At 41.6% G+C, this 121,896-nt stretch overlaps 2 protein-coding genes across 7 annotated transcripts; both read left to right on the top strand.

The window, feature by feature from the left end:
• Nucleotides 1-221: 221 nt before the first annotated feature.
• LOC138745870 (protein FAM3C-like) lies at nucleotides 222-49,897 on the top strand. 6 transcript variants are annotated; one of them, XM_069903319.1, is made up of 13 exons: nucleotides 227-320; nucleotides 9,669-9,717; nucleotides 24,127-24,210; nucleotides 24,283-24,453; nucleotides 28,262-28,310; nucleotides 29,997-30,101; nucleotides 33,119-33,148; nucleotides 33,463-33,586; nucleotides 35,050-35,108; nucleotides 35,556-35,606; nucleotides 38,624-38,708; nucleotides 45,566-45,692; nucleotides 48,422-49,897. In XM_069903319.1, the coding sequence occupies exons 4-13, from the start codon at nucleotides 24,421-24,423 to the stop codon at nucleotides 48,509-48,511; spliced, it is 753 nt and encodes a 250-aa protein (XP_069759420.1). In that variant the 5' UTR covers nucleotides 227-320; nucleotides 9,669-9,717; nucleotides 24,127-24,210; nucleotides 24,283-24,420; the 3' UTR covers nucleotides 48,512-49,897. The 6 variants fall into 6 exon arrangements, with proteins under 6 accessions (XP_069759419.1, XP_069759418.1, XP_069759421.1 ...); XM_069903318.1 differs by lacking the exon at nucleotides 9,669-9,717 and having other exon boundaries at nucleotides 222-320; nucleotides 24,130-24,210; XM_069903317.1 differs by lacking the exon at nucleotides 9,669-9,717 and having other exon boundaries at nucleotides 222-320.
• Nucleotides 49,898-55,398: 5,501 nt separating this feature from the next.
• Nucleotides 55,399-90,126, top strand: pus7l (pseudouridine synthase 7 like). The gene is given in 12 exon segments (XM_069902284.1): nucleotides 55,399-55,501; nucleotides 61,534-61,577; nucleotides 61,579-61,688; nucleotides 61,735-61,832; nucleotides 63,140-63,240; nucleotides 70,431-70,529; nucleotides 70,781-70,808; nucleotides 85,301-85,414; nucleotides 85,417-85,580; nucleotides 88,860-88,913; nucleotides 89,778-90,100; nucleotides 90,102-90,126. Coding segments are annotated over 12 exon segments (1,263 nt in total).
• The last annotated feature ends 31,770 nt before the right edge of the window (nucleotides 90,127-121,896 follow it).

Here is a 121,896-nt window from a genome sequence, read left to right as displayed (position 1 = left end):
CGGGGGCGGGAGGCCGACCGTCGGCAGGGGGCGGTGTCGGAGGCGGGAGGGCGGCCGTCGGCAGGGGGCGGTGTAGGGGGCGGGATGGCGGCCGTCGGCAGGGGGCGGTGTTGGGGGCGGGAGGGCGGCCGTCGGCAGGGGACGGTGTCGGGGGCGGGAGGGCGGCCGTCGGCAGGGGGCGGTGTCGGGGGCGGGAGGGCGGCCGTCGGCAGGGGGCGGTGTCGGGGGCGGGAGGATGACTCCTTGAGCGAGGAGGCAATGAGAAGAGCAGAGTGAGAGGCAGAAGGATCGGAGGCTGCTGCACGGTGGAGAGGCAGCAGGTCAGTGAGCAACCCCAACCCAACCGATCGTCCGCCTGCCCAGTGTCGCCCGGACTCAGTCCCCCCCCCCCCCACCTCCTCGGAGCCCCTGTTCCCATTCCCGCCTCCACTCCGTGTGCCTGGTCCTTCCCCAAAGATGGAAGGGCAGTTCGGAAGGAAGAGCAGGGGGGGGCATCAGGTTGGTTTCACTCAACGGGTCGCAAAACCAGGGTGGGAGTTGAATCCATCTCCCCGCATCGTTGTTGTGGGGTTTGGGCGTCGTCTACATTTGACAGATATGTCCAACATACACAGCAATCTCCATTGGGACTTCATTGGTGTGGCAGATTTGGGCGATTTAAATTGCTTGTCACAATGCAAATAGAGTTCAGAGATCACTGATTGCCCATGACTAATTGCATATGTGGAAGGAATCCTATGCTGAACAAACCAGCTGAGTTCCTTCAGCATTTCCCAAGTTAGGATGGAGGCAATTTCCAGCTACCAGTGTCCTCTTGTCCTTCCAGCTGTTTGGAAGGTGTTGCCTGAGGTACCTTGATGAGATCTGTTTTAGATGGGTTGCAATGCGGTAAGAGAAGGTTCTTTATCGTTGGTTGCTATAAGCCTCCAGGACCCAGTGGCGGTGACTTTATTAAAATGCCACATTAGGTTAAAAGATGTTTCGCAAGCTCAGATCATGGCCAAGCCAATGTGACTAAAGGTTGGAGGAGGATTATGCAACTTATTAAAGGTGTTTAAATGAACAATTGGGGAACATTTAAATATGCAGGTATACCCCGCTTTCTGAATACTCGCTTTATGCAAATTTAATTTTTACAAAGAAACTTGTGTTTGCTTGTACGAAAAAATGTGGCGAAAGCAGCGTGCCGTTATAGAGCCGGTAGGACAGTCGGTGGGGATGTCCCAAGGCAGCTAGCGGGGCTGTCAAAAATCTGTCTTCCCGATTCTGATCAGTAAAACAACCCTGTATGAACATCATTTCTACTTTACATAGGCTGTGTATTTATCATATCATTCCTGCTTTTACTATATGTCAGTGTCATTTTACGTTTTGTGTGTTATTTAGTGGGTTAATTTTTGGGTCTGGGAACACTCAAAAATCCTTCCCACAAATCACTAGTAATCGCTGTCATGATAATGAATATGAATGAGATGTCCCGGAAGTCACGTGGTATGAGAGAGAGATAAGAGCACAAGCAGGAGAACAAAGGAAACTGGAAAATAAAGTCGCTGAGAAGTTTACCCGATAAAACTTGTGTTCGATGTTTTATTAACTTCACATTTCGGGCCACAAATGTGACATTGGCGACAAGGATGAAAGAAGCTTGAAGAAAATTAAAGACTAAAGAAGATTACAGAGGATTAAAGAGAACTTCAAGGTGATAAGAATTTTCTCTTTGACTAAGTATTTTTGGGGCTGGAATATTTCCTCATGGCTGGGGCAGACGGTGACTTTCTAACGCATAGTGGAATTGCTCATTTTGACTCAACGGGTGATGCAAGCACTGTAAGTGTGAAGTGGAAGGCATGGCTGGAAGAATTTGAATCCTACTCCGACAGTCGTGGCCTATTTCTAGATACCGGTACGGTTGAACAAAAAGCGCAGAGGAGGGCGTTACTTCTTTTCACGGCTGAACCCGCAGTTCGGGAAACATTTAAGACACTTTTGAATACTGGAAGAAAGGATGAGAACCGGAAAGCGGTAGATGCATTAAATGCACACTATGTAGTGACACCAAATGCTACATTTCAATGCCATTTGTTTCGGAGAATGAGACAAGAAGATGGCCAGACAATTGCTCAGTACGTGACGAGTCTATGCCAGCTAGCTGTTGGATGCAATTACATGCCAGCTGATTTGGACAACCAATTATTGGATCAAGTCGTACAGCACTGCAGATCAGATAAACTCAGAAGACGTCTACTGGAAAGAGGGAGTGAGTTGGAACTCACCGATGCTTTACCCATTGCTGCTGCATTAGAGGCTGTTGAAGGGCAATTTCATACCATGACCCTGAAAGACAACTCAAGCCAGCAAATTAAGAGGCTCTCACATCGCCATAACCAGCCAAGATATACGTCGACACAGGACGTGGAGTGTTATCAATGTGGAAACCGAGGTCACTTTGGAAAAGACCCATATTGCCCGGCCAAAGGCAAACTTTGCAGAAAGTGTGGAGGTAAGGACCACTTTGCAAAGAAGTGCAAAAGCAAGTCCAATGCAGACCAGAAGAGGAAGAGTACAACTTCCAAAGGCAAAGCCTGGGGGAAAGGAAAGTATCCTGGAAAGAAAGATACCATTCGCCAGATAGACGGTGACTTTCTAACGCATAGTGGAATTGCTCATTTTGACCCAACAGGTGATGCAAGCACTGTAAGTGTGAAGTGGAAGGCATGGCTGGAAGAATTTGAATCCTACGCCGACAGTCGTGGCCTATTTCTAGATACCGGTACGGTTGAACAAAAAGCGCAGAGGAGGGCGTTACTTCTTTTCACTGCTGGACCCGCAGTTCAGGAAACATTTAAGACACTTTTGAATACTGGAAGAAAGGATGAGTACCGGAAAGCGGTAGATGCATTAAATGCACACTATGTAGTGACACCGAATGCTTGTATCGTTACAAGAGACTATCATTTGGAATTAATGCAGCTTCGGAGATCTACCAGTATGAAATCCATCGAGTGATTCAAGGCGTTCTTGGAGTTGCCAACATTTCTGACGACATCATAGTCCATGCACCAACGAAGGAAGAGCATGACAAATGGTTGAGGCGTGTACTATCTAGACTACAGGAGGCAGGCCTTATCGTGAATGGAAACAAGTGCCAGTTCGGTGTGTCAGAAATGGACTTCATGGGACACAGACTTACACGGGAAGGACTAAACCCTGCAGAGGCCAAGGTGAAAGCTATTGCAGAGGCACGTGCACCTCAGAACGCAACAGAGGTGAGGAGTTTCCTGGGATTGGTCAGTTTTTGTGCAAAGTCATTCCTAATTTCGCTACAGTGGCAGAACCACTAAGGAAACTAACCAGGAAAGGTGTACCTTTTCATTTTGGATCTGAGCAGAAGAAAGCGTTCACAGCGCTGAAGCAAAGCCTGACAGATGCAAAAACTCTTGGATATTACGATCCGGCGGCATCAACCAAAGTCATAGCGGATGCCAGCCCGGTTGGTTTAGGAGCCGTGTTGGTCCAGATGCATGATGGAGGACCAAGAATCATTGCCTATGCCAGCAGATCGTTATCAGATGTGGAAAGAAGATACTCTCAGACAGAGAAAGAAGCACTCAGACTTGTATGGGCCTGTGAGAGGTTCCATGCATATTTATACGGCATTGAATTTGAACTCATCACAGATTATAAGCCATTAGAGGTGATCTATGCTCCTAGATCCAAACCATGTGCCAGAATAGAGAGAGAGGTACTCAGACTACAACCCTACAAATATAAAGTAATCCACATTGCAGGGAAAACAAACATTGCAGATCCGCTGTCCAGATTGGTGAAGGATGGTGGTCCACAATCCAAGTCAGAATTGGGAACAGAAACAGAGAGCTTTGTACGCTTCGTAGCTATTCAGTCGACACCGAAAGCTGTGACTACGAAGGAAGTCGAGAGAGAATCCGAACGTGATCCAGAACTCATGGAAGTAAGAGAATGCATACAGAGTGGACAATGGGACAAGTGTACTCACAAGGCTTACATTCCCATTAGGGACGAACTTTGTTGCATCGGACAGTGTGTATTAAGAGGTTGCAGATTGGTGATACCGCAAAGATTGAGACCGAAGATCGTATCCTTAGCGCATGAAGGACACCTAGGTATTGTTGATACCAAGCAAAACCTCAGGACCAAGATATGGTGGCCAGGTTGTGATAAAGACGCAGAGAAATTTGTTAAAACTTGTCACGGATGTCAAATCACAAGTAGGAGTAATCCGCCAGAACCGATCCGGAGTACGCAACTCCCGACAGGACCATGGATCGACGTAGCTGTTGATTTTCTTGGACCTTTACCGACGGGTGAATCAATTATGGTAGTGATAGATTACTACAGCAGATACTATGAGTACGTGGTGTTGAAGTCCACAACCACTGAAAAAACAATACAAGCATTAGCAGAGATATTCGCAAGATATGGATTACCTGTTACATTATACTCTGACAATGGTCCACAATTCATTTCAGAGACATTTGCGGAATACATGAGGACCACAGGTATCCACCATCATAAAGTAACTCCGAAATGGCCGCAAGCCAACGGAGAAGTAGAGAGACAAAATCAGTCCATTGAAAAACGATTGAGGATTGCACACGCAGAAGGACAAAATTGGCGAGAAGCATTGCTATCTTATGTGGCTGTCTATCGAGCAATGCCTCATGCAACCACTGGAAAAAGTCCTGCAGAAGCATTTTTTGGGAGAAAAATCCGCACAAAAATGCCAGAAATAAAGAAAATCCGAGACGACCAGGAGATGAGGGACCACGATGCTGAAAAGAAAGGTGCAGCAAAGCTGTACACAGATTCGAAACGTGGAGCCAAGTACTCAGACATCATGCCAGGAGATAATGTTCTAGTGAGGCATGAAACTGGTGGTAAGCTAGACACACCTTATTACCATCAACCCTATACTGTCGTATCCAGAAGTGGCAGTATGGTGACAGTCAAGTCTCCGACTGGAGTCCTGTATAAGAGAAATGTCTCAGGTGTAAAAAGGTACCAGTTCAGAGATACATCGGGCGAAGAGGTTGAAAGGCCAATACGAGATGCTGAAACTGAGAGACCTGATGATGTTCCAGAGCACTCCTGATGAAGTGACTAGAGCGCCAGAAACACCCGAAGCCGTGGCGAGCAGCATTTCCGACGCTGAGAGTGAACAACCGAGAAGCGATGACAATATCGCAGGCAGGCCGAAATGAAACCGGAAAGCGCCCAAACGATACGAAGACTTTGTGCCATAGTTTTAATAAGAACTTTGGGACAGTATTTTAATCTTATATCATAAAGTGCATGTATGAGTGCTGTAGGAGGTAAAGTTTATTTCTGATTAAAGGAGGGATTTCATGATAATGAATATGTATGAGATGTCCCGGAAGTCACGTGGTATGAGAGAGAGATAAGAGCACAAGCAGGAGAACAAAGGAAACTGGAAAATAAAGACGCTGAGAAGTTTACCCGATAAAACTTGTGTTCGATGTTTTATTAACTTCACATTTCGGGCCACAAATGTGACAATCGCTTCTTCGCTTTACGTCATTTCACCTTACAAAAGGTTCCGTAGGAATGCTCTAGTTTAGTAAAGCGGGGTATTCCTGTATTTAAATTATTTTATGTTATGAGCCATAAACCCAGCAGCAATAGACATTCATCAAGACAAGTAATTACTTAAAGAAAAGTTGTTTTAAATTATCTTTAAACATGAAAACAGAATCAAACTTTAACTTATCTCTATACTTAACTAACCTAAATTAACCCCCTTCTAATTCTAAGTGCATGTATAAGTAATGTGTGTAAATTTAAGAAAAGTTATTTAGTTCACAGTTCAGTCTCACTTCTTGTTCTTCCAAGTTCACTGGTTATAGGCAATACTGTGCACAGAATTTAACATGTATAAAGTTCACCAGGTTTTGGTGCTCGAAAGGTAAATGGTTACTGCTCAGGAAGATTCTTGAGGGTTTGCAGAGAGAGATTTGTTGTTCCAAGATTTCCACAACTGAGAGGTACCACCATTAGTCACCTCAATGTCTCGCTAATGAAACTTGCCCCATCAGGGTTCTCCAGATGGTAACCTCTTTCTTTCAGGCTACTACAGAGTTCCTTTTTGTTCCACTTATTCCAAGAGGAACATCAGACTGATAGCACTTCCAGCCATCCACTGCTCTGGAGCTTTCTGTTTCAACAAGCTTCCTGGCTTGCACTGTTCAGCTGTTTTCAGTGTCACCCGCACACTAGCTCAGAGAGCTTCTTGAACTTGTCTTCTCTCTCACTCTCTTCCAACTACCAACTGCCAGAAAGTCCATGTGACTTTCTCACTTGCAAAAACCCCACCTTCTTCAGCGAACCACAGGAGTTCTCTTTCTGCTGCCATTTGTTATCTCAGATAAACAAAACCCAGATGTGACCTTTCTGATAGCACACTGTCAGTACTAGTTTTTGCAATGTTCCTGAATATGAATTCTTCAGTCTTTCAAATAAGATCAGTTTTAAAATGTGTGTATGTATGTAACCCACTAATCTTACCAAATTCCTCCTAATATTTATCCATTACAGTAATGTGTGTAAGTTCAGAAAAGTTATTTGGTTCACAGTCCAATCTCTCTTTTCATTCCTCCAAGTTCACTGGTTGCAGGCAATTCTTATACTGTGCAGGCCATCTTCCAAAATGGAGCATTCTTCAAGCTTGCGAACTTGTCCTGTTACAGTCCCAGTTGCTGTCTGCTGGCTGTAACATTGTACAAGTGATCTCTGTGTGTCTCTCTCTTCCGAGAGAAAGCCTGTTTGACTCTCTCTGCTTGCAAAACCACATGACCCTCAGAACAGCAAGCTCTCTTCCAGACAGCAGGATGCTCTTTCATCTGTTGCCTTTTGTAAACAACAATCCATTAGTGAAGTCTCTTGAACACTCTTCAAAGCTCTTTGAAAAATCTCTGAGGCCCCCATATGTCCAACATGAGGTAGAGCTCCAGTATTTCAAATAAGATCTGTTTTAAAGTGTTTGTATGTAACCTATTCTAACAAACCTTTTCCAATTTATCTCCCAAAAACATATCTGTATATATATCTATATATTCTGTCACAGTTATGGATAAGTATTACTTGAAGGCACAAAACAAAATTGGTTTCACCATGGATTAAAATAGAAATTGAAGATGATGATAAATCTTTAAAGCCAAGTTGTCAGAGGAAAAGGGATACCTGCAAGTGTCAGGCCTTTACTAAAAAAAAGCCTGCAAGGACAAGCCAGAAACTATGGGCAAGTGAGCTTCAAAGTTCAGATTTATTGTCAGAGTATATACATGACATCACATACAATCCTGAGATGCTTTTAAATTTCATATTAGTTACTGGAACAATTTCTGAGAGATGGGAGCTATTTGCATTTGGCAAGGCTTGAATTAGTGAGAGAGAGCCAGCATAACTTTGTGGGAAATTGTGCTTCCTGAATTTGATTTTTTTTTAAACATAGAGCTGATCAAAAATATTGAGGTCAATGCAGTAGATTGTTGTGTACATTTTGCAAAGTTTTTGCCTAGGTCCTGCATGGTAGGCTTATCCGGAAGGATAGATCACATGGGATTAAGGGTGAGCTGACCAAATGGATACAATACTGCTTGGAGGTAGGTTGTTCTGCACATCAGGAAGGTAGGGGGGAGAGAGAGAGTGCTAATAAAACATTTTGTTCAATGCCATAAATCTTTTACATTATTTTCTTTGATGAGGTAATAACGTGAAGTCAAGGATTTGAAGTGGAAAGCTGCAATGTGAATTATTGGGTTCAGCTTTGTATTCATTAACTCGCATTACAGCAAACCTTTAAGCATACATTCCTTTTCTCTGAACCAATGTACAGCATTGATTGCAAGATTAATGGAGGCAGATGGTTCATCCATTCGGTATGGTACCCCTTGAATACACTTCCCACCACCTGTGTCCATATGTGCAAACTATCTCCCGTTTTGTGATTATTGAGGCCAAAGTTGGAACAGTATTCTCCTCAACTGTTCCTAGGTCTTGATCAACCAACATACTCTTCCTCAGTCACCAAGATGCTGTCCTGGCGCAGTGAACTTTATTACCAATATCAGCCTTTATTGAGAGGTGGCTTCCCAAACATGTGAAGTGTCTTCTAGGATCTTGCCACAAATATTTATTGTCAGATGGTAGTGTGGTGTAGCAGGAATATATGGTTGATGACTTGTGTCCTTTCATTCTTGACTATAATAGACCCATCTTCTTGTACAAGTCTTTAGCACCTTTTACACTGGCACCTTGTCCTAGTAATTGATGGCCAATCTACCGGTTAACTGTGAAAGCTCTTTAATCTGCACGCAGGTATCATCAGATGCTCGGGATGGTACTACCTAGATTAGCCCAGTGTGAAAAGGACATAGGGTATCCTGGGATAAAGTAGTGTTGGATTGATAATGTTTTTGTGGGAGTGCAAGAAGATGAAAGAAACAAAAGACTGAAAAGAAAGTATAAACTTTGCCAACCTATATAAATCTTTATAAATGTCTAAAGGACTGTGGGGAAAGTCACTGGAGGAGAGAGAGAGAGATGGCAGACTTGCCGTCCCAGAATTCCGTGTGGCAGAGAAACCCCTTCATGAGTGCTCTGTGCATACAGCCCTTTCCCTGTCGCATGGAATTCTGGAAGGGCAAGTCTGCATTGCTCTTTCCCCACAGTCTTTATAAATTGTGCCGCTATGTGTTTTACACCGCTTTCGCACGGTCTTTTATAAATCTCTAAAAGTTTATATAGGACGGCACAACAGCAGGGACTGAAGGGCTGTAAATAAAGTTTAATTATGTTATGATTAGGTATGAATAATTTTGTTTAAATACAAGATCATAATACATTGATCAGGATTTATGGCAGGTCCATCATTGCTTGATGCATCACTCAGACATCACTGGTGGCAGATAGACTCCCCTATCCCCGGGGATGCCTTGTGATGAGTCTGAAAGGACACAGAGAACAGTGGTCCACTGTGAAAGGCAAAAGCGGCTTCCTTAACCGATTCACTGGTTAGACAGTAGGCCCTTTCATGTCAGGCCTCCACCTGGAGGCTGGCTATGAGCTCGGAGGGGAAATGTAAACTTACTTTTCATAAAGCAGCCCTAAAAGGCTGCTCCTGCTTAGCATTCATGTTGAACGGCACCTCGTAGTGCCCTCCAGAGCCGACGGAGACGGGGCGACTGATGCCAAAGCACCACTCGTCATAAATGTGCGTCAGAGCCACGGCCACCTTCCCTACCCATAACCCCTCATGCAGCTGGAACCGCTCTATGTTTCCCAGAACAGTTCCAGCTGTGTGGAGGATTGTAGGTTGGGAAGACAGCTATCGCTCTGCTGCATTTTGAGCTGCAGAGAGCGGTCCCAAAGTCCAAGGTGGCCCAGTGAGGTCTCGGAGCAACTGGCGGGGCTGTCACAGCCCACACCAACTGCCCCTGCCCTGATGGCCCCCACTGACTGCCCTTGGGGTAATGGAAGGTGAGGAGTGGGTGGGAGGGAGAAGGAAGATGGGTCGCTGGCATCATCAGCCTGCCCCTAACCAACCTCTTGCAGAGGCATTACATTCATGTGAGGCAGCAGAATGCAGTACTCCGCCAATTATATTTCCCCAGGATGGATTGCAGTCAGTGCCTTGGAGCTGGCCACGGCTCATTCACGGAGGTAAGTCTCCCAACATAATGGCGGAAAATCTCTGCATTTACAGTCAGGTTTTTTCACTGCATGAAAGGGCCTAGTGCAGTGGTTCTCAACCTTTTTCTTTCCACTCACATACCTCTACAAGTAATCCCTATGCCATTGGTGCTCTGTAATTAGTAAGGGATTGCTTAAGGTGGTATGTGAGTGGGAAGGGAAGGTTGAGAATCACTGCTCCAGACCCAAATGTTACTGAAATATTTTGTATGAGAAAAATGGTCATTGGTCCATTTCCTTTGGAGTTCTGAAACCAAGCACATAACGAGTCAATTAGTTATGATTAAAACAGTGGTTTTCAACCTTTTTCATTCCACCTACATACCACCTTAAGCAATCCCTTACCAATCACAGAGCACCTATGGCATAGGGAATACTTAAAATGGTATGGGAGTGGAAAGAAAAAGGTCGAAAACCACTGGCTGAGTGTGAAAAGGGCTTTTGAAAATGTTGCTGAAAGCCTTGAAGCCAAGGCTTTAAGCCTGTGCTAATGTAGCTTGACTGGGAGTCATTGAGCGTGTGCATGTTTTTCTCTGAAGAAATAAAACTTATGAAGTCAATAGATGCAATGTAAATGATCTTGTTGCCATGTTTCACATTACAGGTGGCCCTTAATTTATGAATTTTTGGGATCATGCAATTGTCTCATTAGAGTTGGTGTCCTCCATTTATGGATTGTGTTGTGAGAGCAACTGGTAGGTAATGTTGGCAATAAAGAGCAATTAGCTTTCCAGTTGCATGGAGAGCAATTTGTCAATCTAAGTGTGGCAATAAAGATTGCAATCAACTCATCTAACACTTGTCAAAGAGAATTGGGGTAGTTAGGGGAGGTGGGTGGCACATGGTTTGCAGCATGATGAAAAAGCAAGAGATTAATTTGCTCCATCCCCTGAAAGGAGACATGATGTACATTTTTTTTTTAATTTTAAAATTTGATGTTTTTAAGTGCTTACACTATTTTGACCAAGGCTTTTAAAACTTGAAGTGTACCATAGATTTTGCATGAAAACAACTGGGAAACACCTTTAGCTCCTTGAATTCCTGCTTTAATCCTTTTGTAAATCAATAGATATCTGTGCCACTTTCTGCTTCAGACATGCAAGAACTTGAGATTTTGCAGTCTGTTTATTTTGGCTCAACAGCAGTGTCAAATATAGCATGAAATGATGTTGGTGCAGGTTATAGTTTTTTAAGCATGGCATTTACTTGTTTATCATTAGTCAGATGATTGCGTGTTAGGTAAGGTTTGAGGCAGTTTCAAATAAAATTTATTTCTGAAGTCCAAGAAAATTTATAGTTCTTGGTTCTTTTCCAAAACAGTCCGTGAGTCATGGAACTTACACAGATTAAAGAGGAGGAAGTGATTACTGCCTTAGGCATACAAGGGTGGATAAATCCCCAGGGCCTGACAAGGTATTCCATTAGACCTTTGGGGGAGGCTACTGTTGAAATTGCAGGGGCCCTGACAGATGTCCTTAGCCATTTGGAGGTTCCAGATGATTGGAAGGTAGCTTGTGTTGTTTTGTTGTTTTTTAAAAAGGCTCTAAAAATAATGCAGGAAATCATAGGCTGGTGAGCCTGATGTCAGTAGTGGATAGATTATTGGAAGGTGTTCTAAGAGTCGTATATACAATATTTGGATAAACAAGGTCTAATTAGTAATGGTTAGCATGGCTTTGTAGGTCATATTTAACAAATCTTGTAGAGTTTTACAAGGAGATTATAAGGAAAGTTGATGAAGGAAAAGGTGTGGATGTTGTCTGCATGGACTTCATTAAGTCTTTTGACAAAGTTCCTCACGGGAGGTTGGTCAGGAAGGTTCAGTAGCTTGGTGTTCATGGTAAAGTAGTAAATTAGACATTGGCTTTATGGGAAAGCCAGAGAGTGCAGCAGATGATTTCCTCTGATTGGAGGCCTGGGACTAGTGGTGGACCTCAAGGATCACTGTTATTTGTCATTTTTATCAATGATCTGGATAATATGGTAAATTGGATCAGCAAGTTTGCAGATGACACAAAGATTGGCGGTGAGGTGGACTCTTATGGTTTTTAGACTGAAATGTCAGGAAAATAGTGGAAAAAATTAACATAATTACTGCCCATGTAGTCGTTCACGCTGGATGCCTTTTTAGACTGCAAGTCCCTGAGTGCAACAGTCCTGGTCATTGGATGTGCAGTAGAATGGAACACTGTCAATGAATTTACACAGTACGATTTACACTGCAGGCTTCCTCCAAAAAGTAGTAGGGGTCCTGTAGGATAAATCACGGTGCAGGAATTGACTCAAAATTCCTGCACATTCCTTTTTAGACTGCCCGTGTAGTGGCAAAATTCCTTGTTTGTGCCATTACATGCCTGCAGTCTAAAAACCATAAATGAGGAAGACTGTCAAAGCTTACAGAGGGATCTGGACCAGCTGCAAAATGGCAGATAGAATTTAATGCAGACAGATTTGTTGATTTTTTTTTAAGTGCTTACACTATTTTCACCAATTTTTTTTTTCGAAACTTTATTTATTAATTTTAACATATGAAGAAAGTAAGTAATTCACGTACAGAAAAAATACAAAATAAAGTAATACAAGTACAAAGTAACATAGTTAATACAATACCAATCTCGGCATCTCCCCCTAACAACTAAAAACTAAGACTAAAAAAAAACTATTTTTAACCCCTAAACCCCCCCTCCCCACCCCCACGATAAAGAGTGAAGAATTAATACTATTAGTATAATAAAAAATATATATATATCTTAAAAAAAAGATCGATATATATAAAAAAAACAAAAAAAAATTAATTAAGTATTAATTATTAATCCAAAACATTTTTATTATATAAGAATATATATGAAAAAACAAAAAGAACTTAAACGAAAAAAAAAACAACTAATAATAAAAAAAACTAAAAAAAAGAAAACATATATATATATAGCAAAAATATATAAATAAAAAAAGTTTTTTTAAAGAAAAAAAATGATTAATTCAAACTTATTTAAATTGTATATAATCAATAAATGGGGTCGACTTTACCTCATAAAAAGACATCTTATCTTGTATAGAAAAAGATATTCTTTCCATAACCAAACAAAACTTCATCTCTGAATACCACCTTTCACCAAGTTTTTAAGCTCTGAAATGCACCTGAGATTTTGCATGAAAAGGAATGGGAAACACCTTACTTCATAAATTCCTGCTTTATAAAGCATTTTTTTAAATAAAATCCTTTTGTAAATCAATGGATATCTGTCACTTTCTGCTGTGGTCTGCTTCAGACATGGGGTTGAAACAAGAACTTGAAAGTACAACCCAACAAAATGTTCTCCGGACCTCTGTGCAAAACGTGCAAACACACAAGCAGACATAACCTGCATGCAGACAAGAGATCCAGATGCAGTACATAGATACATATATAAAAATAAAGAAATATTGTTTAATAAATATAGGTAGTAGTCTCAGAAATTTCCTGAAATTGGCATTGCAGGTAGATAAGGTCTTAAAGAAAGCTTTTGGCAGATTGGCCTTCATAAACCAAAGTAATGAGTTTTGGTGTTGGGGTGATTTGTTTTTTTTTCATAACTTTGTTTATTCGTTCAACAAAGTTATTACATACAATAAAAAAGTACATATTATGAATGATTTAAAAAAAAATTATATTAAAAAAAAGAAAAGAAAAAAGAACCCCCCCCCCTCCCCCTCTCAGCCAAATCTCTTTAGGAGAGCCAAAGAAAGAGAAAAAAAAACTGAAATATATTTACTAAAATCTAATCAAGGTAAATCTAAATGTAAATATTCTAAATATAAAGACCACTTATTTAAAAAAAGAATAATTATCATGTAAAACATACGTGATTTTTTTCCATTACTAAACACGTTTTCATCTTATTATGCCATCTATTAATCAATCACATTAGCATTTTTCCATGTACTTGCTATACAATTTTTTTGCAACAGATAAAGCTAAATACACAAAAGCAATCTGAAATTTGTCTAATCCCAAATCTTTCAAAGGATTCAACTCACCCAACAAAAATATTGTCGGATCCAGAGGTATTTTGATCTTACACAAATATTCCAAAAACAATTGAATTGCTTTCCAAAAAAATTGTATATGTACACATAACCAAACAGCATGAAAAAAAGTTCCAACCGAATTACCACATCTAAAACAAGAATCTGATTCATTAAAACCATATTTTTTAAACTTTTCAGGTGTGAAATACAATTGATGTAAAAAATTGTAATTAACCATTGCATAACGAACATTTATCAATCTAGTAACTCTATCATGACAGATATCTAACCAATTATCCTCAGAAAAAGTAAAATTAATATCCTTTTCCCATTTATTCTTAGATCTATTCCATCCCTTTTTCTACATACTTTCCTGTAATATGGTACATCAATGAAATATATCCCTTTTTTGGTGCAGTCACAAGAAAAGATTCAAATTTAGTCAATTCAGGTAAAATCATATCTCTACCAAATATTTGTTTTACTAGGGATCGAAGTTGATAATAGACGTTATTATAATAACATTATGATAATAAAAGAGGTATTGGGGTGTTATTGATGAAGTTGTACAAGACATTGGTGAGGACACATTTGGAGTATTTTGTGCACATTTGATCATCTAACTACAGGAAAGGTATCAATCAGATTGAAAGAGTGTTGAGGAGTTTTACAAGAATTTTGCCAGGACAACATTCTTATTACAGGGAAAGATTAAACAGTTTTGTGGTTTTATTTCTTGGGGTGTGGAAGAATGAGGGGAGATTTGATAAAATTACGATAGGTACAGATGGAGTAAAAGCAAACATTTTTTTTCCACTGCAGTTGAGAGATTAAAAACTAGAGGACATGGGCAAAGGCTGAAATGGAAAAACTAAAGGGAACATTAGGAGAAATCTCTTTGCACAGAGAGTGGTGGAAGCGTGGAAGGAACTGTCAGTTGAATTGGTAAATGCATGCTCAATGTTGACATTTAAGAAATATTTGGACAGATACATGAATGGGAGGGGTATGGAGGGATGTGATCTGGGTGCAGGTATGACTAGGCAGAATAATAGTTTGGCCCAGGCTAGAAGTGCCTGTTTTTATACCGTAGTGTTCTATGGTTCTGCATCCTATCCAGAAATAGGAACTCTGCGTTTTTCAGTTGAAAGCTAACTATCACCATGAAATGAATCATGAAAGATGTGCTCAAATATATTTTTTTTGTAAGCACTCTTGCTTTTGTTTTGGATGTTTCAAGAGGATCATTCTCATTTGTCTCCCAGGACAGAGGCTGTAGTTACCTTATAGAAACACCCTTCCTCTCCTTTCCCTTCATCTCTTGAAATTGTTGTCAGTTCCACAAGCACTGCTGGCCTTTCTAGAATGCCTGTATTTCAACAAGTAAAATTGAGTAGGTTTCCACTAGCCAGTCACACTTCCATCACACGCCAACCCCAACATTCCATGTTGATGTTACGTCAGAAGATACTAGATCTCACTCTGTTACAGTAATGGAGAAATTCAAAATTGGAATGTTGTAAGTACAGAAACACCTGGTATCCAGCACATATGAGGATTAGTGGATGCTGGATCAGTGAATTTGCTGGTTGTGTGATAAGTGAACTGACTGCTAAGTGTGCCAATTTTAAATGTTTGTATTTTTTACCTATTTCTGTGAATTTTTAATTTTGTTTTTGACAGCTGCTTGAGGCTGCAGGTGGCTTGAATTCCAGATAGTGGGGATTTTACTGTAGTTGACTACAGGCAGTTTCAGACAGACCTGGGTATTAACCAGATGAATAAATGAATGGATCTCTACAAAATGCACATGACGGGTTTCCAATTCTCAATGTATTGGAAGGCTAATCAGAATCAGAATTTGTTATGAACATGTCACAAAATTCCGTTTTGTGGCAGCAGATAATAGAATTATAGAATGCTGTGACACAGAAAACAGACAATTTGGCCCCTCTAGTCTATGCTGACCATCATTTCCCTAGTCGCACTGACCTGCTCCCATACCATAACCCTCCAGTCCTCTCACATCCATGTACCTATCCAGTTTACTCTTAAAAACATACGATTGTGCCTGTATTCAGCACATCAGATGGTAGCTCATTCCACACACCCCCACTCTAAGTGAAAAACCTCCCCTAAACCTCTCCCCTTTAGCTCAAAGCTATGACCTCTTATTTTTAAGACTTGTAAAAGCCTATTCGCATCCATTCTGTTTATACCTCTCATAATCTTGTAAATCTCGATCGTCTCCCCTCACTTTTCTTTGCTCTAAGGAATAAATTCCTAACCTGTTTAATTTTAACCTGTTTAATCTTTACCTGTAACTCGACTCCTGAAGACCCAGCAATGTTCTAGTAAATCTCCTCTGCACTCTTTCAATTTTACTGATATCCTTCCTATAGTTAGGTGTCCAGAACTGCACACAGTATTCCATATTTGGCCTCACCAATGTCTTAAACAACTTCAACATAACATCCCAACTCCTATACAAAATACTTTGATTTATAAAGGCTAAGATACCAAAAGCTTTCTTTACAACCCTGTCCACATGTGACGCCATCATCAGGGAACAATATATCTGCACTCCAAGATCCCCCTGTTCCTCTGCACTTCTCAGTGCCTTATAATTTATTGTATATCTCCTACCTTGGTTTACTCTTCCTAACTGCATCACCTCACACTTGTCTGCATTAAACTCTTAGCTGGCAATTTCTGGCCCATTCTCTTAGTTGGTCCAGGTCTCTCTGGAAGCTTTGATAACCTTCCTCACTGTCCATAACACCTCCTATTTTTGAATCATCAGCTTGCTGATCCAATTCATAATTTTATCATCCAGATCATTATATAAAGCAGAAAAGGGTGGCTAAAGTGGTCCCTTGGAGGATATGAGGGGGGTGGGGGGGGGGGGGGGAGCGGAATTGATATTGGGTAATGAGGAAATGGCTGAGACTTTTGTGTCGGTCTTCACGGTGGAGGACATGCCTACCATACAAAAGACACATGCTATGGATGTGAAGGGAGGTGAGGACCTGGATTTAAAGCTATCACTAAAGAGGGAGTACTGAGCAACCATGGGTCTAAAGATAGATAAGACCCCTGCAGTGGCTTAGGGTTGGTGTCACCCAGTGCAGTAACTCATGGTGTTCCTCTCCTCCCCCCATGAACCTCCTCTCGTACCAGACCATACAAAATCCTTAGTAATGTTTTTTGAACTAATGTTACTTGTAAATCGTAATTCCCATATATCACTGAATATAATGGCAAAATCAGTGAGATGAACGATGAGCAAATTTAAAATTACACATGCACAGTTTAAATGTATTTGTATTTACATTGTTTCATGTGGTTAAAGTGAAAATTTGGTAAGAAAACAATAGAATTTGAAATAAAAATAAAATATAGAATAATATGTGATAAATACAGTTGTAAATTGCTTAAATGTAATATTTCTTAGATTATATGAATACTAACAACAAAATAGTTTTGTACAATCTTTCCATATTGAATTACAACATTGTTAGTAACAATGGTCCCAAGACAGATTCCTGAGGCACACCACTGGTCACAGGTCTCCAATCCAAGAAGCAACCATCCACTACCACCCTCTTGCTTCACCAACACAGCCAATTTCGAATCCAGTTTACCACCTGTCCTTGAATACCTAGTGTCATAACCTTCTGAACTAACCTCCCATGTGGGACCTTGTCAAAGTCTTTACTAATGTTCATTTAGACAACATCCACAGTCTTCATCCATCTTCCTGGTAACCTCCTCAAATAAAACTCCACGAAGTTTGTTAACATGACCTACCATGAACAAAGCCATGCTGACTGTCCTTAATCAGGCCACGACTGTCCAAGTACCTATATATCCTGAATCTCAGAACTCCTTCCAATAATGTACCTGCTACTGATATCAGGCTCACTGGCCTATTTTTGGAGCCTTTTTTAAACAATGGGACAACATGAGCTACCCTCCAATCCTCTGGCACCTCAGCTGTGGCTAAGGACATTTTGAAAATATCAACCTGGACCCATGAAATTTCCGCCAAGAATGTGCCTGCTGAAGCAGATTCAGACCTGTGGAATGGTCATTCAGGAGGCAGCGCTGAAAACGCAGCACTGGCCATGGAAGGGACAGCTTCACGGTAGGTGCCTCAGAGCGCACTCCAGCTCCTGTCCCTTCGGGCTGTCAGGTTTGGGATGGCTGGCTATTAGAGCTGGGACAGCCAGTGCTGGCCGCTCCACAGTGTGGGGACTGATATCGGGCTGTTGGGAGAGAGTGGGGCAGTGGGATCAGTGTGGGGACATCCCGCATGGGACGTCCCCGCACTGACAGCCCATACTGGCTGCCCCTGCCCTGACATTCTGCACCGGGAGGCAGGGCCAGCTGGGAGGCGAGCTGTCAGGTGCTCGCAGCTGACTGTCATCCCCTTAGCAGCCGCTTTCAGGTGGCTGCATTCATGTGCCAGTGGGACCTCAGTGCTCCGGCGATATCCCTCCCGGAGGAGCATTACAAAGTTCACCTCACATGCGACTCCTGCGCTTTCAAGTGGCCTCCCGACAGATATGCGGCTTTACATCAGGGGATTTTGGCCACATGAAAGTGCCTTGTGAGCGTAGATTTCCTCCCACGTCCCAAAGACTTGGGGGTTGGGAGGTTAATTGGCTGTTGTAAAATGCAAAGTTTAAGAAAGAAATTTGTGTCCTTGGAACTTTGAGACAGTCAGCTTACCTTTGGTATGAGAAAACATTTAGAAATCAAAAACTGAGTACAGGTAGTTAGTGGGGATCTTAAAGAACACGTTGCCTTAAGTTTTTCAGAGGAATTAAGTTAAAGGCAAGATATAATTTAACTAGATTCCCAAAAATATTTTATTAAGGCTTAAGACATACAACACAGTAGCAGGCCATTTTAGCCCAAAAGTCTCTGTTGCCCAATTTACAACCAATTAACCTACTCCGTCCACCCCCCCCCCCCCCCCCAGCCCCCACGTAATGTTTTGAATGAATCGAATTAATTCAGTCTTTTACTCAAAAAGACAGAAAATAGAATATGGAGTGGACAACTCTGGTTGAATTGGTGATCAACCTGATTGCTAACTCCACACTGCATTTCTGCCTTTTCATCGTAACTTTCCACCTACTTCACAAGAATCTGCTTCAAAGAAAAAGACTTCAGGCCTGAAACATTAGGCCTTTTCATGCAGTGAAAAAGCCTGACTGCAAAGGCGGAGATTCTCCACCCTTAATTCGGGAGAATTACCTCTATGAATGCACCGTTTCTGACTCCAAGACGCCAACTGCAATCCCTCTTGGGGAAGGATCATCGGTGGAGCACTGCGCTCCACCGCTTCACATGAACATAATGCTGCTGCAAGAGGGTGGCTAGTGATGACATCACGATGATGCCATCAGCCAGTGACCCACCTCCCCTCTCCCTCCATGATCCCTCCCTGACGGGAGCAATCAGATCAGGCGGGGCAGCCGGCAGGAGCAGTCAGGTTGAGCGGTCGGTGGGGTGGCCAGCAGGGGTCCGACAGGGCTGGGAAGGCTGGTGGAAACTGTCACGGCGGGGGGGGGATGGGGGGAGCTAGTGGGGGCCTTTTGCTTGCCTTAGATGCTGTGAGTTGTTCCAGCACTTTTGTGCATTGCCTCAAAGCTTCTATCAGCTTTAGAGGAAATTCATCCCATTTCTGCCTTCAATAGGTGAGCCATTATATTGAGATGATGTCTAATTCTAGTTTTTACCCCACAAGTGGATGTGTCCAACCTATTATGACTCACCCTGATAGGGTGAATTTTATTTGAAATTCTTGATGGTCATTAAATTGATATTTCTGGTTTTATTCACCAAAACTTTGGAGCTCTGGAATTAAAAGGGAACAAAAACATTTCCCTGTTGTTAATCCAGCATCTATAATTTGATCAAATAACTCTGAAACCAGTGAAGTGTACCTTGACCCCTGGCAACTCCCATGTGTAGCTTACTGGAGATCCCATGAGACTGCTGCAGAACCATATTTGGGGGTTGAGATGGTTGCTTGTTCCTTTTTTTTTAAACTGTATTTAAAATTTTATGACATGAATACAATAAAAATTACATTTAAAGAAATAATAAAAAATAAGATAATAAAAATTAGAATTTCTTCTTTTCTTTCTTTGGCTTGGCTTCGCGGACGAAGATTTATGGAGAGGGTAAAATGTCCACGTCAGCTGCAGGCTCGTTTGTGGCTGACAAGTCCGATGCGGGACAGGCAGGCACGATTGCAGCGGTTGCAGGGGAAAATTGGTGGGTTGGGGTTGGGTGTTGGGTTTTTCCTCCTTTGTCTTTTGTCAGTGAGGTGGGCTCTGCGGTCTTCTTCAAAGGAGGTTGCTGCCCGCCGAACTGTGAGGCGCCAAGATGCACGGTTTGAGGCGAGATCAGCCCACTGGCGGTGGTCAGTGTGGCAGGCACCAAGAGATTTCTTTAGGCAGTCCTTGTACCTCTTCTTTGGTGCGCCTCTGTCACAGAGGCCAGTGGAGAGCTCGCCATAAAACACGATCTTGGGAAGGCGATGGTCCTCCATTCTGGAGACGTGACCTACCCAGCGCAGTTGGATCTTCAGCAGCGTGGATTCGATGCTGTCGGCCTCTGCCATCTCGAGTACTTCGATGTTAGGGATGAAGTCGCTCCAATGAATGTTGAGGATGGAGCGGAGACAACGCTGGTGGAAGCATTCTAGGGGCCGTAGGTGATGCCGGTAGAGGACCCATGATTCGGAGCCGAACAGGAGTGTGCTATGACAACGGCTCTGTATACGCTTATCTTTGTGAGGTTTTTCAGTTGGTTGTTTTTCCAGACTCTTGTGTAGTCTTCCAAAGGCACTATTTGCCTTGGCGAGTCTGTTGTCTATCTCGTTGTCGATCCTTGCATCTGATGAAATGGTACAGCCGAGATAGGTAAACTGGTTGACAGTTTTGAGTTTTGTGTGCCCAATGGAGAAGTCGGGGGGGCTGGTAGTCATGGTGGGGAGCTGGCTGATGGAGGACCTCAGTTTTCTTCAGGCTGACTTCCAGGCCAAACATTTTGGCAGTTTCCGCAAAACAGGACGTCAAGCGCTGAAGAGCTGGCTCTGAATGGGCAACTAAAGCGGCATCGTCTGCAAAGAGTAGTTCACGGACAAGTTGCTCTTGTGTCTTGGTGTGAGCTTGCAGGCGCCTCAGATTGAAGAGACTCATTAAACTATACAAATTAACCCCCCCAATAATTATAACACAACATTAATCATCTAATATAAAATTAGTCCAACCCTCCCCCCAAAATAGAGTGAAGAATTAATTAACAATGTTGTAAATAAAATAGAAAAAACCCCACTTACAAAAAAAAGGATAAAACTTAACAAAAAAAAAATCAATACTAAAATAATACCCTTAAACATATATTTAAGTCAAACATAATACATGTATTTAACAAATGAAATCCACTTTAAAACTAAGTTCAAATATTAAAATCATATATCAACCACATATCTGTTATACAAAAAAATCATAATTAATAATACATAAATACAGAATTTCCATTAATACCAAGTTTCCTTTATAATTCATCGAGATAACAAAAACATCCCTTAGAAAAACAATCAGATAAACTTTTTATTCCCTTCCCCTCCCCTTATATAAAAAGAAGAAAAAAAAATTCAAACTCTTCTAAAATTCTCCATATTATTTATAACATCTTCAAAATTCTCTATCGAAATTAACTTAATTTTATTAAATTCTTCTCCCTCAATGTATTTGTACTTAATTTTCTTCTTTTTCTTCTTATCACCTTTCCCCTCATCTTCCTCTTCATCTAATTCAACATCCTCAATTTTTGACTTATTATCTTCTGTGACATCATCCTCTTAAAAAAGAAAGAAAAAAGAGAAAAAAAAACCCAAAAAAAGAAAAAAAAAGGAGAGAAAAAAACCTCCTAATTCCCTCTCAATTACAATCAGAAAACAAAAAGAGTTAAAAAAAAATAATTATTTATTTTAAAAAAATAATTAAAAAAAACCTTCACTTCTTAACCCAAAAATTAAAAAGAAAAAAAAACAGGTCGGAGGTCACAACTACCTCCTCCTGTTTAAACCGCCCAAAGCGGTAACTCCCCCAAAATATTGGGTGTGAGATAACTCACAGGTAGCTGATGACTTCTGGAAACTAATGCCCACCCAGTTATCTCTCCCAACTCCCATTTCATTAAACTATCATCATTATTTAAACTATTTAAACTCTTCTCAAAAAAAAAGATAAAAGATTTATTTTTTTAAATCAACGTTACCACTTCGGTCACCATTGCTTCCATTTCTTTTAAAAATCTGGATCCCACCTTACATCTCTACTCTCTTTGGAGACCTTGAAGGACTACATCATTCCTGAAACTGCATGATTGGTAGAGACTGAGCAAAGTCCATAACCTCTTTAGGATTGTCAAAGAACTTTGGCTAATTTCCATCCTAAAAAATCTTCAGTACTGCAGAATACCTGAATGTTGCCTTATGTCTTTTTTTCCACAACCGTTCTTTCACAGAATTAAATTCGCGTCGTTGAAACATAATTTCTTGACTCAAATCTTGATAGAAGAAAACAGGATTACTCTGAACCATCAAGGGTGATCTATTTTGCTGGGCATTTCTAGTAACCATACGTAAAATTGTCTCTCTGTCACAATAGTTTAAACAACGGATCAAAACAGATCTTGGATTCTGTCCTGAAAAAGATTTTCTTCTTAAAACTCTATAAGCACATTCCAGTATTAAACCTTCAGGGAATTTATCCTGTCCTAACACTCATGGAATCCATTCAGTAAAATATTTTCTTGGATCTGGTCCTTCTATGCCTTCTGGCAAACCAACAATTTTCACGTTGTTCCGTCTAGATTTGATTCTCCAAATAATCAACCTTTTTTGCTAAATTTTTATTTTGGATCTGCAATGTTTCAATTATTCTATTTTCATCTTGCAGTTGATCCTGTACATCGACTAAACCTTGATCACACATTTCAAATCTTTCAATGGTTTCAAGCTTAAAAGCTCCATTAATGACTTCCGCCATCGCATTAATCTTGGAAATAAACAGGTTCACAAAATTAGCTAAGTGACTCGATACAGAATATATCTTATCTTCAAGATCCTTAACAAACATTTCAACAGAAGTAGATTCAGGCATAATGGGGTCTTGCTCTTCCTTAGAGACCACGGGATCTTCTGTCCCTTCCCTTAATTTAGTATCTTTTCTAGCAGTTTGACTTCGTATAAAAATCCCTCTCAAAGTCCCCCCCAGCAATGCCAGGAGACTGAAGATCAGAGTTATCTTTAAGCCAAATCTCTTTAATCATCTTCACTGAATCGATGTCTGGAAAAACCGTTGTAATTGAAGATGCATTTTGCAGCGCCACCACTGTAGCAGTCGAATGACAGCTCTTTAACTTTCCAGCTGGTGGCGCCCCAGCTGATTCAACTGTCAAAGACTGAGTAACTGCACTCACAGTGGCCGTTGTGTGAAATACTGGCACCCGTCCAGCTCCTTGGTCCAAAAGCTGTTGAGTGCGACCTTCAAAGAGCCTCACCGGCTTAAAACAGAGCTTCAATGCCGAACTCTGTACGTCCTCCTCTGGATCCATTCTACGCTGAGACCTGGCTTCTTGTAAACAAGTAGGCTCAGACAATTTCGGAAAATGTAGTTTTTTAACAGTCTGTTGATATTTTCTTTTACCTTTTTTTTGCATATAAACCATTAGGCACTAGTCCAACACCTCTTATTATTTATAAACTTTTAAAAGAACTTTAACGGGCACTTAAATACAAAACAATAAATCAGAGTCAGGAGAGGTCTGGAAGGCACGTCTGTTCCCTACGACATCTTGCCACGCCCCCGGTTGCTTGTTCCTTGATATGGAATTCTTTCCAAAGAATTTAGCAGGTGAAAGATTTAGTAAATGGTCAAAATTGTTACCATTCTTATGAATGTCTCAATGTGAGACAATTAAAGTTGCACTGAGATGAGATGGAACATTTGTCTTTGCTAAATTGTGAAATATTTGGAAATATTCAGTGTCCGAAGAAAATTGGAGGTCCAGTACTTAAAATGACAGGGATACACAGAGAAAATAATACATTTATAAAGGTGAATGGAATAAAAGTCTGAGAATGACAGCAGCTGTAACATTGTGAGGATTTCTCAAAATGACACGTTGCAAAAGTTACTTTAATTCGCTTCAGAGGGAAATGAATCAATTTGTGAGAATGATGCTCAACTCCAAGGGTTTAACACACTGCAGACTACATTTGAATTCTCTAATATTTAGGTGGTTAAAGTGTGATTTAATTGAAGTTTTCAATATCTTAAGGAGATCTGACAGGAACCAGTTTCTTCTGAAGGGGGAGTCGAGGACTGGTGTTGAATCAAACATTTCCAGTGTCAAGACAAAACTGTAAGTTTTGGCCTCTTTTGCAAATGATCCCTTGTGCTGTTATTTTCAATCTGAGATTGATATTATCTATAGACATTAAAGGGTACAGAGAACAGGAGGTTGGAGGCCTGTCAAACAGTGGGAGAACAACCTGAATTTCAATGTGGACAAGACAAAAGAGAAGATTGCAGACTAGGAGGATGGAGGTCGACCACTCTCAACTACACATCAATGGGTCCATTGTGGAGAGCACAAAGTTCTTTGGTGGGCATATAACAGATGACGTATGCTGAACCCATGGCATCTATTCATTAGTCAGGAAGGCACCACTTCCAATTTTCAAATGAAGTTGAGGAAGGCAAGGCTACCAGACCCCATCTTGACAACCTCTGGAGCACATTTGAGAGTGTCATATTTGGCAGCATCATTTTGTGGTATAATAGTTCCAAAGCTACTGACAGGTCAATGCAAGGGGTCATCAAAATGGCCAAGAAGATCACTTTCTATTAAGGACATTCACCATGAGAGTTGCTTAAACAAGGTTCAAAGGATTTTGAAGACCCCTACAGTTAATCATACAGTATCTACAGCCTACTACCATTAGGAAGGAGGTACAGGTCCATCAAAGTTGGGGCTGAAACATGAAAGTCTGCAGGTGCTGTGATTGTAGTCAAAACAAAGATGCTGTAATATAAGAAAAATGGAAGGTTGTGGGCTGTGAGGGAAGGGTTAGCTTAATTGTGGAGTAGGTGTACACAGGTCAGCGCAACATTGTGGGTGAAAGGCCCATTTATGTGCTGCATTGTTCTATGTTTAAGCCATAACTTTGATACCCAAGTAATTAGTTCATATTGTCCAATAAATCACTAAATTCTTGTAATTGCCATTCTTTTACTGATTCCATATATTCTTTAAAAAAAAATATATCCATTGTCTTGCCTTTCCCTTCTTCTTCCATTTCTCTGTGTTCTTCTTCTTCTTCTTCTTCTTCCTCTGGGTTGGTCATCTGTTGTTTCCTTTTTACTCTCTTCTTTCTTGTTCTCGTTGTTTTCTATGTTCTCTTCCTGTTGTTGTGTTGCAGCTGTCATTCTCAGCTGTGGAGATCGACTCCTCTGCTGGTCCCCCTTCCCGTCAGTGTTTTTTTTTTCATGCGCGGTTGCGCACTTTTACTTGGCTCCGCGAGCCATTTTTGTAGTCCCGAGCTTGGGACTTCCACTGACCTTAGGGAGCGGGCTTCTCTCTCCGCGGCTGGCCTCCTCGGACAGGTAAGGCCTTCACCTTCTTTTTCCGATGTTCTTTCTTCTTCTCTTCTTCCCGTTGCTTTTGACTTTTCTTTCTTCGCTGCCATTTTCTTCCCACCTTTACTTTGACTTTGTTTTAATTTTTATGTTTGTGCCTTTGTGTTTTGTGTGTTTTTTTAAAACTTTTCCGGAGAGGGCTGGAGTTCCCTGACCGGCCACTACTCCATCACATGACTCCCTATTGTCCAATAAATCCAATTGGAATCACTCATGGGATATCTTACCCCCCTCCCCCCCAACCTTTACCTGATTAGCTATTCGTTGCATTCCTATGAGATATGCACTTCCCTATTTCAATATAAATTCTGATAAACTACAACCCTCCTGTTAATGTAACTGCAAGACTTGAGGCATGTTGATTTGTGCCTTCTAATTATGGAACCCTTTCCTGTGTTATGTGTTTGTTTATTTGTCATCAGTAACAATACAACCCAACAAATCAGCATTGTCTGATCTACGGTCAAAAACAGTGCAAGCACACAGACAAGACACAGGCAGACAAATGATGCATGTACTCAGAACCTGTATACATGTCATGTATACGTAAAATAAATACGTTAATAAATGGAGTCACAGGGAGTGGTTTTAGCATTTCAGCATTCTCACTGACCATGGGAAGAAGCTGTTCCTCAGCCTGGTGGATCTGGTTCTGATACTCTGGCATACTCCTGCATCTCTTTCCTGATGTGAGTAGTGGGAAGATGCTGTGTGCAGGGTGGTAGGGGTCCTTGCAGTTTTTTCAAACTCTCTTTAAATAACTATCCTGGTAAATCGCATTTATTGGGGGGGGGGGGGGGTTGGTGGGAGGAAGATGGTGATCCTCTCTGCTGCTTTTATGATCCTGTGGATTGACCACAGTAATGCAGTTGGCCAGGACGCTCTCTGTAGAGAAAGTTAACAGAATGGTGGCCGGTAGCCTTGCCCGCCTCAGCCTTCTGAGGAAGTCCAGTGGCTGTTGTGCCTTCCTGACAAGTGAGGAGATGTGTGTCCTGGATGTGTCAATTTTATTTTTGAATACTTTAAGTTTGTTGTCTAACAAGTATCAAGAAATTACTATTACCTAAATACATAAATTGAAATGCACAAATCAATGGTACAATTTGTTCCTATCTCCAAATAGCCTCATCCTACCTCCACCCAAAACAAAACCCTGAAATAGAAAAATAGAATAGAAAAAGGCAGAAAATAGATGAGAGCGAAAGAAACTGGAAAAGAGGAGGAACTGTCAGGATCTGGGATCCAATTCAGAGGATCTAATTCCTTTTCTTGCCTAGATCTCAAATAGGGGAAAGAACAAGGATGTAGAACTCAGGAACAGAATAAGTATCCCTAAATATTCAATTCTGTAAGTTTGGCTGCCACACCTGCAAAAATATGTTATATTTCTTCCTTAGATTATGTAATTTTCTCCAGAGCATCACAATTATACATTTCCACATTCCATTAAGCTACATCCAGAAGAGAATCAGACTTTCAAGTAATCGCAATACACTTCCTGGCCACCTCCAATGCAATTTTAAGAAATTCTAATTGGTACTTGGACAGCCTCATTTTGGGTCTTATGCCCACAATATTTCCCAGGAGAAACAATTCTGAACTTTGTGACAATTATTTCCCAATAATCTGGTCTAATAAAATTCTTATATTTTCCCAAAAAGTTTTCCCTTTAAAGCATGCTCAGGTGAAATGTAAAAAGGTTCCCATTTCTTCACCACATCTAAAACATACATATTAGAACTTAATTTATGTAAATTCTGCAAGGTAAGCTGATGAAAGAAGTTGTATTGCATTCATCAATATCTTACATTAATTGTATTGGTCATGCTGTCCTGACATAAATCAGACCAGTTTTTATCAACAATACTAATATTCAAGTCTGATTCCCATCTTTGATTTTATATAACTCCCGCTTGTGAGTTCCTGACTGAAGTAAGGAATACATTGCAGATGTAAACTTCCTTGTGTTTTGAAAAAGGATATTGAAAAATATCCTTTTCAATCAGAATCTCCATTTCCCTGCACTCTGGTAACATCATCCTAATTCATCTATGATAAAAGCTCTTAATTGAAAGTAGCAGAAGATTTTGTTGTTATGAATTTTTTTTTTGACTGCTCAAATAACATAAGTTGCCCTTGCATGTAACAATCTTCTATATGCTTGATCCCTTTCTGGGACCAGGTATGAAGAATCTTATTATCCATTGCTAAAGGAATTGATCTATTTTGAGTCAAGGGCATTTTTGGAAATATTTTTCCTTTTGTTCCAATTAAATTATTCAATTTATACCAAATATTCAAAATATGCTTCGTCGGGATTCGTCAATTCCTCAGAGTGGACTCTGAGGAACTTGTTGTTCTCTACTCTCTCCACTACTGAGCTATTAATGTGTAGTGGAGGGTGGCCATCTTCTAAACACTCTAAACATAAAAAGTGGTATTCTCTATTGTTCAATTTGCTTTGCTCTCTCCCTTTTAATCTTGGTGGAATTTGCTTTTGGATTTCTTCACTCAAAATAAATTAAACTTGCACAGAGTTATATGGACTGTGAGCTAGTGGTTCCAAAAAGCCTTGAACAGGCCATCATAAATATATTCTGGTGTGGTGGGATATGTTTCTCTAGAATAACTGATTCAAATTCTCTTGAGTGGAGGTTCCCAATCTGTAAATGAGGGATCTAGTTATAACTTTTTTATCCCTTGAACTGTGGATAAAAAATGTCCAGATTCATATTGGAAAATTTTTATTAAAATTCCAATTTTTCTTTTTGCAGATATTAAGGCTGGTGATTTTCATGAAAAATAGAACAATGAGAATAACAAGTAAGATACAACCAGCTTTTATTGAATTGCCATTTAACATTTGCTTTGATTATTAATGGGATAGAAAACCAGGAAATTTGTATCTGTGCCTGGCCTTTGCACCGTTTTGGAAATCCTTGCAATAAGCAAGGTGTTGTTGGGAAAGTGTTTTATTTCCCAGCACATATTCTGCACATTTAAGTTAAAATTAATCAGAATGGGAGTTTGAAAACTTAAATTATACCCTGACAAGGGACTCGACAGAAATGAACTCCAATCTTCCCTTTTAAACAGGTTAAATAAGAAATTGTTTATGAACAACTGGTTTGTTTTTGCAGTTCTGCTCTGCACTGATTATAGCCCAAGCAGTAATTTACAGTGTTGTCACCAGTTTAAATTTCCATTCTAATTGAAAATCAGCCTAATCAGGTGATAATCAGCCTTTCTGTTGTACTTAAGTGTTATTCAATAAAATATCTGAATAAATATTAGCATTTCTTTTTATTCAGATTTTCAGTATTTTCAAAAAGTGCATTGTGGTGTTTGAAAATATTAATCTTTATTAATCAGACATTAATTATTCCAAACTGCCAGTAGAATTGTTTGAGAGACTTTTGTCTCAAAAACTAGAACCAGATTGCTGATCTTGCTGTTAATTTGTCTGAACTTGGAAAATTATCCTGTTTTCAATTATTACAGCACAGAATAATTGATTTAGGAGAAATCCAGTTAGTCCCATTCATTCACAATGACTACCCCCAACAAAATTTTCCTTTCCAGGTATTTATCCAAAGAGAAACAATGTTTTCTCAAGTTACCTTTTGGCTGTTTTGCCAATCCTTTGCATTCTCTGCCCTTTTGCATTTCACCCACTTGCCAATGGGAAGACTTTCTCTCTGTCTAATGTTTACCATTTTAGATATGTCCCTTAACTTTCATTGTAACCGTCTATGCTAGATGTGTAACCCAGATTTTTTTTTTAAAAGATGTCCATACAGGCAAAGTCACTCACTTGTGGAAATATTTTGTTAAATCACTTAAAGCTCTCCAAAGCACACTTTCCTGGAATGTGGAGGTCAACTCCCAGCAAAAGCTTCATTGTAATTTTTATTTTGGTTTTTTTTCTGGTCTTGCACTCTTTGCCCAAGTTAATGAGGACAAGAACCCACTTAGCTCCCTTACTACTCTCTCTATCTGCCCTGCGATTGTCAATAGACCATGCATCTTTTCTCTATTCTAGAGATATTTGGAATATTATGGCCAGGCCCTTTTCACTTCTCTTGACAACTGAGGATACATCACCTAAACATTAAGTGTAGCTTGTTTTTCTAGGACTTCTGTCAGATGGAAACAAAAGATTTGTCTCTTGTTTTATTCTTGTTTCCAAATGTACTGAGTTCTGCTCGCCCTCATGGTACCTCATCTCATGTCATTTTGGTAAATCTCCAATTTCATCAATTATCAATGCAACTCATTATGACTTTTAATGTATTAAAATAGTATATAGCTTTCTAAGTGGAGGGACTTGAGTTTTAACAGTAGCAAAATTTTGCATGTAGCAAAATGATGAATGTGCTCTGAGGACACACTTGTCCTTTCTTAATCCTGATGCTTTATTTCAAAACTTTGCAATACCTTTTATAGTAGGTGCATTCAGGATCCTCACCCAGATATCAGGTTGACATATTTTTCTATTTGATCTTTCAGGTCCAGTAAAATTTGGGGTAGTTGTTCTGGTGTTTTTGCTGATGGGTTATCTCACATTCCAAATATTTGAAGTTAAAATAGATGGAAATTTGAAGTCAATATTTGGTAAGTATTTTGCAATGTACCCCATTAACTTGAAATGTTACATTTCCTGAATGGTTTGCATAACACAAAAGTTAAAACATTATTATTGAATTAGCTCCAATCAATTGCCTATTGTCACTTGTATAAATAATTTTTTTAACCCAATATTTTTCCATTGCACCAATTTAATTTGATCTTTGACAATGGTTCAGTACCACTGTGGTGTAAGAGTCAGTATGCTGTCAACCCATTTGTGATTGGCTGTTTTTACCTACAAGGGTCTGGCCAGATAATGCTTTCATGTTTTCCTTATCACTACAACTGTTCTACATGCATCTTGAGCTTGGTGTTTAAAAATAAAATAATATTGAATTGCTGGAACCTTTCCAATAATGTAGACCAAGTATTTTGGATGTAACGTTGGCTGGTGACAATGCAAGACATATGGACATGTGTCAATGCTTATGGTTTTCCTTTGTGCCTGTAATGTGAAAGAGAGAAGTAAGAATGATCATTTGAAGCCAGTGGTGAACTTTGTATTCAAACTGACATGTGATACTGACTGAGGGAAGAATAGGACACTTCCATTGATTCAGATGGGGCAGCATTAAGGCATTTGGGAAAAGAAATTCCCAAATTTAGTCTCAAATCTTTGGTAGCAAATCCCATTAGTAGCATTGTCGATAATTTTATGATTGGGCCCTGAGGCCTCTGTTCCATGCTTTCTTCCTGGCCAATGTACAATCCTTGGAAAATAAACTGGAGGAACTCCAAGCCAGATTACAACAACAGAGGCACATCAGGGATTGCTGTGTAATGTGCTCCACTGTGCGGACTGGACACCAGCATCAGGAAAAAAACAAAAGAGGTGGTATTTGTATCATTATTATCAATTCATTGTGATCCCCCATCCTGGAACATCTGGCAATCAAGTGTTGCCCATTCTATTTACCGATGGGGTTCTCAGCCATCATCCTGGTCACAGTACACTTTCTGCCCCAGGCTAACATCAGTCAAGCTCTGAAGGGGCTGATCACTGATCAGCAGCCGTGAGATAACAAACCCTGATGCCTTCAAGAACATTGTAAGAGACTTCAGTCAGGTCAATCTGAAGAAGTTTCTAACAAACTACCACCAACATGTTACCTGTGCAATTAGAGGAGCAACATACTTGACCATTGTTACACCTCCACGAAGAATGCCTACCAAACCATCCCATGACCAGATTCACCAAGTTTGATCACCTGGATGTTCTTCTACTCATGGCTTACAAGCAGTGACTGAGGACTACAGCATCATTGGTGAAGGCGGTGAATGTATGGTCAAGGAACCCCTGCAGGACTGCTTTGAATTGGTGGATTGGACAATATTCAAGGAGTCTTCCTCAAATTTGAATGATACTAAGCCACAACTGCATCGCCAGATCCAGCTCCAACAGTGTCATCAAGTTTGCAAATGATGGAACAGTTGTTGGCTTCGTCACCAACAACAATGAGTCTCACTACGGAGAAGAGATGGAAAAATCTCATGATGTGGAACAAAAGTAACAACCTGAATCACAACATGGACAAAACAAAGGAGATGATCATGGACTTCAGGAGGACCAGTAATTAACATTACATTAAAAACTCTATAGTGGAAAGAGTGGAGAGCTCCAAGTTCTTTGGAGTTCACTTAACTAGTGACCTATCGTGGACAGCCAACATCTCCTCATTTGTCAGGAAGGTGCAACAGTGACTGCACTTGCTATGAAGACTGAAGCAGGCAAAGCTACCAGTCACCATTATGTCAATCTTCTGCAGGAGTTCTATCAAGAGTGTTCTTGCCGGCTGCATTGCAATGTGGTACAGATGCTGCAGAGAAATGGATCAGAGGTCAATCGATAAGACCCTAAAAGTGGCAGAGAGGATCACTGGAGTCTTCCTCCCCTACCATGTGTCCCATGTGAAAGAAACATTTCCAATTTCTTCATCTGGTAGCTGATATTTCTCCTGCATTTGACATGAACAACCATAAATCAGTACAACAATCTACCCTCCTGGTCCTTCTTCCTTCTAATCATTTTTATCTCATCTCCAAGGTGCTTTGTACCTGCATAATCAACATGTGACCTCACAGTCAACATTTACTTACCTGAGCAATGCAACTGTTAACTCTTTGTTGATTTTTGTGGCAGGAAATAAAGCCAGCTGAACCTGATGATTTCCAGAAACAAACGTGAACTGTAGTTACCAATGCATTAACCTTGCATTTTGATTATTGTAATTCTTATGGACCAAACTTTAATGCTTTCATTTTAAGAGAGGTCACCTATAGATCTTTTTGTTGCTTGTCACTCATTCTGACTCAAACTGGCAAGAGAGCCATAACTACAGGTATACAATCCTTTATCCGGACATCTAAAATCCGGAAAGCTCTGAAATCTGGCAAGTGGGGAGAGAAACCAGCAGCGCGAGTTGGGTGGGCGAGGGGGAGAGACCGGCAGCGTGAGTCAAGCGGGCGAGGGGGAGGGAACGGCAGCGCGAGTCGGGTGGGCGAGGGGGGGGGAAGAGACGGCAGCACGTATGGGTGGGGGTGGATACAGCAGCACAATTCGGGTGGGCTTAAATCCGGCTTTCCGAAATCCAGAAAAATCCGTAATTCGGAACACACTGTCCCCCAAGGGTTTCGGATAAAGGATTGTGTACTGTAGGCTTTTGACATATCAGATTGTTTTTAACATATTTTAAGCTATGTTGTGTGTGTTGCAAGTTAAAATGATCCAATAAATAAGGTTGTGATGTTGCCCTGTAAAAGTAGCAACAGCGTGCAAAGTATTATGATTGATGCAAATACATTTCCCTCTAACTTCACAACAAAAACTTTTAATGAACAAGACCCAAATGTGGATGCTTTCCCTGTTCATCATGATGTATTTCGAGTCTGAAAATATTCTTATTTCAAGATTGACATTTTTTTTCAAATGTATGTTTGCATTAAATTCATTGCAATGCATATGAGTTGTCTATTTAAAACAGTTTAATGGTTTTATTTTGCAGTCAGATCACAAGATGAAATGCAAGTACAAAGTAAGTCTCTTTTTTTCAGATGTGAGAATGAAAATTTAAAATCAAATGCATCGCAGTAATTGATGAATTAAAAATTAACTGATTTATTTTAAGGGGGAAGCAGAGCCATCCTTTTTGCATCCTGAAGTAGAATCCTGCCATCCAGAAAATATCAAACTATGGCCCACTCTGAATCACTTCACATAGGAGTTAACTTGGAGAGAAAATTGAGCAAATTTTGTATTTTATTTTGTCTACTCATGGTGCCAATTATTGATTAGTGTATGTGGATCCGAAGATGACTTTTTAAATAATTATTTAAAATTTTATCATAGCAACAATACCAGTGAAGTACAAATGTGGCCTTGGAAAGCCTTGCCCTGAGAAACATTTTGCATTCAAAATGGCTAGTGGAGCAGCAAATGTTGTTGGACCCAAAATCTGCATTGAAGATAAAATGTAAGTATTGATGCATTTCTGTTGCCGAGTTAGATTCAGTTGCAGATGAGTGAAGTACAGAGAGATTGATATTTTCTTGAGCACAAATTGCAGAAAGTTAACAGGCAATTGTGGCAAGTATTTTAGGAAGTAAAGAGCAGATCTTTATCAGCACCTGTGAAGGCCAAATCTTACAAAGGCCAAAAGTGCAGAGTTTTAGTTCCCTTTTTAAAATTTGTTTTATGAAAAACCCTGCCCATCACATGCAGTTGCAAGGTTTCACATAAATTATAATAATCTGTACATTAATTATGGATATATGTAACTTGAACAAGGTAACAATGAGAGAAGTTACTGAATGGTGTGATATTTAACTATAAACTATAGCAGACTTCAACAGGGATTTTATCTGAAGGCTGCACCTGGCAATTGGAGTCAGGTGGCTTAGTCAGTTGGATTTGAAAAGCTCCGATCAGCAGGAAACTGATTGGCCAGTAAAAATCAATTGATCCAGGGAACTTGTGTACAGGATGGTATTAATTCACTTCAACTCAGCAGTCCAGAGAGATGGTATTACTGAGTGGAGTTCCACGCAGCAGAGAGAAGGAAATTTACTAGATTTTTTTCTGTCTTCCCTCTGCATGATGGTAAAATATCTCCTACTTTGATAAAATAATCTGGGAATCTGGAGATCTAACTGATTTGATTATATCAGGAAAAACTATGTACATTCCCATGATTGATTAAAATAAACTAGGTAAGAATGATGCAAGTAACCGTAGGTTAAAGTTTATTTAATTTTGAGGTTTTGTCCAAAATGGAAATCCTCAGTTCCACTTCTAGTTTGTGAATGGGTTTGTTTCAATTTACTAACTGTTCAGTTAAAATTCAACTCTAACCCATTTGCACGTAAAAATATGCTTGCTCTCTTTGCCACATTGATCATGGTGGCAGAAGCCATGATTAACCATTCTAATAATATTGGGTTCACAAAAATAATGTTGCAAATGCAACACTGATCTGATTGGAGACATACAGGAGGGGGGGGATGCTGGAATCTGCACTAACAAACAAGCAGTTGGAGGAACTCGGTGGTGGGGGGGTGTTTTGCAGCATCAGTGGGGGGGGGGAAGATTGATTAATGTTTTGGGCTGGAACCTTTAGTCATGAGTGAAAGTGCAGAGACAATGGCCACCATAATGTGGACAGAGTGGAAAGGATTTCATTGGGGCCAGTAGGGAATCAAATCTACTGATGAAGGTTTCAAGGCCGAAATATTGACCATAAATTTGATTGATTTGCGTACTTGTGGCTTCCAGAGCAAACAAAACAATAATAAAAATGGTCTCAGCTTCAACGGATAAATGCAACTGAAGCTGAATCAATCATTTAAGGTTTATCTCTTGGGTTTTTCATGCATTTTCACTATATGTAAAAATAAGCAACTTTACAGAAATATGTTGAAATAATGTTCTCTGTTTTAGAATAATGAGTGGTGTTAAAAACAATGTTGGCCGGGGCATAAACATTGTTACAGTGAATGGTGAGTGAATCGACTTATTCAATCTGAGGTTCCTGAATTTCAAGTTAGAAACAACACATCATTTAGCATTTTCCTATGTTTCGTACGATCAGTTACTCCAGTCACTGAAAATTTAATTGCCTTTTTGTTTGTCTTTGTTTTCATTATTTAATACTTTGCATGCGGAATGCAACACCAGTACGAATTGTATATAATTGATGGATATCATTTACATGGAATATACGTGTATCATTGTGATATATAATGAATGAAAAGGTGTCAACATTTAGCAGGAGAAAAAAATATTTAAAAATGTCTTCTCTTGTCAAAGATGGCAAAAAAAGCTTAAATTTTAATATATTTAGGAAAGTAATATTTGTTAATTTTTAAACCTTTAGATGTTTCACTCTTAATTTTCAAATTTTCCTCTCTTATGCTTCATCTTATTCATTTTTCTGGTTCCTTCAGGTAAAACTGGTGAATTATTGGAAGCTAAAGTTTTTGACCTTTGGGGTGAAGGTACAGAGCTAATTCTTTTGATTATGACATTTAATTTTCAATCATGAGGGTGTTTGAGAATGCTCGAAGGAGTTGCATTTGTATTTTGGGTTTCAACAAAAAATATTTGCCAAGAAATTTATTGTGCGAAACTTGCTGAGTAATTGGATTACTTAGTAATCTGTCTCAGAAATATATTTAGTTGCAGTCTGACCCTGGTTTTGTTTTAACCAAGTCTTTCCCTATAAATTCAAAAGTACCTACCCACAATACTCCACGAGGGATAAATGGTCTCAATTGAAGAACTGGGGGGGTGGGGGGGGGAGAGGAGGGAGAAGAGGAGTTATTTTGAAGGTTTGGGGAGGGAGATGAGATGGGATACAAATTGAGTCATTCAGTATAAAGATTGAAGAGAGGATGTGAAGGGAATGTAAGTGATAAAATGTGTTCAATGCACTGATGGGTGAAAAAGACTTTGACATGATAATTTGCAGACAGAATCATTGTGAATTGATTGGGTTTTGTTTTCATGTAATGCGTGGACATCTTTGGGCATTACTTTGGAAGAAGCCAGATTATGTTTGAGAGCCTCAAGTTTATTCTGAGGCTGGGTAGGAATTCCGCTCAGGCAGAAACTCTGTCCAAGTTCCCTCAATTGTATTTCATCAAAGCATTCTTTGAAGAACGTCTATTTTTTTTTATGAAGTACACTAATTGATTTGATCTTGTTCAGATAATAGAAGTTTTGAGTCTTCTCAGGGTTGAATGTATGATGAAGCCATCTATCAACACAGTGATTACCCCTGAGATGCTGTATTTTGCAGATGAAATTAATGTCAACATGAGGCCCAAGAAAGGATTCTCAGTGCAATTCTCCATTAACATGAAACTAGTTAGCACATTTACCATCGTTTTAAAAAAAAATTCATATACTGCATGTGAGCCATTAAAATGTGTTGAAGGGCCTCTACCTGCAAACACCTGTGTACTGAAATTTCTCCTCTGTGATGGCCATTCTGAAAATTTTCTCAAAGCCGATCAAAGCAAACACGGCATACTTTCAAGTTAGAAGGAAACTTGATGGGTTTCTCTCTTGTACCTGAGCACAGAGGAAATGATTGTACCATAAGAAATCGTAATGGAATGATTTATTTCCTTTCGAATACTTTGGATATTGCTTCTAATACACCATCATGCAAAAGAAACAAATTTGTTTACATTTTCCTTGTTATACTATTTTGTCATTTGCTGATTTTTATAGTGTCCCTCTTATCAATTGAACTGCATTAAGCACACATGGAGTTCAAGTGCTAAATTTATAAGAAGAATATTTGGTCTTATTTCACTTTGGTAATTTAGATTTCTTAATCTGGCCTCATTGTGGTCTGCCCCTTTCCTCACCTGGGACTAATCTGTATGATCCATTTAGGTTGTGTACTGCTCTGGGTATCATTTATGTATTCATTTTTCTCCATCTCTATGAGGTACATCAGAACCTTAAAGGGATTTGTGGGAGCCATTAATTTGAGTAAAGAAGAATTTCTGTACCTAATTATGTCTATAATCAATAAAATACCCAGTATGTGGAATTGAAACAACCGGCATCCCCAAGCAACCGGCAAAAAAAAGAATAAATGAAAAAAATGAGAAATAAATAAAATTTAAATAAAAGTTTAAAATTGCAAAAGAAAATGTTCTTCAAAGCTTCACACGACACCTTGAAAATGGGAGCAAATATTCAGCCAGCAGCTGTTTGAATAAAATGCTATCGCCCAGGATGAAGAGCCAGCTGATGCCACTCACAGATGGGTGACTCGCCCTCACCCTCCCTAGTTGTTATTAAGTATATAAGTAAGGTTTTATTGTTAACTTGAGGTAGGAGGGGTTAATTATGATGACAGCACAATTAGCGTAATTAAGGACTACAATTTTTTTTTCAAATTACTTTACATTTTGCACTGTCTTTTAAACTGTTTATTTTTAATGCTGGTGTATTAGTTAGGCATTGCAAGAATGCAAGTCAGGCAACTGGAAAATATGTATATCTGGCATCCACAATCCTCATAGGTGCTGGATACTGGGAATTTTAATGTATTATTCATCTTATTTTGATAACAATATAGTGAGTGTCAAATGTTATATAGAACAACTCTGATTTATCTGAAATCGGATTCTCCAAAATACTCATTTATCCAAAAAAAATTTAAATTTTGGATAAATGAAGATATCCAAAACAAATCAGAAATGCTCATTTATTGAAAATTTTTTTGGAGCTGAACTGACCTCACAGGTTTGGGGGAAAAAAAATTCACTCGACGTGAAATTAGAACAACTTTTGTCCTCATTTCAGGTAACTTCCTCCCCTTTCTCTTTGTCTTTCTCTTCCCCTATTGACTTTTCTCTCCCTCTCAAACTGTGTGCCACTGTGTCTCAGCCATAAGCGTTTGGAAGAATTCCTTGTCCTGGTGTCATCAAAGAGAGCAGCCTCCTGAGCAGGAGCAGAACCTCTGGCTCAGTGGCATCCCCTCCCTTCGCTCCCTCCTCAGCACACCGGAGCTCCCAAAGCCGACTCTGAACCCTCCCCTCAGCCTACAACTGTGTCTCTCTCTCTCTCTCTCTCTCTCTCTTTCTCTCTGTCTCTCTCTTTCTCTCTGTCTCTCTCTGTCTCTCTCTGTCTCTCTCTCTCTCTCTCTCTCTCTCTCTCTCTGTGGCAGCAATGGGCATGTGTCCGGGATCAGTGGTGGTTGGGAGGTTTTGGCAATCAGCGGTGGCATTGCAGCCAGCATATTTTTTGGTGAGTATTAAACATTATTTTAATGCTTAAAAAGACTTCCCTTGTCATTGTTTAAACATTGATACAATTGATTTGCTGTTGCTACTGGGCAAAAATGACTATTTATCTGGGGGGGGAAAAAAACATTTATCTGACAGGCCTAGTCTAGACCATTTTGATATAAGATTTATATGTGGTTCAATATATGTAAATGCAGCCAAAGTTAATTATGGATCTGAGTAAAATCTTTTTGTCTTCTCCACAGATGTAAAACCTTTCATTGATTTCCTGAAAGCTTTGCAAGATGGAACAATAGTATTAATGGCTACATATGATGATGCTTCAAACAAGTTAGTGATTATCAGCTCCTCACAAATTAATCAGGGAATGATTTCTTACTTTAAAGTTGAACTGGTATGGGAAAAACTTCCAAGTTGGGAAGTTTTTTCTCCAAAAATTAGCTTCCATAATATGTATATATTTCCATGATGTATGTTTGAATTTTGATCTTGGCCTTTGACATGTAAGAGTTTATAATCGACAAAGATGAATTTAGTAAGTCAATATTAGATAAAATGAGTGTATAAATTAAAATTATTCCACAGCTGACAACTAAACTATTTATAGTGAAATCGCTTTCAGTTTGGGGAAGGATTAATTAAGAATAAAGAAAATAAACATTTAGCGGTAAAGGTGTGTCTGTAAAAAATAAATTCAAATAATTTTTGTTGTATATTTAGAAATTTCTGTGGAAAAACAACAGATCAGGCAATGTCTATGGAGGTGGAAGCAGTTTAGAATCAGGTTTATTGTCAGGAACATGTGTAACGAAGTTTGTTGTTTAGTGGCAGCAGTATTATTCATTACAGTTGCAAAATTGCAATAAATTACGGTTCTGTAAATACAATATTTTAAAAAATGGTGCAAAAAGGAGAAAAATGTGAGGTAGTGTGTATGGGTTCGTTGTCCATTCAGTAATCTGATGGCAGAGAGGAAGAAGTATTTTTGTAACGTTGGGTCAGTGTCTTAAGGCTCCTGTGCTTCCTTCCTAATGATAGATGTGAGAAAAGGGTGATGAGCCCTAGAGGCTGCTTTCTTGAGACACTATCTCTTAAAGATGTCCTTAATAGAGTGAAGTCTAATTCCCACGATGGAAGTGGCTGAGTTTACAACCCTCTGTAGCCTTTTCTTGTCCTGTGCATTGGCACCTCCATACCAGACAGGAGGCAACTAGTCAGAATGCAACCACGGTGCACCTATGACATTTGCAAGAGTCTTTGGTAGTGTAACCAAATCTCCTCAAACTCCTAACGAAATCTAGCTGCTGGGGAGTCTTCTTCATGATTGCATTGACGTCGTGACCCCAAGATGGATCTTCAGAGATATTGACATCAGGAATATGAAGTTCTTTACCCTCTCCAATGCTGACCCCTCGGAGGACTAGTTTGCATTCTCCTGATTTCCCATTCCTGGTCCACAATCAACTTTTCAGTTTTGCTAGCATTGAATGCAAGGTTGTTGAGGTGACACCATGCAACTGGTTGACCTACCTGACTGGTGTACGCTTCCTCATTGCCATCTGTGATTTTGCCACCAATCATGGTGTTTTTGGCACATTTGTAGATGGTATTTGAATTATGTCTTGCCAAACAGTCATGGATATTAGGGAGAGAAGAGCAGTGGGCTAAGCACGCCTCCTTGAGGTGCCCTTCTAATTGATGAAAAGCACCCTGATGTACATGTTGCTGTTGTCCAGATGAACAAGGACTGAGTGGAGAGCCAGTGAGATTGCATCTGGTGTGGAATGATTGTGGCAGTAGACAAATTGCAGTGGGTCCAGATCTTGGGTGCAAGTTAATTCTGGCCATGACAAACCTCTCAAAGCATTTCATTACAGATGTGATTACTTCTGGCCAATTGTCATGGAGGCAGCTCACTCTGCTCTCCTTGGATACCAGTATGATTTGAACCTCTGACTGCAACAGCGAGAGAGTGAAAATGTCTGTGAACAGTCCAGCTAGTTGGCTGGCACAGATTTTCACAGATGTCATAATGACCTGATGCCCTTGACCTGATACCTCTTGAAAGAAGGTCTGATGTTGGCCTCTGAGACCAATAATCACAGGGTTCCAAACTTCTTCCTTTTCAAAGCGAGCATAAAAGGTGTTCAGCTTTGCCTTGTAGGATGTAATGGCCTGCAGGCTCTGCCATAGATGGCAAGTATCTGATTCTGTTAATAACTTTACATGGAGTTACTTCTTTGCTGGTAAGATGGCCTCCCGTAGGTCTTGGATTCTGTAGAAATCTGGATCACTAGTCTTGAATGCCATTGATCTAGCCCTCAGCAGAGTGTGAATCCTCTGGGACATCCATGGCTTTTGGTTGGGGAACTCATGGTATGTGCATGTGGGCACACATTCAACCACACAAGTCTTAATGAAGTCAGTGATAGCTGAGGCATATTCATTCAAGTTTGAAGATGAATCCTTGAATCTGGTCCATTCAACTGATACAAAGTAGTCCTGCAGATGCTCCTCCGTCTCCCTTGACCATACTTTCAGTTTTCACCACTAATGCTGTAGTCCTCATTTTCTGATTGTACACTGGAAGTAGAAGTTCAGCCAGGTGATGAGACTTGCCAAAATGCAGGCATGCAATGGCATGGAAGGTGTTCTTGATGGTGGTGTAACAGTGGTCAAGTATGTTGGCTCCTACGATGACACAGGTAATATGTTGGTGATAGTTTGACAAAGAACTCTTTAGCCTGGCCTGGTTGAAGGCCCCTACAATGATGGGGAAGTCATCAGGGTGTGCCGTGTCGCGCTGTTGATTACAGTGCTCAGCCCCTCCAGGGCCAGCCTGATGTTAACCTGTGGTGGAATATACATAGCAAACAGGTTGATAGCTGAGAACTCCCTCGATAGATAGAATGGACGATACTTGATTGGCAGTAGGATTGGGACATAAACATCACGTTTGTGCTTCATGATGAATTGATGATGATGAGGAGAAATGCTGCCTCCTCTGGTTTTTCATGGTGCAAGTGTCTGGTCTATCCCTTGCGCTGTTGCTCTATGTGTCCAGAATGTTCTCATTCAGCCGCATTTCCGGGAAACGCATCACACAGTAATCCATAATATTACTCTGCTACTGTACTCTGGCTCAGAGTTCATCCAGTTTATTTTCTAAAGACTGGACATGAGCCACATTTTAGTTTAATTTGTAGCCCCCACTGTCTTTGCATGGTTGGATCATCCTTCAAGGGCTCGTGCGTTGGCTGTTTGAATTGCCTGCAGATGGTTGGAGTATGCAATGTTACTTACAAGTGTATTATCCTGGGGGGAGCCTGCGGCCTGGAGGTGAGACTTGTCCCGGGCTGAGGGGGGAGGGGGGGGTGAAGGGTTGGGTGTTTCCCGGGTAGGGGGTCGGGGCAGGTGGGGGGGTGTTGAGGCCCGGCCCTTGGAGCCACGCTGCCTTGAGGTGGTGCCGGTGCTGCCGGGTTTGAGGGCGAGCAGCACCAAGGACCCGGCGGGGCCTCGTTCTCCCATAGTCGGGCCGGTGGGGGTGGGAAGGGGCAGGAGGGCAGGGACACGCCTCCTGTCAAATGTGGGGGAGGGAGGGAAATCAGGGAGAATGGACAACAACAGCCTGGGCAGAGAGCATGTGCCCCCACCCGCCAGAGCCCCTGCTCCGCCCGCTCCCGAGCAACATCCCATGCCTCCTCCTCGTCCACCCCCCCATCCCCTGCCACAGCTCCCTACCCCTGCTCCCCCTCGTCCTCTGCTGCAGCCACTGTACTCCCTCCCCAGCAGCAGCCCCTGTACTCCCAGCCACAAGAATGGTGGGAACAGCAGTCAAACTGTAGTGGGCGGGGGAGAAAGTGGGAGAGGTGAACGTGCAAAGGGAGGGATGGACAGGGTGCAAACAGTCTCCCACACAGGGCACATGTGAGGGCGGCGGACGGAGGATCCACGGCAAATATTTCCCCTGGTTTCCCTCCCTCACCTCCTCTCTCCCCCCCCCCCCAAAAAAAGATATAAATAAATAAATAGATAGATAAATAAAAAGAAAAAAAAAACAAGTGTGTTATCCTCTGGTTTTGGGTTCAAGTTATGGAAATTCTAAATGGGAATATTTGATGATTCCTAACAGAGCTGCAAGGCACCTTTCAGGTCAAAAAAAAAACCTAATCTGCTGAGGAACTCAGCAGGTCAAGGAGCCTCAGACTTGCAAAGACTTCAAGAAAGGTTCCAACCCCAATCATCGAAAATGATTCTTCTCTCACTGATGCTGCTAAAATCTGCTGGTTGTTTGTTGCTCCACATTCCATCATCAGGAGTCTTCTGTATGTTTGCCATTTCATGTTGATGACTTCAGAATGTGGATAAACTGTTTAAACCTGCAGAGAAGTGGGAGGTTGGGGAAGAGCAAAGGAGATGAGGCGATGAGAAGCCAAGTGACAAAATGGTGTCAACTAAGAAAGGGTGTAAATCACTGTCAGAGAAGTTGACAAAAACCTTGCTGGAACATTGGGTTGAGAAGACAACCGTTGCTGGAAAAGTGAGATAAAAGAGATTGATTGGAAATTAAGTTACATGAGACCTGTCCAGTGTTTGCAAAGGAAAAGCAGCAGGTGCCAGAAATCAGAAACCAAATTGATCTTTAAAAACTCAGCTTGTCAAGCAGCATACACGGAGAGAAACCGATCATGGCCCAGGTTGATGGATCTGAGGTGATTAATCTGAAATATTAACCCTGCTCCTCAACCTCCCCCACTCCGTTCTTCCTGCACACCTTGCTGTGTCTCAGATCATTGAGAAGGTTGGAAAATCTAAGTAGTAACAAAAATGTTTGTTTGCAGTGACAGGAAAGCTAAGAAGTTTCCCTAAAGCTAGAAATTGGACCTTAGTTGTGAAGTGTTCTTCTTTCCAATGGGAAAAGGAAAGGCAGAGATGTTTCCAGGGTCAATTTAGAAGCATTTGATAAATGTTTAAAAATCAGTGAGCATGAATGCCATGAAATGTCTTTTTAAAAAGTGAGGAGACTAGAAAAAAGAACAGGCTGGCAAAATGCAGACAAAATTTAATTGAGAAAGGTATGTCACAGTACAAAAGAATGTCCAGCAACATTGGCGGGGGGGGGGGTCTTGGTCTTTGGAAAGTTGTTGGTGAAAAATATGCACACTGTTGGGTAGGTATAAAGTACAAAAGATGGATCTTTTGTAGACTTGCTGGTTAGGCCTCAACCTGTGCCCAAGTAGGATGCCACTTTCTGGTTATTTAGGGAGGATTTTAATTAGAGCAGATTAAGCTGCTCATGCTAGATTCCTGAACAAATAAGTGCTGGAAGAACTTGTCCATTTGAAGCAACATCCGCAAAAAGGGAAAAAAAAAACATTGAACGTTTTGAGTCAGAGACGGTTCTCCGCCAGTTCTGTTCTTATTTTAGGACTTTTTAAAAAATAGTTTGAGAGATTTCTGCTGCGACATTAAACAAGATGCTGTCATTTTCATTGCAGAAAAGAAAGTAGAGGGGAGATTTGATTCTGCACGAAATCGCAACCAATTTATACAGGGTATATTAGGAGAAGCCTTTTCCATCCTGCAGATGGTTAAAGGACTGTGCAAGGTAGATGCAAGGAGAAATTGTCTGCATGTTGTGTAGTCAATCCAGGTTCTGCAATGTTTTGAGTACACAAAAGTAATGTTGGGGCTGTGGAGAAAGCAGATGAATGGAACTGACAGGATTGCTCTGCAAAATAGGCTGAATGGCTTCTAGCCATTTGATTAAAATCAAATCTCAAATTGGTTACAAAATTCAGTCAGGCTTTTTGTCACTATTTGTATATTAGGCTACCGGAGGCCAAACCATTATAACAGCATATTCTCTTGGGTCCATAATATATAATTAGTTCATGGGGTTGTGGTGCAGATTAAATTGATTGCATTACATCAAATATTTTCTGCTGTGCATTCTGTCCATTATTTTCCCCTAATTCAAAAAGAAAAGCTTCCCTCACACACCATTTTCAATAAAAATTCATTGGAATTTGTTTCCCTATATATCATATTTTGAAGTTATCTTAAAATGTATTGCACAGACATATAAAGATTATTTTAAGCTTTTTTTGTTTTTAAATGTTCAGCTTTGCAGCTTCTTGTGCATCTTCTGTGACTGTTTGTAGCATGTTGCAAACTAAAGGTGTAGAATAGCAATTGAGGGGTACCCCCTTTCCTGATGACTCCCAACTGGTTTGAGCAGCCATGTACCTCTAAAACCTTTCCGAGGAGAATCTTCAGTCCCATCCCCATGCTCTCTCTCACTAGCAGACCATGGTATTCCAATCCTAATGAGTGATTTAGTGGATCTTGGCTCCCAAATTCCCCACCAATGGAGATGATTCATCTTGCAGGAGTATCTCACTTTCCTTCCATCATCATTCAGAATGTACAATGGCCTAACCTCTGGTTTACTGTGCTCCCCTTGAACCTGTTAACATCTGTCTCCTGCACTTGACTTCTCCAAATAGCAGACAGGGAATTTAAGTTAAATTAAACAAAAATCTTCAAACAAAATACATTACCTTTACTAAAATCAGTGTCTTCAAAATTATGAACTTGTTGCCAAAAAAAACGGGTTCACTAAAGACTCCCAGGGAAGGAAATGCACTGTTTCATTGTGACACTAGATCTTCTACCGTGTGAGTCTCTTGCTGTCCTCCCAAATGGCTAATCTCACCATTAGGTTCAATGAAGCTATTGGAAAAAGAATTAAACTAGCCAAATCACCTGCAATTGCCCTATGTAATGATAAGAACAAGGCATGCCAAACCCAGTCACTCATAAGTTGGGTGAGTTCCTTTTCTGACTATCCAGGCAAGGCATAATTTGAGACATTGTCCTGAACTCCTCCAACCCTAACCTAGTCATGTATTGTTGACAAAATATTGTCCTACCAGAAGAGCACATTTACTGACATTAGTTTGTAATTTTTCTGCTGTGCGCAATGAAAATTTTCAAAGGAAATCCATTTGCTTATGTACAAAGTTCAGCCAATTCACTTAAAATCAACTGTATTTCAATAAGATTTTTCAATAGTGCTTTCCAAAGGCCAGTAACCAATCTCTGGAGATTGATCGATTAAGCATCGGATATCATTTAAAATCAGATTGTTCTAATTTTGCTTCAAATGACCTGTTTTACTACAGACTTAATGATGAAGCACGCAAACTTGTAAGTGATTTGGGAAGTACATCCTTCTTAAACCTCGGCTTCAGAGACAACTGGATTTTTGTTGGTGCAAAAGGGATTCAATCAAAGAGTCCTTTTGAACAGGTAAAAATAGCAAAAATTCTATTATGAGAACAAAAGGATTTCTAAAGACACTTGTTTATCAATATCATGTGGCTCATGTTTCAGATTTCTTGAGTTTGAGGGGAGAAGCAGATTATTTTAAAGAATGTGTTGAATACCGTTGTATTTTCTACCATCATTCATAATTTCTTGTAAACTGAAATCTAAGAAATTGTAGGCTTATGAATTTTGCATCAAGGAATCTATTGAAGAGGATACTTGAGGATAGGAGTTGCACACATTTGGAAAATCATGGTCAGATTTGTGCCAGTTCTGTACAGGCAGATCATGACTTAAAAATTGAGTTTTATGAGGTGCCCATGGTTGATGAGGATTGGGCAGTGGATGTTGCCTACACAGGGATTAGTTAAGCACTTAATTTCTTATCCGGATCCATGGTGAATTGATAGTGTGGATTTGGAATTGGCTGGTCCATTGAAGCCAGAGTGGTGGAAGGATGCTGGTCTAGCTGGAGGTCAGTGCCCACTGGTGTTTGTCTTGGGTAAACTTATACCTCTCATTTTGTTCATTTTAGATTGGTCACAGTGTTTGAGCTACCGAAAGAAAATAGGCACACACATCGAGAGCAGTTCAGTTTATAAAAATGTTTATTACAAATTCAAAAGCTGATTTCAATCTACAATATGCAAGCCCTTCCCAACTATACTTATCAACGCCTGGACTGGTCCCAACTGCCGAAGCGAGGCAACGACTGCACACTTGCAGTAGATTGTCAGGGCGCCGGTAGCAACTTCTCCACCTCCCCCGACCGGGACGTTGGCTGGACTCCAGAAGTTCTTCTTCTTGCTGAGAGATGTTGCCACCTCTCAGAGAGTCTCAAACTTCAGCAGCAGGACCATGGCTTTGTATTACCCAAAAACTGCTTACCCAAGCACCTATTCCCAGCACAGCAAGAAAGATAAGCGAGCAAGCTAGCATGCTAGGCTTCTATCGAATAACATAATTTTCAGCTTATCACTTTGAATACAATGGTTTATTTTGCATCAAGGCTAGGCCTCTGACAGTCTGTGACCAAAACAAGCAGAAAGATTAAATGTTCTTCGTACACAGATGTCCTTTTTTCAGATAACAGCATCTCTAGCCCCTCGGTGGAATTTACCTTATGTCTGCTGATTCTAAAACACAAGCAGGTTCTCAACCCTGCAGAAGCAAAGGCTGGAAAAGTAAGAAACATGATTAGAATCTTCCATTACAGTGTTCCACAGGGATTGAGGTTGGGACCTCTAAAATATATAAATGACAGATGAAAAAAGTAAATGAGTGGGCAAGTAAATTCACAGATGACACAAAGATTGGTGGCATTGCAGACAGCATCGGGGGTTGTCTAGAGAATCCATCAGTTGCAGATTTGGGTAGGGAAATCTCAGATGGAGTTTAATTTCGTAGGTGTGAGGTGTTGCACTTTTGGAGATCAAATGGAAGGAGAAAGTATACAGTTAATGGCAAGGCTCTTGAAAGCATTTATGTGGTAAGGATTCTTAAGGGTTCAGATCCATAGCTCCTTGAAGGTACAAGTTTTATCAGGTAAACTTCTCAGTGTCTTTTTATTTTCCAGTTTCCCTTTGTTCTCTTGCTTGTGTTCTTATCTCTCTCTCACACCACATGACTTCCGGTACATCTCATACATATTCATTATCATGACAGCCATGGATAGAGACTGAGTGGTAAAGAAGGCAAATGGTGCGGTTGCCGTCATTGGGTGATTAATTTTCTGCTGCTAATGAGACATTGCAAAGCTTTCACGGCATAGACCCACATGATCGTGTTCCAAGTAGAATAGAAAAAGTCTGTTCTGCATGCTGTCCAGCAAGTCCATACATCCATAATAAAACACATTACAAAGGGAAATATTCCTGAGAGAGATCAGCTGGAACGGAACAACAGTTCATTTAGAACTGTGATAGCATCAAGAAATAAACTCTCCTGGAATCTGGTGTTCCGTGATTCCACCCTCCTGATTCTCCTTGATGAGAGGAGGGAGAAGAGTGTGGCTGGGGTGGGATGTCCTTCAAAATGCTGGCTGCTTTTATGAGGCAGTGGGAACTGTTGATGCAATCAGTGAAGGAGGGGGGGGGGGTTGTGCAGTTGAACTGGTTCCACAGTTTTCTTGCAGTCTTGGATGGAGCAGGTCCCCTTCCACACAGTGATGCATCAAGTTGGGATACTCTTGACGGTGCGTCTGTAATGTTGTTGAGGAATGCTGTGGGCATGCCAAATTTCCTCAGATTATGGAAGGCATTGGTCATTTCCATTGCACAAATTATTCAAATTAAGAAATTCAACATTGTCCTGTTTTGTTTTTACACTGATGCACAAACACTCTGTGTCCCAAGTAGTTTAGAGTTTTTAAAAAAAGTAATGTTTGGCAATAAAGAGCAGATCTAAATCGGGCTGCTTGTAGGGTTCTCTGACCATTGTTGTATTTAGAACTTTGAGTTAGATTTCAAAGGAATGACCTTCAGGCGAGCTTTAGTGTCACTTAATAAACCAGATAATCTGTAAGATTTTGTCATATGACAGCAGCAAGGAGACTCTGCAGACAAGTGGGTTCCCAGATGAGAATGGCACTTAAGAAAAATAAGATATTTTGAACCTGGAAGGAGTGGAAATTGTATTTACTGTAAGATTTGTATGTATTTCCTTGTAACAAAACCAATCTCCATGTTCTAATTTTTTTTCCCTTCTAATAGCATATAAAGAATAATAAAGATACAAACAAATATGAAGGCTGGCCAGAAGTTTTAGAAATGGAAGGATGCATTCCCCCAAAAACGGAATAAGCCTCAAGAATTATTATTTTGAATATAGTTTCTTTGCGTTGATTTGACCGAGTTTTTTTTGGTTCATTTTTCTTTCAAATGTATTATTTGATTGACATTTTATCCCTTACAAGTTTGATTTTTTTTAAACTAAAGAAACAACCATGTGTTTTTTGAGTCAGAACATTGGTCCATCCAGGAACAAACTCATTGATATTCTGCTGTTTCCTTATCCAGATGTTTTGTTGAATGGGTATTTGCAATTCATTTTAAAGAAATAACAGAGAAGAGGATCAAAACTGGTTGAAAATAGTTGCTCATGTTTTGTGGAAGGGAGAACTGATTGCGTTGCATTTTGCACAATTATAAATGCACCATTGATCATGGTGAAGGAATTGAAGGACAAATTGGGTACCGGTGGTTTTTGCAGATAATGGTCTTCTTGAGCGATCGTGAAAATCAAAGTCCAGTATTTGGGCTAGGAAATTAATTTTTGATGTCATATTTTCTCTTCGTGCATTGGTAAACGTTACTGAATTTATTTTAAAATATTCCTTTTTCTTTGGGTGATATCTATTGATTATTTTCTAAATGCTGTTAGGCATAGATGTAATGAAAATGCTTGTTTTTGGTTTAATGATGCAATATTGATTAATGTTAGAACATTGAATTTCACACTTTATATTCCTAAAGGGAAGTTCCTGTGGAACTTAAAATCTTTTTTTCTCCACAACAAATCAGCTAACCCAAGTTTAAAAAAAATAGTTTTAATAGGTTTTTCAAAAGTTGGATACAGCAATAAAAACAGCATGTTAAATAAATGTGGCACAAGTATCTGGTGATGGAAATGGAAGGACTGGACCCCAGTGTCAGTGTGTGTGTGTGCATATATATATATAATGCAAGTGAAATCAGGACTCTTAATATGACCACAGGGAAAAAAATCAAAACTGAAAATGTATCACTTCTGTGAATGGTTTTAATGTGTCATCTGTCATTTCTGTATTGGTAATTTGAGAACATTTTTGCACACTCCTTTAAAAAAAAAGTTTCTGCATATTTGTAATGACGGAGACATCACTCTGTTCTTTTTGCAAAATGAATCATTAGCTCAGAGATCTAAAATTTAATTCATAAATTAATTGGTGATTGACAGTTCTCCATTGTTTGACTTTGAATGTTGATTTAAAATGTCTTGAAATCATCTACAGACATAGAAGGGAGATTTAAAACAATTTTTCCAGAGGAGAAGAAATGAAAATATCCATTTGTTTTCCGTCAGCTGTATTGCACTTTTGCTCCTTGTGTATGAATGTGGTTTTCTTTATGGAAGTATACCTTGAAAGCAGAACTTAAATGGAATTTAAAGTGATTAATATAGAAATAAAGAAATCAGGTTGAAATGAATGGTGTGCCTCTTTTTCCTTTTTAAAATATTTGTATCGAGTTTAACATAATAATCCATTTATTAATATGGCAAAGGAATATGATAACATAGCATGTAATTAAAGTGAATGACAATTTAAAATTTCATCCCCAATGTTTAAACGTTTGTTTGTTAAAATTATTGTGTATAGATCAGTTAAATATTATAACATGCCTCATTATTACCTTAATAGAGCATCTCAAAAATATATCAACTAGGATAATCATAATTAAACCCCATAAATCCATTTATCTAAAAGAAAAAAAATCCTGAAACTATTAGTAATCTAACTCCTCCTTTTAATGAAGGTTATAAGAAAAATACAAAGATGGATTGTCGCGACCTCCAGAAGACGGACGGATCATGACTAGAGCACCCATATCACCTAAAACTGCTAATTTTGATAGTATTTTACAAATGGGCCCCATATTTTTTCAAACTGAAACTTTTCATCTTTAATATTATACCTAATTTTTATAAAACTTAAGTATGTCATTACATCGTGTAGCCACTGTTCATGAGTAGGGGATGAATCATTTTCCATTTCATTAAAACTGCTCTTTTGGCTATCAATGTGCTAAAAACTAAAACTTTCTCTTGAGGTGCCAATAAAGTTTATCCAGTTCACATGAAAAACCGAACAGGTTAATTAAAGGGCATGGATCTAATTTAGTCTTAAAAATCATTGAAGAATGAAAAATATTATGCCCATATCTCACTGGTTCTCCACCTTTTTCTACTCGCGTACTACTTCACATATTCCCATGCCATAGGTGCTCTGTCATTAGTAAGGGATTGCTTAAGGTGGTATGTGAGTGGGAAGAAAAAGGTTGAAAACCACTATTTTAATCGTACCTCATTGACTCGTTATGTGCACGGTGTCATACCTCCAAAGGAAACGGGCCAATGACCATTTTTCTCAAGCAAAATATTTCAGCAACAATTGGGTCTAGAGCAGTGATTCTCAACCTTCCCTTCCCACTCACATACCATCTTAAACAATCCTTTACTCATCACAGAGCACTGATGGCATAGGGAATACTTAATGTGGTATGCGAGTAGAAAGAAAAAGGTTGAGAACCACTGATCTAGATAGACAACACTCAGTATTGTGTTTAGTTTTGGTTGCCTCTTTATGTTATGGGAAAGATGTGGAGGTTTCACAGAGGATGCAGAGGAGATTTATCAGGATGTTGCCTGAATTGGAGAACATCTCTAGGATTTTTCATGGTGGAGGATGAGAGATGACTTAATAGTGATGTGTATGATTGTTGGAGGCATAGTTAGCCAACATTTTTTTCCCCAGTACGGTAATGCCAATACTAGAGGACATCCATTTAAGGTGAGTGGAAGAAAGTTTTGGGGAGATGCCAGAGGTAAGGTTTTTACACAAAGTGCTGGGTGCTTGGAATGCACGGCTGGGGGTGAGGAGGTGGAGGCTGGTACAATTGGGACATTTAAAAGATGTTTAGATTGGCACATTAATGTGTTTTTTTAAAAAAAGAGTATTAGGAGCTATGAGAGAAGGAAGGGTTAAATTGATCATGGTGTAGGTTTGTATAAGTCAGCACAACATTGTGTATGTCGTCAAATGAAGCTGGCATCAAAATGAACCTGCATATTGATGTATGAAAATCAGAAGAGGATGTTCCACAAAAAGCAAACCATTTCCCACAAATGTGGCTTTGCGCTTACAGTATTCTCTCAAATCCTAACTCTTACAATTTACAGTGGCCCAACAATCTATCCGATGCACTCCAAAGAAAGAAATCTGACAGTCACAGGGTGAACATACAAATTCCATACAGAGAGCACCTGAGTACATGATTTAACCTGGGTTTCTGGAGCTCCCACCACTGTATCATTAATTGATTTAATTCAAGAACCGATATTTAATTTATTTAATAATGTCAAGATGTCCAACAGCTGTTGAAGGCTTTTTGAACTGCAGTGGTGATGTTTCATGATAACCAAGTATCTACCAGACAAAACATTAATCAGTTTGTTGGTTATTGTTTGATCAAATGTGTTTGTCATTGTTATACATCAACTGGACTGTTCATACACCAAGAACGCAAGCCCAGTTTAACTTCAGATGTGCTTTCACTCTACAGAAGTCTCAAATTATGAATGTTATAAAATGTAAATTCAGTTGTAAAAAGGAGAGGTAACATATTAATGTATCCATAAAACAACATTTTCTCAAAAGAATACTGAACTGTATTTGTAAAAATTGAATGCCTTCTGAAATGGCTTGCATTTATGCAGCTGCTTTTCCATCCTTAAAATGTTTCCAAGTGTTTCACAACCAATAGAATCGTTGAGTTTTGTAGTATAGAAACAAGCCTTTCAGCCAAATTTGCCCAAGTTGATCATATTTGCCTGTGTTTTGGCCCATATTCCTCTAACCTTTCCTATCTATGTGCCTGTCTAAATGAAGTTTAAACGTTAGAATTGTATCAACCTCATAACCAGAAAATTCTGTTGTTATATAGGAAAGTCTGCAGATGCAGTGATCAAAAGTGCTCGAGAAAACTCAGTAGGACACACAGCATCTACAGGGAACAAAGGCCTGAATAGAAGAGGTGAGGGGAAGAAGGGACAGGGGGAGGAGCACCACCCTCTGTGAACAAGTTGCCATTCGGGTCCCTTTTAGATCGATCTCTCTCACTGAACCTCTGTCCTCTAGTTTTGGGCTCTTCTAACTTGGGGGGGGGGGGGAGGGGGGGAAGGACTCTTCACCTTATCCATGCCCTTAATGATTTCCTGTGCCACCCACAAGGTCACCGTTCCTGGTATACCAGCCTATCCAGTCTCTTATCTCGAGCCAGGTTAAAGCAACTTCTAATGAAATCCCCCTTCAACTGAACGTTTGCAAAACAAGGTGGGTTGGTTGATTGGTTTTTCTTTGAGAAGGCAACGCATCCTCCAAATGTGGCTTCTCTGGGCAGGTGGAGATGGATTTTGTGGGATAGGTCTCTTCCCCAGAGAGAGAGACTCGCAGCAAAGGAGCGCAGCCCCAGATCGACCGGAGCTCAGCAGCAGGTTGGTTGCGGTTGGGGGGGGGGGGTGTGGTGGGGAAGTAACCGGGGCACAGCCAGTGGGATTTTCTGCAAGGATGCAGGCGAGTCGAGGTTGCGTTTCCTTCACATTCTCTCATGTGGATGGAATTACCCCATTCTATATATAATATGTTACGATACAAACTCAGTTACCTCCTGTTACTTAGTAAAATTGAAGATTTGAGTAGATAGATGAATTTTCCCCTCACTCTAATTGGCAGGGTCAGCTATATTGCCAAGATTGCAGGACCTTTCCCAGTCCTTGCCCATTCCAGACCTTTTTAAAACCCCTTAATAAGCATGTTGGACAATTTATCTGGAACTGTAAGGTATCCAGAATATCCATGGAAACGTTAACATGGGATTATAGGTTAGGAGGCATCCAGTTGCCTAATTTCAAAAAGTATTATTTTGCAACACAAATGAGATTCATTTCTTCATTTTTTTTGAGAGAGACGATAACCCCCGCCAGGATACAATTGGATTGCACTCGCTAAAGAGAAGGTAAAATGGAATTTCAGAATTCCAGCCAGCAGGACAGACAACCCCATTCCAAAACACTTGGTTAAAATATGGGATGAGACCTGTGGAGGCTCTGGACTGAACAGAGGATTGTCACTGAAGACACCTTTAAGGCTTTGAACAATAACATTTTGGAGGCCTGATTTCATATGGGGATACAATGTCTGGAAGATTGTTATGAAAAAGGATTTTTCATGTCATTTGAACAGCTGAAGAAGGAATATGACTTGTCCAATAAAACCTTTTTGTTACCTTCAGTTGTGATCCTTAGGGCCAAATTGGGCCCGGAAATTATTCTACTGGGACTCATTGAAAAGGAGGAACTTCTCCATGAAGGAAATGTATATACATTTATTTCTAAAGTGTCTTGTTTTATTGATGAGCAAAAGTCCAAAGTTGCAACATGACCTCTTTGCTCCTGAATTAATTCCCCCTATTAAAGGTCGGACTCGGGGTCGGAGGAGACAGAGAGTCAACGCCTGGTGTCGGGTGAGAGGAGGAGGAGCCAAGAGACAGCATCAGAGGGTGAGTAGAATAAATAGCTGGACTTACTGTGGCTTGGGCTCAGAAAGGTCAGACTCGGGGTCGGAGGAGACAGTGAGTCAGCGCCTGGTGTCGGATGAGAGGAGGAGGAGCTGGGAGTTAATTGGGGTTAATTGGTAAGGGCTAATAAAAGGAGTAGAAAGGGAGGGAGTGGCCCAGTGAAGGACTGGGGTCTTAGGACTTTGGCTCGAGGGACTTTCGGCGAGAAAGAGCTACTTGTGTGGGAAGGGTATTTATATTAAGAAAGGAGGAAATGGAGTCAGTTGGGGTAGTTAAGTGCTCCAGTTGTGGGTTGTGGGAAATCAGAGACTGCACAGCTGTTCCTGATGACTACACCTGCAAAAGGTGCATCCAATTGCATATAATGAGTGACCGTGTTAGGGAGCTTGAGCTGCAGTTGGATGAACTGAGGATCATAAGGGAAGCAGAGGCAGTGATAGAGAAGAGTTACAGGGAGACAGTCACCCCTAGAAGGCAGGAGTCTGAGAATTGGGTGACTGTGAGGAAAGGAGGGAGAGTGCCAGTGCAGAGTACCCCTGTGGAAGTGCCACTCAGCAACATGTATTCTGCATTGGATACTGCTGGGGGGAACAGCCGATCAGGGACGAGTCGTTGGGGTCAGGTCTCTGGCACGGGGGCTGCCCCTGAGGTTCAGATGGGAAGGAGGGATAAGAACAGGATACTTGTAGTTGGGTACTCGTTAGTCAGAGGGACAGATAGAAGGTTTGTGGGATGAGATCGGGGATCCAGGTTGGTATGTTGCCTCCCTGGTGCCAGGGTCAGGGATATCTCTGATCGAGTACATAGCATTCTGCAAGGGGAAGGAAAACAGCCAGAAGTCGTGGTCCATGTGGGGACCAATGACTTAGCTAGAAGTGGGGATGAGGTCCTGAAACAGGATTATGTGGAATTACGTAGGGTTAAAAAACAGAACCTCTGGATTGCTGCCGGTGCCATGCGCTAGTGAGGGTAGAAATAGGAGGATGTGGAGGATGAATGCGTGGCTAAAGAGATGGTGCAGGGGGCAAGGGATAAGACTTCTGGATCATTGGGATCTCTTCTGGGGAAGGTCGGACCTGTACAAAAGGGACGGACTCCATTTGAACTGGAGGGGGACCAATGTGCTGGCAAGCAGATTTGCTAGAGCTGTGGGGGAAGGTTTAAACTAGTTTGGCAGGGGGGTGGGGAACAGAGTGTGAGAGCAGTGTCAAGGGAGTATGGCCACCTAGCTAGGAATAATAACGATAACAAAGGTGGGATGGAGATTAGGGTAAAAGGTAGAAAAGAAAATGTATGTGAGGGTCATTCTCTGAAATGCATATATTTTAATGCAAGAAGCATAGTGAACAAGGTAGATGAGCTTAGAGCATGGTCATGATATTGTGGCAATTAGTGAGACCTGGCTACAAGAGGGGCAGGACTGTCAACTTAACATTCCAGGATGTGATAGATCAGGGGGTAAAAAAGGGGGAGGAGTTGCTCTGCTTGTTAAGGAGGACATTACTGCCGTGAGGTGGCAAGATGGTCTGGAGGGATCGTCCAGTGAGGCTGTTTGGGTGGAATTGAGGGGTGAAGGAGGCATGAGGGTGCTAATAGGGGTGTATTACAGACCACCAAATGGGTCAAGAAAACTAGAGGAACAAGTGTGTAGAGAGATAACGTATATGTGTGAGAATCATAAGGTAGTGATCATGGGAGATTTTAACTTCCCTCACATTGATTGGGATACCCATACAGTTAGAGGGCTGGATGAGCTAGAGTTCGTTAAATGTGTTCAAGATTGTTTTCTGAATCAATTAGTAGAAGAACCGACTCGGGATAGAGTAATACTAGATCTCCTGTTGGGGAACGAGCTAGGTCAGGTATCGGACATTAATGTTGGAGATCCAATTGGGTCTAGTGATCATAATTCTGTTAGTTTTAAGGTAGTTTTAGGGAAGAGCAAGGAGGGGTCTAAAGTTGAGGTTCTGGATTGGAGAAGAGCAAATTTCGAAGGAATAAGAAGGGATTTGGGGAGTATTGAGTAGGACAGGATATTTACAGGTGAGGGTGTAAATGAAAAATGGAGGATATTCAAAAAAGAAATTTTGAGGGTACAGAGTAGTTATGTCCCAGTGAGGATCAAAGGAAAGGCTGGAAGTCATAGGGAGGCTTGGTTTTTGAGGAATATTGGAAATTTGGTTAGGAGAAAAAGGGAGGTATACAAGAGGTATAAAGAACAGGGAGCTGACAATTTGAAGGAGTACTACAAGGAGTGTAGAAGGAATCTTAAGAAAGAAATTAGAAAGGCCAAGAAAAGGCACGGAGGCTTTGGCAGACAGAGTAAAAATAAATCCAAAGGGTTTCTATAAGTACATTAAAAGTAAAAGATAAGTGAGGGATAAAATTGGACCCCTTGTAGATAGTGAGGGTAGGCTGAGTGAGAAGTCAGAGGAAATGGGGGAAATTTTGAATGATTTCTTTGCCTCGGTATTCACTAGGGAAAAAAAATATTGAACCATTTGAGGTAAAGCAAAATAGTGGGGAGGTAATGAAACATTTAAGGATAACCGAGGAGGTAGTGATGGCTGTGTTGAAAAAGATAAAGGTGGATAAATCTCCGGGACCGGACAAAATATTTCCAAGGACACTCAGGGAGGCTAGTGGACAGATAGTGGGGCCATTAACAGAGATATTTAGGATGTCTCTGGCCACGGGGGTAGTGCCAAAGGATTGGAGGGTGGCGCATGTGGTTCCGCTGTTTAAGAAAGGGTCTAATTGTAAACCTGGGAATTATAGGCCCGTGAGTCTGACGTCTGTGGTGGGCAAGTTGATGCAAAGTGTTCTGAGGGATGGTATTTACAAATATTTGGAGGTACAGGGATTGCTAGGGAGTAATCAGCATGGTTTTGTCAGGGGTAGATCATGCTTGACAAACCTGATTGAGTTTTTCGAGGGGGTTACAAAAAATGTTGATGAAGGGAAAGCTGTGGATGTTGTCTATTTAGACTTTAGTAAAGCTTTTGACAAAGTTCCCCACAGGAGGTTAGGAAAAAAGGTGGAGGCATTAGGTATAAATGAGGAGGTAGTGAAATGGATTCAGCAATGGTTGGATGGGAGGTGTCAGAGAGTAGTGGTAGAAAATTGTTTGTCCAATTGGAGGCCGGTGACTAGTGGAGTTCCTCAGGGATCGGTCCTCTGTCCACTATTGTTTGTTATATATATTAATGATCTGGAAGTAGGGGTGGAGAATTGGATAAGCAGGTTTGCAGATGATACAAAGATTGGTGGTGTTGTGGACAGTGAGGAAGATTACCGTAGATTAAAAGGTGATTTAGGAAGACTGGAGATGTGGGCTGAGAAATGGCTGATGGAATTTAATACAGATAAGTGTGAGGTGTTACATTTTGGAAAGGCAAATCTAAATAAGTCATATCCATTAAATGGTAGGCTATTAAGATGTGCAGAGCAACAAAGGGATTTAGGAGTTGTGGTAAATAGTACCCTCAAGGCTGATACTCAGGTAGATGGTGTGGTGAAGAAGGCATTTGGAATATTGGCCTTCATAAATCGGAGTATTGAATTCAAGAGTAGGGAGGTTATGATGAAATTGTACAAGGCATTGGTGAGGCCAAATTTGGAGTATTGTGTACAGCTTTGGTCACCAAATTATAGGAAAGATATAAACAAAATAGAGAGAGTGCAGAGAAGGTTCACGAGAATGTTGACAGGATTTCAAGGTTTGAGTTACAGGGAAAGGTTGTGCAGACTGTGGCTTTTTTCTCTGGAGCGTAGAAGATTGAGAGGGGATTTGATAGAGGTGTTTAAGATTTTAAAAGGGACAGACAGAGTAAACGTGGATAGGCTTTTTCAATCAAGAGTGGGGGAGATTCAAACTAGAGGGCATGGTTTAATATTGAAGGGGGAAAATTATAAGGGGAACGTGAGGGGAAATTTCTTTTTTTTTAAACTTTATTTAAGATTTTATAACATGAATAACATATAGGATTACATTAATTTTATTATTTTATTCTTAATTTTTTTTACAATACAGTATCAGTAATCTAAATAAACTATACCCTCCCCAATAATTATTACACATTAATAACCCTACTCAAATTAGTCCAACCCCCCCTTCCCCCCAAAATAAAGAGTGAAGAATTAATAAAGTTAATAATATATGTGAGAAAAAAAACCCACTTACAAAAAAAAACAAAAACATAACCGATTAAAATACTAACAAAAAGAAAAGTAATTAATACTAAGATATCAGACTTAAAAAACATATTTAAATCAAACTTAAATGCATATATTTAACAAACAGAGTTAAGATGAAACATATATTTAACTCAAACTTAATATAAAAAATTAGTAAAGTTAGTTACATTATCTATCAAAAATTCTTTAACAATAATCAATTCTTAAAAAAAAATTGTAGCATGAAAAAAAAGATGGAAAAAAAACTTTCTCTATAGAGATAAACCACCAAATATCAACTAACTTCACACCTATCACCATATTAGTCACATAAACCACCATCTTAAAACAAAGTTCAAACCTCATTAAGCATTGTACAATTCAATTTTAGTACTCTTCCACCATTTTTCCCTTTTACTCTTGAATAGTTATCCAATAAAAGCTCCAATACCACATTTAAATATCCCAATCATTACGTTAAAATTCAGATATCCAAATAATAAAAACACATCTACAACGAAATCTATATCTTCAAGAGGAAATTTCTTTATGCAAAGGGTGGTAGGGATGTGGAATGAGCTTCCAACAGACGTGGTCGAGGCGGGATCATTGGTTACATTTAAGGAAAGACTGGATAGTTACATGGATAGGAGAGGACTGGAGGGGTATGGACCGGGTGCTGGTCAGTGGGACTAGGAGTGTGGGGATTTGTTACGGCATGGACGAGTAGGGCCGAACTGGCCTGTTCTGTGCTGTAAGTGGTTATATGGTTATATTATTGAATCCCAGCACCCCATAAGCCTTCTTAACTATCCTATCAACCTGTGTGGCAACCTCGAGGGATTTGAACCCCAAGGTTCATCCACACTCTTAAGTAACCAATAACCCTGTACTCAGCCTCCTGGTTTGTCCTTCCAAAATGCATCACCTCACACTTATCCAGATTAAAATCCATCTACTACTTCTCTGCCCAACTCTGCATCCTATCTATATTCTCTTGTAACCTTTGACAACCTTCAGTTCCATCCACAACTCCTCCAACTCATGTGTCATCTGCAAACTTGCATCCTTCCACCCCTTCTTCCAGATTATTTATAAAAATCACAAAGAGCAGGGGTCCCAGACCAGATCCTTACGGCCCTCCACTAGTCATTGACCTCCAGGCTGAATATTTCCCTTCCACTTCTACTACTCTGCTTTCTACAGACAAGGCAATTTTTAATCCACACAGCTAATTTTCCACTGATCCTGTGACTCGTGACTTTCTGGATGAGTCTCTCAAATGCCTTGTTAAAATCCATGTAGACCTAATGCCTTACCCTCATCAATTTCTTATTTACCTCTTCAAAAAACTCAATTAGACTCATGATGCACAATCTTCCCTTCACAAAGCCATGCTGACTGTCCTTGAATAGACAGTATTTCTCCAAATGCTCATAGGTCCTATCCAATAGTTTGCACACCACAGACGTTAGACTTAATGGTCTATAATTCCCAGGATTCTCCTTATTACCTTTTATGAACAAGGGGACTACATTTACCATTCTCCAATCCTCCAGCACCTCCCCTGCGGCCAAAGAGGATTCAAAGATCATAGCTACTGCCCCAGCTATCACCTCTAACTTCCCACAGCAGCCTGGGTTTATCACGTCCGGCCCCAGGAACTTACCAATCTTGATGTTTTTAGGAAGATCTAACACTTCCACTTCCTTAATCTCCACATTTCCAGCACACAGGCCTGTTCAGTTTCGACCTTACCCTGATCAAGGTCCTTTTCTCTTGTGAATACTAAAGCTAAGTATTAATTTAGGACTCCCAACCTCCTCTGCCTCCAGGCACGTGTTGCCTCCTTTATCCTTTATCAGCCCCACCTTCATTCTCATCATCCTTCTGTTCTTCACATACACATAGAATGCCTTGGGGTTCTCCTTAATTCTACATCCCAAGGCCTTCTCATGCCCCCTTTGTGCTCTCCTAAGTCCTTTCTCAAGCTCCTTCCTGGCTACCATATACTTAATATGAGCCCTTCCTGTTTCCTGCTTCCGATATCCAATTTATGCTTTCTTTTTCCTCTTGACTAGTGACCTGACCTGTTTTGTCAGCCACAGTTCTCTTTTCCTACCATCATTTCCTTGTCCCAGTGGGACAAACCTTGTTTTGAACAAGTGGTCCCTAAACATCCTCCACATTACTTGAATATGTTTCCAATTTATTCTCGCTAGTTCCTGCCTCATCCCTTCATAACTGGCCCTTCTTCAGTTAAACACTTTCTATAGCTATGTGGAAGCTAAGGGAATTGTGGTCACTCTCACCAAAATGCTCCCCTGCCGAGAAGTTCGCCACCTGACCAGGTTTATTCCCCAGAATCAGATCAAGAATGGCCTCTCCTTTAGTCGGCTGGACCACATACTACGTCAGGAATCCTTCTTGTATACACCTGATAAATTCAGCCCCATCCATCCCTCTTGCAGTCAATATTAGAGAAGTTGAAATCACCCATAACTACAACCCTGTATTTCGTGCACCATTCCAAATTCTGCCTGCTTATCTGCTCCTCAGTATCCCGAAGGCTATTTGGGGGCCTATAGACTACTCCCAGCACAGTGATTGCTCCCTTCCTATTTCTGACTTCCACTCACACCGACTCTGGATGCTCCCTCTGCAGTGTCCTCCCTTTCTATAGCTGTGATTCTATCCATGACCAGTAATACTACTCCTCCCCCTTTTCTACCTTCCATCCTATTCTTTTTAAAACATCTAAACCTCAGCCAATCCTGTCTCTCCTCCAGCCAAATTTCAGTAACAGCCACAACATTGTAGTTCCATGTACTGACCCATCCTTTAAGTTCATCTCTTTCATTCCTAATACTCCTAGTGTTTAAATAGACACATTTCAATCCTTCTAACTGGCTACCTATATATTTTGTCCCATGCCTGCCCTTTCTCACCATGTTTTTGTCCTTCTACCCTAAACTCTGCCCTCATATTCTGATTCCCACCCCCCTGCCAAATGGTCAGAAAGCACAGAAACCGGCCTGTTAACTGTCAATGTCCTTGTTAGCCACTGAACAGCTGTACTTCCCTAAATCTTTTCATGCCCTCTCCCCCCACCCCAGGCCTGTTTTCACTGCTGCCTCAATCGACGGAGATCTTTTAAGACTGATGTGCTGTGCACAGCCTTCATTGTACTATGACCTGCAGAATATTCTTGCTGTGTTCACACTGGGTTGGGGGGGGGAGGGGGAGGGAAGTGCCACTTGAGTTCTTGTACCTTCACGTTGAGCTTTAAAACATTATCTGAACGTATTTTGAAGCGCTGTGCAAGGTGAACATGGATACGTTGGAAGCAGTAGCCCTGTCTGGCCTCCGAACTCTGCGTGGTACCATCGGACTTCAGCTACGCAGGCATCAAAGACAAGAAGGCTATCACTTCCCAGATCATGGTGGTGAAAAATATGACTGTCAATAGGTAAGATCAAAAATCATGTCCTTTTAAGTTTGCTTGTGCCATTTAGTCAAACAATGCACCACATGCTGGAGGAGCTCCGTGGGTCAGGCAGGAACCGTGGAGAGAAGCAGACAGTCAAGGTTACTGGGGGCAGCCCAACTCCAGGTTTGTGCAGCATTTGGCACAGGGTCTGGATCTATAAGCCAGCATCTTGGCCACTCAGCTCTGAGGGCCAACGTTGTGGCATCCTCTACTCAACAGGCCAAAGCCAGTGGCAGTGAGCACTGCAGCAGGATCAGGATTCCTGCCATGCAGGTTTAGACAGCTGCCATCGTGGTTTTGGATCATAGTGTTCAAAGGGCCCAGAGGCTGGCCCAACTGTACCGAGTTTTCCTTTCAAAAGATCACCAAGATCAGTGAGGCCCATAGGCAACACTGCTGTCCCTTCTCAAGGTGGTAATAACATTGACCCCCCCCCCCACCCCCCAACAGTGCCTTTGCTCTCATTAAGCCTAGACTGTTGAAAATGTTTCAGCTTGGACTTTCTTGAGGTTATCCTCCTGCACTGTGAACCAGGGAAACTTTCATTAACTGTACTGTTGGCCATGTGGTACCAATGGGAGGAACAAAGAGTTGGGCTTTTAGGGGATTTAGGTTGATGTTTCTCTGGAGTTTGGCTTACTTGGGTGCCTAAACAGTTCATAATGTTGGCTTGGTTTTGGCTGTTACTCGTTGTAGTGATTGGTTTAAGGATTTGCACATCACTGGGAAGGCAAGCATTTCTGACCCTTAAAGGCATGGGCTGAACTGCTACCTTGACTATTGAATCCTTTTCGGTGAAGGTCTTCCCATGGTAGTTTCGGGTGGGAATTTCCTGGTCTTCCAGTGACGATGAAGAAATGTGATTATATTTCCAATTCCAAGTGGCATGTAACTCAGAGGGGAACATTGATGGTGCTCCCGTGAGTCTGACATTCTTTGGGGACGTGCAGACAAGTTAACCACAGTGTATTTGTAGATGGCCCACAATCCAGCCTTAGCAATGATCAGCTGGATTGGTTTTATCCTGTTTTTTGTGTGTAGGGGTGTGTGTGTGAATGGGACATACCTGGTCAATATTTGGCGTGGTTGGGTAGATGCCAATGTAGGAACGACGTAGAGGGAGGCATGGCCTGTTTCAGAGAGCAGGTCTGCACAATTGCAGTCAAACTATAGGATGGTTCCATGGCCTTTAATATACACAGAACTCCCAGTCATCTCTTCATAACACATGGAGCAAATTGAGTTAGTGGAAGACTGGCTTCTGAGATGGTGGGGTTCTCATTGCCATGCCTTCAGCACCCAGCTGCTGTGCTGTCATTGGGAACATGGATGTTCTTTGGTTTTCCTACTCTCATGAGCTGTTTCATGGACTGTTGCTGTCTGCAGAGGTTTAACCTGTGTGGTTCTTGCTGGTGCTTTGTGTTCTGTAGTCCAGAGTTGCTGCAATGCCATTTGGCACCTCAAGCACATCCTTGAGAGCAACAGCAGTGTTCAGAATATTCCAGACCATAAGATTACTGATCCTGGTGGAGTACATTGGACCATATGGGTGCCAAATTTGGAGCTGCCTATTTGGTTTGACTCTTGATCAGTTAGCATGACAATAGTAGCACAAACGATTGTCTTTAGAGTGAAGAGAAAAGTCTCTCCATAAGGACAGTGCAGTGCTCCCTCTTACCATTGCAGTCATGGGGAGATGATTCTGCAACGAGCAGATGGCTGAGGATAAGGTTGGGACTGTTAACTGCTCTTGATCGAGTAGGTTGTCAGACAGTGATGTTATTTTGGATTTGGCCAATTCTGCTATTGTGTTGATGTTTTTAATAACTCAGCAAGGTGAGGTGGGAACTCTGGTACTGGGGTTGTGGCCATGAAGTATGAGTGGATTTGGTGCTGCATGTGGGGTTTAGGTATAGTCTCTTCCCATCTGTCTGCTCCATTGCAGGGGGCAGGGTCTGAATTAGCATTGTTCCCAGGCAAGTTATAATTAGTGCATTATTCTCCATAATTGGGAGATTCACTCTACTGAAAGAGCAATGTGTTTCCAGTCTACTGAATATCCCCATGGGTTTCAATAACTGTCAATGCAAACCAAAATTTGTCTGGAGTCAAAACTCCTACACATTAAACACACAATTCTTCAAATGGTAGAGCATGCAGTTAGGGGCTCAGTTTCTCTTTCTGTTAGTGATCAGCAGAGTGGAACAGCGGGTAACACTATTGCCACGCAGCTCCAAGATCCAGATTCCAGTCTGATTGAGGCCTGTTTGGAGTTTGATGCGTCTCCCTGTGATGGCGTGGATTTCCCTTGTTACTGCAATGTTCTTTCTCATCCTAGAGACGTAGCAGCCTTTGGGTATTTGCTTGTTGTAGTGGAATTTGGTGGTAGGATAATCTGGGTGTAGCTGATGGGCGTGTGGGAGGGAATAGGTTACATAGGAATGTATGGGTGATCAGAATTTCTCTGAGCAAGCATGGATTCAAAGTATGAACGGTCTTATTCTTTGTTATTAGTGTGAGGAGATTTAGTCACTCTTCACACCCACAGTAGTCAGTCACTACCCTTGCTCCCTGGTTTGTTTAAACAATTATAAATAAGTCACCTAGTACAAAGTTTCAGGAAGACTTAAAGATCACAATTTGTTCAGTGATTATTATAGCCTAAGCATCTTTGCATGTTACCTTTACCATCTACTTCTAACATTAAGGATCATTAATGAGAGTTTTCTTGACTGACCTTCAAATGTTTAGCGAGTGAAACACAAAAGTCTGCAAATGCAACCAATGTTTCGGGCCAGAACCCTTTGTCAAGGTAAAAAAGCAGGCAGGCCCCTGAATAAATGGTTAGCTTGTAGCGGTATGCTTGGAGGGAGTGGCCAGAACCGGTGCTAACAGCTCCTGTCTTGTGACTGCTAGACACAATAGCCTCCTATCTACTGGCAACTATCCACTACAGCCACGAGGCATAGTGACTCAGCAGCACCCGTAGATCTACTGAGAAGCCATGGCCTACTCAACGTAGCTACGTCATAAGGTCGTTAGCACTTCAGATGTCATGTCGCCAGGTCCATGTTGTGTGTCTATATCAAGCCTGATAACACTGAAATAAACGCTTTTCTCTTCGCTGGCTGACAACTTCAGGTGTGGTCTCGTTATTTCAACATGATGGCGTATGGGCACAAACATCATCCACCACAAGCTGTCATTTTTGGCTAACTGGAGATGAGACCTTTGTCATTCAATTATATAAAAACACTCAATCATTTATTTATTAGTCATTTTAAGTCCGTGGTCTCACTATTGTTCGTGGTTATATTTTTCGTGATGATTCAAAAGCCTCCTGCCATTTCCAGAATCAGGATTCATTGTCAAGAACAAGTCATGAAATTTGGTGCAAAGATTCATATTATAATAATCTTACAACATAATAACAATAATAACAATAATCGAGGACGAAAAGTGAGGCCGTGTCTTTGGCTCATTGGTCATTCAGGAATCTAATGGCAGCGGAGAAGAAACTGTCCTTGTGCCATTGAGTGCTCATCGTTTGACTCCTGTACCTTTTCCCCGATGGTAGCAGAGTGAAGAGGGCATGGCTTGGGTGATGGGGATCTTTGAGGATAGAGGCTGCTTTTTTAAGACACCACCTCACATAGATGTCCTCAATGGAGTGAAGTCTGGAGCCTGTGATGTTGCTGGCCGAGTTAACAACCCTCTGTAGTTTATTCTTGTCCTGAGAGTTGGCGCCTCCGTACCAGCAGCAATGTAACCAGCCAGAATGCTCTCCACGTAGAAGTTTACAAGAGTCTTCGGTGAAGTACTGAACCGCCTCAGACACCTCACAAAGTATAGCCGCTGGCGAGCCTTCTTCGTGATTACATTGACATGGAGGCTCCAGGACAGATCCTTGGAGATGTTGACACCCATGTGCTTGAATTCCAGAGGTGAATTGTTTTGGGAAGAACTGAAACTTTGTTCTGTCTTTGGAAACATTCCATTTGGAGCTTTTCTAATTAATAAATCTGGCAAGCAGATAATTACAGAAGCCAGATCTGTTTAACCGGAGAGATGTGTTTTACCTGCTGAATCACATATAAAGTAGCCTAAAAATATAGTCCTAAATTTTTTTTTAAAAAGGGAAACCACCTCTGGGTTCTGCCCTGTTAGTTGAACATGGGATATTTGCAGAACTATAAATTGGCAGCACTGTTGTGAAGGATTGGCATCAGTCTCTGTTGTGCATCCTTAGTGTGTGCAACAACGCTTGTCTCCAGTGTGGTGTCAAAATTTCAAAGCTCAGTGGAATCTGTAGAGTTTAGATATCGGATGCTACGGAACAGAGTTTTGTAACCAGTAACTGAATTAGATCAATTGTATTAGAGAAATCCATTTTGGAATTCAGATTCCTCTGGATGGATAAGGGTGAAATGTGGAATTTTCTGCCACAATTGAAGTAGATGACATAAATATATTCAAAGGTAAGCTTGGTAAGTATATGGAAGAAAAAATAGAATAAGTAATCAGACAAAAATTAACACAGGCAGTGAAGGAGAGCTGTCCAATAAATTGATGAGATAAAAAGTTTCTTATCAACTTAATGGGTTGTCATGACAGAACTTTTAAAGGACACAAGTTAGGTCAGCCTAGCCCAGCGCTCGAGTAAAAGAACAGAGAGCATAAAATCTACATACTGCATTTGCTCAATCATAGAAAATATAGAGATATAACATTTGTTATCAGTGGATGAAAAATGTAGTCAACCTAATGAGCAAATGTTGTCTTGAGCCATATAGGGTCTCTCTTGGACTGAATAGTCATGCCTGGTATCTTGTCCAACTTCTTTGTTATTGGAGATGGCACACTTTGACATTAACTTGTGTATTTGTGGAAATGAAATGTTTCAATTTTCCCGGAGGCTAGGGTATAGCTGTATAAAGTCCATGTCAGGCAGGACATGACACACTTGAAAGTGTCCAGTGGTCGAAACGCCTCAAAGATGGCACAGAGTAGCAATGTTGGCTTCTCCCAGTATCTGAGAGATGATAATGATGTGAAAAGTTGGCTCTTCTCACTGAGAATGTCTGAAGACACATAATTAGTCAGTGAGGACTTTTTTTGCAACAAATTGAACCATATCAACCAAGTTTGAAGCCTTCCAATTGGACTCAAAGCCAAGAAACTTGACATATTTACAAAGGGGCAAGATAATGAGAGGTTTTCAAACTTTTTCTTTCCACTCGCAGAGCACCTCTGGCATAGAGATTATTTTGTGGGGGAAAAAAAGTTTGAAAACCACTGATTTAGATGGAAATTGAAGGGGCAATTGACGAGCCCATAGTGTGATAGTTATCTATAGATCAGTCTATTTAAAGTCCATTTTGGTGTTCAATTTCTTCAATTAGTCTTTTATCTTCAGTTAATTCATGTCCAAAGGCACATGGATCATTGCCCATTCCTTTACAGGCATAGCTGATTGTAATTTTTCTGCCAGGCTGCATTTATGGAGAGAGAAACAGGTTGATGGACGTCATTGGAAATTAAACACATTTCAGAGGAGGAAAAGGCAAATGTGGAGCAGCAAGGGGGTGGGGGGTGGGGGGTGGGGGGGGGGGTGGGGGGGAGGGGGAAGGAAAACTGTTGGAATGAAAAGGCAGAGCAGAGAAGCAGAATAGCGCAGCCACTGGAATACTTAAATAAAGCAGTGTTGGAAATACTTAGCAAGCCAGACAGCTTCTGGGTAGAGATAAATAGAGTTAAATATGCAGGTTGGTTATCTATCAACAGAACTGACCTATTCAGATGAAACACAAAAGTCTGCAGATGCTGTGATTGTAGTAAAAACACATTTTTAGAGTAGAGAGCTCAGCAGGTCTTTAACTCCTCCAGCATTTTGAGGTTTTGGCCAATTCAGATGTAATTTGGATAGACTGGTTATCTTGGATATTTTAATTCAATATTGCGTCGTCTCAGAGCATGACATGATATTCCTCAAGTTTTTTTGCAACGGTGTAAAGAGATGAAATACTAAGGAAAATCTGTAGACATCTTGGTTGAAGTAAAAACACAAAATGCTGGAGAAGCCCAGCAGGTCAAAAAGATACAGAACCGACTTTTCAGGCTTGAGTCCTTTATCAAAGTATGAGAGAATGCTGGCAGGTGTGGGGGAGGGGGGGGGGGGTGGCAAAGGCAGGAGATGATAGGTGGAGAAAGGAGGGGGGGACAGCAGCAATGGGGGGGGGGGTGGTAGGGCTGGCTGGGTGAAAGAACTGGAAGGACAGAAAAGGGGGAGGGGGAAGAAAAGGCGAGCAGGTTTAGTGGAAGGCTTTAAAGTCAATGTTCATGCCACGAGGCTGGAGGATGCACAGCCAGAAAATATAGTGTTGTTCCTCCAATCTGTGGGTAGTCAGGGTAGGACAGTATATAAGGCCATGGACAGACATGAGGGCGCGGGAGTGTGAATTGAAATGGTTGTCCACTGGGAGGTCGCTCTGGTTGCTGGGTGAAATGATCTTCCAGTCTGCGACATCTCTCTGATGTAAAGAAGGCCACAAAGGGTGCACCGGATGCAGTAAATGTCCTCTGGATGTACAAGTGAAGTGTTGCCCTGTGTCTGCAGGATATGCCAATCAATACAATGTATAGAGTTGGTGCAAACAAGCTAGTCCAAAAATTATAGAATAATTGCAGTTGAAGCAGGATGTTGTTTGACCTGTCCTGGCCTGCCTTGCCCACTTGGCACTAATTCTAACGCTCAGCTACTGTTTCATAGCTTTGCAGATAATGGCTCTTCGAGTGACCATCCAAGTACTTTTCAAATAAGGTGACCATTCTGCCTCGACTGCTCTGGCAATGAATTTCAGATTCCTCTCCTTTTTTGAAATTATTTTCACCATCTCGTCCGTAAATCTTGTATTAATTGATTCTAATCTTGTGCTTGTTACAAAGGGAAATGGGACATCAATGTTTACCCTCCTGACTCCTCTCATTTTTATTTAACTCATTTAAATTTTCTCTCGTTTTCCCTTGCTCCAAAAGAAAAACTTGACCCCAGCCAGTGTTTCTTCTCGACAGTATTTCTGCAGCTCTGGCATCATTCCCAAATTTCTTCTTTGCTCTCCATGATCTCCTGCTCTTCCTGTGGTGTGGTGACCATACTCTCTGCACTGCCCTTTTTGTGACCTCTCTAATGCTTTGTCCAGTTCTGACATGTCCTCCCTTCTTCTATATTATAGCTTGGCCAATAAAGCCAAGTATCCCCATGCCTTCTTAACTACCTGATGCATCTCTTCTGCTACCTTCATGGATTTGCAAATATGCAGTTCAAGACGTCTTGTTCCTCTCTGCTCTTTAGTATCCTCTTTTATTGTGTATTTCTTTGCCTCCTCCACCCTTCCCAATCGCATTTCCTGGCATTTGCCTGGGTTGAACTCCAGTTGACACTCTCATGCCCTTCCAATCAGTCCACTGATGTCTTACTGTAACCTGGAACTTACACTTGCAGCGGCGCTGCCGATTATTATATCACTGGCAAATTTAGTAATTCACCTCGTGTTTAATTCCAGAACATTTTATACCACTACAAAAAAAAGAACCCAAGTACTGAGCTATGTACATACCGTTAAATACAATCAATCAATCACTCAAATTCTCATCCAGCAGTGTCCTTGGATTTCTGGCACCACCAGATTTTGTGCACTTGCCACTTACCCTTGTGTCCAGAGGATCTTAACGTTGATGATTAATCTTCTGTGCATTATTTGTCGCTCTCCCTGCCAAAACCCACAGGTACTACATTAGATGTTATTTCTCCATTAACATTCCTTATTTCTCTTGTAAAAGCAAATTGGTCAGACATGACTTTCCCTTAACGTATATGGTGACTAACCTTGATGAACCTTAATTTCTCTAAATCCTGATTTATGCCATCCTTCAGAATTTAGTTTCCTGCAAATTGTCAGTGTTAGTATCCAATTTATTGGCCTGTGGTTATTAATTTTACATTATTTGACACCATTTTAAGTGACTAGGCCCCAGGAGCAGTCTTCCACTCCTCTGGTACAATCACTGTTGTCAGGGGAACAGGTGCATTTATAATCCAGAGCATAGGCTGCTTATTCCTTTCCTTGGTTTAGAACCTGGCCTGCATTTTGTTTTGGTCCAGTGTTTTATCAACTCTTGAAGATGCCCAACCTTTTATTGTCTCCATAAAATGGGCTGGAGAGTATAATCTTGAGTTGGTGGATCTTTGTTGATGGAGTTACTGTTCTCTCAAACCTTGCAAAGAGATCCCTCCACAGGGGCACAGTTAGCGTAGCGATTAGTGCAACGCCTTTACAGTACCAGCGATTGAAACCAGGTGGGGATTCAAATCCTGCACTGTCTGTAAGGAGTTTGTAACTTCTCCGCATGTCTGCATGGGTTTTCTCTGGGGACTCTGGTTTCCTCCTACCCTTCAAAAACGTACCAGGGTGTAAGTTAATGGACTCGTAGGGCCGAATTGGCCTGTTACAAATGCTATATGTCTAAATTTTTAAAAATACATTGAGTATGTCAGTAATAGCTAACACATTATGAGCAGTGGCAAAATCTTGCCCTTGGCAGCTACATGGGTCATTTGCATTTGCTATATCAGAAGGTGCAACCTACGAAAAGTTAATATGGATGCAAATTTTAAATCCTGAGTTGCTTCTGTTAAAGTGAGTGACTTTTTTTAAATTGCAGGAGAAAGGATTTGTAAACTACTATGGGCCTCAGCGATTTGACCTTGGACACAATGTTCAACCTGATCAAATTGGTTTGGCCCTCCTCAAGCAGAATTTGGTGAGATTTGCTTTCAACGCGAGATTTTTGAGTCTTTCTGATACATAAGCAAACAGAAGTGATTTTTACCAGAGCTGCAGGCTTGAGGACTTTAGGTTGGTATCACAGCAATTCTTAGCAACAAAAATGGACCGAAAACTGGGGATACTTTTCAACCTGTTTCTAGACAGTTTGTGATTGGTGCTGATGTGTATTGGGTTGCCTGTCAAATGTTCTTAAAGTTGCAGTCAATGTGTATCTTGCCTTTGCAGAACTTTCTGAGCACAAATAGTTTTACAGGTAAGAATTTCTTGGATAAAATTGTATATTCAAGGGGCAGCTGAATTGACACTTGAGTGAAAACAACAAATGGTTATGTTGCTCAGGCCAGAGGAAGGGGTGAGATGGGGAAGTGGGGGTGAGATGGGGAAGTGGGGGTGAGATGGGGAAGTGGGGGTGAGATGGGGAAGTGGGGGTGAGATGGGGAAGTGGGGGTGAGATGGGGAAGTGGGGGTGAGATGGGGAAGTGGGGGTGAGATGGGGAAGTGGGGGTGAGATGGGGAAGTGGGGGTGAGGAGGCAGGGAGAGAGATGGGAAAAGGGAGGGGATGAGGGTGAAAGAGAGAGGGAGGAGGTGAGAGGGAAGGGGCAGGTGGGGGGAGGGGATGAGAGGGAGGGGGCGGGGATGAGAGGTGGAGGGGGAGGGTTGAGGGGGAGGAGAGAGGGGGGGTAAATGGTTGTACTGAAAGTAATTTTTTGCTTTTACTTGGCTTTCTATCGCATTATCAATTTACATAGTGATTGAAACCTGGTGAAGTTGCTTTGACAGGAATGGTAAAGCTCAAAAGTCTGGGATTTCTTGAGATGAAATTTTAAAGATAGATAGACACATATATCACATAAGTGCATTATTCTTCCACCTCTGCATTACTGTCAGAGAAACAAATTAATTTAATGGTGACAACTTCTGGCTGGTTTTCTTGTCACACTCTAGATTTAAAATATTCATATTTAGTTCCCACATTAAATACCATTCAGCTCATTCAATCTATGCTGGCTCTCAGAGCAATCCCATCTATTTCACTTATCTCCTTGTAACCTGCTCTCTCTCACATGACCATTCATGCCCACTGATTCTCCCACTGATACGAGAAGATCATTTGACATCAGCTGATTAACCTAACATCAAGGAAGTCTTTGAGTTGTGGGATGAAACCAGAGTGGTCCAGGGGAAATCACAGTCACACAGAGAAGTGCGGTCTTCACAATGTGAGAAACCCATGTCTCTGGAGTTTTGAGACAAATGAACTCACCGAAATGCTGGAGGAACTCAGACAGTCTTTTCAGCATCTAATGGAGACAGAGCGATATTGCCAACGTTTTTAGCCTGAGCCCTTTGACTGTACCTGCAGCGAAACCACAGCACCCTAGCTGTGGCTTGGGTGTTAAAGAAAGCTTCCACTTATGCAAAGCTTTTCACTTACTGAGGTAATGATTCATCTTGAATGATGTTGGAAAATCTGGAAGGCTGTTTGTATGAAAGGAACTGAAAATGGGAATGAGGTCATGAGATTTTTCTTGTGATGTTGAAAATTAAGTTTCTGCCCAGCCAGGGGTGAGGTTTGCGAAGAGTGCTGGCGGGGCAATCCGGAGTGTGGAAAGGCCGCAGGAGCGTGGAAAGGCCGCAGGAGCGTGGAAAGGCCGCAGGAGCGTGGAAAGGCCGCAGGAGCGTGGAAAGGCCGCAGGAGCGTGGAAAGGCCGCAGGAGCGTGGAAAGGCCGCAGGAGCGTGGAAAGGCAGCAGGAGTGGCCCCCGGGCATGGGGGTGGATTGCTGGGGTGCTTCAGGGGTGGGGCAATGGCAGACTGAGAGGGGGCCGTGGGGTCCCCCAAAGTGTAGGGACCCCCCAAAGTGTAGGAACCCCCCAAAGTGTAGGGACCCCCAAAGTGTAGGGACCCCCAAAGTGTAGGGACCCCCCAAAGTGTAGGGACCCCCCAAAGTGTAGGGACCCCCCAAAGTGTAGGGACCCCCCAAAGTGTAGGGACCCCCCAAAGTGTAGGGACCCCCCAAAGTGTAGGGACCCCCCAAAGTGTAGGGACCCCCCAAAGTGTAGGGACCCCCCAAAGTGTAGGGACCCCCCAAAGTGTAGGGACCCCCCAAAGTGTAGGGACCCCCCAAAGTGTAGGGACCCCCCAAAGTGTAGGGACCCCCCAAAGTGTAGGGGTCCCCGGTCGGCCGCGGCGGCCGCACCGGCGGCGGCATGGGCAGTGGCAGCATGGGAGTGGGCAGCGGTAGCGTCGTCTCCGGGGTTGGATGTGGCGGTGGCAGCGGCAGCAGCAGTGGTAGCGTCGGCCCCAGGGGAGATCATGGCCGTGGCAATACCAGGCTCTACAGTCGGGACCGAGGCCGGATCGAGTGTTCTGCACGGAAGCGAGAGGCAGGCCAACATCATGGTTGCGAGGGTGGGCTGCCCCTTCCGGGTTCGGCGTCTCCGTGACGTCAGGCGTTGCCGTGCAGGAGATCCCTCGCTCTCATTGGACGAGAGCTCTGGGGAAGAAGAGTTTGAATGGGATAGTGGCGGTTAGGCTTCACACGAGGCACTGTGTTTGCCGGCGGCCATTTTAGACCTACAGATTGCAGCAAAGTGGCCGTTTTTAAGGCACTTCTGGCACCTGGCTTTTCTTGCTGGGCACTGGGACCTGCTGTGCTTGTCCCTCCCGCAGAAATAACATTTTGTGTTTGCAGGGGGCACTGTAGCAGCAGCCGACAGGCCGTCAGTATATCAGGGGGTGGTAGGGTAGAAGGGCACTCTACTCACATCAGAATGTGGGGTCCAGCCCCTAGAGAACACTTTGGACTTTAAGGCTGCATCCTCCATTGTGATTGCAATCCGGGCCACATCCTCTAGTTTTTCTACCCCTTGTTCAAGCAAGCACAGCCTCACTTCGTTCGATCGGTGCCCGGCCACATAGGCATCCCGGATGAGATCGTTTGTGATCTCGGCAGCAGTTTTGTCCACACAGTTACAGTCCTTGCCCAACGCCTTTACTACTTTAAATATGCCCTGCTGGACTCGCCGGGCTGTTGCTTCCTCGACGCAAGCACGAGCCGGGCATGAACTCTGTTCATTGGTTGATCGTACAGTTCTTTCAGTACCTTTATGGCTACGGTGTAAGTGGTCTCATCCTGGATGTTCTCGTAGACTCTCAAGGACACCATAGACAGCAATGCTGTTAGATGCTGGTTATCCTCCTCCACCTCAATGAGCCTTAGGACATTTTCAAAGTTCAACAGCAAGAACTTGAATGCTTTGAAGGCTGTAGCTGACTGTGGGTCGATGTCAAGTTTTTCTGGCCGAGTCAGGCGCTCCATCCCTTTTTAAAAAAATTATTTTTGCTAATAAAATTGAAGAGCTCGTCGAAAGAACCAAAGACTTGTTGATCCAAACCAAGGCTTTTATTAGCAAAAGACAGGAGCTCTTCACAGGTGGCCGACCAGTCCGGAATGATCCGACCTGGCTAGGGACACAACCCTTTAAGGCCCAGACAGTAGGCGTGGCTAAGCTCTCAGCCAATCGCTGTAAGCACAGTCATTACATACTCTAGATACAAACTATATACATTGGTGATGGGTCTGACCATCACATGCATTCCCCCGTGTCTGTGTGGGTTTCCCTGTGGACTATGGTATCCGGACAAGGTGACACGACAAGACGGAGAGGAGAAGGGTGACGGTTCAATCCCCGGGAAGACACCGGTAAGTGACGACTTACGATTGTGGTGTGGGGATTGGGTAACAGGTGTAACGGGATACACCTGTTTGGATAAAAAAAAAACCTAACGTAATAGATCAGGTATAGAGCTTTTGTCGTGGCGTGAGGACCCTGTCGTGGGACTCTAGGATAGACCCCAGGGAAACCTCGGCGGTAACCGAAGGAGGGACAGTACCTCCGACGAGGCGTCTGAGAAGAAGGGAGTAGGGTCCAGAACGAGAGGGTCCTCAGCAACGATAAACAGATCTAGGTGGGAAAATGGGAGGATCAAAATCTAAGGGCTCGTCTGAAAATTCAGGACAATTCCTGGGAGTTCCCCTTGACAGCCCTTTGGGGAGAATGTTTGAAAATTGGGATAGTAAAAGATATCGAGACAAAAACAAGAAAAAGATGGTCCAATATTGTCTCCTTTGGTCGAAGCAACCTATTAAAGGTTCCTCGGTCTGGTGGCCGAAATTTGGATCTGATGAGGATTGGGTTAGACAAGCATTAAACATATATGTAAATTCGAGACCAAAGGTGAATCAAGAAGAGTCAGCATATGCATTTTGTTGGGTTCCCTGGCCAGGATCCTTAACAAAATGTTTTAAATTGAGGGTAGCGGGAGAAAAGAAATGGGAACCTCTGGACAACCTTCCCCCTCCTTATATTCCCCCGGTGCCTACTGCGCCCGAGGAAAGCTCATTACCGGAGGGGAAAGGTGATGAATCCGATTGCACCCAAAGGGGCCGGGAAAAAAAGGATGAATTAAGGGAGTCGGACCCTAAACTTCCACCGGTAAACCGACCCTGGACAAGATCCCAGACTGGTCCAGGACCATCAAAATTTTCAATAAGCCTAAATCCCCTGAGGGAAGTTCCTATGGGAGGACCGGGAGGGGGAACGGGATATGTGAATGTTCCCCTAACTAGTACAGAGGTGCGGGGATTTAAGAAAGAAATGAAAAAGTTATTAGAAGATCCTATAGGACTGGCTGAACAGCTTGACCAATTCCTGGGACCAAACACATATACGTGGGAAGAGATGCAGGCAATAATGGGAACATTATTCTCACCCCAGGAGAGGCAGATGATTCGACGGGCTGCCCTCCTCATGTGGGAATATGAACAACCTGGGGATCCCAGACCCCATGAACAAAAATATCCCTTAAATGAACCCAGGTGGGACAAACGAACACCCGAGGGATTGGCAAGTATGAGACAATATAGAGAGTGGACAATTAAAGGGATACGGGAGGCTGTGCCAAAGGGTCACAATTTCACCAAGGCATTTGGGAACCACCAGGGGAAAGACGAGTCCCCTACTGATTTTTTGGAGAGAGTGAGAAAGAATGTCCAACAGTATGCTGGCGTGGACCCTAGTACACCAATGGGTGAACAGCTTATTCGAATTGAATTTGTTTCCAAATCATGGCAGGACATTAGAAAGAAACTAGAAAAGGAGGAGGACTGGAGCGAAAAACCCCTAAGTGACCTGTTAAAAAAGGCGCAAAAAGTATATGTGCAGAGAGAAGAAGATCAAAAGAGGGCGACAAAGGTTATGGTACAGACTATCCGACAGATGAATGCCGAATCCAGAGGGGAAAGAAAACAAAACCTTCCTCTAGACAATCCAAGATATCCAAGAGAGGGAAGACCCCGGAGGTCGTTAAGTGCTATTACTGCAATGAGGAAGGACACTTTAAGAGGGAATGCCCCCGATACAAGAGGGAATTGCGTGCCCTCGAACTTATGGAAGAAGATTAGGGGTGTCAGGGGTTCCAAATGTTAGGGACCAAGTATAAGAGGGAACCCCTGGTAAAACTAAAAATTGGTCCCAAGGGAGAAGAGGTGGTGTTTATGGTGGACACAGGAGCGGAACGAAGTAGTGTAATAACTGTGCCAATCGGAACTGAGCCTGTAAAAAGTAATTTGACAATTTCTGGGATAGAAGGGGCTCCCAGAATGGTATCAATAATTCCCCAAGTAACAGTGAAACTGGAAGAAAGAGAAGGGGTACAAGACCTCTTGTTGTTACCGTCGGCTGGATTTAACCTCCTAGGAAGGGACTTACAGGCTCTCCTAGGTTTGGGTGCTCTCCCTGTAGAAGGAGAAGTGAGAGTCCACCTCTGTGCTTTAAAGGAAGAGGATGAACGGCAGATTGACGAGAGAGTCTGGTATAATGAGGGAAATCGAGGAGGTCTGGACATCCCACCTTTACATGTCACATTAATACCAGGTCATCAGCTGGTAAGGAAACGTCAGTATCCTATTTCTTTGGAAGGGAGAAAAGGGCTACAGCCGGTAATTGAGACTCTAATACGAGACGGACTATTAGAGGAATGCATGTCACCTTATAACACCCCTATACTCCCAGTGAAAAAGTCAGATGGATCCTATCGCCTAGTTCAGGATCTAAGAAGTTTGAATGCTATTGTTCAGACCCGCCACCCAGTGGTGCCTAATCCCTATACCATTATGAGTCGGATTCCCCCAGACCATGAGTGGTTTAGTGTTATCGACTTGAAGGATGCCTTCTGGACGTGTCCATTAGAAGAGGAAAGTAGAGATATGTTTGCGTTTGAATGGGAAAATCCATGGACAGGTAGACGGAGACAGTTTCGGTGGACTGTATTGCCCCAAGGGTTCACTGAATCTCCGAACCTGTTTGGACAAATGCTAGAACAAATCCTGGTGGACTATCCACAATCTGATGATTCCCAACTAATGCAGTATGTGGACGATTTACTATTATCAGGACCCAAGGAACAAGAAATGAGGGGAGATACAATTAGACTCTTGAATTATCTGGGGAAAAAGGGTCTACGGGTGTCCAGGAACAAGTTACAGTTCGTTGAGAGAACTGTGGTATATCTGGGACACCAGATAAGTAAAGGACAGAAACGGATTACCCCTGAACGGATTGCGGGAATCACTAGAATGCCGTTACCCCGTAATAAGAAGGAAATAAGACAATTCCTGGGACTCTTAGGTTACTGTAGGTTATGGATAGAGGACTACTCAGCTTTGGTGAAGTTTATGTATGAAAAGCTGACAAATGAAAATGAATATCCATTGAAATGGACCCAGGAGGAGGAGGGATGGTTTGAGGACTTGAAGCATCGCCTGACACGAGCCCCAGTACTCACTCTGCCCTCTTTAAAACAGCCCTTCCAGCTATTTGTCACTCATAACCAAGGAACAGCTGTGGGAGTTTTAACACAGGAAAAAGGCGGTCAGCGACACCCAGTGGCTTTCCTTTCCAAAATGATGGACCCAGTGTCTCGCGGATGGCCGACGTGTATCCAGGGAGTAGCGGCTGCTGCTCTGTTGGTAGAGGAAGCACGTAAACTTACTTTTGGAGGAAAGATGACTGTGTACACCTCCCATTCTGTGAGTGTTTTATTAACACAAACTGCCCATCGATGGCTGACTGATTCTCGCATATTAAAGTATGAAACCATTTTAATGGTCGGAGAAGATCTACAGTTTGCAAAGATTAATAGCTGCAACCCAGCTCAGTTTTTATACGGCAGTGAAACAGAGAGAGAGGTGGAGCACGACTGTGTCGAGTTGACAGATCTTCAGACCAAGACCCGAGAAGACCTTTGCGATACTCCACTGGGAGAAGGATATGAATTCTACATTGACGGCTCCGCCAGATGTGTTGACGGAATGAGAAGAAGTGGATATGCTATAATAGAAGGAAATACTTGGAAAGTAGTAGAATCCACGAGACTACCCGGAAGCTGGTCAGCACAATCCTGTGAACTATATGCCTTGCAAAGAGCCCTCAGAATACTGGCAAAGAAAATTGGAACGATTTACACTGATTCCAAATACGCATACGGGGTAGTGCATACCTTTGGTAAGATCTGGAAGGAGCGTGGTCTAATTACATCAAGAGGAAAGGAATTGGCACACGAACAGATGATTACTCTGACTTTAGAAGCCTTGACATTACCCCAGGAAATAGCAGTGGTCTACATACCAAGCCATCAGAGGGGAGATACCCCGACAGCAGTTGGAAACAGACTGGCTGATGAAGAAGCCAAAAGGGCAGCCATGCAACAAGAAGTCCATTTGCTGACCTTAATCCCAATAAGGCAAGGCATAAAGAAGGCTCCCATTTTCACTGCTAAGGAAGAAAAGGACATGGCTCAGCTGGGCGCAAGCCAGCTGCCTGATGGAACATGGAAGACACCAGATGGAAGAATGGTTCTAAATAAAGAAATAACTCGCAATATTTTAAAACACCTGCATCATCAGAGCCACTGGGGCACCCAAGCCTTATGTGACACAGTGCTTCGAGAATATGTGTGTAAGGGAATCTACACCTTGGCCCAACAGGAGGTGCAGAATTGTCACCTATGCACAAAAATTAATAAGAAGGTAATGAGGACAGGGACCATGGGAGGTCAACCATTAGCCATACGCCCTTTTCAACGTATCCAGATCGACTTCACAGAGTTACCTCAAGTCCAAAGATGGAAATATCTGTTGGTGGTAATAGATCACTTTACCCGATGGGTGGAAGCCTTCCCAACAGTAAATGCTACAGCCTCTACAGTAGCTCGCCTCCTCCTAGAGCAGATAATCCCCAGATATGGTATAACGGATTCTATAGACTCAGACAGGGGTCCACATTTTTCTTCAAAAATCCAGCAATTGATTTGTAATACATTACAGGTCTCTTGGAAATTGCATACCCCTTGGCATCCACAAAGCTCAGGGAGGGTTGAACGTATGAATGGAACCCTAAAAATGCAATTGACAAAATTAATGGTGGAAACTAAAATGCCTTGGATAAAGTGTCTGCCCCTGGCTTTATTGAGAATTCGTACTGCCCCACGAAAAGATGTAGGGTTGTCCCCTTATGAAATGATGTTTGGGCTTCCCTTCTGGAGTACAGTTGAGGGGTGTCCCACCTTGGGGGAAGGGGATATATTTGTTAGGAACTATTTACAGGCACTGTCACGCTCTCTTGCAGATTTACGAAAGAGAGGACTATTGGCACAAACACCGCCTTTAGACTTTTCTTTACACAAAGTGGAACCAGGAGACTGGATTCTCATCAAGACCTGGAAAACTGAAAAACTCCAGCCCCAGTGGGAAGGTCCATACCAAGTTCTCTTAACTACAGAGGCTGCAGCACGAACAAGAGAGAAGGGGTGGACGCACGCATCCAGATTAAAGGGACCTGTAGAGGCGCCTCAGGACCCTGATACGAACTAAGACTGGACTTGTGTTCCTGGAGAAAAACCTCTTACTTTGCGATTTTGCAGAAAGACTTGATTCACAATGTTATTGTTATGTTCTTTGATTTTTCTTAGTTTGCCTATGTCTTTATCAGGTGTGAAATGTAAGAAATGCAGAGACACAGTGGTCCTGTTTCAGGACCACATTTGGGGAAGAAAGGAAGGTAATTTCATTTCCCATACCTCAGTTCCTGAGAAATGCTGGGCAGAAAATACCACCCAACATCCATATACCCCTTGTGTGGAAAAAGAAGGAAATAATATGGGTCATTATATACAGATTCCTAATACCACTCCTTTCCCTCTTAACGGTTGGAAGGGTGACTCAGGCCCACCATGCCCTGATGGACTCTGGTTTTGCATACACCAGCGTACTGTTCCAATGAAAAGTTCCACTCCACACTCGAAAATGCCTGCCCCTTTAAGACAGGCGGGCTTAGTTCGAGTCCATCCAAATAACCATGAAAGTTTCGGTAATGCAGTTGGGGGAGATAACCTTTTTGTAGATCTTGCAACTAAAATTGCAGGAACTTTTAATGTAACCAATTGTTGGGTCTGCGGGGGTCCACGGATGTCAGAGCAATGGCCTTGGTGGGGGGAGCCCCTCAATTCATTGACCATGATTTCCCGAATTTGGACAACTAACCGAACGAGATCAAGAAAAACTTGGTCTCTCTCTAACGTCCCCTCTGGTTTTTATTGTCTCTCACGAACCGGCAAATACCCAGTAGGAAAAAGTCCCTGCAAGGCTGTATGGATTCGCATTTCGCCTGGTATTTTCACTTGGTTTCCTAAACCCCTGACTTGGTTCTTATCCACTGTTTTTAAAACTAATTGCCTACCCCTGTCTAATAGCAGTATTCAGTTTTGGATTTGTACCAGTTCCACCATCACACCATTCCCTGTCTACGCAGCCTGGTGATTTCCATGGTCCAACAAGCTATGCAACCAGGGGGACTGGGAGACCCCGTTAGAATTTTACTTCAGCACGAGATTAATGTATCATGAAACGTTTCTCTTCCCCAGGTTAAAATCCCCATTCATATCTATATATAATACACACATTTTAAAGAGAGAAAGGGGTGGATTGTTATATAGAGAATTTAGGTTAAAATGACTTAAGTTAAAATGTGATGATTAATCATAAAAAGGGAAGCCAGAACGGACAGGGAGCTTACTAGCAGCCAAGGACAAAAGGTTCAGCTGGATATGTTTTTTTTTAAACCTATCTTTTCATGGTCATAGTGAGAGACATGCAGGAGACAAAAGATTGATAAGAAGGGTGAGAAACAGAATTTAGTGTATGTAGAGTTCACAGCGTACGTAACGAACGTGATAATTAAAAATGCAGTTATACTTAGAATGCTTTTGTAATACTAACCAATTAAAACAGTATTAATAAGAAGGGGAAGGGCAAACAATAAGGGTATAAAAATCAATGCACTGTATGTATCGGGGCTTAACTGGTGAGAAGCCAGTTGAGTCCAACTCTGCAGACTTGTAAATAAAGCTTGTCGTGTCATCAGTTTTAAAGAGACTCATGTGTGAGAAGTTTTATTTCTGACACCCTATACATAGTCTGTTTCCATCAGGGCATACGATCGCGTCTCCCTGGCTCGCATGGGGCACTCTCTCTTGAAGTGTCCCTCCTTGTTACAATAGTAGCAGACCATTGTTCCCACTTCCCAATTCCTAGTTGGGTCTCCCCGGGATCCCGGGAATGGTCGGCATCCCCGGAATCCTCCTCTACTCCTTCCTCTACTCTGGACCGTATTTCCCCACCCCTGGCTCTCCTCCCAATGCCCAGGAGCTGGCACAAAGTCCCTACCTTTTCCTTGCTGTCCCTCCACAGCTCCCTTAAATGCCTGCATTAAAATCTTAGCCTTTCCCTTCTGCTTATCCTCAGATCTCTGTAAAAAGGCTTTTTGCGCAATTTGTAGAAGCTGGGTTATTCCCTGCTCATGCCAATTCTCAGTTTTCTGTAATTTCCTCCTTATGTCTGGGGCTGAATTTGTAACGAAACTCGTTAATACTAATTGTTCCCCTGCTGGGGATTCTATATCCAGACCCCCATATTGCTGTATAGCTGTACGCAATCTATTCAAAAATGCCGAGGGGGTTTCCTCGGGTCCCTGAGGAACTTCGAATGCCTTTTTAAAGTTCTGTCCCTTCGGAACAGATTCCCTGATTCCTTTAATCAGATTAACCCTATACTCTTCCATTAATACCCGACCATCATTGGTATTTTTATCCCAATTAGGTCTAGCCAAGGGGAATTTAGCTTCTCCAGGTACTGCATCTGGTCCCCCTTGGTGATCCCGATCCCAGACTCTAATTCCTGCCTGGCGAATCATTCCACACTCATCCAGGGTAAACAGAGTCCTAAATATAGCCGTTAATTCATCCCATGTATATATATTCGGTCCCAACAATTGATCCAATTGTTCAGTACATCCCTGGGGATCCTCTATCAGGGAAATCATTTCCCTCTTAAAATTACGCACCTCCGTACTGGTCAAGGGCACATTTACAAAACCGAGACCCCCTCCCACGGGAACCTCCCGCAGGGGTCTTATCCAGCTAACTTCTAGCTTATTATTTCTGAAATCCTGCTCTTCAGAAACTGACTCACAGTATCCTGCCCTTTCTTCCAGAAGGTTCTCACTCTGCTCAAAACTAACCTTGCCTCTGTTTCTCGTCGACCGTGGAGGCAATCTAATACTTTGCGAATGGGTTAACATGCCACCCCTATTCTCTTCTCCTTTCGTTAGTTGCGGGGGAAGAGGGGAAGGTGCGGAAGGGTAGAGCACAGGAAGGGGGGGGGGAAGGTAGGAGCTGGTAAAGGAGGGGCATAGGGTGGAGGAAGGGAATGTAACACATCCCATCCTTGCGTTTCAGGTACCAGGGGTTCCTCATCCCTCTTGTCCTCACTTCTCTTTTTGTTCAGGACCAGTTGGTCAACCGATCCCCTGAGCCAGCAGGCGGCATATTCCCTGCTTTCAATGTTATCCCTTTGATTCTTATACAGCCAGATGTTCAGTTCCTGACACATCCGTTCATCCTCGGATCCGAGCCTCGGCCAATATACCGAGCTCCCTTTAATAGGGCTTTTAACCCAATCCAGACAACAGTACTTAATCATGATAAGTTTGTCTTTTCCCCGGGTTCTCCCCGAACCCCAGTCAGATAACATTACTCCTAACGGATTCTGTTTGGTTATCTGATCATCCAATCCTTCACTAGGATTCTCTTTCTTACTGCCCATACCTCCCATACTGACAGGTATAAAAATTTCTCTTACCAGATCCAGTAGCTACTCTTATTGCGCTTCCTTAACGTTCTCCCGTCGTTTGTTCTCAATGCCTCTTCTTGGATATCACTCGCTTCTTCCACTGACCAGCCACCCGTCGTCTGAGTCCAGCTGAATCAGCTGGGGTGCACCTACTCTAGTCGTCAGGCACTCTGTCAGTGGAGGGAGTGGGATCCCGGACGAGCCCCCATTTGTTAGAAATAGAAGTATCTTAACATAAATTGCTCGAGACAAAAATTGAGAACAAAGAACATTTATTATAACAACAATGCAAAGTTGGGTGCTTCCCCTTACCCTGGGAATACACACATATACTGGGGCTCACCCAACTTTTATACAGTGAATTTCAGTATAGTAATACCCTCCCCCTTACATTCTTCTGCCTCCTGGATGGGTTTGGCATTAGGCAATCCTACCTGCCTACGTGCTGTTTCTGTGACTTGGAGGACCAGGGGGTATCCTGTCGGTGTTCCTTCATGTTATTATCCTCATTGTCCTTATTCACAACCCTGCCCTTGTCCCCATTCACACCTTTCCGACTCTCAGAGTGACAGTCCCTTCATATGCAGAGTTCGCTAATCCTGTCTAGGGTTTACTAATTTAATATGTACATCCGTGTAAGGCTTACTAATTAAATATGTAGAACTTGGCACTTCTGTCTAGGGCTAGGAGACCCTTATCTCACCCAGACTACCTCTACTTCCTACATTCTATTATTTCTTGCCTCTCCTTATCTTATTCATACGGTGGGCTCACTGATCCTGTCTTATCTTACATAGGCTGACTCTGCTTCCTGCATCCTAATTTCCATGCTTAGCCTGTTCATACTGGTTTAATCCATCACTCCATGTGTCTGTACTAGTTTCCCCATCTTTCATATTTTCATGTCAAGTTTACTCATCTCTCACACCAAGATAATCCTCTCATCTCAGGAATTAGCCTTGTAAATCTCTTGAGAACTGCTTCCAATGTCAGTGCATGCTTTTATAAATAAAGGGGTCAAATATGTGCAAAGTCCTCTAGGCTCTGGCATACCTGTACATTTATAACACTACTTCCTCATGTGAGAGATGATAAAAACTGATATACAAATATGAACATGAAGAAACAAAAATTGATACATGAGTAAATAAATGAAGCCAGTACAAACAGGATGAGACATGGATATTAGAATGCAGGAAGCAATCTGAGTAAGATAAGAATCTCCTAGCCTAGACAGAATCAGCAAGTTCACTGTATGAATGAGATAAGGATAGACAATAGATAATAGAAGTAGAGTTAGTCTGAATGAGATAAGGGTCTTCTAGCCCCAGTTCTACATATGAAGAGGACACAGCCCTGAGGGTCAGGAAGGTGTAAATTAGAACAAAGACAGGGTTGTGAATAAGGACAATGAGGATAATGACATGATAAGACACCGACAGGATACCCCCTGGTCCTCCAAGTGCACAGAAACAGCACGTAGGCAGGCAGGATTACCTAATGCCAAACCTCTCCAGGAGGCAGAAGAATGTAAGGGGGAGGATACTCCTATACTGAAATGAACTGTATAAAAGTTGGGTGAGCCCCAGTGTATGTGTGTATTCCCAGGGTAAAGGGAAGCACCCAACTTTGCATTGCTGTATAATAAATGTTCTTTGTTCTCAATTTTTGTCTCGAGCAACTTCTGTGAGGGTACTTCTGTTTCTAACACTCATTTCTGAACTCCAAGCCTCATGCAGTAAAGGCTCTGTACTTTGCTCATCTGCAAACTTTCTCCATTTAGACAACAGTGGACCTTTAGACCAACGTGTTGAGAACAATTCTTTTGGAAAGAAGCAAACAGATCAATAGGCTATGGTTGGCACATCTTTACAGCGCCAGTGATAGGCACTGTACTGGGGTTTGAATCTCACCCTGTCTGTAAAGAGTTTATAAGTTCTCCCCGTGTCTGTGTGGGTTTTCTCAGGGGACTCTGGTTTTCTCCCATCATTCAAAATGTACCAGGGGTGTAGGTTAATGGGGTCTAAAATGGGCACCACGGACTCTGGGTCGAAATGGCCTTGACTGTGCAGTCTAGTGGCAGGGGTGCTGCAGTGTTGGTGGTGCAATCTTTCAAATTAAATTTCCCTTTGGGAGGACAGGATTCCGTGGCAGTGTCTTGGAAGTGAGCAGGGGATTTCTTCATAATGTGCTAGCCCATACTAATACTTCATTAGTGGATCCGCTGCGGGGCTCTGCAATTTCTGAAAAATTGATGCCACATGTTTTCCATTGTTACTATTTGTCATTGTCTAGTGCTTTGGGATGTCTTACGATTGTGAAAAGCATATTATTTTTGTTGCTGAATGCTAATTTAAAACAAAATATATTCTCTGCAGAAAGAGCGCTGATAGCTCTCTAGAAATTTTGTTTTTTTTTTACATAAAAGTATAAATACTATTAGAATATATTCTCTCATTTGAGGCTCTGCTGAGACCTTCTTCTCTTTTCTTTAGAGGATGCCAATGGAACTCTTGCCCTGATGCCGGAGTATAAAATGAGAGAGCGACTGATGCTGCATGCATTAAACAGCTATTGAACTGGTCAGGAAGGCTGTACCCGGGCTTGGCTATGCTTGCCCACAACATGAGGATTCTGTAGGTCCACTCGTATTGCAGTAAAATCTGGAATGAAGCTGTATCCTTCTGTTTGAACACTTATGACATGAAAGTTGTGGAGGGAGACCTGGTCACTTGTGATAAACTTAAGCAAGATGTCTCCTCTCAAAATAACCAGGTAAGTTGATGATTTTAAAAATATGGACGTGGTTTCATTTTAATTTTTCACATTATTCTGTCACAGGAGAAAATAAGAATTTCTTGGACCTTTAAAAATGGTCAAACATCCAGTTTTTCCGAAGAGAGTAAAACAATGGAATCTTCTGCTTATCACCAGACAGAACTAAATCTCCACTACATACTGTGCATATACTCCCATTTGTTCCCTGGTGTTAAAGTGATCCTCATATAACAGAAGGAATGTTCTGTTTGCTTCTCTGATAAGCGCAAAGCTTTTCACTGAAGAACCAATAATTGCTTATTTTATTTCAATTGTTTTTGCCAACTATTGGCAAAGACAAACTAGTGGTGAAAATTTAAGGATTTATTTAATGAAAGGAAAAGTAATTTTAATTTTAAAAAAAAAATTTCAACATAGAGGTACCAGACACTTCTGGCCCATGACCCTGTGCCGCCCAAATACCCCATTTAATCTATGACCCCGGTACGCTTTGAAGGGTGGGAGGAAACCCACGCAGACACAGGGAAAACTAAAAAAACTCCTTACAGATAGTATTGGATTTGTACCCGGGTCACTGGCATTGTAATGTCCTTGCGCTAACTGCTTCACTACCTGTACTGCCATATAAATGGGCTATTTATGCCCATATTATTGCTTTCTACAACAGTTGGCTAATTATCCAGCAAGAATTAAGAACATAATCAAGGATAACTTGGTTTCCTATCTATTGGTAGAAATGATGTCTCATAACATTGGGCCAATATTATTTTGAGTTTAGAAGAAATAGAAAATGTGTGAAACTTCTTTCAGGGTTTGCCAGGATAAACATCTTCCTTGTCAAGGATGTTGGAACAAGAGGTCATGGTGTCGAAATAGGGAGGTGGTCATTCAAGACAGAGAAAAGAATTTTCTTCATCCAGACATCTTCCCAAGAGAGCTGCAGAAGATCATTTGTTCAGTATATTCGTGGCAGAATCAGAGATTTTTTGTTTTGTTATTAGTGAATTGAGAACTGTGGAAATAGTTCAATCATTGGGGGCTGTTGGGGTAGGGAGGAAGCGAGGTGGAGGGATCAATGTAGAGGCTGGTGGCGGGCTGTCAGGGAGAGCAGGCTGGTGGCAGGCTGTCAGGATAGAGGGGATCAGTGGACTGGTGGTGAGCTATTGGGCGAGCGAGGTGGTGGGCTGTCAGGGGGAATGGGACAGTGAGATCAGTAGGGGCTGGTGGCGGGCTGTTGGGATGGAGAGGGGCGGTGGGATCAGTGTGGAGGCTCTCAGGTGGAGGGGCAGTGGGATCATTGTGGAGACTGGTGGGAGGCTGTTGGGAGCGAGTTGGTGAGATCAGTGTGGGGGCAGTTGGGGAGAGGGGCAATTGGATGAGCAATTGGCGGGCTGTCGGAGGAGAGTGGGACAGTGGGATCGGTGTAGGGGTTGGTGGTGGGCTATTGGGGAGAGCAGGTTGGTGGGATAAGTGTGGGGGCTGGTGGGAGGCTGTCAGGATGGAGAGGGGCGGTGGATCACTGTGGGGGATGGTGGCAGGCTGTCAGGATGGAGAGGGGCGGTGGATCACTGTGGGGGATGGCTGTCGGGATGGAGGGGGACAGTGGGATCAGTGTGGGGGCTGTCGGGGGAGAGGGGCAGTGGGATCAGTATGGGGTGGGCTGTCGGGGGGGTGAGGGGAGCAGTGGGATCAGTGTGGAGGCTGGAGGCGGCTGTCGGGGGAGGGGGCAGTGGGATCAGTGTGAAGACTGGTGGCAGGCTGTCTTGGGAGAGTAGGGTGGTGGGATCAGTGTGGAGGCTGGTAGTGGCTGTTGGGGGAAGGGGCGGTGGGATCAGTGTGGGGACTGCTGGCAGGCTGTCTTGGGGAGCAGGGCAGTGGGATCAGTTTGGGGGCTGGTGGCGGGCTGTCGGGGGAGTGTGGCGGTGGGATCAGTTTGGGGGCTGGTGGCGAGCTGTTGGGAAACTCTCCACACTGATCCCACTGCCCCGGTGGGACAGCATGGTGGGACCAGTGCAAGGACCAACAGCAGCAGTTTATTTTTATAAAATGTTTTCTGCTTTTGTTTTCTCTTGTAAATTACAGCAGCAGCATTAATAAAAAGATTTGTTCCAGTTGCATGTTTTGTCCAAATCTTTTTTTCTGCAATACTGTAGCTACATATTTAAATAACAATAAATGGTTACCCGTAAATACACTGATCAAAAATTCTTAATATTTGCTGCTGAATTGGGGGGGGGGGGGGTCTTGTATGCCAACAAATATGGTACATTTTAGTCCTTGTCTCATAATTTTTATTCTGCACCATTATATTGAAAATCTGGTTTAAATTTGCAGATTTGATTTGCAGAACACGTTGGATTACCAGACAATCTTCCACCACAGGGCACCGTAGAATTAACTCTCACTTAAGAAGCTGCAAGAATAAGCTCTCTATCTCAGGATTGTGGCTCATTGAATTGTTTATCATCATGTGTACCAAGATACAGTGAAAAAACCTTTTTAATGGTATCCAGGGCAAGTCAACCTATACAACAAGGTGTGCAAAATAACAGAGGATAGTGTTCCAGAGAAAAGGTTCAGTTAAAAACCAGTGCAAGGGCCATTGGACTGATGACCATCCTTGAATCTGGTGGTGTGTGCTTTCTGCAGTTAAAAATTGGTAAGAGAAATTGGAGACATCCTGTACCTCTTTAGGTTCTAAGGAAGAGGAAGTGATGGTGCTCTTTCCTGACAGTATCATCAGGATGGTAGGCCCAGGATTGATGAATGGTAAATAGTTATACTTTAAAAACTTAAAAGAACTCCAACTGAGCATCATTCAGCCAGGCTCTTTGATGAAGTTTGAAGTTGGCTTTGAATCTTGGGTCATAAATAATAAGCAGCTAATTACATAATATTGGCAGTTCACAGGACAGATTAATCGAGTTCATCATGATTTGGTTGAAATTGAACCTCTTTCACACACCATCTTCTCCAAAGGTAGCCTGCCATCTCTGAGAGAGGAAAAATGAGGTTTTACAAGGTTGAATTATTTTAAGAAAATGTGTCTTTGTTATTGTAGTAAAACATGAAATTGAAATAAAAACAATGCTGGAGAAACATGTGTATTTTATATAGCAAAGCCCAAACTGTTGGTTATGTATCTTTACCTTTGCTATTTGTAGGTCACTGTTTGACCTACTGAGTTTCGACAGCATTGTGTCTTTCTTATTGTACATTTTTTGAAAGCCATCCTTCAGAAAAATAAACAGCATTTGAATTATTCCCAACCTGTAGGTGCACATTGTGACAGCCAAAGATGTGGATTCAGACATTTACTCCATTAACCAGGTATGGATTATATCTCAGTCCTTAACAAAACAAATGCTGGAAATACTCAGCAGGTCACATTAACATTAAATTTCCTGTATTACTAAAGCAATGGAGGACTTTCTTTATGTAGCAAGAAAAAAGAAACAGAAGCAACATTTTGGGCCTGAGCCCTTCATCAAGGTATGAGGTAAAAGCAGGCAAGTGCCTGAATAAAATGGTGGGTGGGGGAGGGGGAGGAGCACAGACCCACAGGTGAGAGGCTATAGGGAGATGAGGGTGAAAGGGCAGAAGAGAAAAAAACTGAGAAGTCATAGGGGAGGGGATAATTCTCTGAATGGAGAGGGAAGGAGGTGGAGAAATTCGAGGTATTTTGGCTCCTCATGCTTTATGCCACTAAGTTGGAAAGTTGGAGGCTCAAACCAACCTGTGGAACATCATTACTCAAAGAAATAACTGACAGTGCAAGAGTTGGCAAATGTGACCAATAACAGGACAATACCATAATATTTGGCAGGGATATTGGGCTGAAGACCCTGTCCTCTGCTGTATCACTCTGACCATAAATGCCAAGAGTATTTGTGAAGGCAGTCGATAGCTAATAAACTGATTCATTTCCATGCTACTTACGGGTGTTTGCCTAAAAATACTCACTACATCTCAGAGATAATGAATTGGCTGTGGACTACTTGGTTGTTATTAATTGATACAGAAAAACACTTAACTGTGAAATACAATATTATTCACATTTGTTGGAGGACAAAGCAATAGGTTGCTTTTGAATGCTTTGTTAGATGGATATTAATCTGATGTTTTTGCAGATTTTAGGAAGCATAAACTGAGTGCTTGAATAGCATTACATTTATTGTCTCTTTTTATCTCAAGGTTGTTCTCCCAATATCTGGGAGCAGCATCCAGTATCCCTGCAACAAGCTTGCTTCTTGATACAAAGATGCTTTGGCAAAAGATGGGCTGGAGACTTGCAGGTTTAGAATCCCTGCGTTACAGCTGAACATTCCTGGATGTTATCGACCACTGCTAGCACAGCCTCAGGAACTTGCGTATCGCTGGTTGGAAGGTGAGGAAGTACCTGATACAAAACAAGATTTGTGCCTTGCTGTTGGTGAAACCAAGCTGCTGCTAAAAGCAGAAGATGCTTTTTCGCTGTCATTTAAACTAAATTCGTCAAGCTATGCGACAGTGTGCCTCGGAGATAATGAAATGTGACTTGTAATATTGTTCAAAATTTTACTTAGCAAAGAGTTAAAACAAGAGTCTGCAATTGCTGGGGTTGAGTGTGTTAGGAATTAAAGTACCTTTAAAGAAATTGCTCGAGACAAAAATTGAGAACAAAGAACATTTATTACTACAACAATGCAAAGTTGGGTGCTTCCCCTTACCCTGGGAATACACACACATACTGGGGCTCACCCAACTTTTATACAGTCAATTTCAGTATCAGAATGCCCTCCCCCTTACATTCTTCTGCCCCCTGGATGGGTTTGGCATAGGTAATTCTTCCTACCTACGTGCAGTTTCAGTACACTTGGAGGACCAGGGGGGGGTATCCTGTCGGTGTCCCTTCATGTCATTGTCCTTATTCACACCTTCCTGATTCTCTGGACTACAGTCTCTTGATATGCAGAGTTGACTCATTCTATCTAGGGTTGGCTAATTTCATATGTATAAATCTGTGTATGGTTAGCTAATTAGAAATGTATGACTTGGTACTTCTGTCCAGGGCTAGGAGACCCTTATCTGATCCAGACTACCTCAACTTCCTACATTCTATTGTACCTTACCATTCCTTATCTTAGTCCTATGGTCTTGTCACAAAGGATAGAAGATTCTTATGTTAATCGTGCTGACTCTGCTTTCCTGCATCCTAAGCCCCAAACTTATCCTGTTTGAACTGGTTTCAGCCATTTTACTGATGAACTTTAGTTTCTTCCATGTTCATAATTTTAGGTCAATTTTCCCATCTCTCACAATCCTCACTTTTCTTTTAGATCAGTAATACTGATCTTTCACCATGATCAGTGTTACTGATCTTTGGTTACTAGTGTCAGTGTGACTGATCCCCCCCCCCCTTTCCTCACTTTTCTTTTAGATCAGTAACACTGATCTTTCAAGTGTAAGGTGTAGTTTTACCCAGCTGGTCAATAACCGAATTGTAATGTCTGTGTAAAGTCTTTAGGTAGGGGAGCACCATGAAGGTCAGGGGAGTGAGTCCAGCTGCTTATTAGGGTTTGGAGTATCAGGCTCCAGTTCTCAGTAAAAAGTCTAGTCCATCCCATACGTTGAAATATTGAAGCAGTGTCTTTGAAGCACACGACCTTTGTAAGTGTTGTCCCGACGAAGTCTGTGAGAAGCGCTGCCTTCAGCAGCGAACGAGTCGCAGTCTATGAGAAGCGCTGCCTTCAGCAGCGAACGAGTAGCAGTAGTCAGGCAGTTCCGTTTGATTGTGGCTAGTATCTGATGTCCTCTTCAGCCCCGAACCCTAGGGCCACCGATCTCCGAAGGCTGTTTGGAGCCTGATATTAAAGTGTCAAGCAGCTCACGTTGTTGGAAACTGGTGCTCCCTTTCATGGGGTGATGAAAAGAGACCAAGCTGGGGGGGGATTGTTTCTTGTGATTTAACTGTGTGTTGCAGCTTGTCTGCTAACATTAGCATATGTATCATTGAACTTGTGAGTTGCAGCCTGTCTGTGTACATTAGCATATGTGTCAACTCTCTCTCTCTCTGCTACATGTACAATCCTGACTACCATTCTGTCTGTCTTTGTCCCACCATGTCCTTTGTGAGGATTTTGACACCCTGCACTCTACTTCGCTCCTTTCCACGTTATATAACCACCAGATGAGCAGCAGCTCCCTGAAAACAGGTGTTCCCCTTCAGGGATGATCAGAGAGAGAGAGCCAGGTGGGGGATTATGTGTCTCGTGGTTGTGTGAAGTGTCTGTTTGTTTTGCGGTTAGCTTGTTAGTTTCCCCCTTTGTGTGAAATGTACATTGTTTGTTTTGCGGTTAGTCTGTGTACACAGGTGCCTCACTGTGTGACTGCCTATCCCCACTGTGTTTCCCTGATCCGTATTCTAAATACCTTGCCTCTATGCCCTCTCTAGCCTGTAAAACAGTACAATCTGTAACCTCTGCTACCCCTTCTCCAGAAGTACTTAAAACATCGAGAGTACTCCACTAAAGCTGTTTAATTCCCCTGGTCCGTATTGGGATCCCTTATATCCCATTATGACTATACATTAAATCTATGCCCTGTCTACATTCTAAAGGAGCTGAATTGTAACCTCTGCTGCCCCTATTCCAGGGGGGCTTAAAACATTAACGAACAATATTCCAAAGAAATTAGTAAACAACAATGAAGAATACATGTAAGCTCATTAAAATACAATAAGAACTGAATAAAACACAAAAAATGTAAAGCTCATTGAAAACTGCAATAAAATGCAAGAAGAACTGAATAAAACCACAATAAATGTCAAACTCATTGGAAACTGCAATAAAATACAATAAGAACTGAATAAAACACAATAAATGTAAAGCTCATTGAAAACTGCAATAAAATGCAAGAAGAACTGAATAAAACCACAATAAATGTAAAGCTCATTGAAAACAGCAATAAAATACACAAAAACTGAATAAACCACGATAAATGTAAAGCTCATTGAAAACAGCAATAAAATACACAAAACTGAATAAACCATTAAAAAAACGAATAAAATTGTAACATTATGGCACTTTGTCATTAATTCTTTGAATGTGGGTCCAGCCTTTCTCTCTTGTTCTTACTGCGGTGTCTGTAATTAAAAGTACACAGAAGGGACCATCCCAGGCAGGTTTTAGTTGATCCTCTTGCCATGCTTTTACATATAACCAATCACTAGATTTTAATAAAATGAATAACAATCTGACTTTCCTTTGTGTTAGTGTAAAAATTGTAAAATGAAACACAAACCATATTTGCATGGGTTTTGAATATGTTAGACCTTATTAAAATGCAGTTGGAGCTGCTTGTCTGTATGGGGCACAACCCTCCAATTTGTTAGAGTGAGTACATAACAGACATTGCAGCACAAGAGCCCCTGCAAGAGAACTTGAAACATATTCAACCTTTAGTTCTGCCTTAAGTAAAATGCCTTGTGCCACAGCTCACAGGAGCTGGCCTTATTTAAAACAGTCTGTAAAACAGGCACCAAAAAAAGTTAAAAGATGTTCTTATGAAGATTGCACACACAATAATTTAAGTACAGGCTAGTTTCTATTATATTCCACTTAAAAGTTCTGCTGCATGAATCCTGGAGCTTGTGGAGTCATTATTGAATCAAGAAATATTGGTACCATGCCAATCTCATTCTAACATGCCAATTTCTCCAGTCCTTAAGTCAAGATGTACTGAATAGCATCTGGTACAAGATCTGTGAGTTCTTAATGATATTATTATTCTTATGCACCCAATTGTTCTGAACTATGCCACCAATTTAAATCATATTCCACCTATTGTAGTACTCACACAGCACCATAGACCAGTTCGCAGGTTTATTTCTCCATTAAGCTGAATCCAGTTGCGCAGGGTTTACCTCCGTGATTATTTACAATGTAACTTCCGCACTACCGGATTTAAATATAAACCTGATGAATGGGGGAAAGTTACCATGAATTAAATAACAGCGGCAATACAGAGAAATTGTGCTGAGGCATTAATTTCACTCCGGAGGAAAATGCACCAGAGAAATGAATGATTAAACTTATAGGAATCCCCATAGGAATCCCCAGAGGTATCTTTATTCTCCAGAGGTGGGTGATCTTTAAACTCACGGACCTTGACTGCTGAATGTGTAGAAGAAATGTATTAAATGTGTTGATAGGGCTCCATACCTCTAACTGCATGACAAGAGCCTGAAGCCTCAATTTCAAGTGCCACAGTGCACTTAAAGGGACATGCACACTCCCCCTTCAACTGGCTGATCCAGCCACTTTACACATCAGATCCTTTCTTTATCTCACATACACTTAAAGTTAAGATGTATAGAACTCACCCTATTTGCGCAAACATTTCTCCCTGCAAATGTTATAACATCACTCAACTCTCAGGTACTCCCTGTGCAAAATCACATTTAAATACAATTTATTTCATAAATTGGAATTAATTGGTAGTTAAATTCGCTAATTCTACAGTATTGAAAAACGATCATTTATGACATTTAATTTTTAGCATGAATTTTAATCAATATTGGTCAGTGACTGAAGTGGGAAGTCGTGATTTATGAAATTATCTCTGGTCTCTACTCTCCCACTCCCTGCACTTCTCCCAACATTCAGGAGCTGGCACACAGTCCCTGCCTTTTTTCATGTTACTCATCTACTATTACTTTAACTGCTTGCATCAAAATGTTAGCCTTTGCTTTCTGCTTATCCTCAGATGTCTGGACAAATGCTTTTTGTGTGATCTGTAGAAGCTGGGTTATTCCCTGCTCATGCCAATTTTCTGTCTTTTGTAATTTTCTCTTAATGTCTGGGGCTGAGTTGGTAACAAAACCTGTTAGTACCAATTGTTCCCCTGCTGGGGATTCTATGTCGATACCCCCATATTGTATATATATATATGGTCCCAAAAATTGGTCTAACTGTTCAGCACATCCCTGGGGATCTTCTATCAGGGAGGTCAGTTCTTTCTTAAAGTTACACACTTCAGTACTGGTCAGGGGCACATTTACGAAACCGAGACCCTCTCTCATGGGAACTTCCCACAGTGGTCTCATCCAATTGGTTTCTAGCTTATTAGGTCTGGGTTCCTGCTCCCTGGGAAATGAATCAAAGGGTTCTGCCCTTTCTTCCTGAAGAGTCTCACACTGTTCTGAATTAAAGTTACCTCTCTCTCCTGCCAACAGAGGTGGTAATCGAGTGCTTTGTGAGCAAGTTATCATACCACTCCTGCTCTCTTCTCTCTTCTCTAGTGGTGGGGGAGGTGGGGAAGGTGCAGAAGGGTAGGTCATAGGAGGGGAAGGAAAGATAGGAGCTGGCATAGGAGGAACATAGGGTGGAGGGAGGGAATGTAACACATCCCAACCCTGTGATTCAGGGACAAGAGGTTCCTCCTCTCTCTTATCCCTGGATTCTTTCTCATTCAAAACCAGCTGTTCAATGGATCCCTTGAGCCAGCAGGCTGCATATTCCCTGCTCTCAACATTGTCTGGCTGGTTTTGATAGAGCCATAAGTTCAAAGCTTCACACATCCATTCATCCTCGGATCCGAATTTTGGCCAGTACACGGAGCTCCCTTTAACCGGGTATCCCACCCATTCATTACAACAATATCTGACCGTCGTCAGTTTGTCTTTACCGCGGGTCTTTCCTGTGCCCCACTCAGATAACATCATCCCAAGCGGGCTGTACGTAGCTATCTGGTGGTCACGTCCTGTGTCAGGACTCTCATCTCTACTGCCCGCTAGTCTGTCTTTACCGCGGGTCTTTCCTGTGCCCCACTCAGATAACATCATCCCAAGCGGGCTGTACGTAGCTATCTGGTGGTCACGTCCTGTGTCAGGACTCTCATCTCTACTGCCCGCTATTCCCATACTTAGGAACAAGTAAAATACTCTTACCGAGTTCTGGCAGTACTGCTCTAGCGCGCGTCCTTCCGCCGTTTGTTCTCAATGCCTCTTCTCGGATATCACTCGCTTCTTCCACTGACCAGCCACCCGTCGCCCGTGAGTCCAGCTGAATCAGCCGGGGTGCACCTACTCTCGTCGTCGGGGTACTCTGTCAGTGGAGGGAGTGTGATCCCGGACGAGCCCCCATTTGTTAGGAATTAAAGTACCTTTAAAGAAATTGCTCGAGACAAAAATTGAGAACAAAGAACATTTATTACTACAACAATGCAAAGTTGGGTGCTTCCCCTTACCCTGGGAATACACACACATACTGGGGCTCACCCAACTTTTATACAGTCAATTTCAGTATCAGAATGCCCTCCCCCTTACATTCTTCTGCCCCCTGGATGGGTTTGGCATAGGTAATTCTTCCTGCCTACGTGCAGTTTCAGTACACTTGGAGGACCAGGGGGGGGTATCCTGTCGGTGTCCCTTCATGTCATTGTCCTTATTCACACCTTCCTGATTCTCTGGGCTACAGTCTCTTGATATGCAGAGTTGACTCATTCTATCTAGGGTTGGCTAATTTCATATGTATAAATCTGTGTATGGTTAGCTAATTAGAAATGTATGACTTGGTACTTCTGTCCAGGGCTAGGAGACCCTTATCTGATCCAGACTACCTCAACTTCCTACATTCTATTGTACCTTACCATTCCTTATCTTAGTCCTATGGTCTTGTCACAAAGGATAGAAGATTCTTATGTTAATCGTGCTGACTCTGCTTTCCTGCATCCTAAGCCCCAAACTTATCCTGTTTGAACTGGTTTCAGCCATTTTACTGATGAACTTTAGTTTCTTCCATGTTCATAATTTTAGGTCAATTTTCCCATCTCTCACAAGTGCAATACACAAATGTGCTGGAGAAACTCAGCATTCATAAGAAGTAAAGGGTAACCAACGTTTCAGGCCTGATGAAGAGTTATGGGCTTCCTTTAAGATGTTGGCTGCCTCATACAGATGTCTTCATTGCATGCAAGGTTGGAGCCTGTGATGGACTTGGCTATGTTTGCGACCTTCTACATTCCTGGGCAGCTGATTTCACAAACCAGTCGGTGTAGCCAAGTCACCTATAGCAGTTTCAGTATCCAATGACGTGCCAAATCTCCTTGTGAAGTAGAAGCGTTGGTGCGATGCATTCATGGTTGCCTCGATGTGCTCACTCCAGGGGAGTTCTTTGAAATATGGACTCCCCGGAACTTGAAGGTGATAACCTTCTCCACCTTCGTCCTATCAATCCACAATCTGCTTGGTCTTTGTGATGTTGAGAGCAAGATCCAGTGAGATCCACAGAGACCACCCAGGACCCCTCCCTATGCCTGGTCTGCTGCTGTGCTTTCCTCCTCCTGCTCTGGGACCCTGCCTTGATCCACCACTTCCTTGGAGCTTCCCTTGTCAATGATATTATCTGTTGTTTGTTTGGCTTCTTGTCTTGACTTCAGGCTTTGGCTGTCCCATTTCTGGACAATCCACATTAACATTAAATTTCCTGCATTACTAAAGCAATGCAGGACTTTTTTTGGAGCAGCAATTTTATGCATGAACTTAGTGTACAAATGGGGACCCATGAATAATGAAAGAACAATCTGTGAGGGGACTTCAGTGGGTCAAGGAGCATCAGAATTAGGACATGAGAAGGTGCTGAGGGCTTCCTGATCGTGTCATATGTTGGTTCTGGAGCTCAGGATGCTGATGGTTTGAAGAGACTGAAGGTTGTGTAGCTATGGGAGCGAAACCACAGACACTCAATGTCTAGGTGGACTTTTTTTTTTGCTCCTCTTTCACTGAATGTAAGGGCCACGTGGCAATTTCTGCTGATAGCCTTACAGAGAAGGTAGACTCAAGGAAATTTAGTGTAATATTTTTTCTGTTATTTTACATGGCAATAAAAAAAATCTCAAATCTTGAATCAGAGGGAAAGGGAATTTCTGACCCTTTGAATTGAAACCTTTCATCAAAACCAAATCTTTTCTCTTCCACTGACCTGCTGAGTTCTCCAGTGGATTATTTGTTGCTCCACATCCCAGCATCTGAGTCTCACATATTTATAGTAATTGCAATATGATGTGGATTATAGTAAAAAACCGAGGTTCTTAGCTTCTAGTGGAGGTATTGGTGATTCTTGAAGAACCTCAGCTGTAACTTTCTGTACAGCTCTATAATTTTATATAAACCACTGATCTCTCCAGTCTAATTATGTACCTGCCTTAAATGTAACATTTATAATGCTCATTTTATTTCCTAATAATCTGGGCTGCAGATTTTCACTTCAAGTTTATTGTGCAAGCCTGTATTATTTAATAAAGAGTTAACTTGTGTATTTGGTTTAAATGGTCTCAGCAAGCAACACTGAAGAGCATTTCACTTTGTCCCACTACTCTGTGCTTTGTCTGTTTCCACAAATCTTTCCTCTACGTATTTATCCATTTCCCTTTAGAAAACTTCCATTATATTTTTATCAGGCAGTGTATTATATATTTAAATCATGAATTTCTTATGTGTATTTACATATGTCCTAGAATGTGCACTGTGGATTTGACCCTTCAGCCATTGTAAGGAATTTGTCTCCATTCTAACAAAATCCTTCATGACCTGTCATATCATGTATTAGTCTTCTGTGCTCAAAGGGGATCATCCTATCTCTCATCCATGACTATCACCTTAATCCCCATTCCTAGAAACAGTCTAATAAATCTACACTGAATCGCATCTATATCTTTCCCAATGTGGGACACCCAGAACTACAGTGTAGAACCATTCCATCAGCAGGAGCTGAACTTGTTCCGACTCCCAGACAATGCCCTGCTTAAAAAAACAACATACATTAACTCCTCTGTTAATCTCAAAGTTCAAATTTAATGTCTGTATATACATGATGTAAGAGCCAAAGGCTTGTTGTTTACTGTAGTTGGTTTAGCTGCAGGCATCATTGGTGTCCTGGGATCTGGAAGCTGCGTGAGTTCTATTTGTTCTGGTGCACACATGCTATTCACGGGGGATTGGTGCATACACAGGGGTTTCAGGCAGTTAGCCATGTTGACTGGTGAAGTAGGATAGATGGTGGGTGAGTGAGGCTCCAATATTTTCTGTTGACCATTACTGAGGAGACTGATCGTTACACATTAGACATTGAACATTACTGTTACCAAGTTTAAGGAAGTTACCACTGATGTTACAAGTCCTTTTGTGTTAATTAATAAACCGGAACTTTGTCGTGAATTGCTCGAACACATCAAAGTTAAAAGCCCACTTAGCCTCCAAGCGTTTTTTTTTATGGATACCAATCGCTGCATTTAGTCAACAGAAAATAGTCACCTTTACAACTGAACATGATTGAATGGACATTATTGAAACAGTCCTACCATCCCTCTTTGGTTTTAAGCAATATGGTGGCCATGTTGGAAATACCAAGCGCAGGTCGCTGCCAGCAATCCACCTCCATCGGTCTGAGCATCAGCCACAGAGGGGTCCAGGAATTCCAATTCTAGAGCAGAACATCCTATGAACACGCTACGCTGTCAGAATCATTTGCTGAAAATCACAACAATATAATTGACTGTTGCCTTGGTGGAAACTTGGTTGTTGACAGCAGCGCATCACAGCTACCAGAAGTGGTCGGATTATGTTTGTGGATTCCTTCTGAGTAGTTATTTAGTTTGAACAGAGTTTGGATGTGCTAACGCTTGTCCATTTGGGCCTGTTGTGCTCGTGCTGTGTGTGCTTGGTCTTAAGCTCAGCAGACGGTTGGATGGAAACACGCAAAATAGCTGACGTTGCTGCTCAGGTGCGATTAAAACCACTGCAGTAGACAGCAACTGAATTTAAAGTCAGCAATTTGGAAATGGCTGAAGATGTGTCACAAAGTGATGGTGAAGAAGATGAATTTGCAAAGGATGTGCAATTCAAACTGGAGAAAGAGTCAAATATTAAGGCAACACCTGACATGCAGGCAACAATGTGTCAAATGTTGGAAGCAAGAGAAGCAAATTAAGTTTTTTGGGATCAGCTCCAGAGGCTCTAAAGTTTCCAGTACATCTGCACATATGAAGGCTGAGACTGGAATTGGCTGCTCTTGCTGCACGACAAAAATGGCTTAAGGATAAATATGGCCTTAGAAGAGAAGGAGGAGGGAGGAGTCACGTGATGGAGTAGTGGCCAGTCGGGGAACTCCAGCCCGCTCCAGAAAAGTAAAAAAAAGACAGTGAAAAAACAAAGGCACAAACACAAAAACCAAAATAAAGTGAAAATAAAGGTGTGGAGAAAATGTCAGCGAAAAAAAAAAGCCAAAAGCAACGGGAAGAAGAGAAGAAGAAAGGACGTCGGAAGAAGAAGGTGAAGGCCTTACCTGTCCGAGGAGGCCCGCTGCGGAGAGAGAAGCCCACTCCCTAAGGTCAGTTGAAGCCCGGAACTTGGGACTACAAAAGTGCGCAAGACAAAAATAACACTGACGGGAGGGGGAACCAGCTGAGGAGTCGATCTCCACAGCTGAGAATGACAGCTACAACACAACAACAGGAAGAGAACTTAGAAAACAACGAGAACAAGAAAGAAGAGAGTAAAAAGAAAACAAGGAAACAACAGATGACTAACCCAGAGGAAGAAGAAGAAGAAGAACACAGAGAAATGGAAGATGAAGGGAAGGGCAAGAAAATGGATATTTTTTTAAAGAATATATGGAATCAGTAAAAGAATGGCAATCACAAGAATTTAGTGAAATAAAAAGAGTAAAAAGTACAGAAGAAAAAATGAATAGAGATGATCATGTCAGATATAGGAAAAAGAGTGCACAAGGTGGAAGAATGAGAAACAGTCGTAGAAATGGAAGTAGAGGACAAAAGAGAAATTAGAAGAATCTAATAAAAAAGTTAAAGAGACACAAGAGCTGTTAGCTCAGAAGAAAGATATAATGGAAAATTATAATAGAAGAAACAATATAAAGATAGTGGGCCTTAAGGAAGATGAAGAAGGCAAGAATATGAGAGAATTTATAAAAGAATGGATCCCAGGGTCCTAGGAAGACCAGAATTACAGGAAGAAATGGAAATAGAAAGGGCACACAGAACATTAGCCCCTAAACCACAACCACAACAAAAACCAAGATCTATTCTAGTAAAATTCTTAAGATATACAACAAGAGAAAATATATTGGAGAAAGCAATGAGGAAAATAAGAGAAGACAAAAAACCACTGGAATACAAAGGTCAAAAAATTTTTTTCTATCCACATATAAGTTCTGAACTCCTGAAGAAGAGGAAGGAGTTTAATGCAGCAAAAATAATCCTATGGAAAAAAGGATATAAATTTATGCTAAAGTATCCAGCGGTACTTAAAATAGTTATTCCAGGGCAGCAAAACAGACAGAGAGAGGAAGATATGTAAAGAGAACAAAAATGACCACAAACTATACGTATGTGTGTATGTAGGTATATATATGTGTATGTGTGTATGTATATATATATAAAAAAATAGAATATAGGTAAGAACTAAGAAGGATCATAAAGGGAAGAAAGGAAGTATGGGGGGAATTAAGAGAGTGACCTTTGTTGTATATGAAAATTAAAATCTTTTCTGGGGGGGGCTGGGTGGGGAAGAGTTACGGTCACTGCGAAATCAGTTGACGCTTGCGAGTGAATTCGCAAATCCAAATGGAGAGGGGAGATGTGGTTGCCCAACAAGGGACAAAGGGCAACTCAGGAAGGGGAGGGGATAGTGGTGTTAAAGGAATTTTAGATAGGAGAATAAGGGAAATGTTTTATGTTTTAGAAATGTTGTCTTATAAAGTGTTCAAAAAAAGAAAGCAGAAATGGATAAGAAGGAAAGGTGATGATGAGGAAACGGAAAGGAAAGATAAACAAAGTATGAAATGGCTATGTTGAACTATATGACTTTAAATATTAATGGAATACATAACCAAATCAAAAGGAAGAAACTGCTAAATTTACTGAAAAAAGAAAAAATTGATATAGCATTCGTGCAAGAAACACACTTAACTGAAGTGGAGCACAAGAAATTAAAGAGAGATTGGATAGGACATGTAACAGCAGCGTCATATAATTCAAAAGCTAGAGGAGTAGCTATATTAATCAGTAAAAATGTACCAATCAAAATAGAAGAGGAAATAATAGATCCAGCAGGGAGATATGTAATGATAAAATGTCAGATATATTCAGAGTTTTGGAATTTACTCAATGTATATTCACCTAACGAAGAAGATCAAAAATTTATGCAAGATATTTTTTTGAAGATAGCAGACACGCAAGGGAACAAACTAATAGGAGGGGATTTCAACCTGAATTTGGATTCAAATATGGATAAAACTGGGAAAAAAATTAACAGAAAGAAAAAAGTAAACAAATTTATAATGAAATCGATGCAAAAAATGCAACTTTTGGATATATGGAGGAAACAACACCCAAAGGAAAAGGAATATTCATATTATTCGGGTAGACATAACACATACTCAAGAATAGACCTATTCCTGTTATCAGGTCACATGCAAGACAGAGTTAGGAAAACAGAATATAAAGCTAGACTATTATCGGACCACTCACCCCTGATATTGACAATAGAGTTAGAGGACATCCCACCAAGAATGTATAGATGGAGATTAAACTCCATGCTACTTAAAAGGCAGGATTTTAGAGAATTCATTGAACGACAAATTAAAATGTACTTTGAAATAAATACGGAATCAGTGAAAGATAAGTTTATACTATGGGACGCAATGAAAGCGTTCATCAGAGGGAAAATAATAAGTTATGTAACCAAGATGAAGAAGGACTACAATCAGGAAACAGAGCAGTTGGAAAGGGAAATAGCAAATATAGAAAAAGAATTAGCAATGAAGGAAGACACAACTAAAAGAAGAGAATTGGCAGATAAAAAAATAAAATATGAAACACTACAAACATACAAGGTGGAGAAGAACATAATGAAGACAAAACAGAAATATTATGAACTAAGAGAAAAAACGCACAAAATTCTAGCGTGGCAGCTTAAGACAGAACAAACTAAGAGAATGGTATTGGCATTAAGGAAAAAAGACAAGCAAATCACATATAATCCAACGGAGATTAATGAAAACTTCAGAGAATTCTACGAACAATTATATCAAACTGAAAACAAAGGGAAAGAAGGCAAAATAGATGAATTTTTACCGAAATTACAAACAGAGGAACAAAATAAATTAACAGAACCATTTGAAATAGTAGAAATACATAATAAAAAAAAACTACCGAATAATAAAACACCAGGAGAGGATGGATTCCCAATAGAATTCTATAAAACATTTAAAGATTTATTAATTCCTCCCCTTCTGGAAGTAATCAACCAGATTGATAAAACACAAAGCATACCAGATTCATGCAAAACAGCAATAATTATAGTAATACCAAAGACAGGGAAAGATCCACTCGCACCAGCGTCATATAGACCAATATCTTTACTTAACACAGATTATAAGATAATAGCTAAACTATTAGCAAACAGATTAGCCGACTATGTACCAAAAATAGTAAATCTAGACCAAACTGGATTTATTAAAAAAAGACGAACAACAGACAATATTTGTAAATTTATTAACTTAATTCATGCAGTAGAAGGAAATAAAGCTCCAACAGTAGCGGTTGCTTTAGACGCAGAGAAGGCCTTTGACAGAGTAGAATGGAATTATTTACTACAAAAATTCAGCTTACCAGAGAAATATATTAATTGGATTAAAGCATTATATAAGGGGCCATTGGCAAAAGTGACAGTAAATGGATATGTATCAAAACAATTTAACTTAAGCAGATCAACAAGGCAGGGATGCCCACTATTGCCATTATTGTTCGCGTTAGCCATAGAACCACTAGCAGAACTGATAAGGACAGAAAATAAAATAAAAGGGATAAAAATAAAAGACAAGGAATATAAAATCAGTTTATTTGCAGATGACGTTATAGTATACTTAGCAGAACCAGAAATATCAATAAAAGAATTACATAAGAAATTGAAGGAATATGGAGAAGTGTTGGGGTACAAGATTAACGCAAATAAAAGTGAAGCAATGCCAATGAATAATGCGGATTTCTCAAAATTTAAGAAAGAATCACCATTCAGATGGCAAACGCAAGCAATAAGATACCTAGGTATACAAATAAATAAAAATCTCGGCCATCTATATAAACTCAATTGTTATCCACTAATGAAAAAATTCCAGGGCGATTTAGAGCATTGGAAAGATTTACCACTAACACTAATAGGAAGGATAAACTGTATTAAAATGAACATTTTCCCAAGGATACTATACCTATTTCAGGCATTGCCAATACACTTGACAGAGAAATTCTTCAAGGAGTTAAAGAAAATAATAAGGAAATTTTTATGGAAAGGGGGGAAACCGAGGATAGCACTAGATAAATTAACAGAATGGTATAAACAAGGAGGCTTATAATTGCCAAACTTTAAAAATTATTATGGAGCCGCACAATTAAGATACCTATCAGATTTTTATCAAACAAGGGAAAAGCCAGATTGGACTAGATTAGAACTAGATAAAATAGGGGAAAAGATACCTGAACACATATTATATAAATGGGATGAAAAATTGGTACAACGTAGGAGTTCTCCAGTATTACATCATCTGCTCAATATTTGGAAGAAGATTCATGTAGAAAGGAATAAAACAAATTACCAACTACCAAAACTAATACTGACGCAAAATCAGCTAATCCCTTTTACAATAGATAACCTTTCCTTTAGAGAATGGGAGAAAAAAGGGATCAAAAGAATAGAAAATTGTTTTTCGGGAAATAAATTATTATCCTTTGAACAAATGAAGGATAAATATAATATAACTCACGATACAATGTTTTCATACCACCAATTGAAAACCTACTTGAAGGACAAATTGGGAAGCAGTCTGAGGTTACCAGAGGGAAGTAATTTTGAATATGTGATTACAGACACAATGATAATCAAAAAATTTGTAACAAACATGTATATTAAACTACAAGAAAAGGAGAATGAGGAAACTAATGGTAAAACTAAACAAAAATGGGAACAAGATCTAAACATAAAGATAAAGAATGAAACATGGGAGAAGTTATGCTCAGGAACTATGAGAAATACAATAAATACGAGGTTACACATGATACAATATAACTGGATTCACAGGCTATACATCACACCTCAAAAGTTAAATAAATGGGACCCAACAGTATCAGACAGATGTTTTCGCTGTAAAAAGGAAACGGGAACAACAATTCATGCAATTTGGACATGTGAGAAAGTCGAAAAATTTTGGGAAGATCTAAACCAGATATTAAATAAAATCACAAAAAACAATATACCAAAAAACCCAGAGATCTTCCTCCTAAGTAACAAAAAAACAAAGAATTTGGACTCGATTTGGATGGTGCACAAAAAAGATTTGTTATGATAGCCCTAGCTGTAGCAAAAAAATGTATTATGTCAGCCTGGAAATTAGAAGATAACTTGAGAATACAATGGTATATAGAAATAAATAAATGTATTCCATTAGAAAACATAACATATAATTTAAGAAATAACATTACAATATTTGAACAAATATGGGAGCCATACATGAAACATAATAGAGAAAACCTACCGGGGACATCAACCACCTAAAATGACAGAAGGAGAAGAGAATGAAAAGAACTGACTCAGTGGAATTTCTTGTTTATTTTTATTGAGTGACAACATTGTTTGATGGGTTTAATGTATCTTATTTTCTGAACTTTAAATAAATGGGAGGGGAGGTAGGGAGGGAAGGAGGGGAGGAGGGAAGTGGGGGGGAGAAAACGACACTGTATATATTTAAGAAGGAAAATGTATGTATGTTGATCAATATGGTTTATAGTGTGAAAAATAAAAAATTTAAAAAAAAAGATGAGGAGGAGGAGTAGCTAAGGAGGAAAAGAAAAGTAGATAAGGAGGGAGATAAGGAGGAGCTAGAGCAGGAAGCAAACACTGCTGCTATTCTAGCCAACGTGAAGGCACTAAGAGCTTCAAAGGGATCTGATGTTCAAAGTAACTCTCTGAAGTGTCTGATGGTATGGGGTCATATTTTGAGAAAGGATAACAAACACTTAATGCTAAGCCACTCATGATGGGTATGGTTAAGCACACAGTGGAGGCAAAAACTCTCCCGGACACCTTTTCAACAGCAATAATTGTGATGTTACCCAAGAAGAATAAAGATCCGTTAAAACCTGTGTCTTACAGACCCATCTCACTATTAAATACAGATGACAAGATATAGTCAAAGCACTAGCTGAGAGATTGGGCCAATATCTCCCAAAACGAATAAATCCAGACTAAGCACGATTCATAAAAAAAGACATTCTGCAGACAACTTGGGGAAGATTATTGAATATAATACATCTATCACAATCCAGAGAAGATTTCTGGATGCAGAAAAGGCCTTTGATAGACTGGAATGGCTATATCTATTTAAAGAAATGGAAAAATTTGGACTGGGACAAACATATTAATTGGGTAAAAACATATTCTAAACCATGAGCAAGGATCTTAACAAATGGCCAAATTTTGTCAACATTCCTCTTAATTAGATCTAGCAGACAAGGTTGTCTACAGTCTCCAGAGTTGTTTGTATTAGCTATTTCAGAATATATTAGGAAGATCTCACACATAAAGGGATTCAAGGTGGGCCTATCTGAACATAAAATAAACCTATTCACAAATGATGTGCTATTATACTTGATGAAACCAGCTGAATTATTGTCCAAATTGCAGGCCACCCTGGATGATCATGGCATAATCTCTTGATAGAAGGTAAATTATGCCCCTGACTCATAGTCCTAGTCAAAGAGATAAACAGGGGAGCCATTTCAAACACCTAGGGATAACAACAGATAGTGATTTGGAAAACTTATACAACTCAACTATACCCCTAACCTTGGAAAAAAAAAATGATTTAAACAGATGAAGAAGTCTGCCCATTACTTTGATATGCAGGGTAAACTGTATCAAAATGAAGATGTTGCCGAAATTACAGTATTTATTTCAATCCATTTCTATTTATCTACCACAACATTTTTTAAAAATTAAATGGCAACATAAAAACTTTCCTGTGGAATGGCAAAGTCTCCAGGATCTCCGTGGAAAAATTGACACGGGATTTTAAATTGGAGGGGGCTACAATTACCTACAGTTTTAGGAAATATTACCTTCATTTGAAGCTGAACCATCAAAATGGGTTAACATAGGATTACCTAGTATGGGAGAGGAGTGGCAAAAGATTACATTTACAAATCAAATACCTACCAAATTAATAAATAAAAGAATGGATAACCCCATCCTAAAATGTCTGGTAAAGATCTGGCAGGAAATTAATGATTGTATCGGTAAAGAGATTGTAATTTCGCCAAAAGCACCCTTAATATGTAACAAACTGATGCCTATAAATTTAGGTAAGAAAATGCTGGATATTTGGCACTGAAAAGGAATCTGAAATATTGAGAACTGCTATGAGAATAGACAGCTCATGTCCTTCGAACAACTGAAGGATAAATATGATTTGCCTAATGGAACCTTTCACTACTTTCTACAGTTAAGATCCATCCTGAGGGAAAAATGGGGCCCTACCATGACCTGATCAGAAGGGAACAAGGTGGAAGGGCTACTTTGGCTGGGAGGCACTCCCAAATTTATATCCAGAATGTAATTTGTTCTTCAAAGTGAGAGCCCAAAACTGGGCCTGCAAAGATCGAGGGAGAGGCAGGAGTTTGTCTTGGAAACAGTGAATGATGAAGAGTGTTGGTCAGATCTATATAGGGAAAGTGTATCATCAGTGATCAATGCTAAGATTGGTATAATATAATTTCTTACTCCGATTAAATCTCGCACCACAAAAAATACATAAAGGAAAATCAGAGATATCGGAAATGTGCTTCAGGCTTGGGTTAGAAATTGGTACCTTTATACATTCCACGTGGACCTGTGCACATTGGGTTGGAATTATCTAATATATTAACTAGGATTATGGGAACAGACTCCCCCTGGATCCAGAGCTGTATTTAGGGGAAACCTAGACGATGTGGGCAGAACATTAACTAAATTCCAAATTAAATTTGTAGTTATTGCCCTGTCAGTAGCAAAAAAATGCATTGTGATCACCTGGAGGTCCGACTACCCCCTGCTCATCACTCAACGGTCTACAGAGATGCACAACTGTGTGCCCACGGAGAAAATAACATATAATTTAAGAAAGGCTTTTGACAAAATATGGCAACCTTATCTAGAGCACTTTGGTACACAGATATAACAGCCAATTGTTCGAAAAAGCTAACAAAATGCACAAAGACGACAGCAGTGAAGCACCTCAAAGAGTGGAAGTAAATCAGAAAGACTGGCAGGACACTGAACTTTTCTTTTTACCACATTCCTGTCGGTCACTTTAATTGTTTTAGTTGTTTAATTTTCTTTTTTTTAAAAATATTTTATTTTTCACACTATGAACCATATTAATCAAAATACACATAAACATTTCCCTCTTGAATATACAGTGTCATTTTCTCCCCTTTCCCCCCCTCCCTCCAAACCCCCTCCCCATCCACTCAACGTTCAACATATACAATACATTAAACCCATTAAACAATGTCATCACACAATGAAAATGAACAAGAAAACTGTGTCATCTACTTTTACATACTGGGTCAGTTCATTTCGTCGTCTTCTCCTTCTGTCACTTTAGGGGGTGGAGGTCTGCGGTAGGCCCTCTCTGTTGTGTTCCATGTACGGTTCCCAAATTTGTTCGAATACCGTGACGTTATTTCTTATTATTTTTTCCAATGGAATACATTTATTCATTTCTATGTACCATTGCTGTACTCTCAGGCTCTCTTCTGATTTCCAGGTTGACATAATACATTTTTTTGCTACAGCTAAGGCTATCCTAATAAATCTTTTTTGTGCTTCATCCAAATCGAGGCCTTTAATTTTCAAAGTTCTGGGGGAAGGGAAGGAAATTACAAGTAACCTGACATGGTATTTGTATCTGAGAAGTGAATTATACTAAAAGAAAATGTAAATACATTAAAAAGGATTTTTTTTTTTCACATGTGATACCATGTTTGTTTTGGAAAAACTGAAAATAAAGTTTTCAAAAAAGAATACCGAAAAGATGTTGAATATTGAATTGTGAATAACGTTCTTTAATGAATTTTATTTGATCTTCAGAAATAATTAGACGCATAACATTCTCTAATCTAGAGGCCAGAATCTTAGACAAAATCTTGGAATCAAAATTTAGAAGTGAAATTGGTCTATAAGAGGAACCGTCTAAGGCAGGGGTCTCAAGCTTGCGGCCCGTGGGCCAACTGCGGCCCTCGGGACGATAGTTTGTGGCCCTGCCTTAATATGAAAGTTTAATGTTAGTGCGGCCCGCGAGTTTGATACGATTGGCACCTTTCAGTGTTGTGTGCGGAGCTGAACGAACTACCAATCACGGGGGGGTATGTTGCTCTCGGGGGCGGGACATCGGCTGGGCTTATTGCGAATATAAGCATATTTGTGTGCATTTTCTATTTGTCATTATATGCACGCAGCTCATGCGCAATTTCCGCGGCCGCTTCCGCTTCACGCGCTTCGGCGTCCAGTCTGAACCTGGAAGTTGTTGCTCAGCGGGACAGAAAAAGAAGCGGAAAACACTGAAACTTCAACGCAACAGTGACACCAAGTGGAATTATATATATTATACAGCCCCAACATTCATTGGAGCGACTTCATTCCTAACATCAAAGTACTCGAGATGGCAGAGGCCGACAGCATCGAATCCACGCTGCTGAAGATCCAACTGCACTGGGTGGGTCACGTCTCCAGAATGGAGGACCATCGCCTTCCCAAGATCGTGTTATATGGCAAGCTCTCCACTGGCCACCGTGACAGAGGTGCACCAAAGAAGAGGTACAAGGACTGCCTAAAGAAATCTCTTGGTGCCTGCCACATTGACCACTGCCAATGGGCTGATATCGCCTCAAACCGTGCATCTTGCCGCCTCACAGTTCGGCAGGCAGCAACCTCCTTTGAAGAAGAGCCCACCTCACTGACAAAAGACAAAGGAGGAAAAACCCAACACCCAACCCCAACCAACCAATTTTCCCCTGCAACCGTGTCTGCCTGTCCCGCATCGGACTTGTCAGCCACAAACGAGCCTGCAGCTGACGTGGACATTTACCCCCTCCATAAATCTTCATCCGCGAAGCCAAGCCAAAGAGAAGAAGACAGCCCCAAACATGTCTTTTTCAAAGCCTGCAGTGAAGAGAAAGGTTGGTGATGAGCACAAACAATTTCAGGAAAAGTGGGAAGTGCAATATTTCTTTGTTGAGCACAGGGGTATCCCGTGGTTTGCACAGAGAAAGTTGCAGTGCACAAAGAATACAATTTGAAACGTCATTACACGTCTAGACATGCTGAGGAGTATGCAAAATACCAAGGAGATGAGAGAGCCAACCGGGTTGCTAATCTTAAAACATGTCTAGTGAGGCAACAAGATTTCTTTAAGAAAGCAACCAAAGAGAATGATGCAGCAGTCAAAGCTAGCTACGTGGTTAGTGAGATGATTGTTAAAGCAGGAAAGCCATTCACAGAAGGTGAATTTGTCAAAAAGTGCATTTTACAGGCTGCAAGTATTGTCTGTCCAGAAAAGAAAGGTCAGTTTAGCAACATCAGCCTTTCTGCCAAAATCGTGGCAGAGCGCATTTCTGACCTGTCAAGTGACGTTTATGATCAACTGTGTGAGAAAGCAAAATGTTTCAGTGTATACTCAGTCGCTCTTGATGAGACCACAGACATCACCGACACTGCCCAGCTCGCAATCTATGTTTGTGGTGTTGATGACAATTTTGAAGTCACAGAGGAGTTGCTCACAGTAATTCCAATGCATGGCCAGACCACCGCTCAGGAGATATTTTACCAGCTGTGTGATGCCATTGAGAATGCCGGTTTGCCATGGAAGAGGTTTGTTGGAATAACAACCGATGGAGCGCCATCAACGACAGGGAGGAAAAATGGACTGGTGGCACTTGTTAAAAAAAAAACTGGAAGAGGAGAGTGTGGAGGAGGCCATTGCTCTGCACTGCATTATCCATCAGCAGGCTCTTTGCAGCAAATGCCTGAAGTTTGACAATGTGATGTCTGTCGTTGTGAAATGCATCAACCAAATCAGATCCAGGAGCTTAAAGCACAGAAGTTTCCGTGCTTTTTTAGAGGAAATGGAGTCAGATTATAGGGATATGCTCTACTTCACAGAGGTACGTTGGCTCAGCAGGGGAAACATATTGAAAAGGTTTTTTGAGTTGAGAGCGGAAGTGAAAGCCTTCATGGAGAAAGATGGGGTTGCTGTTCCCGTGCTAAGTGATCCCAAATGGCTCATAGACTTAGCTTTTCTTGTTGATATTACACATGAGCTTAATGTACTGAACAAGGAGTTACAAGGCCAGTGCTGCTTATGACAACGTGAGAGCATTTTCTGCGAAACTTATGTTATGGAAAGTCCAGCTTTCTCAGACAAACCTTTGCCATTTCCCAGCATGCAAGGCACTCATGGATTCAGGCACACCATTCAGTGATGAGAAGTATGTGGATGTCATTTTGAAGCTACAGGAGGAATTTGATCACAGATTTGCAGATTTCAAGATGCACAGAGCCACATTTCAAATTTTTGCGGACCCCCTTCTCCTTTGATGTGCAAGATGCCCCTCCTGTGCTTCAAATGGAGCTCATTGACCTGCAGTGCAACTCTGAACTCAAAACCAAGTTCAGGGAGGTGAGTGGAAAAGCAGACAAGCTTGGGGAATTTTTGAGAGAATTGCCCCCCAGCTTCCCTGAGCTTTCCCAAATGTTCAAGCGGACCCTGTGTCTTTTTGGGAGCACATACTTGTGCAAAAAGCTCTTCTCTACCTTGAACTTCAATAAGTCCAAGTACACGTCCAGACTTACTGACGAGCATCTTCAAGCACTACCGAGGGTCTTAACTGCCTCCTCCCTTAAGCCAAATGTGGCTCGGCTATGCGAGAGGAAGCGCTGCCAGATCTCTAGCAGTAAGAAGTAGGCAGAAGAAGACATGTTCATAACAGTTTATGTTCAATGTTCCATTCATGTTCAGAAAGTTAAAGGTTAAAGAACTGTTAATACAGACATTTGAATCTGAATAATAATAATTACATTTCTCCAGTCAGCAACTATATGTGGTTTCTTCAGTCTTCTCTATCTGCTGTATTATTATTATTTTCATTATTATTATTTTCATTTTATTTATTTATTACTGATTGATTTTATTTTTTTCTTATGAATTGTTAATTTATTTATTTTTTCATCTTATTTTGCATTAAAAAATAAAAATAAAGACATTTGATAACATTGGAATGTTTTTGTAAGAGCTTTTCTTGTGGAAAACCTGATGCGGCCCAGCCTCACCCAGACTCTACCGGGGGCCCCGGGTAAATTGAGTTTGAGACCACTGGTCTAAGGGATCCTTATTCTTTTTAATAATATGGGAGATGGAAGCATCATAAAAGATTGGGGGCAAATTTCCACTAATTGAAGATTGAGTAAAGACAGAGTCCAAACAGAGTATCACTAAACGAGAAACATTTTGGTTACCATAGGTTTTTATTGATTAACCCTATTCTACATAATTTTTTTTTAAACCTTTGGTCCAAGATATCCGTTATACTGAATGGCTAAGCTAGGTAGCCAATCTTTTCTAGATCTCTATATTGACCAAAATTTGGCTTCTTTTGAACAATTATCTATTAAATTTAAAATGCCTCAACATTACTTTTTTTCATTATTTATAGATTAGAGCTTATTAAATTCTTTAATGTTGAAGCTTCCACAGGATTTAGATTTTAATTTTATAAGGTACCAAAATATATTATTTTAAACCCAATAATAAAAGATTACTTTCTGCTCTTTATGGATTTCTTCTAAGATCTAGGTATTAATTGGTGGTATTAAGAAATGATGGGAACAAAGGAGAATTGTTGTCTTTGTTGGTATTTAGGTGTTTTTTGTATTTGGTATTTGTATAATTTAAGGGATAGAAGGGGAGGGGGAAATAAGGACTCTGTAAATCATATTACATGGGAAGAGAATGTAATATTTTGTTTATTGGATTTGCATGAGTCTTTGTAAAATCAAAAATAAAATATTAAAATAAAGTATGGGAACAAGATTTTCAACAATCATTTGCTGAAACTACATGGAATTCTGTTTTGAAACTTGTTCACTAGTTTTCTCTTTATGCAAGACCAGTGGTTCTCAACCTTTTTCTTTCCACTCACATACCACTTCAAGTATTCAAGTATGCCACAGGTGCTCTGATTAGTAAAGATTGCTTAAGGTGGTATGTGAGTGGGAAGGAAAAGTTTGAAAATCAGTTTTAATCGTACCTCATTGACTCGTTATGTGCACGGTTTCATAACTCCAAAGGAAATGGGCCAATGACCATTTCTCTCAAGCAAAATATTTCAGTAACAATTGGGTCTAGAGCAGTGGTTCTCAACCTTCCCTTCCCACTCACATGCCACCTTAAGCCATCCCTTACTAATCACAGAGAATTTATGGCATAGGGATTACTTAAAGTGGTATGTGAGTTGAAAGAAAAAGGTTGAGAACCACTGTGCTCAGCACTCAGTAACTCAATTTAAAAGAGACAATCGGGCACATTTTTCTAAGGATCAGTTAGCTAAATTTTATCCTAATATTACATTTAAATGTGAAAAGTTCATAACTGAGGAAGGCACATTGAATCATGTTTTGGCATGTCCTCTCTTTAATTTTTGGTACGTAGTATTTTGCACCTTACTTTTAGTTATTAATATTAATTTGACTCCTAGCCCTTGCATTGCTATTTTTGGTGTGAGTGGGCCAATGGATTTAATACTGACTTTTTCCACAACCCCATGTAGTGGCTTTTGCTTCCTTCATTGCTAGAAGAGCCATTTTGCTAAGATGGAAAGATGCTGTCCCTCCCACTCATACTCAGATTGGTTGTCAGATGTGATAGCATGTCTGTCTCTAGAAAAAAAATAGATGTCCTATTACTGTAATGGGTCTTAACCTGCTTTCTCTTTTGGGGTCCCCTTTTCTTAACATCTCTGCTGCCTTTGTTTTAAATGACCTCATAGTTATAAATTATGAGTAGTGGACTCCTTAACTTGGTTAGCAGCCCTTACAGGGTGAGATTGATTCTTAGTTTAGACAAACATGGATTTTTTTCCCATTTAATAACATGGGTTCATATGTACCTTGTTCATCTTTTCTTAATACTTGATATTAATTTACTTTATTATCATCATATGTACCTATGTCATTTGCATATGTTAAAACCAATTAAAAAGTTTATTATAGTTCCCAACCAGGGGCGTGGCCAGGGTCTAAAGTTAAGGGGAGCAAGCAGATGCCATTCGGGCTCAAGAATGCTGCTCAGACCTTCCAGCGCCTCATGGACTCAGTGGGCAGGGACCTGGATTTCATCTTCATTTACTTAGATGACATCCTCGTTGTCAGCAGGGATTGAGTGCAACACAAGGCCCACCTATGCACCCTTTTCTCCCGGCTGCCGACTTCGGCCTCACCATCAACCCAGCCAAGTGCCAGTTTGGGAAAGAGTTCATGGAGTTCCTGGGCCAAACCATCACGGCTGAGGGAGCCACGCCCGTCGCTACGAAGTTCACCGCTATCAAGGAGTTCCCATGTCCGGACAATCTCAGGAGCTCCAGGAGTTTGCGGGTATGGTCAACTTCTACAACCGATTCATCCTGGGAGCTGTGCACATCATGCACCTGGTATTCGCCCTAATCGGAGCCAAGCACAAAATGCTCACCTGGACTCCAGAAGCCTGCAGTGCATTCAAGGCCACCAAGGACACCTTCATGTAGGCTACCATGCTCGCCCACCCGCACACTGACCTGCATATGGTGCTCTCTGTCGATGCCTCTGCCACAGCCGTTGGTGCCGTCCTGGAGCAACAGGTGAATGGACAATGGAGTGCTGGCATTCTTCAGCCGGCTTCTCCGCCCACCAGAACGCAAGTATAGCACTTTTGACCGTGAGTTACTGGGCATGTACCTGGCAGTGCAGCATTTCCACTATTTCTTGGAGGGGAGAACTTTTACCATCTTCCCTGACCACAAACCCCTCACCCAGGCACTCGCGATGGCGAAGGACCCCTGATCATCCTGCCAACAGAGTCACCTCTCCTTCATGTCAGAGGTTACCACTGACATTCGGCACAAAGCGGGGAAGGACAACGTGGTTGCCGATGCACTCTCGCAACCTACCAACCATCTGTGCGCTAATGTCTGGCCTCGGCTTCGACCAGCTCGCCCGGGACCAGAAGTCCGACGAGGAGATGCGAGCCTTCAGGACTGCCATCGCGGGCCTGCGGTTCCAAGACCTCCCGACTCCGAGCGGCGGTAACACCGTCCTGTGCAATGTCTCCATTGGCACCCCACGTCCAGTGGTTCCCCAGCAGTGGAATAGGCAAGTCTTCCATTAGATCCATGACCTTTCGCACCCGTCCATCAGGTCCACAGTCCGGATGGTGGCACAGCGGTTCGTCTGGCATGGGCTGCGGAAGCAGATCGCAGGCTGGGCCAGAACATGAACCCATTGCCAAATGTCCAACTCTTGCGCCCGTGCAAGAGTTCAATCACGTCCGGGAACGGATCAGCCACATTCATGTGGACATAGTCGGGCCCTTACCCATTTCCCGAGGCAATAGTTATGGTTTACTGTGGTAGACTGGCCCGAGGTGATCCCGATGTCGGACGCCTCCATGTACACCTGCTCCTGAGCGCTGTTGCACAGTTGGGTCGCCCGATTCGGCATTATGAATCACCTCATCAGTGATCGGGGCACCCAGTTCACCTCTGCACTCTGGGCACAGCTCACCAACAGATTGGTGATTGAGCTACACTGCACCATGGCCTATCACCCGCTGGCCAATGGGCTGGTCAAGCGTCTGCACCGCCACCTTCAGTCGGCACATATGGCCCACCTCACCAGTCCCGACTGGGTGGACGAACTTCCTTGGTTGCTTCTGGGCATCCACTCCATGCCCAAGGAGGATCTGCAGGCGTCATCAGCTGAGCTGGTCTACGGCGCACTGCTGACACTTCCTGGTGAGTTCATCAACGTGCCTTACAGCCCCTAGCGGTCTCCGCACAAGCTCCTTCCCCACCTCCGGGCCCGCTTGGACTCCTTCGCACCCCATAGCCGCCCAGACACGGCACACGGCAATCTCACATCCCCAGCGAGCTGCTTTCCACAGAGTACATTTTTATTCGGCGGGGCCCACCAACGGCACCTCTGCAGAGACCTTACGAGGGGCCGTACAAGGTTGTCCAGCGTTCAGGGTCTACGTTCATGCTGGACATTGGCAGCAGGCGGGAACTGTTTACTGTGGACAGGCTGAAGCCAGCGCACCTCGACCCCACTGAACCAATGATTGTGGCCCAGCCCAAGAACCGAGGCCGTCCAGCTAAAAAGGACTGGTGCCGATTCTGGGGGGGGGGGGGGGCTGTGTGGTGGTACACCACTAGGCAGGGGAACCAGCGCTGCTTGTAATCAACGCGGTGGGGCAACTGGCCAAAATGGCGCCATCGGGTGTTTCCCCTTCTTCTCAGCACAGGGCTCAGAAGCCCGCACTGGGGGACCACGTGACGCCCGGGTGATGTCAACGCCCCCCAGCGCCGTTCTCAGCCAGGTCCTGGCTGGGAGTATAAGTCCAGCCCAGGAGCCTGCAATACATCAGTTCTGCTCACTGAGCTCAACCCGTCTGGTTGTGTGTTCTTTCAGTAGCAGTGGAGCTGCCGCTACAATTGGTTACTTTTTTGAGCAATGCCTTCTTATTGGCTTCTGTGGTTATGGGCACAAAATTGAAAGAATTAAACAATTTAAACACTCCCAACTTCAAATATGTGGCTGACTGTATTTGATCGCCTTCTTTCTAAAGTTCTAAACTATTTAAGAATTGTTAAAAAGAAATAGCCTCTCTAAACCTTTATTTTGAAAGCTGTTGTTCAAACTGTTCATAGCAAATCTACGATACCTATATTTCCATGCAACTAGATTGAAATGAAAACCTTGTTCGCTACAAATTTATGGTTTATTTATCTACAGAAAAATAAATTACTCAGACTTAGCCACGTCTAGTGTGACTACACTGATTTTATCTTGGGAACAGTAGAAGCCTTTCTGAAGTCCTATCATATAACAAATTATGCTGAAGTGATCATACAAGAAAGAACACAGTTGAAAGACATGAATCTTGATTTGACTTTTGTGAAAGGCACCTTAGATACTGGTGCTTCACCTTTGGGCCCAATCTGTTCATATGTCAATGTCAAGATTTTTATGGATGGATAAAAGGCAAGACAGTGTTATTACGAGAAAATCCAAAGGGCTTTCTGAACAGAACCATCAACAAAGTCTGCCTTCTAAAGGAGATGGAGGAACTTTGACAAACCCAAAACTGACTTTATTTTGTTGTGCCCATTATACAGACTTTACTGGTCCAGAGTGGTGGGAAAGATGACTCTTTTCAAGGCTACATGCCAGTAACCTCTGGCCTATAAAGAATCAAGATCTACATAATATTGGAATTTATTGCATTTGATTATTATTTATAATTGTGTAATTATTATTTGAGACATAATAATTAGGGGCTGGTGTAAGAGCCAAAAGCTCATTGTTTTCCGTTGTTAGTTTAGCTGCAGGTGTCATTGTTGCCTTGGGATCTGGAGGCTGCGCAGGTTATGTTTGTTCTGGTACGCACACACTATTCTCTGAGGAATGGTGCATGCATGGGGGTTTTGGGTGATTGGCAGTTAGCCTGCGATAACTGGTAAGGTGGGATAGACAGTGGGTGATTGAGGCTTCAATATTTTCTGTTGACCTTTTCCGAGCAGACTGATCATTACACATTACGTTACCAAAGAGACTGATCGTTATACGTTAGAATTGAACGTTACCGTTACAAAGTTTAATAACTTTACCATGAATGTTATGAATCCTTTTGTGTTAATTAATAAACCATTTTGAAACTCATCTGGACTTTGTCGTGAATTCCTTGAACACATCAAAGTAAAGAGCTCACACCCTCCAAGGAGCTTTTTTTATAGATAGTAGTTGCTACATGTGACATTACATACAACCCTGAGAATCTTTTGGTAATCAGTTTTGAGGGGATGATGGTGTTGAATGTCAAATTGTAGTCAAATAAGAGCATCCTGAAGAATGCATATTTGCTGTCCAGGTGTAGAGCCAGTGAGATGGTTTCTGCCGCAGACCCGTTGTCGCAGTAGGCAAATTGGAACAGATCCATGTCTCTGCTCAGACAAGAGCTGATATGCTTCAATACCAGCCTTTCAAAACATTTCATCACTGTGGATGTAAGTGCCAGTAGGTATTTAGGCAGTTTACCACACTCTTCTTGGGCACCAGTACCATTGAGGCCTGTTTGAAACAGGTGGGTACCACGTCATGTCAGAATGACATGTTGAAGATACATTGGCCAGTTAGTCAGCACAGGTTTTCAGTATTTGACCAGGTATTCCATTCTTTCCTCAGATTCATTTTCCTGAAGGCAGTCCATATGTAGGGTGGCCATTTCAAACTTATTAAAATGGAGGACATGCAGGGTCAGTGTCAGAAACTCTTTCATAGAGGGGGGGGGGGTACGCTGCTATCACACTTCCCCCTCACTGCCCATGCATCAGCTGGCACTTTGTGCACCACCGTCACACTTCCTCCTCACTACGCATGTGCCAGTTTGCACTTCGTGTGCTGCCATCACACTTGCCTACACCCCCAAATGGAGGATAAATTAACGTTCGGCTCGAGGTGACCTTTCCTGGAAGAAAGTACATCAGCGCCTCTACTTCTTCAGTAGTTTGTAGAGGTTTGGTATGACTTTGTAAACTTTGGCAAAGCTCTACAGATATAGAATGTATTGGAAAGTGTGCTGACCAGCTGCATCACCACCTCATACGTGGGCACTAATACCTCAGACAGAAAGCCCCACAAAAGGTCATGTACACAATACAGTACATCTCCCCACCATCCAAAAAAAATCTTCATGGAACACTGCTTTCGGAGAGCAGCAGAAATCATCAAGGATCCACACCACCCAGCACACACACTGTTCTTGTTGTTGCCATCAGGAAAGGGATGGAGGTGCCACAAGGCTCGTACCATTATCAGACTCAGACTCATTTAAGGATTCTTATTTTGCACATTATTTATTTTTTTGGGTATTGCATTGTTGATTTACATTTATTTCTGTACGTTCCTCCCTTTTATATACCTATCTTTCTTCTTGTGTACGGTTTACACGAACTGATATGTTCCTGTCCTACAGGAAAAATAATCTCAGTATTGTGTGTGATGCCAGGTATGTACTTTGACAATAGATTTAAACTTTGAAAAATTGAGACTATTGATCTTTACTGATCACTGAAATGTTCCTGTTCCATGTCGTGTTGCTAAAAAACAGAAACTCACAAGCATTTACCTTTTACTGGTACTTTTAAAAGCTCTCTCTCCAAATCTCAATTCAGCCACCTATATTTGCCAATGTTTTGTAACACTCACGCTCCAAGAACGGCCACTGCAAAATAATATTACCCCACAAGCACCTACCTTTACAGGTGCCATCAAACTATCCAACTCCAAGTCTCGTGCTGCCAAATACCAGAAACTCACAAGCATCTAGCTTTACAGCACTTTTAAATGTTCTGCTCTCACTCCAAGTCTCATTGCTGTTAAAAAGCAGGAACTCAATAGCACTGACCTTTACCAGTGCTCATAAACACAATCGATCCAAGTCTTGCCACTGCTAAATAACAAAAACTCACAAGCACCCACACCTTTTAACAGGCTCAGGAACAGTTGCTACCCCCTCCACTTCAGACTCCCAAACAACAAACTCAATCAGAGACTCATGTGCACATTATTAATTTGCACATTACTGATTCTTTTTCTGTATTATGCAGTGTGTTTGCATTTCGTTCTTTTGTATACGAATCTTTTCTCGTTGTATATCTTAGTTTTATTAAAATGGATCTTGGCTTTTGATGTGGTTGCGGCTTCGGTACTAGTGCTCTGTGTGCCCTTTCTACTTCCATTTCTTGTAGGTCTATCATTCCCAATGCCTTCGGGATCCATCTTTTTATAAATTCCATCATGTCTGGCCCTTCTTCGCCCTCTTTCAGGCCCACTATTTTTATGTTATTTCGCCTACTGTAGGACATGTCAATTTTCTGGGATAACAAATCTTGTGTCTCCTTAATTTCTTTGCTTCTTTCTTCCAATTTTCATCTTAATTCATTTATTTCCATTTCTACAGCAGTTTCTCGTTCTTCCACATTTTCTACTCTTTTCCCTATTTCTGTCATGGCCAACTCAAAACTTTGCATTTTGTCTTCTGCTCTTTCCAGTTTTCTTTTAATTGTATTAAATTCAAGTGTTAGCATTTCTTTTAATGACCTCATTTGGTCTTCAAAAATGTCTTTATCTATAGTCTGTCTATTTGCTTTACCTTATTCTTTCATTTGTAGATCTGTGTCTTCTTCCTCTCTTCTGTGTCTGTATCTCTTCAGCTCTTTCTGTTGAGCCACTTCTGTCTCTTTGTCAGGCCTCCATTTGCAGGGCCTCTTGTTGCTGGGCCTCCTGCCACAAGACGTCCTGTTGCTGGACACCCTGCCGCTGATCGCCCCCTTCTTGCTCCTCATACCCTTGTTCACCCCTCTCCTGCTCTTCCCGACTCTGGGTGACCCCCAGCTGAGAGCCCCATTGCTGGACCCCCCTCCTGCCAGCATCTTTTTCTTTTGTTTGTGTACTGCGCACACACAACTCCTCAAGCATGGGCAGTTGCGCACCTTTGTCTGGCTCCATGAGCCATTTTTGTAGACCACCGGTTGGGAGGTCACCGTTCCTCCGGGCATCTACCAGCTTCGAGGGTCAGTCGATCTTCTTCACGGTGGCTCCCTGCTGCCGTGTGCAGGTAAGGCCATCTTTTTTTTTCCCGGGGATTTTCTTTCTTCTCTTTTCTCTGTCATTCTTGCTCTCTTTTTTCGGTGCCATTTCTTGGCTCTTCCTTGTAACTTCATCTTCTTTTTCCTGTGTTTTGTGTTTATTAGGCTCGGTTTTTTTCCCCTTTTCTCTGGAAAGGGCTGGTTCTACTCGACCAGCCACTACTCCAACACGTGACTCCTTCCTCATATGTATCTTTTCTTGACTAGTTTTTTTTACACTACCAATAAGTAGAAATTTTGCCTGCTCCACCAGAAAAAGAACTTTGTCTCCAAAAAACTAATTTTTAAGACACAAGTATAAAGTCCAGTGTAACATAACATAGAAAAGCCAAAATTCAACTGAACTGCTCTACATACACATTCATAGCGCAGTCCAAATCAATGGGTAGGTAAAAGATAGCTTCACCTTCAAATCGGGAGTCAGGCAGGGTTGCCCACTCTCTCGTCTTATTTGTGTGCTGCACGGAGTCCTTTGTTGAATCCATCAGTGACAATGGCGGCAGTGAAGACTCTTAGATCAAAGCCTCCTTGTACATGGACAATGTCGCCATCCTCTGTTCAAGCATGCAATCAGTCCACAGATTGATCAGTATCTGCAGCTGTTTTGAGTCTGGACCAGGCTCCAAGGTAAACCAAAGTGAGGCAATGTTCTCTGGTAATTTGTCAGTCTGATCCACCATCCCCTTCACAGTCAGAGCTGTCTACCTGAAGGTGTTGGGAATGTGGTTTGGAGGAGCATGCAACAAGAATTGTTCAAAATGGATCTCAAAGGTCCACAGAAATTGGGTCTGTGGGCACAATGATCCCTCTCAATAAAAGGGAAGAAACTGGACATCAAGTGTGAGGTGCTCAGTGTTGCTGTGCAGGTTGTGGCCCATCCCCTGCATTGGTGACCACCAAAACAGGCTCCTGGTTCATATGGGGATCCAAAACAGAAAGGGTCCAAAAGGTCGCAATGTACAAATCGCTAGACAATGGGGACAAGGGCACATCCAACGCAATAAAAACAGAAATGCTGGAAGAACTCAGCAGGTCTTGCAGTGTCCATAGGAGGTAAATGTATTAACAGATGTTTTAAGCCTGAGCCCTTCTGTGTTTTTACTATTATCACAGCAGCTGCAAACTTTCATGTTTCACTCTTTTGTTCCTAATGTGGCCTTCTTCCTGATGGCTATGTACATGTGTGGCTGCATCAGGTTGCGAGTGGAACCAAAGTAAGAGGGCACCCAGCATTATAAAATGCTGAGGTTCTACCTGTCCCAGGTGTTGC

This window comes from Narcine bancroftii, chromosome 11 (assembly GCF_036971445.1).
Source record: "Narcine bancroftii isolate sNarBan1 chromosome 11, sNarBan1.hap1, whole genome shotgun sequence".
Taxonomy (NCBI): domain Eukaryota; kingdom Metazoa; phylum Chordata; class Chondrichthyes; order Torpediniformes; family Narcinidae; genus Narcine; species Narcine bancroftii.
Note: the sequence above shows the minus strand (reverse complement) of the source record. Positions and strands in the feature narration are given on the sequence as shown.

Excerpts from the sequence above, each read along its gene's own strand:
- LOC138745870 (XM_069903320.1), top strand. The coding sequence starts at position 24,421 with ATGGGTCCATTGTGGAGAGCACAAAGTTCTTTG. Across the intron at positions 24,454-28,261 it reads GGAGAGCACAAAGTTCTTTG|ATATTAAGGCTGGTGATTTT; the intron begins GTGGGCATATAA and ends TTCTTTTTGCAG. Across the intron at positions 45,693-48,421 it reads CAAAGAGTCCTTTTGAACAG|CATATAAAGAATAATAAAGA; the intron begins GTAAAAATAGCA and ends CCCTTCTAATAG.